The sequence below is a fragment of the Coregonus lavaretus genome, assembly GCF_964263955.1.
Source record: "Coregonus lavaretus genome assembly, chromosome: 11".
Lineage (NCBI taxonomy): Eukaryota > Metazoa > Chordata > Actinopteri > Salmoniformes > Salmonidae > Coregonus > Coregonus lavaretus.
The window spans coordinates 60,203,157-60,330,451 of NC_139998.1; the positions used below are offsets into that span (position 1 = coordinate 60,203,157).

The 127,295-nt window shown below is 47.3% G+C and overlaps 1 protein-coding gene across 1 annotated transcript; it reads left to right on the top strand.

Moving 5' to 3' along the window:
• The first annotated feature begins 26,730 nt into the window (after positions 1-26,730).
• plcxd1.1 (phosphatidylinositol-specific phospholipase C, X domain containing 1, tandem duplicate 1) lies at positions 26,731-115,073 on the top strand. The gene is made up of 7 exons (XM_084171540.1): positions 26,731-27,109; positions 32,250-32,379; positions 34,844-34,986; positions 35,991-36,119; positions 36,427-36,582; positions 110,934-111,114; positions 114,153-115,073. Exons 2-7 carry the CDS (start codon positions 32,259-32,261, stop codon positions 114,419-114,421), a joined length of 999 nt encoding a protein of 332 aa, XP_084027666.1. The 5' UTR covers positions 26,731-27,109; positions 32,250-32,258; the 3' UTR covers positions 114,422-115,073.
• The last annotated feature ends 12,222 nt before the right edge of the window (positions 115,074-127,295 follow it).

Here is a 127,295-nt window from a genome sequence, read left to right on the forward strand (position 1 = left end):
CTGACTGGTGGTGTATGGTCTGACTGGTGGTGGTGTATGGTCTGACTGGTGGTGGTGTATGGTCTGACTGGTGGTGGTGTATGGTCTGACTGGTGGTGTATGGTCTGACTGTTGGTGGTGTATGGTCTGACTGTTGGTGGTGTATGGTCTGACTGTTGGTGGTGTATGGTCTGACTGGTGGTGGTGTATGGTCCGACTGTTGGTGGTGTATGGTCTGACTGGTGGTGGTGTATGGTCTGGTGGTGGTGTATGGTCTGACTGGTGGTGGTGTATGGTCTGACTGGTGGTGGTGTATGGTCTGACTGGTGGTGGTGTATGGTCTGACTGGTGGTGGTGTATGGTCTGACTGGTGGTGGTGTATGGTCTGACTGGTGGTGGTGTATGGTCTGACTGGTGGTGTATGGTCTGACTGGTGGTGGTGTATGGTCTGACTGGTGGTGTATGGTCTGACTGGTGGTGTATGGTCTGACTGGTGGTGTATGGTCTGACTGGTGGTGGTGTATGGTCTGACTGGTGGTGGTGTATGGTCTGACTGGTGGTGTATGGTCTGACTGGTGGTGGTGTATGGTCTGACTGGTGGTGTATGGTCTGACTGGTGGTGGTGTATGGTCTGACTGGTGGTGGTGTATGGTCTGACTGGTGGTGTATGGTCTGACTGGTGGTGGTGTATGGTCTGACTGGTGGTGTATGGTCTGACTGGTGGTGGTGTATGGTCTGACTGGTGGTGGTGTATGGTCTGACTGGTGGTGGTGTATGGTCTGACTGGTGGTGTATGGTCTGACTGGTGGTGTATGGTCTGACTGGTGGTGGTGTATGGTCTGACTGGTGGTGGTGTATGGTCTGACTGGTGGTGGTGTATGGTCTGACTGGTGGTGTATGGTCTGACTGGTGGTGGTGTATGGTCTGACTGGTGGTGGTGTATGGTCTGACTGGTGGTGGTGTATGGTCTGACTGGTGGTGGTGTATGGTCTGACTGGTGGTGGTGTATGGTCTGACTGGTGGTGGTGTATGGTCTGACTGGTGGTGGTGTATGGTCTGACTGTTGGTGGTGTATGGTCTGACTGTTGGTGGTGTATGGTCCGACTGTTGGTGGTGTATGGTCTGACTGGTGGTGTATGGTCTGACTGGTGGTGGTGTATGGTCTGACTGGTGGTGTATGGTCTGACTGGTGGTGTATGGTCTGACTGGTGGTGTATGGTCTGACTGGTGGTGGTGTATGGTCTGACTGGTGGTGTATGGTCTGACTGGTGGTGTATGGTCTGACTGGTGGTGGTGTATGGTCTGACTGGTGGTGTATGGTCTGACTGGTGGTGGTGTATGGTCTGACTGGTGGTGGTGTATGGTCTGACTGGTGGTGTATGGTCTGACTGGTGGTGGTGTATGGTCTGACTGGTGGTGTATGGTCTGACTGGTGGTGGTGTATGGTCTGACTGGTGGTGTATGGTCTGACTGGTGGTGGTGTATGGTCTGACTGGTGGTGTATGGTCTGACTGGTGGTGTATGGTCTGACTGGTGGTGTATGGTCTGACTGGTGGTGGTGTATGGTCTGACTGGTGGTGTATGGTCTGACTGGTGGTGGTGTATGGTCTGACTGGTGGTGTATGGTCTGACTGGTGGTGGTGTATGGTCTGACTGGTGGTGTATGGTCTGACTGTTGGTGGTGTATGGTCTGACTGGTGGTGTATGGTCTGACTGGTGGTGGTGTATGGTCTGACTGGTGGTGGTGTATGGTCTGACTGGTGGTGGTGTATGGTCTGACTGGTGGTGGTGTATGGTCTGACTGGTGGTGGTGTATGGTCTGACTGGTGGTGGTGTATGGTCTGACTGGTGGTGGTGTATGGTCTGACTGGTGGTGGTGTATGGTCTGACTGGTGGTGGTGTATGGTCTGACTGGTGGTGGTGTATGGTCTGACTGGTGGTGGTGTATGGTCTGACTGGTGGTGGTGTATGGTCTGACTGGTGGTGGTGTATGGTCTGACTGGTGGTGTATGGTCTGACTGGTGGTGGTGTATGGTCTGACTGGTGGTGGTGTATGGTCTGACTGGTGGTGGTGTATGGTCTGACTGGTGGTGGTGTATGGTCTGACTGGTGGTGGTGTATGGTCTGACTGGTGGTGTATGGTCTGACTGGTGGTGGTGTATGGTCTGACTGGTGGTGGTGTATGGTCTGACTGGTGGTGGTGTATGGTCTGACTGGTGGTGTATGGTCTGACTGGTGGTGGTGTATGGTCTGACTGGTGGTGGTGTATGGTCTGACTGGTGGTGGTGTATGGTCTGACTGGTGGTGGTGTATGGTCTGACTGGTGGTGGTGTATGGTCTGACTGGTGGTGGTGTATGGTCTGACTGGTGGTGGTGTATGGTCTGACTGGTGGTGTATGGTCTGACTGTTGGTGGTGTATGGTCTGACTGTTGGTGGTGTATGGTCTGACTGTTGGTGGTGTATGGTCTGACTGGTGGTGGTGTATGGTCTGACTGGTGGTGGTGTATGGTCTGACTGGTGGTGGTGTATGGTCTGACTGGTGGTGTATGGTCTGACTGGTGGTGTATGGTCTGACTGGTGGTGTATGGTCTGACTGGTGGTGTATGGTCTGACTGGTGGTGGTGTATGGTCTGGTGGTGGTGTATGGTCTGACTGGTGGTGGTGTATGGTCTGACTGGTGGTGTATGGTCTGACTGGTGGCGGTGTATGGTCTGACTGGTGGTGGTGTATGGTCTGACTGGTGGTGGTGTATGGTCTGACTGGTGGTGTATGGTCTGACTGGTGGTGGTGTATGGTCTGACTGGTGGTGTATGGTCTGACTGGTGGTGGTGTATGGTCTGACTGGTGGTGTATGGTCTGACTGGTGGTGGTGTATGGTCTGACTGGTGGTGGTGTATGGTCTGACTGGTGGTGGTGTATGGTCTGACTGGTGGTGGTGTATGGTCTGACTGGTGGTGGTGTATGGTCTGACTGGTGGTGGTGTATGGTCTGACTGGTGGTGGTGTATGGTCTGACTGGTGGTGTATGGTCTGACTGGTGGTGGTGTATGGTCTGACTGGTGGTGGTGTGTGGTCTGACTGGTGGTGGTGTATGGTCTGACTGGTGGTGGTGTATGGTCTGACTGGTGGTGGTGTATGGTCTGACTGGTGGTGTATGGTCTGACTGGTGGTGGTGTATGGTCTGACTGGTGGTGTATGGTCTGACTGGTGGTGGTGTATGGTCTGACTGGTGGTGGTGTATGGTCTGACTGGTGGTGGTGTATGGTCTGACTGGTGGTGGTGTATGGTCTGACTGGTGGTGGTGTATGGTCTGACTGGTGGTGGTGTATGGTCTGACTGGTGGTGTATGGTCTGACTGGTGGTGGTGTATGGTCTGACTGGTGGTGGTGTATGGTCTGACTGGTGGTGGTGTATGGTCTGACTGGTGGTGGTGTATGGTCTGACTGGTGGTGGTGTATGGTCTGACTGGTGGTGTATGGTCTGACTGGTGGTGGTGTATGGTCTGACTGGTGGTGGTGTATGGTCTGACTGGTGGTGGTATATGGTCTGACTGGTGGTGTATGGTCTGACTGGTGGTGGTGTATGGTCTGACTGGTGGTGGTGTATGGTCTGACTGGTGGTGTATGGTCTGACTGGTGGTGGTGTATGGTCTGACTGGTGGTGGTGTATGGTCTGACTGGTGGTGTATGGTCTGACTGGTGGTGGTGTATGGTCTGACTGGTGGTGGTGTATGGTCTGACTGGTGGTGTATGGTCTGACTGGTGGTGGTGTATGGTCTGACTGGTGGTGGTGTATGGTCTGACTGGTGGTGGTGTATGGTCTGACTGGTGGTGGTGTATGGTCTGACTGGTGGTGTATGGTCTGACTGGTGGTGTATGGTCTGACTGGTGGTGGTGTATGGTCTGACTGGTGGTGGTGTATGGTCTGACTGGTGGTGGTGTATGGTCTGACTGGTGGTGGTGTATGGTCTGACTGGTGGTGGTGTATGGTCTGACTGGTGGTGTATGGTCTGACTGGTGGTGGTGTATGGTCTGACTGGTGGTGCTGTATGGTCTGACTGGTGGTGTATGGTCTGACTGGTGGTGTATGGTCTGACTGGTGGTGTATGGTCTGACTGGTGGTGGTGTATGGTCTGACTGGTGGTGGTGTATGGTCTGACTGGTGGTGGTGTATGGTCTGACTGGTGGTGGTGTATGGTCTGACTGGTGGTGGTGTATGGTCTGACTGGTGGTGTATGGTCTGACTGGTGGTGCTGTATGGTCTGACTGGTGGTGTATGGTCTGACTGGTGGTGTATGGTCTGACTGGTGGTGTATGGTCTGACTGGTGGTGTATGGTCTGACTGCGGTGGGTGTATGACTGGTGGTGCTGGTGCTGTATGGTGTGACTGGTCATGGTGTATCTGATAGTTAATAATGCTATCCTATTTCCTATTCTGATGAGTTTCAGATCACTGATGTCTATTTTTGAGCAGTAATACACTGCTCAAAAAAATAAAGGGAACACTAAAATAACACATCCTAGATCTGAATGAATGAAATAATCTTATTAAATACTTTTTTCTTTACATAGTTGAATGTGCTGACAACAAAATCACACACAAATTATCAATGGAAATCAAATGTATCAACCCATGGAGGTCTGGATTTGGAGTCACCCTCAAAATTAAAGTGGAAAACCACACTACAGGCTGATCCAACTTTGATGTAATGTCCTTAAAACAAGTCAAAATGAGGCTCAGTAGTGTGTGTGGCCTCCACGTGCCTGTATGACCTCCCTACAACGCCTGGGCATGCTCCTGATGAGGTGGCGGATGGTCTCCTGAGGGATCTCCTCCCAGACCTGGACTAAAGCATCCGCCAACTCCTGGACAGTCTGTGGTGCAACGTGGCGTTGGTGGATGGAGCGAGACATGATGTCCCAGATGTGCTCAATTGGATTCAGGTCTGGGGAACGGGCGGGCCAGTCCATAGCATCAATGCCTTCCTCTTGCAGGAACTGCTGACACACTCCAGCCACATGAGGTCTAGCATTGTCTTGCATTAGGAGGAACCCAGGGCCAACCACACCAGCATATGGTCTCACAAGGGGTCTGAGGATCTCATCTCGGTACCTAATGGCAGTCAGGCTACCTCTGGCGAGCACACGTGCGGCCCCCCAAAGAAATGCCACCCCACACCATGACTGACCCACCGCCAAACCGGTCATGCTGGAGGATGTTGCAGGCAGCAGAACGTTCTCCACGGCGTCTCCAGACTCTGTCACGTCTGTCACATGTGCTGAGTGTGAACCTGCTTTCATCTGTGAAGAGCACAGGGCGCCAGTGGCGAATTTGCCAATCTTGGTGTTCTCTGGCAAATGCCAAACGTCCTGCACGGTGTTGGGCTGTAAGCACAACCCCCAACTGTGGACGTTGGGCCTTCATACCACCCTCATGGAGTCTGTTTCTGACCGTTTGAGCAGACACATGCACATTTCTGGCCTGCTGGAGGTCATTTTGCAGGGCTCTGGCAGTGCTCCTCCTTGCACAAAGGCGGAGGTAGCAGTCCTGCTGCTAGGTTGTTGCCCTCCTACAGCCTCCTCCACGTCTCCTGATGTACTGGCCTGTCTCCTGGTAGCGCCTCCATGCTCTGGACACTACGCTGACAGACACAGCAAACCTTCTTGCCACAGCTCGCATTGATGTGCCATCCTGGATGAGCTGCACTACCTGAGCCACTTGTGTGGGTTGTAGACTCCGTTTCATGCTACCACTAGAGTGAAAGCCCTGCCAGCATTCAAAAGTGACCAAAACATCAGCCAGGAAGCATAGGAACTGAGAAGTGGTCTGTGGTCACCACCTGCAGAGCCAGTCCTTTATTGGGGGTGTCTTGCTAATTGCCTATAATTTCCACCTGTTGTCTATTCCATTTGCACAACAGCATGTTACATTTATTGTCAATCAGTGTTGCTTCCTAAGTGGACAGTTTGATTTCACAGAAGTGTGATTGACTTGGAGTTACATTGTGTTGTTTAAGTGTTCCCTTTTATTTTTTTGAGCAGTGTATTACAATACCCTGGATATGATCGACAGTGCTGCTGCACCCCGCTTCAAACAGATGAAAGGCGACCCAATTTAGCCCAACTAAATATACAGTACTTCACATGATTTTCAGTTTGTAAATGACTGGACAAGACTTAGCGCTACTGTATGTCTTTCAGGAGTCCTGACCTGGTTCTGACCTGGTGTTCATCTCATTTAGAGAGAAATCATCTCTCATGTCTGTCTGTCTACTGCTGTTCCTCTGCCCAGTCCTCCTTCCTACTGGCCTCCACTATAACCAGTCACTGCCCAGTCCTCCTTCCTACTGGCCTCCACTATAACCAGTCACTGCCCAGTCCTCCTTCCTACTGGCCTCCACTATAACCAGTCACTGCCCAGTCCTCCTTCCTACTGGCCTCCACTAGGGATTCAAATTTTTCTGAAAATCTACCAAGTACCGCAAAAATCTGACGTGCCCATTTAAAGCGTTGAAAACCATGATGTGGTCACTATGCCAGGGTTCTCCCAAAATAAGATTTTTGCTGCGCCACCATGTAAAGATTTCACAGCAAGTGAAGCTGATATTTAGTAATGATAGCGTAACTTTGATCGCCAATGCCATTGTTGTGAATTGCGAAACAGGCCGTTCATAAATTTCAAGCATTATCATGGTCCTCAATTAATTCAGCGCGTTTCAGCAGTAGGCCTGGCTGTCTCGACACAGAGCAGAGTGCACCCCGAGTAGGCTATAGCGTTGTCGAATCATACACACTTTGTAACGGCAGTCAAACAAAAGTCAAATGACTAAAGTTGCTAAACTTGCTAGATAACCTCCTACGAATAACAGAATATCTCCTATTTGGTCAAAACGAGTTGATGATTATACAGAGAGCAGATCAGCTCATGAATAACGGGGAGATGAAGAGAGTAAATAGTTTAAATATCAAGGTATCTTAACGGGGACCAACTCTGTTTAAAAACAACAAAATCCATATCTACTCTCATACCGTTTGTTGATCACACGTTCTCTACCGAAGCGCTCATATGGCCAGCAATAGGAGACAGCACAGAGAAGCATGGGAAATGTTATAGCGGTCTTTTGAGAATGCATAGGCAAGACGTGCTTTGATAATGCAGCCTATGGATTACAGAATAAAGTCAGGAATGTTCATGCGAGTCAGGATTTAGGGTTTCAGTGGGGTTGGGACGATATGAAAATAGCCTAGGATCTATAAAGGCTACTACGCGAGTCAATAAATAAATAATACACTTGCTTTAGGCTACATGATTGCATGCTTAATGTTTCTGAACAGTGATTGATGAGCAAACTAATTGATGAGTTACCACTTCCACTTGTCCAGCCAGAGACCAATTACCCAAATATACTGACAGAGATTCAGTGAAACTAAATCACGACTGATTATCAGACAAGTCACAGGCTTTTGGTCGGGAGTAGGACAGGTTGAAGAGCAACATCCACTTAAATAAACAGTATAAAGCAAACTAGAATAAATATAATTTGCACTCACCTCACCTCACCTCAACTTAGCTATCAATCAACCAAATTGATTTATAAAGCCCTTTTTACATCAGCAGATTTTCCAGCAGGTAACATTTCCCCAGCCTAATTGTTACCAAATATCCAAACGGAGATTCACTGAAAACAAAAATCTGACGTGGGATTGATTTATCTAGACGAATCCCTGACCCTTGTCTCAAAGCAGCGCTATGCTGCTGTCCCAATCAAAACGGACTACTATTGCTTTACATTAGTAGAACGGTAGGATATGACTTTGGGACTTCCAGTATAAGTAAGAATTTGATACATGCCTTCAATTGCAGTAGTCTACTTTATTACAATATTTCCATAATTCAGTTGAACATAACTAAGGTGAGTTTTCCTTTCTCTGTGCTTTTTCTGGGACCAATGGCTGCTTCCTCGTCTCCTCACTCAGCTGCCGCCCGCCTCCGCCAAGTTGTCCTCGACACCAGTTTAAATCAATATAGCCAGCTAGTATTTTCTAGAAATCTGGCTTTTTTTTTTCAGGTTCGGGCTCATTTAATGTCGGACCAGCCCTGGGCTCGGGCTTCAGCTCACCGGGCTTTTTTCTGACCGGGATCGAATTTTTGTTTCTGATGAGAACTCTAAACTGCATTTGGGTCTTGTGTGCAGTCCAGCAGTGTCAATGATGCGTGTGCTTTGAATTTATGGCGACTTTGTGTGAATTAAAAACGCTCGGCTAAAGGCTTCCATGACAACCTGTTTGGATAATGTGGCATTACATTTTTTGCCAATCTGCTGCTGCGCATGTTGTGTATTTTGTGGAACTGCTTTAGTGTGACATTGGGGGTAAATGTCATTTCCAGCGTCGTCTCATTAACATCTTTGGGGAAATGTGACGTGTTCCCGGGACAGTCCGGTGATCTATACCAAGTCAATATAAACTATACCAAGTCAATATAAACTATACCAAGTCAATATAAACTATACCAAGTCAATATAAACTATACCAAGTCAAATATACCAAGTCAATATAAACTATACCAAGTCAATATAAACTATACCATGTCAACTATACCAAGTCAATATAAACTATACCATGTCAACTATACCAAGTCAATATAAACTATACCAAGTCAATATAAACTATACCAAGTCAATATAAACTATACCAAGTCAATATAAACTATACCAAGTCAATATAAACTATACCAAGTCAAATATACCAAGTCAATATAAACTATACCAAGTCAATATAAACTATACCATGTCAACTATACCAAGTCAATATAAACTATACCATGTCAACTATACCAAGTCAATATAAACTATACCAACTCAATATAAACTATACCAAGTCAATATAAACTATACCAAGTCAATATAAACTATACCAACTCAATATAAACTATACCAAGTCAATATAAACTATACCAAGTCAATATAAACTATACCAAGTCAAATATACCAAGTCAATATAAACTATACCAAGTCAATATAAACTATACCATGTCAACTATACCAAGTCAATATAAACTATACCATGTCAACTATACCAAGTCAATATAAACTATACCAACTCAATATAAACTATACCAAGTCAATATAAACTATACCAAGTCAATATAAACTATACCAAGTCAACTATACCAAGTCAATATAAACTATACCAAGTCAACTATACCAAGTCAATATAAACTATACCAAGTCAATATAAACTATACCATGTCAACTATACCAAGTCAATATAAACTATACCAAGTCAACTATACCAAGTCAATATAAACTATACCAAGTCAATATAAACTATACCAAGTCAATATAAACTATACCATGTCAACTATACCAAGTCAATATAAACTATACCAAGTCAACTATACCAAGTCAATATAAACTATACCAAGTCAATATAAACTATACCATGTCAACTATACCAAGTCAATATAAACTATACCATGTCAACTATACCAAGTCAATATAAACTATACCAAGTCAACTATACCAATTCAATATAAACTATACCAAGTCAATATAAACTATACCATGTCAACTATACCAAGTCAATATAAACTATACCAAGTCAATATAAACTATACCATGTCAACTATACCAAGTCAATATAAACTATACCATGTCAACTATACCAAGTCAATATAAACTATACCAAGTCAACTATACCAATTCAATATAAACTATACCAAGTCAATATAAACTATACCAAGTCAACTATACCAAGTCAATATAAACTATACCAAGTCAATATAAACTATACCAAGTCAACTATACCAAGTCAATATAAACTATACCATGTCAACTATACCAAGTCAATATAAACTATACCAAGTCAACTATACCAAGTCAATATAAACTATACCAAGTCAACTATACCAAGTCAATATAAACTATACCAAGTCAATATAAACTATACCAAGTCAACTATACCATGTCAATATAAACTATACCAAGTCAACTATACCAATTCAATAAAAAACTGCAGCAAATCAATATAAACTATATGGGAGTCACCAATGTTTTTTCAATTTGTCAGAGCTAATGATGGGATGCTTCGGCGACTCAGACCCCGTAACGGGTGGAGGAGAGACCTGAGAAGGTTTGGGCTCCGACTTGTGCTTAGTGGGGAAAACCGGTTGAACGTTTCTATTGGCTGAATGAGTGACACCGGTTGAGCATGCGGAAAGCATTTATTTCCAGAAGCCATGAGAAAATCTTCCGGCTGCGGGGACTGTGCAAGGGCATTCTATTTGATTTATTAGGATCTCCATTAGCCGACGCCAATGGCGGCAACTAGTCTTACTGGGTTCCGACATGTAACGAAAAATACATTACAGACGAAAGAGTTTACATTTTACATACATTTAAAAACATTAACATGTAGCGTGTGTGTGCATCTACCAGTTCCACATACATGTCAGTACATACACACAACAAGAAGGTCACATGGGGGTGAGGCGTTGTGCCGTAAGTTGGTGCTTTATTTGTTTTTAACACTACTACCTGTATTTATATAATAATAATAATAATAATATGCCATTTAGCAGACGCTTTTATCCAAAGCGACTTACAGTCATGTGTGCATACATTTTTGTGTATGGGTGGTCCCAGGGATCGAACCCACTACCCTGGCGTTACAAGCGCCGTGCTCTACCAGCTGAGCTACAGAGGACCACAAATATTTACTGGTGGCACAGATGCTGTATCATCCTTTCCTACACTTAAATTGCCCTTGCCTACCGATTGCGTCTGAAGCTGGGCTTGCAACTCGGCTATCCGCACCATAAGGCGATAGTTCTCCTGTGTATTAAGAGTGACTGCAATGAGAAGGATAATCAGAAGACATTTTCCACACGCACAAAAAGCTTATTTCTCTAAAATGTTTCGCTGGTTCTAATCCCTGAGCCGACTAGGTGAAAAATCTGTCGATGTGCCCTTAAGCAAGGCACTTAACCCTAATTGCTCATGTAAGTCGCTCTGGATAAGAGCGTCTGCTAAATGACTAAAATATATATGTATATGTGTGTGTATATATATATGTGTATATATGCGAGAAGAAAAAAAACATGGGGGATTGGAAGTGATGCAGACAATTACATTGATGGAAGTTACAATCTATCTACAATATTAAAGCTGATCTACCCCCTAAATTTAAAAAAAATAATAATATTTGTTTACATCCCTGCTAGTGAGCATTTCTCCTTTGCCAAGATAATCCATTCACCTGACAGGTGTGGCATATCAAGAAGCTGATTAAACAGCATGATCATTACACAGGTGCACCTTGTGCTGGGGACAATAAAAGGCCACTCTAAAATGTGCAGCTTTGTCACACAACACAATGCCACAGATGTCTCAAGTTTTGAGGGAGCGTGCAATTGGCATGCTGAGTGCAGGAATGTCCACCAGAGCACGGCTCCATGTCACAAGGATCTGTACACAATTCCTGGAAGCTGAAAATGTCCCAGTTCTTCCATGGCCTGCTTGCTCACCAGACATGTCACCCATTGAGCATGTTTGGGATGCTCTGGATTGACATGTACGACAGCGTGTTCCAGGTCCCGCCAATTTCCAGCAACTTTGCACAGCCATTGAAGTGTAGTGGGAGAACATTCCACAGGCCACAATCAACAGCCTGATCAACTGTAAGGAGATGTCGCGCTGCATGAGGAAAATGGTGGTCACACCAGATACAGACTGGTTTTCTGATCCACGCCCCTACATTTAAAAAAAAAGGCATCTGATAACCAGGTGGCGAATCGCATCTCTGCATGTCTGGCAGACATATCAGTATGGATGACGGATCACCACCTCAAGCTGAACCTTAGCAAGACGGAGCTGCTCTTCCTCCCGGGGAAGGACTGCCCGTTCCATGATCTCGCCATCACGGTTGACAACTCCGTTGTGTCCTCCTCCCAGAGTGCAAAGAGCCTTGGCGTGACCCTGGACAACACCCTGTCGTTCTCCGCTAACATCAAGGTGGTGACCCGATCCTGTAGGTTCATGCTCTACAACATTCGGAGAGTATGACCCTGCCTTACACAGGAAGCGGCACAGGTCCTAATCCAGGCACTTGTCATCTCCCGTCTGGATTACTGCAACTCGCTGTTGGCTGGGCTCCCTGCCTGTGCCATTAAACCCCTACAACTCATCCAGAATGCCGCAGCCCGTCTGGTGTTCAACCTTCCCAAGTTCTCTCACGTCACCCCGCTCCTCCGCACACTCCACTGGCTTCCAGTTGAAGCTCGCATCTGTTACAAGACCATGGTGCTTGCCTATGGAGCTGTGAGGGGAACGGCACCTCCGTACCTTCAGGCTCTGATCAGTCCCTACACCCAAACGAGGGCATTGCGTTCATCCACCTCTGGCCTGCTGGCTCCCCTTCCTCTGCGAAAGCATAGTTCCCGCTCAGCCCAGTCAAAACTGTTCGCTGCTCTGGCACCCCAATGGTGGAACAAGCTCCCTCACGACGCCAGGACAGCGGAGTCACTCACCACCTTCCGGAGACATTTGAAACCCCACCTCTTTAAGGAATACCTGGGATAGGATAAAGTAATCCTTCTACCCCCCCCCCCCCCCCCCCCCCCCCCCCCCCCCCCCCCCCCAAAAAAAAAAAAAAAAAACTTTTGTAAAGTGGTTATCCCACTGGCTATAGGGTGAATGCACCAATTTGTAAGTCGCTCTGGATAAGAGCGTCTGCTAAATGACGTAAATGTAAATGTATCTGTATTCCCAGTCATGTGAAATCCATAGATTAAGGCCTAATATACTTATTTTAATTGACTGATTTCCTCATATGAACTGTAACTCAGTAAAATCATTGAAATTGTTGCATGTTGTGTTTATATTTTTGTTCAGTGTATCTTTTTGCTTTCTCATAAGTTGGTTGGGTCTAATTGTGTTGGTGTCCTGGGGCTCTGTGGGGTCTGTTTGTGTTTGTGAACAGAACCCCAGAACCAGCTATTTTATGTTTTAAGCACTGAATGTAATGAATAGATTCACGCGCAGAGCACTTCAGGTGTTTATTTTGCCTTCGCAGAAGGCAGGAATCGTGGTCACAGGCAGGCAATGGCCATACACAGGTAGACAAACAGGCAGGAGAATCAAAAACTAGGACTGAAGGCTATAACTGGTTCTCACAAACACGCTAGGACAAGGCTTAGTAGAGTCAAAACAAACAATACATTTACGTCATTTAGCAGACACTCTTATCCAGAGTGCATACATTATTTTTTATTTTTTCATATTGGCCCCCCGTGGGAAACGAACCCACAACCCTGGCGTTGCAAACGCCATGCTCTACCAACTGAGCTACACGGGAATACCTCACAAGGCACAAACAGAAAGAACTGAACTAAATAAGGAGCTGATGAGACCAGGTGAGTAACTAACACAGGTGAAATCAATGAACAAAAATGAAAGAGACAGGGCTACGTTCAAGAACACAAAGAAACAGGGCTACGTTCAAGAACACAAAGAAACAGGGCTACGTTCAAGAACACAAAGAAACAGGGCTACGTTCAAGAACACAAAGAAACAGGGCTACGTTCAAGAACACAAAGAAACAGGGCTACGTTCAAGAACACAAAGAAACAGGGCTACGTTCAAGAACACAAAGAAACAGGGCTACGTTCAAGAACACAAAGAAACAGGGCTACGTTCAAGAACACAAAGAAACAGGGCTACGTTCAAGAACACAAAGAAACAGGACTACGTTCAAGAACAAAAGGTGAACTAAGAAAACAAATATGGAACCTTACACTCAAAGCAGGGAACATTTTGTATTATTTTTATTCCACCTCACTAGTTCCCCTTTTCCCAGGCTAAACGTAGTGTCTTGACTTCCCTGCAGAGCCGGAGTCTGAAAATACTGTATAGGTGAAAGTAATCAGTGGGAAGCTGCAGTTTCCCTGTTGCAGGGCTAGGTGGCACCATCTTCTACCGAGGTCGTTCTGATCTGAGTTTAGGGCAAGTGTCTGAGATGGAATTGGGGCGCTCCTATTTCTCAACACTTGGGTGCTTGGCTGCGTCCCAAATAGCTCCCTATGCCATATATAGTGCACTACTTTTGACCAGGCCCTGGTGAAAGGTAGTGCACTATATAAATAAGGAATATGGTACCATTTGGGACACAGCCCCTGTCTGATTAGTGTTATTCCTGTGGTACTGTGCTGTTACTGCTGCCTCAGCCAGGGTGTACTGCTGCCTCAGCCAGGGTGTACTGCTGCCTCAGCCAGGGTGTACTGCTGCCTCAGCCAGGGTGTACTGCTGCCTCAGCCAGGGTGTACGCAGCCCCTGTCTGATTAGTGTTATTCCTGTGGTACTGTGCTGTTACTGCTGCCTCAGCCAGGGTGTACTGCTGCCTCAGCCAGGGTGTATGCAGCCCCTGTCTGATTAGTGTTATTCCAGTGGTACTGTGCTGTTACTGCTGCCTCAGCCAGGGTGTATGCAGCCCCTGTCTGATTAGTGTTATTCCTGTGGTACTGTGCTGTTACTGCTGCCTCAGCCAGGGTGTACTGCTGCCTCAGCCAGGGTGTACTGCTGCCTCAGCCAGGGTGTACTGCTGCCTCAGCCAGGGTGTACTGCTGCCTCAGCCAGGGTGTATGCAGCCCCTGTCTGATTAGTGTTATTCCTGTGGTACTGTGCTGTTACTGCTGCCTCAGCCAGGGTGTACGCAGCCCCTGTCTGATTAGTGTTATTCCAGTGGTACTGTGCTGTTACTGCTGCCTCAGCCAGGGTGTATGCAGCCCCTGTCTGATTAGTGTTATTCCAGTGGTACTGTGCTGTTACTGCTGCCTCAGCCAGGGTGTATGCAGCCCCTGTCTGATTAGTGTTATTCCTGTGGTACTGTGCTGTTACTGCTGCCTCAGCCAGGGTGTATGCAGCCCCTGTCTGATTAGTGTTATTCCAGTGGTACTGTGCTGTTACTGCTGCCTCAGCCAGGGTGTACGCAGCCCCTGTCTGATTAGTGTTATTCCAGTGGTACTGTGCTGTTACTGCTGCCTCAGCCAGGGTGTACGCAGCCCCTGTCTGATTAGTGTTATTCCAGTGGTACTGTGCTGTTACTGCTGCCTCAGCCAGGGTGTATGCAGCCCCTGTCTGATTAGTGTTATTCCAGTGGTACTGTGCTGTTACTGCTGCCTCAGCCAGGGTGTATGCAGCCCCTGTCTGATTAGTGTTATTCCTGTGGTACTGTGCTGTTACTGCTGCCTCAGCCAGGGTGTATGCAGCCCCTGTCTGATTAGTGTTATTCCAGTGGTACTGTGCTGTTACTGCTGCCTCAGCCAGGGTGTACGCAGCCCCTGTCTGATTAGTGTTATTCCAGTGGTACTGTGCTGTTACTGCTGCCTCAGCCAGGGTGTATGCAGCCCCTGTCTGATTAGTGTTATTCCTGTGGTACTGTGCTGTTACTGCTGCCTCAGCCAGGGTGTATGCAGCCCCTGTCTGATTAGTGTTATTCCAGTGGTACTGTGCTGTTACTGCTGCCTCAGCCAGGGTGTATGCAGCCCCTGTCTGATTAGTGTTATTCCTGTGGTACTGTGCTGTTACTGCTGCCTCAGCCAGGGTGTATGCAGCCCCTGTCTGATTAGTGTTATTCCAGTGGTACTGTGCTGTTACTGCTGCCTCAGCCAGGGTGTACTGCTGCCTCAGCCAGGGTGTATGCAGCCCCTGTCTGATTAGTGTTATTCCAGTGGTACTGTGCTGTTACTGCTGCCTCAGCCAGGGTGTATGCAGCCCCTGTCTGATTAGTGTTATTCCAGTGGTACTGTGCTGTTACTGCTGCCTCAGCCAGGGTGTACGCAGCCCCTGTCTGATTAGTGTTATTCCAGTGGTACTGTGCTGTTACTGCTGCCTCAGCCAGGGTGTATGCAGCCCCTGTCTGATTAGTGTTATTCCTGTGGTACTGTGCTGTTACTGCTGCCTCAGCCAGGGTGTATGCAGCCCCTGTCTGATTAGTGTTATTCCAGTGGTACTGTGCTGTTACTGCTGCCTCAGCCAGGGTGTACTGCTGCCTCAGCCAGGGTGTATGCAGCCCCTGTCTGATTAGTGTTATTCCTGTGGTACTGTGCTGTTACTGCTGCCTCAGCCAGGGTGTATGCAGCCCCTGTCTGATTAGTGTTATTCCTGTGGTACTGTGCTGTTACTGCTGCCTCAGCCAGGGTGTATGCAGCCCCTGTCTGATTAGTGTTATTCCTGTGGTACTGTGCTGTTACTGCTGCCTCAGCCAGGGTGTATGCAGCCCCTGTCTGATTAGTGTTATTCCTGTGGTACTGTGCTGTTACTGCTGCCTCAGCCAGGGTGTACTGCTGCCTCAGCCAGGGTGTATGCAGCCCCTGTCTGATTAGTGTTATTCCAGTGGTACTGTGCTGTTACTGCTGCCTCAGCCAGGGTGTACTGCTGCCTCAGCCAGGGTGTATGCAGCCCCTGTCTGATTAGTGTTATTCCAGTGGTACTGTGCTGTTACTGCTGCCTCAGCCAGGGTGTATGCAGCCCCTGTCTGATTAGTGTTATTCCTGTGGTACTGTGCTGTTACTGCTGCCTCAGCCAGGGTGTACTGCTGCCTCAGCCAGGGTGTACGCAGCCCTGTCTGATTAGTGTTATTCCAGTGGTACTGTGCTGTTACTGCTGCCTCAGCCAGGGTGTACTGCTGCCTCAGCCAGGGTGTACGCAGCCCCTGTCTGATTAGTGTTATTCCAGTGGTACTGTGCTGTTACTGCTGCCTCAGCCAGGGTGTATGCAGCCCCTGTCTGATTAGTGTTATTCCTGTGGTACTGTGCTGTTACTGCTGCCTCAGCCAGGGTGTATGCAGCCCCTGTCTGATTAGTGTTATTCCAGTGGTACTGTGCTGTTACTGCTGCCTCAGCCAGGGTGTACTGCTGCCTCAGCCAGGGTGTACGCAGCCCCTGTCTGATTAGTGTTATTCCAGTGGTACTGTGCTGTTACTGCTGCCTCAGCCAGGGTGTATGCAGCCCCTGTCTGATTAGTGTTATTCCAGTGGTACTGTGCTGTTACTGCTGCCTCAGCCAGGGTGTACTGCTGCCTCAGCCAGGGTGTATGCAGCCCCTGTCTGATTAGTGTTATTCCAGTGGTACTGTGCTGTTACTGCTGCCTCAGCCAGGGTGTATGCAGCCCCTGTCTGATTAGTGTTATTCCAGTGGTACTGTGCTGTTACTGCTGCCTCAGCCAGGGTGTATGCAGCCCCTGTCTGATTAGTGTTATTCCTGTGGTACTGTGCTGTTACTGCTGCCTCAGCCAGGGTGTATGCAGCCCCTGTCTGATTAGTGTTATTCCTGTGGTACTGTGCTGTTACTGCTGCCTCAGCCAGGGTGTATGCAGCCCCTGTCTGATTAGTGTTATTCCTGTGGTACTGTGCTGTTACTGCTGCCTCAGCCAGGGTGTATGCAGCCCCTGTCTGATTAGTGTTATTCCAGTGGTACTGTGCTGTTACTGCTGCCTCAGCCAGGGTGTACTGCTGCCTCAGCCAGGGTGTATGCAGCCCCTGTCTGATTAGTGTTATTCCAGTGGTACTGTGCTGTTACTGCTGCCTCAGCCAGGGTGTATGCAGCCCCTGTCTGATTAGTGTTATTCCAGTGGTACTGTGCTGTTACTGCTGCCTCAGCCAGGGTGTATGCAGCCCCTGTCTGATTAGTGTTATTCCTGTGGTACTGTGCTGTTACTGCTGCCTCAGCCAGGGTGTATGCAGCCCCTGTCTGATTAGTGTTATTCCTGTGGTACTGTGCTGTTACTGCTGCCTCAGCCAGGGTGTATGCAGCCCCTGTCTGATTAGTGTTATTCCTGTGGTACTGTGCTGTTACTGCTGCCTCAGCCAGGGTGTACTGCTGCCTCAGCCAGGGTGTATGCAGCCCCTGTCTGATTAGTGTTATTCCAGTGGTACTGTGCTGTTACTGCTGCCTCAGCCAGGGTGTACGCAGCCCCTGTCTGATTAGTGTTATTCCAGTGGTACTGTGCTGTTACTGCTGCCTCAGCCAGGGTGTATGCAGCCCCTGTCTGATTAGTGTTATTCCTGTGGTACTGTGCTGTTACTGCTGCCTCAGCCAGGGTGTATGCAGCCCCTGTCTGATTAGTGTTATTCCTGTGGTACTGTGCTGTTACTGCTGCCTCAGCCAGGGTGTACTGCTGCCTCAGCCAGGGTGTATGCAGCCCCTGTCTGATTAGTGTTATTCCAGTGGTACTGTGCTGTTACTGCTGCCTCAGCCAGGGTGTACTGCTGCCTCAGCCAGGGTGTACGCAGCCCCTGTCTGATTAGTGTTATTCCAGTGGTACTGTGCTGTTACTGCTGCCTCAGCCAGGGTGTACTGCTGCCTCAGCCAGGGTGTATGCAGCCCCTGTCTGATTAGTGTTATTCCAGTGGTACTGTGCTGTTACTGCTGCCTCAGCCAGGGTGTATGCAGCCCCTGTCTGATTAGTGTTATTCCTGTGGTACTGTGCTCTTACTGCTGCCTCAGCCAGGGTGTATGCAGCCCCTGTCTGATTAGTGTTATTCCAGTGGTACTGTGCTGTTACTGCTGCCTCAGCCAGGGTGTATGCAGCCCCTGTCTGATTAGTGTTATTCCTGTGGTACTGTGCTGTTACTGCTGCCTCAGCCAGGGTGTATGCAGCCCCTGTCTGATTAGTGTTATTCCAGTGGTACTGTGCTGTTACTGCTGCCTCAGCCAGGGTGTATGCAGCCCCTGTCTGATTAGTGTTATTCCAGTGGTACTGTGCTGTTACTGCTGCCTCAGCCAGGGTGTATGCAGCCCCTGTCTGATTAGTGTTATTCCAGTGGTACTGTGCTGTTACTGCTGCCTCAGCCAGGGTGTACGCAGCCCCTGTCTGATTAGTGTTATTCCTGTGGTACTGTGCTGTTACTGCTGCCTCAGCCAGGGTGTATGCAGCCCCTGTCTGATTAGTGTTATTCCTGTGGTACTGTGCTGTTACTGCTGCCTCAGCCAGGGTGTATGCAGCCCCTGTCTGATTAGTGTTATTCCTGTGGTACTGTGCTGTTACTGCTGCCTCAGCCAGGGTGTATGCAGCCCCTGTCTGATTAGTGTTATTCCAGTGGTACTGTGCTGTTACTGCTGCCTCAGCCAGGGTGTACTGCTGCCTCAGCCAGGGTGTATGCAGCCCCTGTCTGATTAGTGTTATTCCAGTGGTACTGTGCTGTTACTGCTGCCTCAGCCAGGGTGTATGCAGCCCCTGTCTGATTAGTGTTATTCCTGTGGTACTGTGCTGTTACTGCTGCCTCAGCCAGGGTGTACTGCTGCCTCAGCCAGGGTGTATGCAGCCCCTGTCTGATTAGTGTTATTCCAGTGGTACTGTGCTGTTACTGCTGCCTCAGCCAGGGTGTACTGCTGCCTCAGCCAGGGTGTACGCAGCCCCTGTCTGATTAGTGTTATTCCAGTGGTACTGTGCTGTTACTGCTGCCTCAGCCAGGGTGTATGCAGCCCCTGTCTGATTAGTGTTATTCCTGTGGTACTGTGCTGTTACTGCTGCCTCAGCCAGGGTGTATGCAGCCCCTGTCTGATTAGTGTTATTCCTGTGGTACTGTGCTGTTACTGCTGCCTCAGCCAGGGTGTACTGCTGCCTCAGCCAGGGTGTATGCAGCCCCTGTCTGATTAGTGTTATTCCAGTGGTACTGTGCTGTTACTGCTGCCTCAGCCAGGGTGTACTGCTGCCTCAGCCAGGGTGTACGCAGCCCCTGTCTGATTAGTGTTATTCCAGTGGTACTGTGCTGTTACTGCTGCCTCAGCCAGGGTGTACTGCTGCCTCAGCCAGGGTGTATGCAGCCCCTGTCTGATTAGTGTTATTCCAGTGGTACTGTGCTGTTACTGCTGCCTCAGCCAGGGTGTATGCAGCCCCTGTCTGATTAGTGTTATTCCTGTGGTACTGTGCTGTTACTGCTGCCTCAGCCAGGGTGTATGCAGCCCCTGTCTGATTAGTGTTATTCCTGTGGTACTGTGCTGTTACTGCTGCCTCAGCCAGGGTGTATGCAGCCCCTGTCTGATTAGTGTTATTCCAGTGGTACTGTGCTGTTACTGCTGCCTCAGCCAGGGTGTATGCAGCCCCTGTCTGATTAGTGTTATTCCTGTGGTACTGTGCTGTTACTGCTGCCTCAGCCAGGGTGTATGCAGCCCCTGTCTGATTAGTGTTATTCCAGTGGTACTGTGCTGTTACTGCTGCCTCAGCCAGGGTGTATGCAGCCCCTGTCTGATTAGTGTTATTCTAGTGGTACTGTGCTGTTACTGCTGCCTCAGCCAGGGTGTATGCAGCCCCTGTCTGATTAGTGTTATTCCAGTGGTACTGTGCTGTTACTGCTGCCTCAGCCAGGGTGTATGCAGCCCCTGTCTGATTAGTGTTATTCCTGTGGTACTGTGCTGTTACTGCTGCCTCAGCCAGGGTGTACTGCTGCCTCAGCCAGGGTGTATGCAGCCCCTGTCTGATTAGTGTTATTCCAGTGGTACTGTGCTGTTACTGCTGCCTCAGCCAGGGTGTACGCAGCCCCTGTCTGATTAGTGTTATTCCAGTGGTACTGTGCTGTTACTGCTGCCTCAGCCAGGGTGTATGCAGCCCCTGTCTGATTAGTGTTATTCCAGTGGTACTGTGCTGTTACTGCTGCCTCAGCCAGGGTGTACGCAGCCCCTGTCTGATTAGTGTTATTCCTGTGGTACTGTGCTGTTACTGCTGCCTCAGCCAGGGTGTATGCAGCCCCTGTCTGATTAGTGTTATTCCAGTGGTACTGTGCTGTTACTGCTGCCTCAGCCAGGGTGTACTGCTGCCTCAGCCAGGGTGTACGCAGCCCCTGTCTGATTAGTGTTATTCCAGTGGTACTGTGCTGTTACTGCTGCCTCAGCCAGGGTGTACTGCTGCCTCAGCCAGGGTGTATGCAGCCCCTGTCTGATTAGTGTTATTCCAGTGGTACTGTGCTGTTACTGCTGCCTCAGCCAGGGTGTATGCAGCCCCTGTCTGATTAGTGTTATTCCATTGGTACTGTGCTGTTACTGCTGCCTCAGCCAGGGTGTATGCAGCCCCTGTCTGATTAGTGTTATTCCTGTGGTACTGTGCTGTTACTGCTGCCTCAGCCAGGGTGTACTGCTGCCTCAGCCAGGGTGTATGCAGCCCCTGTCTGATTAGTGTTATTCCAGTGGTACTGTGCTGTTACTGCTGCCTCAGCCAGGGTGTACTGCTGCCTCAGCCAGGGTGTATGCAGCCCCTGTCTGATTAGTGTTATTCCAGTGGTACTGTGCTGTTACTGCTGCCTCAGCCAGGGTGTATGCAGCCCCTGTCTGATTAGTGTTATTCCTGTGGTACTGTGCTGTTACTGCTGCCTCAGCCAGGGTGTACTGCTGCCTCAGCCAGGGTGTATGCAGCCCCTGTCTGATTAGTGTTATTCCAGTGGTACTGTGCTGTTACTGCTGCCTCAGCCAGGGTGTATGCAGCCCCTGTCTGATTAGTGTTATTCCTGTGGTACTGTGCTGTTACTGCTGCCTCAGCCAGGGTGTATGCAGCCCCTGTCTGATTAGTGTTATTCCTGTGGTACTGTGCTGTTACTGCTGCCTCAGCCAGGGTGTATGCAGCCCCTGTCTGATTAGTGTTATTCCTGTGGTACTGTGCTGTTACTGCTGCCTCAGCCAGGGTGTATGCAGCCCCTGTCTGATTAGTGTTATTCCTGTGGTACTGTGCTGTTACTGCTGCCTCAGCCAGGGTGTACTGCTGCCTCAGCCAGGGTGTATGCAGCCCCTGTCTGATTAGTGTTATTCCAGTGGTACTGTGCTGTTACTGCTGCCTCAGCCAGGGTGTACGCAGCCCCTGTCTGATTAGTGTTATTCCAGTGGTACTGTGCTGTTACTGCTGCCTCAGCCAGGGTGTACTGCTGCCTCAGCCAGGGTGTACGTAGCCCCTGTCTGATTAGTGTTATTCCAGTGGTACTGTGCTGTTACTGCTGCCTCAGCCAGGGTGTATGCAGCCCCTGTCTGATTAGTGTTATTCCTGTGGTACTGTGCTGTTACTGCTGCCTCAGCCAGGGTGTACTGCTGCCTCAGCCAGGGTGTATGCAGCCCCTGTCTGATTAGTGTTATTCCAGTGGTATTGTGCTGTTACTGCTGCCTCAGCCAGGGTGTACTGCTGCCTCAGCCAGGGTGTATGCAGCCCCTGTCTGATTAGTGTTATTCCTGTGGTACTGTGCTGTTACTGCTGCCTCAGCCAGGGTGTATGCAGCCCCTGTCTGATTAGTGTTATTCCAGTGGTACTGTGCTGTTACTGCTGCCTCAGCCAGGGTGTACTGCTGCCTCAGCCAGGGTTTATGCAGCCCCTGTCTGATTAGTGTTATTCCAGTGGTACTGTGCTGTTACTGCTGCCTCAGCCAGGGTGTACTGCTGCCTCAGCCAGGGTGTACGCAGCCCCTGTCTGATTAGTGTTATTCCAGTGGTACTGTGCTGTTACTGCTGCCTCAGCCAGGGTGTATGCAGCCCCTGTCTGATTAGTGTTATTCCTGTGGTACTGTGCTGTTACTGCTGCCTCAGCCAGGGTGTACTGCTGCCTCAGCCAGGGTGTATGCAGCCCCTGTCTGATTAGTGTTATTCCAGTGGTACTGTGCTGTTACTGCTGCCTCAGCCAGGGTGTACTGCTGCCTCAGCCAGGGTGTACGCAGCCCCTGTCTGATTAGTGTTATTCCAGTGGTACTGTGCTGTTACTGCTGCCTCAGCCAGGGTGTACTGCTGCCTCAGCCAGGGTGTATGCAGCCCCTGTCTGATTAGTGTTATTCCAGTGGTACTGTGCTGTTACTGCTGCCTCAGCCAGGGTGTACTGCTGCCTCAGCCAGGGTGTGTGCAGCCCCTGTCTGATTAGTGTTATTTCTGTGGTACTGTGCTGTTACTGCTGCCTCAGCCAGGGTGTATGCAGCCCCTGTCTGATTAGTGTTATTCCTGTGGTACTGTGCTGTTACTGCTGCCTCAGCCAGGGTGTATGCAGCCCCTGTCTGATTAGTGTTATTCCAGTGGTACTGTGCTGTTACTGCTGCCTCAGCCAGGGTGTATGCAGCCCCTGTCTGATTAGTGTTATTCCTGTGGTACTGGGCTGTTACTGCTGCCTCAGCCAGGGTGTACTGCTGCCTCAGCCAGGGTGTATTGACCAACAGCATGAAAGAAGCTGATTCAATCCTAACTGATTTACGTTAGTCACCAGTTTTATCCCAAAACAGCAACCTTGCCCCCGGTTCCAGTAAGAAAAAACATTACACACGCAAATAGTCTTACTCAATCTGAGATTTACGATCCCTCCCTCATTTATCATGGAGACTGCATCCGAAATGGCACCCAATCCCCACAGGGATTTGGTCAAAGTAGTGCACTATATAGGGAATAGGGTGCCATTTGGGACGATGCAGGACTCCGTCATGTTGTTCATCACCCCACTTGCAAGGAAACAATTGTGCAACAAGATCCCAATAGAAATGTGAATGGGTAAAGGCTCTGTTTGAATGTTTTGGTTTGATGTAAAACGTAGACCGAGGAGTAACCTGCCATATCTGGGGACAGCAGCCTGTTCCCTATTCAGCGCACTACTTTTGACCAGGGCCCATGAGACTCTATCAACAGTAGTGCGCTGTGTAGGGAATGGGGTGCCATTTGGGACGTAGTCATTGATGGCCTACAGTGAAAACACAGAACTGCTTCTGGTGGCCAACCATACACCAAGGGTAGGCAACTAGGTTCACCCAGTGTGTATAGACAGTTTAGGCAGTATATAATGGTGTGTATAGGCAGTATATAATGGTGTGTATAGACAGTATATAATGGTGTGTATAGACAGTATATAATGGTGTGAATAGACAGTATATATTGGTGTGTATAGACAGTATATAATGGTGTGAATAGACAGTATATAATGGTGTGTATAGACAGTATATAATGGTGTGTATAGACAGTATGGACAGTATATAATGGTGTGTATAGACAGTATATAATGGTGTGAATAGGCAGTATAGACAGTATATAATGGTGTGTATGGACAGTATATAATGGTGTGTATAGGCAGTATAGACAGTATATAATGGTGTGTATAGACAGTATATAATGGTGTGTATAGGCAGTATATAATGGTGTGTATAGACAGTATATAATGGTGTGTATAGGCAGTATATAATGGTGTGAATAGACAGTATAGACAGTATATAATGGTGTGAATAGGCAGTATATAATGGTGTGTATAGACAGTATATAATGGTGTGTATAGACAGTATAGACAGTATATAATGGTGTGAATAGACAGTATATGATGGTGTGTATAGACAGTATAGGCAGTATATAATGGTGTGTATAGGCAGTATATAATGGTGTGTATAGACATTATATAATGGTGTGTATAGACAGTATAGACCGTATATAATGGTGTGAATAGACAGTATATAATGGTGTGTATAGACAGTATATAATGGTGTGTATAGACAGTATAGACCGTATATAATGGTGTGTATAGACAGTATATAATGGTGTGAATAGACAGTATAGACAGTATATAATGGTGTGTATAGGCAGTATATAATGGTGTGTATAGACAGTATATAATGGTGTGTATAGACAGTATATAATGGTGTATATAGACAGTATATAATGGTGTGTATAGACAGTATATAATGGTGTGTATAGACAGTATGGACAGTATATAATGGTGTGTATAGACAGTATATAATGGTGTGAATAGACAGTATAGACAGTATATAATGGTGTGTATAGGCAGTATATAATGGTGTGTATAGACAGTATATAATGGTGTGTATAGACAGTATATAATGGTGTATATAGACAGTGTATATAATGGTGTGTATAGACAGTATATAATGGTGTGTATAGGCAGTATATAATGGTGTGAATAGACAGTATATAATGGTGTGTATAGACAGTATGGACAGTATATAATGGTGTGTATAGACAGTATATAATGGTGTGTATAGACAGTATATAATGGTGTGAATAGACAGTATATAATGGTGTGAATAGACAGTATATAATGGTGTGTATAGACAGTATATACTGGTGTGTATAGACAGTATATAATGGTGTGTTCCTGTTTTAAGTTTCTGCCTATAGGTGGAGAGGAGCAGAATGGAGGCGCGATCTGATTTGCTGAAGGGAGTGCGGGGGAGGTCCTTGTAGCATCCCGGAAGAGAGAGTAGTAATGATCCAGGGTACGTAATGCGCGTGTAGCACAGGAGATGTGTTGATAGATATTCGGTAGCTTTTTCCTCAGATTTCATTTATTAAAGTCCCCAGCTACAAGATATGCCGTTTCCAGTTTGCACATAGTCCAGTGTAGTTCCTTGAGAGCTGTCGGCGTGGGAGGAATGTACACGGCTGTGACGATGGCTGAAGGAAATTATCTCTGGAGGTAATGCGGTCGACATTTGATGGTGAGGTATTTCAGATCAGGAGAACAAAATGACTTTAGTTCCTGGATGTTTCCACAATCACAGCATGAGTTAATCATGAAACAAACCCCTCCGCTTTTCTTTTTCCTGGAGAGTTCCTTCTTCCGGTCTGCACGATGGACGGAGAACCCCACTGGCGGAATGAACGTAGACAATATCCGGAGAGAGCCATGATTCCGTAAACAGTATGTTACAGTCCCTGATGTCTCTCTGGAAGGAGATCCTCGCCCTGAGCTCGTCTACTTTATTGTCCAGGGACTGAACGTTAGCGAGTAATATACTCAGAGGCGGTGGATGGTGTGCACGCCTCTTGAGTCTGACTAGGGACACACTTCTTCTTCCTCTTCTCTGGCATCTGCGTTTTGATGCAGTTCCCGGGATGAATAGAGCTGCCTCGGGAAGTTCAAACAAAAGATCCAGGTCAGGGAAGTCGAATTTCTGCTAGAATTTCTGGTGAGTGACCGCTGATCTAATGTCCCAAAGTTATTTTCAGCTGTAGGTAATAATACAATAAACGTTCTGAGCAAATGTAAGAAAGAACCCCCAAAATAACAAAATACTCCTAGTTGGCTAGGAGCTAGAAACAAGGTGACCGCGTCTTAAGCTGAGACGGGTAGAAAAGTTTTCTCTACAAGCCAAGATGTATCCCATGTACAGTCTATTACAGTGTATTGCATTGGGGGCCATGGAGAGGGTGGAGAAGGAAGTGCTGCTGGATATGTACAACACAGTTCCCTCCAAAACGAATCATATTTGGTTAGTAGAGACCCTACTCAGTATTTCCCACCCCACTTTAGCTGAGACGGGTAAAAAGGTTCTCTACAACCTAATATTCTCAACATACTAGTGTCAACATTGTATTTGTATTATTATTGGTCTTAATGGTTAAGAGCGTTGTGCCAGTAACCGAAAGGTCGCTGGTTCTAATCCCCGAGCCGACTAGGTGAAAAATCTGTCGATGTGCCCTTGAGCAAGGCACTTAACCCTAATTGCTCCTGTAAGTCGCTCTGGATAAGAGCGTCTGCTAAATGACTAAAATGTAAATGTCAAATGTAAAAAAGGTTTTTAAAACCATATTTTTTAATTTTGTTTTCAAAAATTACTTAATGCCTTTTCTTGTTGGCACAATAAAAAATGGCCATTGATGAAAAATGCAATGTCTTTTTGAATGAGTTATCCACATTGCAATGATTTGAAATGCGGGCTTTTATTTTTAAGGTTTCCTCATTACCATACGAACTTGACGTCATAATTTGTGTTGCTGGCAGAAAACTGGTCACGCCCTCACTAAACTAGCGTAGACTGGGGACCGGTAGGTCCGGAAGGAAATAACTATTCTGAAGAAGAAAAAAAAAGAATGTCTCCGCTAATATATCATGTATAGTTTAATATTGGCAAAAACGATAGACCCATAAAGACACCGGTGATGGAAAAAAGATCTGGACCGGCTTCCGTATGATCCCAGCGCATCTTCCAGGCAAGCATCGGACAAGTACTCACAAAGTGCACTTGATTTGAAACCTTCTCCTTTCCAACCTTCCGTGTTTTGTGGATTATCAGAATGGACGGCTTCTTGTGGTACACCCGTTTGGCTTTTTCTGTCACCAATACCACGGTTTCTCTTTAAACTGGATCGGCCAGCAGCTGGCAGCTACTGCTGTATAATTTTAAACGTAAGTATGTTGGTTGTTTCATTGTAACGAAAATATAACAAACCGGTTAAATTGTTAAGAAAAGGAAATACAGCTCTGGAAAAAATGAAGAGACCACTGCACATTTTTCTTAAATCAGCATCTCTACATGTATGACAGCCATTCCCATTCCAGTGTCTGTTGAATTCCAACACAGGCACACCTCATTCTACTGAATTAGGTACTGATTAGGTGATCACCTGAACCAAATCTTATATAACGAGGAAAAGTATAAAAACCACTGCTGTGGTCATCACTATCCTCTTGCAATAGGACCAGCTGGATGGCAAAAACAGTGCTAATAGTACCTCAAAAGTAAAATAAGAGTTGAAAAGGAAAGTTTTGAGTGAGGAAAATAAGGGTTCAATTCTGGCTTTACTGGCAGAGGGAAACAGTGAGTGTCAGGTTGCTTCCATCCTTAAAATGTCAATGACGGCGGTTCATAACATTTTAGTCATTTTAGCAGACGCTCTTATCCAGAGCGATTTACAGTTAAGTGAGTGCATACATTTTTAAATTTTTAAATTTTTCAAACCCACAACCCTGGCATTGCAAACACCATGCTCTACCAACTGAGCTACATCCCTGCCGGCCATTCCCTCCCCTACCCTGGATGACACTGGGCCAATTGTGCGCCGCCCCATGGGTCTCCCGGTCGCGGCCGGCTACGACAGAGCCTGGATTTGAACCAGGATCTCTAGTGGCACAGCTAGTACTGCGATACAGTGCCTTAGACCACTGCGCCACTCGTTCAAGCAGCAGACATTGGAGACAATAAAGCTAAAGACCGGCAGAGGGGGAAAACGACTTTCTACTGACCGGGATGACCGCCAACTCATTCGAATGTCACTCAACAACTGTAGGATGACATCAAGTGACCTACAAAAAGCATGGCAAACGGCAGCTGGGGTGAAATGCACGGCGAGGACGGTTCGAAACAGGCTCCTAGGGGCAGGGCTGAAGTCGTGAAAAGCTAGAAAAAAAGCCCTTCATCAATGAGAAGCAAAGAAGAGCCAGGCTGAGATTTGCCAAAGACCATTAGGATCAGACCGTGGAGGACTGGAGGAAGGTCATCTTCTCTGATGAGTCCAATTTTCAGCGTTGGCCAACACCTGGTCGGTTAATGGTTAGACAGAGACCTGGAGAGGCCTACCAGCCACAGTGTCTCGCACCCACTGTGAAATTTGGTGGAGGATCGGTGATGATCTGGGGGTGCTTCAGCAAGGCTGGAATCGGGCAGATTTGTCTTTGTGAAGGACGCATGAATCAAGCCACGTACAAGGTTGTCCTGGAAGAAAACTTGCTTCCTTTTGCTCTGACATTGTTCCCCAACTCTGAGGATTGGTTTTTCCAGCAGGACAATGCACCATGCCACACAGACAGGTCAATCAAGGTGTGGATGGAGGACCACCAGATCAAGACCCTGTCATGGCCAGCCCAATCTCCAGACCTGAACCCCATTGAAAACTTCTGGAATGTGATCAAGAGGAAGATGGATGGTCACAAGCCATCAAACAAAGCCGAGCTGCTTGAATTTTTGCGCCAGGAGTGGCATAAAGTCACCCAACATCAATGTGAAAGACTGGTGGAGAGCATGCCAAGACGCATGAAAGCTGTGATTTGAAAATCAGGGTTATTCCACCAAATATAGATTTCTGAACTCTTCCTAAGTTAAAACATTACTATTGTGTTGTTTAAAAATGAACATTAACTTATTTTCTTTGCATTATTCGAGGTCTGACAACACTGCATCTTTTTTGTTATTTTGACCAGTTGTCATTTTCTGCAAATAAATGCTCTAAATGACAATATTTTTATTTGGAATTTGGGAGAAATGTTGTCAGTAGTTTTATATAATAAAACAAAAATGTTATTTTTACCCAAACAAATACCTATAAATAGTAAAACCAGAGAAACTTATAATTTTGCAGTGGTCTCATAATTTCTTCCAGAGCTGTATGTATATACACACTACATGACAACAGGATGTGGACACCTGCTCGTCAAACATCTCATTCCAAAACCATGGCCATTAATATGGAGTTGGTCCCCCCTTTGCTGCTATAACAGCCTCCACTCTTCTGGGAAGGCTTTCCACTAGATGTTGGAACATTGCTGCCGGGACTTGCTTCCATTCAGCCACAAGAGCATTAGTGAGGTCGGGCACTGATGTTGGCCGATTAGGCCTGGCTTGCAGTCGTCGTTCCAATTCATCCCAAAGCTGTTTGAAGGGGTTGAGGTAAGGGCTCTGTGCAGGCCAGTCAAGTTCTTCCACACCACAAAGTTGGAAGCACAGAATCGTCTAGTATGTCATTGTATGCTGTAGCGTTAAGATTTCCCTTCACTGGAACTAAGGGGCCTAGCCTGAACCATGAAAAACAGCCCCAGACCATTATTCCTCCTCCACCAATCTTTATAGTTGGCACTATGCATTCGGGCAGGTACCATTCTCCTGGCATCCGCCAAACCCAGATTCGGACTGCCAGATGGTGAAGCGTGATTCATCACTCCAGAGAACGCATTTCCACTGCTCCAGTGTCCAATTGCGGCGAGCTTTACACCACTCCAGCCAACACAAAAAAAATGTATGCACGCATGACTGTAAGTCGCTTTGGATAAAAGCGTCTGCTAAATGGCATATTATATTAATGGAAACCCATTTCATGAAGCTCCCGACTAACAGTTATTGTGCTGATGTTGCTTCCAGTGGTAGTTTGGAACTCGGTAGCGAGTGTTGCAACCTAGGACAGATTATTTTTACGCGCTACACGCTTCAGCACTCAGCGGTCCTGTTCTGTGAGCTTGTGTGGCCTACCACTTCGTGGCTGAGCCGTTGTTGCTCCTAGATGTTTCCACTTCTCAATAACAGCACTTACAGTTGACCGGGGAAGCTCTATCAGGGCAGAAATTTGACAAACAGACGTGTTGGAAAGGTGGCATCTTATGACGGTGCCACGTTCAAAGTCACTGAGCTCTTCAGTAAGGCCATTCTACTGCCAATGTTTGTCTATGGAGATTGCATGGCTGTGTGCTCGATTTTATACACCGGTCAGCAATGGGTGTGGCTGAAATAGCCGAATCCACTAATTTGAAGGAGTGTCCACATACTGCTGTATATCTATCTAGTGTAACTAGTGGACAGGTATATATAGTGTAGGTGATGGTACATGTATGTTTGCCTGGATGTCTAATGTCCAATCTGTCATTGTGATTGCAGTACATGTCTTTCGGAACCTCAAAAATGACTTTGTAAACAAAAAGGTTGAATGACCATTGCTTAAATTAAGGTTTATTGAATGTCCTCATTTAACTAAATGCCACTGGTCCCTGTTCAATGAATGTCCTCATGTAAGACTTGAGAGCTCTTACTCTGAACCGCTGTGAAATACCTTTTCCATAACCAAAAATACTGTATGTATTGAAGCTGGTGTACAAAACCCAAAGTAAAAGATCAAAACCTAAGAACGGGAAGCATAGAAATAGCTCACATAGAACAGATCTTCAGTTTCTTAGACTGGCTTTCAATGAGAATGACAGATCTATAACACACATTTCTATGTGAATTTGGTCGGGTCACCCAAAAAGTTAGAGGGAGAATTACTAGAGCAAATCATGTATCTTTTCAAAACAAATAAAAATGATTCCAACCAAAAGTATTCAGACCCCCTTGACTTTTTCTACATTTTGTTACGTTACAGCCTTATTCTAAAATTGATTAAATAAATACAAATCCTCATCAATCTACACACAATACCCCAGAATGACAAAGCTATAACAGGTTTGTAGAAATGTTTGCAAATATAAAATACCATACTTTTATGTATGTGTGTTATTTATTTATTTATTTATTGTATTCATTTATATACAGTACCAGTCAAAAGTTTGGACACACCTACTCATTCAAGGGTTTTTCTTTATTTTTACTATTTTATACATCATAGAATAATAGCGAAGACATCAAAACTGTGAAATAACACATGGAATCATGTAGTAACCAAAAAAGTGTTAAACAAATCAAAATATATTTTATTTTTGAGATTCTTCAAATAGCCACAATTTGCCTTGATGAAAGCTTTGCACAGTCTTGGCATTCTCTCAAACAGCTTCACCTGGAATGCTTTTCCAACAGTCTTGAAGGAGTTCCCACATATGCTGAGCACTTGTTGGCTGTTTTTCCTTCACTCTGCCGTCCGACTCATCCCAAACCATCTCAATTGGGTTGAGGTTGGGGGATTGTGGAGGCCAGGTCATCTGATGCAGCACTCCATCACTCTCCTTCTTGGTAAAATAGCCCTTACACAGCCTGGAGGTGTGTTGGGTCATTGTCATGTTGAAAAACAAATTATAGTCCCACTAAGCCCAAACCATATGGGATGGAGTATTGCTGCAGAATGATGTGGTAGCCATGCTGGTTAAGTGTGCCTTGAATTCTAAATAAATCACAGACAGTGTCACCAGCAAAGCACCCCCACACCATCACACCTCCTCCTCCATGCTTTACGGTGGGAACCACACATGCAGAGATCTTCCGTTCACCCACACCGCGTCTCACAAATCACCCACACCGCGTCTCACAAAGACACAGCGGTTTGAACCAAAAATCTCCAATTTGGACTCCAGACCAAAGGACACATTTCCACCGGTCTAATGTCCATTGCTCGTGTTTCTTGGCCCAAGCAGGTCTCTTCTTCTTATTGGTGTCCTTTAGTAGTGGTTTCTTTGCAGCAATTCGACCACAAAGGCCTGATTCACACAGTCCCCTCTGAACAGTTGATGTTGATGTTGAGATGTGTCTGTTACTTGAACTCAAGGCAAAGGGTAGCTATTTGAAGAATCTCAAATATGAAATATATTTTGATTTGTTTAACACTTTTTTGGTTACTACATGATTCCATATCTGTTATTTCATAGTTTTGATGTCTTCACTATTATTCTACATTATAAAAAATTGTAAAAATAAAGAAAAGCCCTTGAATAAATATGTGAAATAACACATATGGAAACATGTAGTAACCAAAAAAGTGTTAAACAAATCTAAATATATTTTATATTTGAGATTCTTCAAAGTAGCCACCCTTTGCCTTGATGACAGCTTTGCACACATATGACTGTACATCTTTAGAACCCACAGATGTCCTCGGAGGTGGTGTCTGAAGTGCAGGTGTCTCTGAAGGAGCTTCCCATGGACAGCTGGATGGACCACCTGCCCTGTGCTCTTTGGGACGTTCCCCTGAGGAACCTAGCTATACCAGGTAAGACACCTGGATGGACCACCTGTCCTGTGCTCTATGATGGGACGTTCCCCTGAGGAACCTAGCTATACCAGGTAAGACACCTGGATGGACCACCTGTCCTGTGCTCTTTGGGACGTTCCCCTGCGGAACCTAGCTATACCAGGTAAGACACCTGGATGGACCACCTGTCCTGTGCTCTTTGGGACGTTCCCCTGAGGAACCTAGCTATACCAGGTAAGACACCACCAACACTTTAATCAGCTGGCATTATGTCACAACACCAACACTTTAATCAGCTGGCATTATGTCACAACACCAATACTTTAATCAGATGAAGCAGATGCTAAGCTACAGGACTGTTTTGCTGGCACAGACTGGAATGTGTTCCGGGATTCTTCCGATGGCATTGAGGAGTACACCACATCAGTGGCGCAGCGGTCTAAGGCACTGCATCTCAGTGCTTGAGGCGTCACTACAGACCCCCTGGTTCGATTCCAGGCTGTATCACAATCGGCCGTGATTGGGAGTCCCATAGGGCGGCGCACAATTGGCCCAGCGTCGTCCGGGTTTGGCCGGTGTAGGCCGTCATTGTAAATAAGAATTTGTTCATATCTGACTTGCCTAGTTAAATAAAGGTTAAATTAAAAAATTTAAAAGTCACTGGCTTCATCAATAAGGGCATCGATGACGTCATCCCCACTGTGACCGTACGTACATACCCCAACCAGAAGCCATGGATTACAGGAAACATCCGCACTGAGCTAAAGGGTAGAGCTGCCGCTTTCAAGGAGCGGGACTCTAACCCGGACGCTTATAAGAAATCCTGCTATGCCCTCCGCCGAACCATCAAACAGGCAAAGCGTCAATGCTTCAGTATTGCTTGCCTTAAAGCGAGCATAGAAGTGATTTAGCTCGTCTGGTAAACTCGTGTCATTGGGCAGCTCGCGGCTGTGCTTCCCTTTGTAGTCTGTAATAGTTTTCAAGCCCTGCCACATCCGACGAGCGTCAGAGCCGGTGTAGTACGATTCAATCTTAGTCCTGTATTGCATGAGAGCACCAGCTGTTCCGGATGACTGTGTGATCACGCTCTCCATAGCCGATGTGAGTAAGACCTTTAAACAGGTCAACATTCACAAGACCGCAGGGCCAGACGGATTACCAGGACGTGTACTCCGAGCATGCGCTGACCAACTGGCAAGTGTCTTCACTGACATTTTCAACCTCTCCCTAACTGAGTCTGTAATACCAACATGTTTCTAGCAGACCATCATAGTCCCTGTGCCCAAGAACACTAAGATAACCTGCCTAAATGACTACCGACCCATAGCACGTCTGTAGCCATGAAGTGCTTTGAAAGGCTGGTCATGGCCCACATCAACACCATTTTCCCAGAAACCCTAGACCCACTCCAATTCGTATACCGCCCCAACAGATCCACAGATGATGCAATCTCTATTGCACTCCACACTGCCCTTTCCCACCTGGACAAAAGGGCAAAGCCTATTCCCTCTCAGGAGACTGAAAAGATTTGGCATGGGTCCTCAGATCCTCAAAAAGTTCTACAGCTGCACCATCGAGAGCATCCTGACCGGTTACATCACTGCCTGGTTTGTCAACTGCTCGGCCTCCGACTGCAGGGTACTACAGAGGGTAGTGCGTACGGCCCAGTACATCACTGGGGCCAAGCTTCCTGCCATCCAGGACCTCTATACCAGGCGGTGTCAGAGGAAGGCCCTCAACATTGTCAAAGACTCCAGCCACCCTAGTCATAGACTGTTCTCTCTGCTACAGCACGACAAGCGGTACCGGAGCGCCAAGTCTAGGTCCAAGAGGCTTCTTAACAGCTCCTACCCCCAAGCCATAAGACTCCTGAACAGCTAATCAAATGGCTACCCGGACTATTTGCACTGCCCCCCCCCCCCCCCCCCCCCACACCCCCTCTTTTATGCTGCTGCTACTCTCTGTTTATTATTACATTTACATTAAACCTACATGTACATATTACCTCGCCTAACCGGTGCCCCCGCACATTGACTCTGTACCGGTACCCCCTGTATATAGCCTCCCTACTGTTATTTTTACTGTTATTTTGCTGCTTTTATTTTTTACTTATCTATTTTTTACTTAACACTTATTTTTCTTAAAACTGCATTGTTGGTTAAGGGCTTGTAAGTCAGCATTTCACTGTAAGGTCTACACCTGTTGTATTCGGCGCAGGTGACAAATACAATTTGATTTGATGTCACAACACCAACACTTTAATCAGATGGCATTATGTCATCGCCAACACTTTCCATTTCCCTTGTAGGCATCTAAGTGTCAAGTAAGGGATTTAATGAATGATGTAGTATAGAAACTTAAACTTTAAACTGGATCCTTAGGGGCATCATATGGGCACGAGGCTGACACATGACACTGACCATACACATGTAATACAGTTTCTCTGTTTCTATCTGTCTGTCTTCCTTGGTTCCCTGTTCAGGAAGCCATAATGCTATAACCTACTGTCTGGATAAGAGTGACCGCTCCCCTGTCGACCTGACCCAACCTGATCTGCTGCAGAAGCTAGACAAATACATGAAGCCCCTGATTCGACCATTTGTTTATAAATGGGCAGTTACACAGGTATGATTTTTAACAGCCGATCAGGGTTGTCAAACTACATTTCTGGAGTGTCTGCAGGTTTTCGCTCCTCTCCTGCACTTTATTGATCAATTAAGGTGAATGATTAGTTAGGTACTCCCCTCATCTGGATGGCTAGGTCTTAATTGGACTCAAATTGAAACAAAATAACAAAACCCAGCAGAGACACAGCCCTCCAGGAATTGAGTTTGACCACCCTGACCTAGATGGCATAACACTACAGGTGCAGACTTTACACCTGGTGGCAGTACGTCAGTGCTGGTTGGGTTAATAATGTTGTTGCTCTGATAACGTTGTTGATCTGATAATGTTGTTGATCTGATAATGTTGTTGATCTGATAATTTTGTTGATCTGATAATTTTGTTGATCTGATAATGTTGTTAATCTGATAATGTTGTTCATCTCGTAATGTTGTTTATCTGATAATGTTGTTGATCTGATAATGTTGTTGGTCTGATAATTTTGTTGATCTGATAATGTTGTTCATCTGATAATGTTGTTCATCTCGTAATGTTGTTGATCTGATAATGTTGTTGATCTGATAATTTTGTTGATCTGATAATTTTGTTGATCTGATAATGTTGTTGGTCTGATAATGTTGTTGGTCTGATAATGTTGTTGGTCTGATAATGTTGTTGGTCTGATAATGTTGTTGATCTGATAATGTTGTTGCTCTGATAATGTTGTTGATCTGATAATGTTGTTAATCTGATAATGTTGTTAATCTGATAATGTTGATGATGAAGGGGGGCAGGTAGCTTAGTGGTTAAGAGCGTTGTGCCAGTAACCGAAAGGTCGCTGGTTCTAATCCCCGAGCTGACTAGGTGAAAAATCTGTCGATGTGCCCTTGAGCAAGGCACTTAACCCTAATTGCTCCTGTAAATCGCTCTGGATAAGAGCATCTGCTTAAAAAAAAAAAAGATCTGATAATGTTGATCTGATAATGTTGTTCATCTGATAATGTTGATCTGATAATGTCCTATAGGAGGCGACAGTGAAGGAGCAGCTAGACTGTGGGGTCAGATATCTGGACCTGAGGATTGCACATCGACCCAACGACACCTCTACTAACCTGTACTTCTACCACGGAGTGTACACTACACTCACTGTAGAGGTATGATACTATGGAGTGTACACTATGCTCATTGTAGAGGTATGATACTATGGAGTGTACACTATGCTAATTGTAGAGGTATGATACTTCTGTACTACCACAGAGTGTACACTACGTTCAATGTTAAAGGTATAATCTGTACTTCTATACTAGCAGGGAGCTACAGAGAGGGGTTGTACCATTTACTAGACTCTAGTGTTCTTATCTGACAACCTTATGACAAATAGGATATATAATTGATTTCAGATGTTATGGTGTTGCTGTGATTATGTTACACCAGTTGGACCCATGTCTATGTTCTCCACAGACCGTTCTTCAGGAGATCAGAGCCTGGCTGGACGTCCATCCCAGAGAGGTGGTTCTTCTGTCCTTCAGTCACTTCCTGGGTCTGAACCAGGACCTCCACACTGAACTCATATCCACCATCAGAACCGTCTTCACCTCCAAGCTCTGTCCAACTACGGTAAGGACACCTCCAAGCTCTGTCCAACTACGGTAGGGACACCTCCAAGCTCTGTCCAACTACGGTAGGGACACCTCCAGGCTCTGTCCAACTACGGTAGGGACACCTCCAGGCTCTGTCCAACTACGGTAGGGACACCTCCAAGCTCTGTCCAACTACGGTAGGGACACCTCCAGGCTCTGTCCAACTACGGTAGGGACACCTCCAGGCTCTGTCCAACTACGGTAGGGACACCTCCAGGCTCTGTCCAACTACGGTAGGGACACCTCCAAGCTCTGTACAACTACGGTAGGGACACCTCCAGGCTCTGTCCAACTACGGTAGGGACACCTCCAGGCTCTGTCCAACTACGGTAGGGACACCTCCAGGCTCTGTCCAACTACGGTAGGGACACCTCCAGGCTCTGTCCAACTACAGTAGGGACACCTCCAGGCTCTGTCCAACTACGGTAGGGACACCTCCAAGCTCTGTCCAACTACGGTAGGGACACCTCCAAGCTCTGTCCAACTACGGTAGGGACACCTCCAAGCTCTGTCCAACTACGGTAGGGACACCTCCAAGCTCTGTCCAACTACGGTAGGGACACCTCCAAGCTCTGTCCAACTACGGTAGGGACACCTCCAATGTTCCCTCTAATCTTTTTTGGCACTGAGCAAATTTCAGGTCTGCTGAGCGCAATTTCTGTGCAACTTCCAGCGTGCGTTTACTGTGAACACTGAGGCTGTAACCGCTTTAAGTTACCGTTTTAACAGTGGCCAAGTAGGCTACTGTGGCTATTTGATCATAATGTAGGCCTACCAGAGTGGCCTACCGTCAAAAACAATGGAGAAAATTCATCTCATAACATTTTAACATGGAAATAGCAATTGAAATAGCTGTTCTATGATACAGCCTACAGGATTTTATTTGGATCCCCATTAGCTGTTGCAAAAGCAGCAGCTACTCTTCCTGGAGTCCACACAGAACATGAAACATTAAAAGACAAGAACAGCTCAAGGACAGAACTACAGATATTTAAAACAGTGGCAGCTAGACTAGCTGCTACTCCAAGCAGCTGATCAGACACTTGGTCGGCAGGATCAACCTGTTTATCCACTCAGACCAGGAGGTGAAAATGTTTTTGTATTGTGTTGTTTGATACAAGAAACCACTTTACAAAATAAAATGTTCCCATACCATTATTATAACAAAGAATCAGAAATGTATGCTACCCTCTGGCTATTGGCTCCTTAGCTTTTTCAAGCCTGTCTCAATACAACACTGTCCCAAACACTGACATAGGAAAGCTTTTTACATGACTCGATTTTCAAAGAGGCTAGAAATGGAGGAAGCAATCACTTCCCCATTTCTGACCAGAAAGGATCTACAGGGACAGTAGGGAGGCTATATACAGGGACAGTAGGGAGGCTATATACAGGGAGGCTATATACAGGGAGGCTATATACAGGGAGGCTATATACAGGGAGGGGATCTACAGGGAGGCTATATACAGGGAGGCTATATACAGGGAGGCTATATACAGGGAGGGGATCTACAGGGAGGCTATATACAGGGACAGTAGGGAGGCTATATACAGGGAGGGGATCTACAGGGACAGTAGGGAGGCTATATACAGGGAGGCTATATACAGGGAGGCTATATACAGGGAGGGGATCTACAGAGACAGTAGGGAGGCTATATACAGGGAGGGGATCTACAGGGAGGCTATATACAGGGAGGCTATATACAGGGACAGTAGGGAGGCTATATACAGGGAGGGGATCTACAGGGAGGCTATATACAGGGAGGCTATATACAGGGAGGCTATATACAGGGAGGGGATCTACAGGGAGGCTATATACAGGGACAGTAGGGAGGCTATATACAGGGAGGCTATATACAGGGAGGGGATCTACAGGGACAGTAGGGAGGCTATATACAGGGAGGCTATATACAGGGAGGCTATATACAGGGAGGGGATCTACAGAGACAGTAGGGAGGCTATATACAGGGAGGGGATCTACAGAGACAGTAGGGAGGCTATATACAGGGACAGTAGGGAGGCTATATACAGGGACAGTAGGGAGGCTATATACAGGGACAGTAGGGAGGCTATATACAGGGAGGCTATATACAGGGAGGGGATCTACAGGGACAGTAGGGAGGCTATATACAGGGAGGCTATATACAGGGAGGCTATATACAGGGAGGGGATCTACAGGGAGGCTATATACAGGGAGGGGATCTACAGGGAGGCTATATACAGGGAGGCTATATACAGGGAGGCTATATACAGGGAGGCTATATACAGGGAGGCTATATACAGGGAGGCTATATACAGGGAGGCTATATACAGGGAGGCTATATACAGGGAGGGGATCTACAGGGAGGCTATATACAGGGACAGTAGGGAGGCTATATACAGGGAGGCTATATACAGGGAGGCTATATACAGGGACAGTAGGGAGGCTATATACAGGGAGGCTATATACAGGGAGGCTATATACAGGGAGGCTATATACAGGGAGGCTATATACAGGGAGGCTATATACAGGGAGGGGATCTACAGGGAGGCTATATACAGGGACAGTAGGGAGGCTATATACAGGGAGGCTATATACAGGGAGGCTATATACAGGGACAGTAGGGAGGCTATATACAGGGAGGCTATATACAGGGAGGCTATATACAGGGAGGCTATATACAGGGACAGTAGGGAGGCTATATACAGGGAGGCTATATACAGGGAGGCTATATACAGGGAGGCTATATACAGGGAGGCTATATACAGGGAGGCTATATACAGGGACAGTAGGGAGGCTATATACAGGGAGGCTATATACAGGGAGGCTATATACAGGGAGGCTATATACAGGGAGGCTATATACAGGGAGGCTATATACAGGGACAGTAGGGAGGCTATATACAGGGAGGCTATATACAGGGAGGCTATATACAGGGACAGTAGGGAGGCTATATACAGGGAGGGGATCTACAGGGACAGTAGGGAGGCTATATACAGGGAGGCTATATACAGGGAGGCTATATACAGGGAGGGGATCTACAGAGACAGTAGGGAGGCTATATACAGGGAGGGGATCTACAGAGACAGTAGGGAGGCTATATACAGGGACAGTAGGGAGGCTATATACAGGGAGGCTATATACAGGGAGGGGATCTACAGGGACAGTAGGGAGGCTATATACAGGGAGGCTATATACAGGGAGGCTATATACAGGGAGGCTATATACAGGGAGGCTATATACAGGGAGGCTATATACAGGGAGGCTATATACAGGGACAGTAGGGAGGCTATATACAGGGAGGCTATATACAGGGAGGCTATATACAGGGAGGGGATCTACAGGGAGGCTATATACAGGGAGGCTATATACAGGGAGGCTATATACAGGGAGGCTATATACAGGGAGGCTATATACAGGGAGGCTATATACAGGGACAGTAGGGAGGCTATATACAGGGAGGCTATATACAGGGAGGCTATATACAGGGAGGCTATATACAGGGAGGCTATATACAGGGAGGCTATATACAGGGAGGCTATATACAGGGAGGCTATATACAGGGAGGCTATATACAGGGAGGCTATATACAGGGACAGTAGGGAGGCTATATACAGGGAGGCTATATACAGGGAGGCTATATACAGGGACAGTAGGGAGGCTATATACAGGGAGGCTATATACAGGGAGGCTATATACAGGGAGGGGATCTACAGGGAGGCTATATACAGGGAGGCTATATACAGGGAGGCTATATACAGGGAGGGGATCTACAGGGAGGCTATATACAGGGACAGTAGGGAGGCTATATACAGGGAGGGGATCTACAGGGACAGTAGGGAGGCTATATACAGGGAGGCTATATACAGGGAGGCTATATACAGGGAGGGGATCTACAGAGACAGTAGGGAGGCTATATACAGGGAGGGGATCTACAGAGACAGTAGGGAGGCTATATACAGGGACAGTAGGGAGGCTATATACAGGGACAGTAGGGAGGCTATATACAGGGAGGCTATATACAGGGAGGGGATCTACAGGGAGGGGATCTACAGAGACAGTAGGGAGGCTATATACAGGGAGGGGATCTACAGAGACAGTAGGGAGGCTATATACAGGGACAGTAGGGAGGCTATATACAGGGACAGTAGGGAGGCTATATACAGGGAGGCTATATACAGGGAGGGGATCTACAGAGACAGTAGGGAGGCTATATACAGGGAGGGGATCTACAGAGACAGTAGGGAGGCTATATACAGGGACAGTAGGGAGGCTATATACAGGGACAGTAGGGAGGCTATATACAGGGACAGTAGGGAGGCTATATACAGGGACTCTATATACAGGGAGGGGATCTACAGGGACAGTAGGGAGGCTATATACAGGGAGGCTATATACAGGGAGGCTATATACAGGGAGGCTATATACAGGGAGGCTATATACAGGGAGGGGATCTACAGGGACAGTAGGGAGGCTATATACAGGGAGGCTATATACAGGGAGGCTATATACAGGGAGGCTATATACAGGGAGGCTATATACAGGGAGGGGATCTACAGGGACAGTAGGGAGGCTATATACAGGGAGGCTATATACAGGGAGGCTATATACAGGGAGGCTATATACAGGGAGGCTATATACAGGGAGGGGATCTACAGGGAGGCTATATACAGGGAGGCTATATACAGGGAGGCTATATACAGGGACAGTAGGGAGGCTATATACAGGGAGGCTATATACAGGGAGGCTATATACAGGGAGGCTATATACAGGGACAGTAGGGAGGCTATATACAGGGAGGCTATATACAGGGAGGCTATATACAGGGAGGCTATATACAGGGAGGCTATATACAGGGAGGCTATATACAGGGACAGTAGGGAGGCTATATACAGGGAGGCTATATACAGGGAGGCTATATACAGGGAGGGGATCTACAGGGAGGCTATATACAGGGAGGCTATATACAGGGAGGCTATATACAGGGAGGCTATATACAGGGAGGCTATATACAGGGAGGCTATATACAGGGAGGCTATATACAGGGAGGCTATATACAGGGACAGTAGGGAGGCTATATACAGGGAGGCTATATACAGGGAGGCTATATACAGGGACAGTAGGGAGGCTATATACAGGGAGGCTATATACAGGGAGGCTATATACAGGGAGGGGATCTACAGGGAGGCTATATACAGGGAGGCTATATACAGGGACAGTAGGGAGGCTATATACAGGGAGGCTATATACAGGGAGGCTATATACAGGGACAGTAGGGAGGCTATATACAGGGAGGCTATATACAGGGAGGCTATATACAGGGAGGCTATATACAGGGAGGCTATATACAGGGAGGGGATCTACAGGGAGGCTATATACAGGGACAGTAGGGAGGCTATATACAGGGAGGGGATCTACAGGGACAGTAGGGAGGCTATATACAGGGAGGCTATATACAGGGAGGCTATATACAGGGAGGGGATCTACAGAGACAGTAGGGAGGCTATATACAGGGAGGGGATCTACAGAGACAGTAGGGAGGCTATATACAGGGACAGTAGGGAGGCTATATACAGGGACAGTAGGGAGGCTATATACAGGGAGGCTATATACAGGGAGGGGATCTACAGGGACAGTAGGGAGGCTATATACAGGGAGGCTATATACAGGGAGGCTATATACAGGGAGGCTATATACAGGGAGGCTATATACAGGGAGGCTATATACAGGGAGGCTATATACAGGGACAGTAGGGAGGCTATATACAGGGAGGCTATATACAGGGAGGCTATATACAGGGAGGCTATATACAGGGACAGTAGGGAGGCTATATACAGGGAGGGGATCTACAGGGAGGGGATCTACAGGGAGGCTATATACAGGGAGGCTATATACAGGGAGGCTATATACAGGGACAGTAGGGAGGCTATATACAGGGAGGCTATATACAGGGAGGCTATATACAGGGAGGGGATCTACAGGGAGGCTATATACAGGGAGGCTATATACAGGGAGGCTATATACAGGGAGGCTATATACAGGGACAGTAGGGAGGCTATATACAGGGAGGCTATATACAGGGAGGCTATATACAGGGAGGCTATATACAGGGACAGTAGGGAGGCTATATACAGGGAGGCTATATACAGGGAGGCTATATACAGGGAGGCTATATACAGGGAGGCTATATACAGGGAGGCTATATACAGGGAGGCTATATACAGGGAGGCTATATACAGGGAGGCTATATACAGGGAGGCTATATACAGGGAGGCTATATACAGGGAGGCTATATACAGGGAGGCTATATACAGGGAGGCTATATACAGGGAGGCTATATACAGGGAGGCTATATACAGGGACAGTAGGGAGGCTATATACAGGGAGGCTATATACAGGGAGGCTATATACAGGGACAGTAGGGAGGCTATATACAGGGAGGCTATATACAGGGAGGCTATATACAGGGAGGGGATCTACAGGGAGGCTATATACAGGGAGGCTATATACAGGGAGGCTATATACAGGGACAGTAGGGAGGCTATATACAGGGAGGCTATATACAGGGAGGCTATATACAGGGAGGCTATATACAGGGAGGGGATCTACAGGGAGGCTATATACAGGGAGGCTATATACAGGGACAATAGGGAGGCTATATTCAGGGAGGCTATATACAGGGAGGCTATATACAGGGAGGCTATATACAGGGAGGCTATATACAGGGAGGGGATCTACAGGGAGGCTATATACAGGGAGGCTATATACAGGGACAGTAGGGAGGCTATATACAGGGAGGCTATATACAGGGAGGCTATATACAGGGAGGCTATATACAGGGAGGCTATATACAGGGAGGCTATATACAGGGAGGCTATATACAGGGAGGGGATCTACAGGGAGGCTATATACAGGGAGGCTATATACAGGGACAGTAGGGAGGCTATATACAGGGAGGCTATATACAGGGAGGCTATATACAGGGACAGTAGGGAGGCTATATACAGGGAGGCTATATACAGGGAGGCTATATACAGGGAGGGGATCTACAGGGAGGCTATATACAGGGAGGGGATCTACAGGGAGGCTATATACAGGGAGGCTATATACAGGGACAGTAGGGAGGCTATATACAGGGAGGCTATATACAGGGAGGCTATATACAGGGAGGCTATATACAGGGAGGCTATATACAGGGACAGTAGGGAGGCTATATACAGGGAGGCTATATACAGGGAGGCTATATACAGGGAGGCTATATACAGGGAGGGGATCTACAGAGACAGTAGGGAGGCTATATACAGGGAGGCTATATACAGGGAGGCTATATACAGGGAGGCTATATACAGGGAGGCTATATACAGGGAGGCTATATACAGGGAGGCTATATACAGGGAGGGGATCTACAGGGAGGCTATATACAGGGAGGCTATATACAGGGAGGCTATATACAGGGAGGCTATATACAGGGAGGCTATATACAGGGAGGGGATCTACAGGGAGGCTATATACAGGGAGGCTATATACAGGGAGGGGATCTACAGGGAGGCTATATACAGGGAGGCTATATACAGGGAGGCTATATACAGGGAGGCTATATACAGGGAGGGGATCTACAGGGAGGCTATATACAGGGAGGCTATATACAGGGAGGCTATATACAGGGAGGCTATATACAGGGAGGCTATATACAGGGAGGCTATATACAGGGACAGTAGGGAGGCTATATACAGGGAGGCTATATACAGGGAGGCTATATACAGGGAGGGGATCTACAGGGACAGTAGGGAGGCTATATACAGGGAGGCTATATACAGGGAGGCTATATACAGGGAGGCTATATACAGGGAGGCTATATACAGGGAGGCTATATACAGGGAGGCTATATACAGGGAGGCTATATACAGGGAGGGGATCTACAGGGAGGCTATATACAGGGAGGCTATATACAGGGAGGGGATCTACAGGGAGGCTATATACAGGGAGGCTATATACAGGGAGGCTATATACAGGGAGGGGATCTACAGGGAGGCTATATACAGGGAGGCTATATACAGGGAGGGGATCTACAGGGAGGCTATATACAGGGAGGCTATATACAGGGAGGCTATATACAGGGAGGCTATATACAGGGAGGCTATATACAGGGAGGGGATCTACAGGGAGGCTATATACAGGGAGGCTATATACAGGGAGGCTATATACAGGGAGGCTATATACAGGGAGGCTATATACAGGGACAGTAGGGAGGCTATATACAGGGAGGCTATATACAGGGAGGCTATATACAGGGAGGCTATATACAGGGAGGCTATATACAGGGAGGCTATATACAGGGAGGCTATATACAGGGAGGCTATATACAGGGAGGCTATATACAGGGAGGCTATATACAGGGAGGCTATATACAGGGAGGGGATCTACAGGGAGGCTATATACAGGGACAGTAGGGAGGCTATATACAGGGAGGCTATATACAGGGAGGCTATATACAGGGACAGTAGGGAGGCTATATACAGGGAGGCTATATACAGGGAGGCTATATACAGGGAGGCTATATACAGGGACAGTAGGGAGGCTATATACAGGGAGGCTATATACAGGGAGGCTATATACAGGGAGGCTATATACAGGGAGGCTATATACAGGGAGGCTATATACAGGGAGGCTATATACAGGGAGGGGATCTACAGGGAGGCTATATACAGGGACAGTAGGGAGGCTATATACAGGGAGGCTATATACAGGGAGGCTATATACAGGGACAGTAGGGAGGCTATATACAGGGAGGCTATATACAGGGAGGCTATATACAGGGAGGCTATATACAGGGAGGCTATATACAGGGAGGGGATCTACAGGGAGGCTATATACAGGGACAGTAGGGAGGCTATATACAGGGAGGCTATATACAGGGAGGCTATATACAGGGACAGTAGGGAGGCTATATACAGGGAGGCTATATACAGGGAGGCTATATACAGGGAGGCTATATACAGGGACAGTAGGGAGGCTATATACAGGGAGGCTATATAAAGGGAGGCTATATACAGGGACAGTAGGGAGGCTATATACAGGGAGGCTATATACAGGGAGGCTATATACAGGGAGGCTATATACAGGGAGGCTATATACAGGGAGGCTATATACAGGGAGGCTATATACAGGGACAGTAGGGAGGCTATATACAGGGAGGCTATATACAGGGACAGTAGGGAGGCTATATACAGGGAGGCTATATACAGGGAGGCTATATACAGGGAGGCTATATACAGGGAGGGGATCTACAGGGAGGCTATATACAGGGAGGCTATATACAGGGAGGGGATCTACAGGGAGGCTATATACAGGGAGGCTATATACAGGGAGGCTATATACAGGGAGGCTATATACAGGGAGGCTATATACAGGGAGGCTATATACAGGGAGGGGATCTACAGGGAGGCTATATACAGGGAGGCTATATACAGGGACAGTAGGGAGGCTATATACAGGGAGGCTATATACAGGGAGGCTATATACAGGGACAGTAGGGAGGCTATATACAGGGAGGCTATATACAGGGAGGCTATATACAGGGAGGGGATCTACAGGGAGGCTATATACAGGGAGGCTATATACAGGGAGGCTATATACAGGGACAGTAGGGAGGCTATATACAGGGAGGCTATATACAGGGAGGCTATATACAGGGAGGCTATATACAGGGAGGGGATCTACAGGGAGGCTATATACAGGGAGGCTATATACAGGGACAGTAGGGAGGCTATATACAGGGAGGCTATATACAGGGAGGCTATATACAGGGAGGCTATATACAGGGAGGCTATATACAGGGACAGTAGGGAGGCTATATACAGGGAGGCTATATACAGGGAGGCTATATACAGGGAGGCTATATACAGGGAGGGGATCTACAGGGAGGCTATATACAGGGAGGCTATATACAGGGACAGTAGGGAGGCTATATACAGGGAGGCTATATACAGGGAGGCTATATACAGGGACAGTAGGGAGGCTATATACAGGGAGGCTATATACAGGGAGGCTATATACAGGGAGGGGATCTACAGGGAGGCTATATACAGGGAGGGGATCTACAGGGAGGCTATATACAGGGAGGCTATATACAGGGACAGTAGGGAGGCTATATACAGGGAGGCTATATACAGGGAGGCTATATACAGGGAGGGGATCTACAGGGAGGCTATATACAGGGAGGCTATATACAGGGACAGTAGGGAGGCTATATACAGGGAGGCTATATACAGGGAGGCTATATACAGGGAGGCTATATACAGGGAGGCTATATACAGGGACAGTAGGGAGGCTATATACAGGGAGGCTATATACAGGGAGGCTATATACAGGGAGGCTATATACAGGGAGGGGATCTACAGAGACAGTAGGGAGGCTATATACAGGGAGGCTATATACAGGGAGGCTATATACAGGGAGGCTATATACAGGGAGGCTATATACAGGGAGGCTATATACAGGGAGGGGATCTACAGGGAGGCTATATACAGGGAGGCTATATACAGGGAGGCTATATACAGGGAGGCTATATACAGGGAGGCTATATACAGGGAGGCTATATACAGGGAGGGGATCTACAGGGAGGCTATATACAGGGAGGCTATATACAGGGAGGGGATCTACAGGGAGGCTATATACAGGGAGGCTATATACAGGGAGGCTATATACAGGGAGGCTATATACAGGGAGGCTATATACAGGGAGGGGATCTACAGGGACAGTAGGGAGGCTATATACAGGGAGGCTATATACAGGGAGGCTATATACAGGGAGGCTATATACAGGGAGGCTATATACAGGGAGGCTATATACAGGGAGGCTATATACAGGGAGGGGATCTACAGGGAGGCTATATACAGGGAGGCTATATACAGGGAGGGGATCTACAGGGAGGCTATATACAGGGAGGCTATATACAGGGAGGCTATATACAGGGAGGGGATCTACAGGGAGGCTATATACAGGGAGGCTATATACAGGGAGGGGATCTACAGGGAGGCTATATACAGGGAGGCTATATACAGGGAGGCTATATACAGGGAGGCTATATACAGGGAGGCTATATACAGGGAGGGGATCTACAGGGAGGCTATATACAGGGAGGCTATATACAGGGAGGCTATATACAGGGAGGCTATATACAGGGAGGCTATATACAGGGACAGTAGGGAGGCTATATACAGGGAGGCTATATACAGGGAGGCTATATACAGGGAGGCTATATACAGGGAGGCTATATACAGGGAGGCTATATACAGGGAGGCTATATACAGGGAGGCTATATACAGGGAGGCTATATACAGGGAGGCTATATACAGGGAGGCTATATACAGGGAGGGGATCTACAGGGAGGCTATATACAGGGACAGTAGGGAGGCTATATACAGGGAGGCTATATACAGGGAGGCTATATACAGGGACAGTAGGGAGGCTATATACAGGGAGGCTATATACAGGGAGGCTATATACAGGGAGGCTATATACAGGGACAGTAGGGAGGCTATATACAGGGAGGCTATATACAGGGAGGCTATATACAGGGAGGCTATATACAGGGAGGCTATATACAGGGAGGCTATATACAGGGAGGCTATATACAGGGAGGCTATATACAGGGAGGGGATCTACAGGGAGGCTATATACAGGGACAGTAGGGAGGCTATATACAGGGAGGCTATATACAGGGAGGCTATATACAGGGACAGTAGGGAGGCTATATACAGGGAGGCTATATACAGGGAGGCTATATACAGGGAGGCTATATACAGGGAGGCTATATACAGGGAGGGGATCTACAGGGAGGCTATATACAGGGACAGTAGGGAGGCTATATACAGGGAGGCTATATACAGGGAGGCTATATACAGGGACAGTAGGGAGGCTATATACAGGGAGGCTATATACAGGGAGGCTATATACAGGGAGGCTATATACAGGGACAGTAGGGAGGCTATATACAGGGAGGCTATATAAAGGGAGGCTATATACAGGGACAGTAGGGAGGCTATATACAGGGAGGCTATATACAGGGAGGCTATATACAGGGAGGCTATATACAGGGAGGCTATATACAGGGACAGTAGGGAGGCTATATACAGGGAGGCTATATACAGGGAGGGGATCTACAGGGAGGCTATATACAGGGACAGTAGGGAGGCTATATACAGGGAGGCTATATACAGGGACAGTAGGGAGGCTATATACAGGGAGGCTATATACAGGGAGGCTATATACAGGGAGGCTATATACAGGGACAGTAGGGAGGCTATATACAGGGAGGCTATATACAGGGAGGCTATATACAGGGAGGCTATATACAGGGAGGCTATATACAGGGAGGCTATATACAGGGAGGCTATATACAGGGAGGCTATATACAGGGAGGGGATCTACAGGGAGGCTATATACAGGGACAGTAGGGAGGCTATATACAGGGAGGCTATATACAGGGAGGCTATATACAGGGACAGTAGGGAGGCTATATACAGGGAGGCTATATACAGGGAGGCTATATACAGGGAGGCTATATACAGGGAGGCTATATACAGGGAGGGGATCTACAGGGAGGCTATATACAGGGACAGTAGGGAGGCTATATACAGGGAGGCTATATACAGGGAGGCTATATACAGGGACAGTAGGGAGGCTATATACAGGGAGGCTATATACAGGGAGGCTATATACAGGGAGGCTATATACAGGGACAGTAGGGAGGCTATATACAGGGAGGCTATATACAGGGAGGCTATATACAGGGACAGTAGGGAGGCTATATACAGGGAGGCTATATACAGGGAGGCTATATACAGGGAGGCTATATACAGGGAGGCTATATACAGGGAGGCTATATACAGGGAGGCTATATACAGGGACAGTAGGGAGGCTATATACAGGGAGGCTATATACAGGGACAGTAGGGAGGCTATATACAGGGAGGCTATATACAGGGAGGCTATATACAGGGAGGCTATATACAGGGAGGGGATCTACAGGGAGGCTATATACAGGGAGGCTATATACAGGGAGGGGATCTACAGGGAGGCTATATACAGGGAGGCTATATACAGGGAGGCTATATACAGGGAGGCTATATACAGGGAGGCTATATACAGGGAGGCTATATACAGGGAGGGGATCTACAGGGAGGCTATATACAGGGAGGCTATATACAGGGACAGTAGGGAGGCTATATACAGGGAGGCTATATACAGGGAGGCTATATACAGGGACAGTAGGGAGGCTATATACAGGGAGGCTATATACAGGGAGGCTATATACAGGGAGGGATCTACAGGGAGGCTATATACAGGGAGGCTATATACAGGGAGGCTATATACAGGGACAGTAGGGAGGCTATATACAGGGAGGCTATATACAGGGAGGCTATATACAGGGAGGCTATATACAGGGAGGGGATCTACAGGGAGGCTATATACAGGGAGGCTATATACAGGGACAGTAGGGAGGCTATATACAGGGAGGCTATATACAGGGAGGCTATATACAGGGACAGTAGGGAGGCTATATACAGGGAGGCTATATACAGGGAGGCTATATACAGGGAGGCTATATACAGGGAGGGGATCTACAGGGAGGCTATATACAGGGAGGCTATACAGGGACAGTAGGGAGGCTATATACAGGGAGGCTATATACAGGGAGGCTATATACAGGGAGGCTATATACAGGGAGGCTATATACAGGGACAGTAGGGAGGCTATATACAGGGAGGCTATATACAGGGAGGCTATATACAGGGAGGCTATATACAGGGAGGGGATCTACAGGGAGGCTATATACAGGGAGGCTATATACAGGGACAGTAGGGAGGCTATATACAGGGAGGCTATATACAGGGAGGCTATATACAGGGACAGTAGGGAGGCTATATACAGGGAGGCTATATACAGGGAGGCTATATACAGGGAGGGGATCTACAGGGAGGCTATATACAGGGAGGGGATCTACAGGGAGGCTATATACAGGGAGGCTATATACAGGGACAGTAGGGAGGCTATATACAGGGAGGCTATATACAGGGAGGCTATATACAGGGAGGGGATCTACAGGGAGGCTATATACAGGGAGGCTATATACAGGGACAGTAGGGAGGCTATATACAGGGAGGCTATATACAGGGAGGCTATATACAGGGAGGCTATATACAGGGAGGCTATATACAGGGACAGTAGGGAGGCTATATACAGGGAGGCTATATACAGGGAGGCTATATACAGGGAGGCTATATACAGGGAGGGGATCTACAGAGACAGTAGGGAGGCTATATACAGGGAGGCTATATACAGGGAGGCTATATACAGGGAGGCTATATACAGGGAGGCTATATACAGGGAGGCTATATACAGGGAGGGGATCTACAGGGAGGCTATATACAGGGAGGCTATATACAGGGAGGCTATATACAGGGAGGCTATATACAGGGAGGCTATATACAGGGAGGCTATATACAGGGAGGCTATATACAGGGAGGGGATCTACAGGGAGGCTATATACAGGGAGGCTATATACAGGGGCAGTAGGGAGGCTATATACAGGGAGGCTATATACAGGGAGGCTATATACAGGGAGGGGATCTACAGGGACAGTAGGGAGGCTATATACAGGGAGGGGATCTACAGGGAGGCTATATACAGGGAGGCTATATACAGGGAGGGGATCTACAGGGAGGCTATATACAGGGAGGCTATATACAGGGAGGCTATATACAGGGAGGCTATATACAGGGAGGCTATATACAGGGAGGGGATCTACAGGGAGGCTATATACAGGGAGGCTATATACAGGGAGGCTATATACAGGGAGGCTATATACAGGGAGGCTATATACAGGGACAGTAGGGAGGCTATATACAGGGAGGCTATATACAGGGAGGCTATATACAGGGAGGGGATCTACAGGGACAGTAGGGAGGCTATATACAGGGAGGCTATATACAGGGAGGCTATATACAGGGAGGCTATATACAGGGAGGCTATATACAGGGAGGCTATATACAGGGAGGCTATATACAGGGAGGGGATCTACAGGGAGGCTATATACAGGGAGGCTATATACAGGGAGGGATCTACAGGGAGGCTATATACAGGGAGGCTATATACAGGGAGGCTATATACAGGGAGGGGATCTACAGGGAGGCTATATACAGGGAGGCTATATACAGGGAGGGGATCTACAGGGAGGCTATATACAGGGAGGCTATATACAGGGAGGCTATATACAGGGAGGCTATATACAGGGAGGCTATATACAGGGAGGGGATCTACAGGGAGGCTATATACAGGGAGGCTATATACAGGGAGGCTATATACAGGGAGGCTATATACAGGGAGGGGATCTACAGGGAGGCTATATACAGGGACAGTAGGGAGGCTATATACAGGGAGGCTATATACAGGGAGGCTATATACAGGGACAGTAGGGAGGCTATATACAGGGAGGCTATATACAGGGAGGCTATATACAGGGAGGCTATATACAGGGAGGCTATATACAGGGAGGGGATCTACAGGGAGGCTATATACAGGGACAGTAGGGAGGCTATATACAGGGAGGCTATATACAGGGAGGCTATATACAGGGACAGTAGGGAGGCTATATACAGGGAGGCTATATACAGGGAGGCTATATACAGGGAGGCTATATACAGGGACAGTAGGGAGGCTATATACAGGGAGGCTATATACAGGGAGGCTATATACAGGGAGGCTATATACAGGGAGGCTATATACAGGGAGGCTATATACAGGGAGGCTATATACAGGGAGGCTATATACAGGGAGGCTATATACAGGGAGGCTATATACAGGGAGGCTATATACAGGGAGGGGATCTACAGGGAGGCTATATACAGGGACAGTAGGGAGGCTATATACAGGGAGGCTATATACAGGGAGGCTATATACAGGGACAGTAGGGAGGCTATATACAGGGAGGCTATATACAGGGAGGCTATATACAGGGAGGCTATATACAGGGAGGCTATATACAGGGAGGGGATCTACAGGGAGGCTATATACAGGGACAGTAGGGAGGCTATATACAGGGAGGCTATATACAGGGAGGCTATATACAGGGACAGTAGGGAGGCTATATACAGGGAGGCTATATACAGGGAGGCTATATACAGGGAGGCTATATACAGGGACAGTAGGGAGGCTATATACAGGGAGGCTATATACAGGGAGGCTATATACAGGGACAGTAGGGAGGCTATATACAGGGAGGCTATATACAGGGAGGCTATATACAGGGAGGCTATATACAGGGAGGCTATATACAGGGAGGCTATATACAGGGAGGCTATATACAGGGACAGTAGGGAGGCTATATACAGGGAGGCTATATACAGGGACAGTAGGGAGGCTATATACAGGGAGGCTATATACAGGGAGGGGATCTACAGAGACAGTAGGGAGGCTATATACAGGGAGGCTATATACAGGGAGGGGATCTACAGGGAGGCTATATACAGGGAGGCTATATACAGGGAGGCTATATACAGGGAGGCTATATACAGGGAGGCTATATACAGGGAGGCTATATACAGGGAGGGGATCTACAGGGACAGTAGGGAGGCTATATACAGGGAGGCTATATACAGGGAGGCTATATACAGGGAGGCTATATACAGGGAGGCTATATACAGGGAGGGGATCTACAGGGACAGTAGGGAGGCTATATACAGGGAGGCTATATACAGGGAGGCTATATACAGGGAGGCTATATACAGGGAGGCTATATACAGGGAGGCTATATACAGGGAGGCTATATACAGGGACAGTAGGGAGGCTATATACAGGGAGGCTATATACAGGTACAGTAGGGAGGCTATATACAGGGAGGCTATATACAGGGAGGCTATATACAGGGAGGCTATATACAGGGAGGCTATATACAGGGAGGCTATATACAGGGACAGTAGGGAGGCTATATACAGGGAGGCTATATACAGGGAGGCTATATACAGGGAGGCTATATACAGGGACAGTAGGGAGGCTATATACAGGGAGGCTATATACAGGGAGGCTATATACAGGGAGGGGATCTACAGGGACAGTAGGGAGGCTATATACAGGGAGGCTATATACAGGGAGGCTATATACAGGGAGGGGATCTACAGGGACAGTAGGGAGGCTATATACAGGGAGGCTATATACAGGGAGGCTATATACAGGGAGGCTATATACAGGGAGGCTATATACAGGGAGGCTATATACAGGGAGGGGATCTACAGGGACAGTAGGGAGGCTATATACAGGGAGGCTATATACAGGGAGGCTATATACAGGGAGGCTATATACAGGGAGGGGATCTACAGGGACAGTAGGGAGGCTATATACAGGGAGGCTATATACAGGGAGGCTATATACAGGGAGGCTATATACAGGGAGGGGATCTACAGGGACAGTAGGGAGGCTATATACAGGGAGGCTATATACAGGGAGGCTATATACAGGGAGGCTATATACAGGGAGGGGATCTACAGGGACAGTAGGGAGGCTATATACAGGGAGGCTATATACAGGGAGGCTATATACAGGGAGGCTATATACAGGGAGGGGATCTACAGGGACAGTAGGGAGGCTATATACAGGGAGGCTATATACAGGGAGGGGATCTACAGGGACAGTAGGGAGGCTATATACAGGGAGGCTATATACAGGGAGGCTATATACAGGGAGGGGATCTACAGGGACAGTAGGGAGGCTATATACAGGGACAGTAGGGAGGCTATATACAGGGACAGGATCTACAGGGACAGTAGGGAGGCTATATACAGGAAGGCTATATACAGGGAGGGGATCTACAGGGACAGTAGGGAGGCTATATACAGGGAGGCTATATACAGGGAGGCTATATACAGGGAGGGGATCTACAGGGACAGTAGGGAGGCTATATACAGGGACAGTAGGGAGGCTATATACAGGGAGGCTATATACAGGGAAGGGGATCTACAGGGACAGTAGGGAGGCTATATACAGGGAGGCTATATACAGGGACAGTAGGGAGGCTATATACAGGGAGGCTATATACAGGGACAGTAGGGAGGCTATATACAGGGAGGCTAGATACAGGGAGGGGATCTACAGGGACAGTAGGGAGGCTATATACAGGGAGGCTATATACAGGGAGGCTATATACAGGGAGGCTATATACAGGGACAGTAGGGAGGCTATATACAGGGAGGCTATATACAGGGAGGCTATATACAGGGAGGCTATATACAGGGAGGCTATATACAGGGACAGTAGGGAGGCTATATACAGGGAGGCTATATACAGGGAGGCTATATACAGGGAGGCTATATACAGGGACAGTAGGGAGGCTATATACAGGGAGGCTATATACAGGGACAGTAGGGAGGCTATATACAGGGAGGCTATATACAGGGAGGCTATATACAGGGAGGCTATATACAGGGAGGCTATATACAGGGAGGCTATATACAGGGACAGTAGGGAGGCTATATACAGGGAGGCTATATACAGGGAGGCTATATACAGGGAGGCTATATACAGGGAGGCTATATACAGGGACAGTAGGGAGGCTATATACAGGGAGGCTATATACAGGGAGGCTATATACAGGGAGGGGATCTACAGGGACAGTAGGGAGGCTATATACAGGGAGGCTATATACAGGGAGGCTATATACAGGGAGGCTATATACAGGGAGGCTATATACAGGGAGGGGATCTACAGGGACAGTAGGGAGGCTATATACAGGGAGGCTATATACAGGGAGGCTATATACAGGGAGGCTATATACAGGGAGGCTATATACAGGGAGGGGATCTACAGGGACAGTAGGGAGGCTATATACAGGGAGGCTATATACAGGGAGGCTATATACAGGGAGGCTATATAAAGGGAGGGGATCTACAGGGACAGTAGGGAGGCTATATACAGGGAGGCTATATACAGGGAGGCTATATACAGGGAGGGGATCTACAGGGACAGTAGGGAGGCTATATACAGGGAGGCTATATACAGGGAGGCTATATACAGGGAGGGGATCTACAGGGACAGTAGGGAGGCTATATACAGGGAGGCTATATACAGGGAGGCTATATACAGGGAGGCTATATACAGGGAGGGGATCTACAGGGACAGTAGGGAGGCTATATACAGGGAGGCTATATACAGGGAGGCTATATACAGGGAGGGGATCTACAGGGACAGTAGGAAGGCTATATACAGGGAGGCTATATACAGGGAGGCTATATACAGGGAGGGGATCTACAGGGACAGTAGGTAGGCTATATACAGGGACAGTAGGGAGGCTATATACAGGGACAGTAGGGAGGCTATATACAGGGAGGCTATATACAGGGAGGGGATCTACAGGGACAGTAGGGAGGCTATATACAGGGAGGCTATATACAGGGAGGGGATCTACAGGGACAGTAGGGAGGCTATATACAGGGAGGCTATATACAGGGAGGCTATATACAGGGAGGGGATCTACAGGGACAGTAGGGAGGCTATATACAGGGACAGTAGGGAGGCTATATACAGGGAGGCTATATACAGGGAGGGGATCTACAGGGACAGTAGGGAGGCTATATACAGGGAGGCTATATACAGGGACAGTAGGGAGGCTATATACAGGGAGTCTATATACAGGGAGGCTATATACAGGGAGGCTATATACAGGGACAGTAGGGAGGCTATATACAGGGAGGCTATATACAGGGAGGCTATATACAGGGAGGCTATATACAGGGAGGGGATCTACAGGGACAGTAGGGAGGCTATATACAGGGAGGCTATATACAGGGAGGCTATATACAGGGAGGCTATATACAGGGAGGCTATATACAGGGACAGTAGGGAGGCTATATACAGGGAGGCTATATACAGGGAGGCTATATACAGGGAGGCTATATACAGGGAGGCTATATACAGGGAGGCTATATACAGGGACAGTAGGGAGGCTATATACAGGGAGGCTATATACAGGGATGCTATATACAGGGAGGCTATATACAGGGAGGCTATATACAGGGAGGCTATATACAGGGACAGTAGGGAGGCTATATACAGGGAGGCTATATACAGGGAGGCTATATACAGGGACAGTAGGGAGGCTATATACAGGGAGGCTATATACAGGGAGGCTATATACAGGGAGGCTATATACAGGGAGGCTATATACAGGGACAGTAGGGAGGCTATATACAGGGAGGCTATATACAGGGAGGCTATATACAGGGAGGCTATATACAGGGACAGTAGGGAGGCTATATACAGGGAGGCTATATACAGGGAGGCTATATACAGGGAGGGGATCTACAGGGACAGTAGGGAGGCTATATACAGGGAGGCTATATACAGGGAGGCTATATACAGGGAGGCTATATACAGGGAGGGGATCTACAGGGACAGTAGGGAGGCTATATACAGGGAGGCTATATACAGGGAGGCTATATACAGGGAGGCTATATACAGGGAGGCTATATACAGGGAGGGGATCTACAGGGACAGTAGGGAGGCTATATACAGGGAGGCTATATACAGGGAGGCTATATACAGGGAGGGGATCTACAGGGACAGTAGGGAGGCTATATACAGGGAGGCTATATACAGGGAGGCTATATACAGGGAGGCTATATACAGGGACAGTAGGGAGGCTATATACAGGGAGGCTATATACAGGGAGGCTATATACAGTGAGGCTATATACAGGGAGGCTATATACAGGGAGGCTATATACAGGGAGGCTATATACAGGGAGGGGATCTACAGGGACAGTAGGGAGGCTATATACAGGGAGGCTATATACAGGGAGGCTATTTACAGGGAGGCTATATACAGGGAGGCTATATACAGGGAGGGGATCTACAGGGACAGTAGGGAGGCTATATACAGGGACAGTAGGGAGGCTATATACAGGGAGGCTATATACAGGGAGGCTATATACAGGGAGGCTATATACAGGGACAGTAGGGAGGCTATATACAGGGAGGCTATATACAGGGAGGCTATATACAGGGAGGCTATATACAGGGAGGCTATATACAGGGAGGCTATATACAGGGAGGCTATATACAGGGAGGCTATATACAGGGAGGCTATATACAGGGAGGGGATCTACAGGGAGGCTATATACAGGGACAGTAGGGAGGCTATATACAGGGAGGCTATATACAGGGAGGCTATATACAGGGACAGTAGGGAGGCTATATACAGGGAGGCTATATACAGGGAGGCTATATACAGGGAGGCTATATACAGGGAGGGGATCTACAGGGAGGCTATATACAGGGACAGTAGGGAGGCTATATACAGGGAGGCTATATACAGGGAGGCTATATACAGGGACAGTAGGGAGGCTATATACAGGGAGGCTATATACAGGGAGGCTATATACAGGGAGGCTATATACAGGGACAGTAGGGAGGCTATATACAGGGAGGCTATATACAGGGAGGCTATATACAGGGACAGTAGGGAGGCTATATACAGGGAGGCTATATACAGGGAGGCTATATACAGGGAGGCTATATACAGGGAGGCTATATACAGGGAGGCTATATACAGGGACAGTAGGGAGGCTATATACAGGGAGGCTATATACAGGGACAGTAGGGAGGCTATATACAGGGAGGCTATATACAGGGAGGCTATATACAGGGAGGCTATATACAGGGAGGGGATCTACAGGGAGGCTATATACAGGGAGGCTATATACAGGGAGGGGATCTACAGGGACAGGGAGGCTATATACAGGGAGGCTATATACAGGGAGGCTATATACAGGGAGGCTATATACAGGGAGGCTATATACAGGGAGGGGATCTACAGGGAGGCTATATACAGGGAGGCTATATACAGGGACAGTAGGGAGGCTATATACAGGGAGGCTATATACAGGGAGGCTATATACAGGGACAGTAGGGAGGCTATATACAGGGAGGCTATATACAGGGAGGCTATATACAGGGAGGGGATCTACAGGGAGGCTATATACAGGGAGGCTATATACAGGGAGGCTATATACAGGGACAGTAGGGAGGCTATATACAGGGAGGCTATATACAGGGAGGCTATATACAGGGAGGCTATATACAGGGAGGGGATCTACAGGGAGGCTATATACAGGGAGGCTATATACAGGGACAGTAGGGAGGCTATATACAGGGAGGCTATATACAGGGAGGCTATATACAGGGACAGTAGGGAGGCTATATACAGGGAGGCTATATACAGGGAGGCTATATACAGGGAGGCTATATACAGGGAGGGAATCTACAGGGAGGCTATATACAGGGAGGCTATATACAGGGACAGTAGGGAGGCTATATACAGGGAGGCTATATACAGGGAGGCTATATACAGGGAGGCTATATACAGGGAGGCTATATACAGGGACAGTAGGGAGGCTATATACAGGGAGGCTATATACAGGGAGGCTATATACAGGGAGGCTATATACAGGGAGGGGATCTACAGGGAGGCTATATACAGGGAGGCTATATACAGGGACAGTAGGGAGGCTATATACAGGGAGGCTATATACAGGGAGGCTATATACAGGGACAGTAGGGAGGCTATATACAGGGAGGCTATATACAGGGAGGCTATATACAGGGAGGGGATCTACAGGGAGGCTATATACAGGGAGGGGATCTACAGGGAGGCTATATACAGGGAGGCTATATACAGGGACAGTAGGGAGGCTATATACAGGGAGGCTATATACAGGGAGGCTATATACAGGGAGGGGATCTACAGGGAGGCTATATACAGGGAGGCTATATACAGGGACAGTAGGGAGGCTATATACAGGGAGGCTATATACAGGGAGGCTATATACAGGGAGGCTATATACAGGGAGGCTATATACAGGGACAGTAGGGAGGCTATATACAGGGAGGCTATATACAGGGAGGCTATATACAGGGAGGCTATATACAGGGAGGGGATCTACAGAGACAGTAGGGAGGCTATATACAGGGAGGCTATATACAGGGAGGCTATATACAGGGAGGCTATATACAGGGAGGCTATATACAGGGAGGCTATATACAGGGAGGGGATCTACAGGGAGGCTATATACAGGGAGGCTATATACAGGGAGGCTATATACAGGGAGGCTATATACAGGGAGGCTATATACAGGGAGGGGATCTACAGGGAGGCTATATACAGGGAGGCTATATACAGGGAGGCTATATACAGGGAGGCTATATACAGGGAGGCTATATACAGGGACAGTAGGGAGGCTATATACAGGGAGGCTATATACAGGGAGGCTATATACAGGGAGGGGATCTACAGGGACAGTAGGGAGGCTATATACAGGGAGGCTATATACAGGGAGGCTATATACAGGGAGGCTATATACAGGGAGGCTATATACAGGGAGGCTATATACAGGGAGGGGATCTACAGGGAGGCTATATACAGGGAGGCTATATACAGGGAGGGGATCTACAGGGAGGCTATATACAGGGAGGCTATATACAGGGAGGCTATATACAGGGAGGGGATCTACAGGGAGGCTATATACAGGGAGGCTATATACAGGGAGGGGATCTACAGGGAGGCTATATACAGGGAGGCTATATACAGGGAGGCTATATACAGGGAGGCTATATACAGGGAGGCTATATACAGGGAGGGGATCTACAGGGAGGCTATATACAGGGAGGCTATATACAGGGAGGCTATATACAGGGAGGCTATATACAGGGAGGCTATATACAGGGACAGTAGGGAGGCTATATACAGGGAGGCTATATACAGGGAGGCTATATACAGGGAGGCTATATACAGGGAGGCTATATACAGGGAGGCTATATACAGGGAGGCTATATACAGGGAGGGGATCTACAGGGAGGCTATATACAGGGACAGTAGGGAGGCTATATACAGGGAGGCTATATACAGGGAGGCTATATACAGGGAGGCTATATACAGGGAGGCTATATACAGGGAGGGGATCTACAGGGAGGCTATATACAGGGACAGTAGGGAGGCTATATACAGGGAGGCTATATACAGGGAGGCTATATACAGGGACAGTAGGGAGGCTATATACAGGGAGGCTATATACAGGGAGGCTATATACAGGGAGGCTATATACAGGGAGGCTATATACAGGGAGGGGATCTACAGGGAGGCTATATACAGGGACAGTAGGGAGGCTATATACAGGGAGGCTATATACAGGGAGGCTATATACAGGGACAGTAGGGAGGCTATATACAGGGAGGCTATATACAGGGAGGCTATATACAGGGAGGCTATATACAGGGACAGTAGGGAGGCTATATACAGGGAGGCTATATACAGGGAGGCTATATACAGGGAGGCTATATACAGGGAGGCTATATACAGGGAGGCTATATACAGGGAGGCTATATACAGGGAGGCTATATACAGGGAGGCTATATACAGGGAGGGGATCTACAGGGAGGCTATATACAGGGACAGTAGGGAGGCTATATACAGGGAGGCTATATACAGGGAGGCTATATACAGGGACAGTAGGGAGGCTATATACAGGGAGGCTATATACAGGGAGGCTATATACAGGGAGGCTATATACAGGGACAGTAGGGAGGCTATATACAGGGAGGCTATATACAGGGAGGCTATATACAGGGACAGTAGGGAGGCTATATACAGGGAGGCTATATACAGGGAGGCTATATACAGGGAGGCTATATACAGGGAGGCTATATACAGGGAGGCTATATACAGGGAGGCTATATACAGGGACAGTAGGGAGGCTATATACAGGGAGGCTATATACAGGGACAGTAGGGAGGCTATATACAGGGAGGCTATATACAGGGAGGGGATCTACAGAGACAGTAGGGAGGCTATATACAGGGAGGCTATATACAGGGAGGGGATCTACAGGGAGGCTATATACAGGGAGGCTATATACAGGGAGGCTATATACAGGGAGGCTATATACAGGGAGGCTATATACAGGGAGGCTATATACAGGGAGGGGATCTACAGGGACAGTAGGGAGGCTATATACAGGGAGGCTATATACAGGGAGGCTATATACAGGGAGGCTATATACAGGGAGGCTATATACAGGGAGGGGATCTACAGGGACAGTAGGGAGGCTATATACAGGGAGGCTATATACAGGGAGGCTATATACAGGGAGGCTATATACAGGGAGGCTATATACAGGGAGGCTATATACAGGGAGGCTATATACAGGGACAGTAGGGAGGCTATATACAGGGAGGCTATATACAGGTACAGTAGGGAGGCTATATACAGGGAGGCTATATACAGGGAGGCTATATACAGGGAGGCTATATACAGGGAGGCTATATACAGGGAGGCTATATACAGGGACAGTAGGGAGGCTATATACAGGGAGGCTATATACAGGGAGGCTATATACAGGGAGGCTATATACAGGGACAGTAGGGAGGCTATATACAGGGAGGCTATATACAGGGAGGCTATATACAGGGAGGGGATCTACAGGGACAGTAGGGAGGCTATATACAGGGAGGCTATATACAGGGAGGCTATATACAGGGAGGGGATCTACAGGGACAGTAGGGAGGCTATATACAGGGAGGCTATATACAGGGAGGCTATATACAGGGAGGCTATATACAGGGAGGCTATATACAGGGAGGCTATATACAGGGAGGGGATCTACAGGGACAGTAGGGAGGCTATATACAGGGAGGCTATATACAGGGAGGCTATATACAGGGAGGCTATATACAGGGAGGGGATCTACAGGGACAGTAGGGAGGCTATATACAGGGAGGCTATATACAGGGAGGCTATATACAGGGAGGCTATATACAGGGAGGGGATCTACAGGGACAGTAGGGAGGCTATATACAGGGAGGCTATATACAGGGAGGCTATATACAGGGAGGCTATATACAGGGAGGGGATCTACAGGGACAGTAGGGAGGCTATATACAGGGAGGCTATATACAGGGAGGCTATATACAGGGAGGCTATATACAGGGAGGGGATCTACAGGGACAGTAGGGAGGCTATATACAGGGAGGCTATATACAGGGAGGGGATCTACAGGGACAGTAGGGAGGCTATATACAGGGAGGCTATATACAGGGAGGCTATATACAGGGAGGGGATCTACAGGGACAGTAGGGAGGCTATATACAGGGACAGTAGGGAGGCTATATACAGGGACAGTAGGGAGGCTATATACAGGGAGGCTATATACAGGGAGGGGATCTACAGGGACAGTAGGGAGGCTATATACAGGAAGGCTATATACAGGGAGGGGATCTACAGGGACAGTAGGGAGGCTATATACAGGGAGGCTATATACAGGGAGGCTATATACAGGGAGGGGATCTACAGGGACAGTAGGGAGGCTATATACAGGGACAGTAGGGAGGCTATATACAGGGAGGCTATATACAGGAAGGGGATCTACAGGGACAGTAGGGAGGCTATATACAGGGAGGCTATATACAGGGACAGTAGGGAGGCTATATACAGGGAGGCTATATACAGGGACAGTAGGGAGGCTATATACAGGGAGGCTATATACAGGGAGGCTAGATACAGGGAGGGGATCTACAGGGACAGTAGGGAGGCTATATACAGGGAGGCTATATACAGGGAGGCTATATACAGGGAGGCTATATACAGGGACAGTAGGGAGGCTATATACAGGGAGGCTATATACAGGGAGGCTATATACAGGGAGGCTATATACAGGGAGGCTATATACAGGGACAGTAGGGAGGCTATATACAGGGAGGCTATATACAGGGAGGCTATATACAGGGAGGCTATATACAGGGAGGCTATATACAGGGAGGCTATATACAGGGACAGTAGGGAGGCTATATACAGGGAGGCTATATACAGGGACAGTAGGGAGGCTATATACAGGGAGGCTATATACAGGGAGGCTATATACAGGGAGGCTATATACAGGGAGGCTATATACAGGGAGGCTATATACAGGGACAGTAGGGAGGCTATATACAGGGAGGCTATATACAGGGAGGCTATATACAGGGAGGCTATATACAGGGAGGCTATATACAGGGACAGTAGGGAGGCTATATACAGGGAGGCTATATACAGGGAGGCTATATACAGGGAGGGGATCTACAGGGACAGTAGGGAGGCTATATACAGGGAGGCTATATACAGGGAGGCTATATACAGGGAGGCTATATAAAGGGAGGGGATCTACAGGGACAGTAGGGAGGCTATATACAGGGAGGCTATATACAGGGAGGCTATATACAGGGAGGGGATCTACAGGGACAGTAGGGAGGCTATATACAGGGAGGCTATATACAGGGAGGCTATATACAGGGAGGGGATCTACAGGGACAGTAGGGAGGCTATATACAGGGAGGCTATATACAGGGAGGCTATATACAGGGAGGCTATATACAGGGAGGGGATCTACAGGGACAGTAGGGAGGCTATATACAGGGAGGCTATATACAGGGAGGCTATATACAGGGAGGGGATCTACAGGGACAGTAGGAAGGCTATATACAGGGAGGCTATATACAGGGAGGCTATATACAGGGAGGGGATCTACAGGGACAGTAGGTAGGCTATATACAGGGACAGTAGGGAGGCTATATACAGGGACAGTAGGGAGGCTATATACAGGGAGGCTATATACAGGGAGGGGATCTACAGGGACAGTAGGGAGGCTATATACAGGGAGGCTATATACAGGGAGGGGATCTACAGGGACAGTAGGGAGGCTATATACAGGGAGGCTATATACAGGGAGGCTATATACAGGGAGGGGATCTACAGGGACAGTAGGGAGGCTATATACAGGGACAGTAGGGAGGCTATATACAGGGAGGCTATATACAGGGAGGGGATCTACAGGGACAGTAGGGAGGCTATATACAGGGAGGCTATATACAGGGACAGTAGGGAGGCTATATACAGGGAGTCTATATACAGGGAGGCTATATACAGGGAGGCTATATACAGGGACAGTAGGGAGGCTATATACAGGGAGGCTATATACAGGGAGGCTATATACAGGGAGGCTATATACAGGGAGGGGATCTACAGGGACAGTAGGGAGGCTATATACAGGGAGGCTATATACAGGGAGGCTATATACAGGGAGGCTATATACAGGGAGGCTATATACAGGGACAGTAGGGAGGCTATATACAGGGAGGCTATATACAGGGAGGCTATATACAGGGAGGCTATATACAGGGAGGCTATATACAGGGAGGCTATATACAGGGACAGTAGGGAGGCTATATACAGGGAGGCTATATACAGGGATGCTATATACAGGGAGGCTATATACAGGGAGGCTATATACAGGGAGGCTATATACAGGGACAGTAGGGAGGCTATATACAGGGAGGCTATATACAGGGAGGCTATATACAGGGACAGTAGGGAGGCTATATACAGGGAGGCTATATACAGGGAGGCTATATACAGGGAGGCTATATACAGGGAGGCTATATACAGGGACAGTAGGGAGGCTATATACAGGGAGGCTATATACAGGGAGGCTATATACAGGGAGGCTATATACAGGGACAGTAGGGAGGCTATATACAGGGAGGCTATATACAGGGAGGCTATATACAGGGAGGGGATCTACAGGGACAGTAGGGAGGCTATATACAGGGAGGCTATATACAGGGAGGCTATATACAGGGAGGCTATATACAGGGAGGGGATCTACAGGGACAGTAGGGAGGCTATATACAGGGAGGCTATATACAGGGAGGCTATATACAGGGAGGCTATATACAGGGAGGCTATATACAGGGAGGGGATCTACAGGGACAGTAGGGAGGCTATATACAGGGAGGCTATATACAGGGAGGCTATATACAGGGAGGGGATCTACAGGGACAGTAGGGAGGCTATATACAGGGAGGCTATATACAGGGAGGCTATATACAGGGAGGCTATATACAGGGACAGTAGGGAGGCTATATACAGGGAGGCTATATACAGGGAGGCTATATACAGTGAGGCTATATACAGGGAGGCTATATACAGGGAGGCTATATACAGGGAGGCTATATACAGGGAGGGGATCTACAGGGACAGTAGGGAGGCTATATACAGGGAGGCTATATACAGGGAGGCTATTTACAGGGAGGCTATATACAGGGAGGCTATATACAGGGAGGGGATCTACAGGGACAGTAGGGAGGCTATATACAGGGACAGTAGGGAGGCTATATACAGGGAGGCTATATACAGGGAGGCTATATACAGGGAGGCTATATACAGGGACAGTAGGGAGGCTATATACAGGGAGGCTATATACAGGGAGGCTATATACAGGGAGGCTATATACAGGGAGGCTATATACAGGGAGGCTATATACAGGGAGGCTATATACAGGGAGGCTATATACAGGGAGGCTATATACAGGGAGGGGATCTACAGGGAGGCTATATACAGGGACAGTAGGGAGGCTATATACAGGGAGGCTATATACAGGGAGGCTATATACAGGGACAGTAGGGAGGCTATATACAGGGAGGCTATATACAGGGAGGCTATATACAGGGAGGCTATATACAGGGAGGGGATCTACAGGGAGGCTATATACAGGGACAGTAGGGAGGCTATATACAGGGAGGCTATATACAGGGAGGCTATATACAGGGACAGTAGGGAGGCTATATACAGGGAGGCTATATACAGGGAGGCTATATACAGGGAGGCTATATACAGGGACAGTAGGGAGGCTATATACAGGGAGGCTATATACAGGGAGGCTATATACAGGGACAGTAGGGAGGCTATATACAGGGAGGCTATATACAGGGAGGCTATATACAGGGAGGCTATATACAGGGAGGCTATATACAGGGAGGCTATATACAGGGACAGTAGGGAGGCTATATACAGGGAGGCTATATACAGGGACAGTAGGGAGGCTATATACAGGGAGGCTATATACAGGGAGGCTATATACAGGGAGGCTATATACAGGGAGGGGATCTACAGGGAGGCTATATACAGGGAGGCTATATACAGGGAGGGGATCTACAGGGACAGGGAGGCTATATACAGGGAGGCTATATACAGGGAGGCTATATACAGGGAGGCTATATACAGGGAGGCTATATACAGGGAGGGGATCTACAGGGAGGCTATATACAGGGAGGCTATATACAGGGACAGTAGGGAGGCTATATACAGGGAGGCTATATACAGGGAGGCTATATACAGGGACAGTAGGGAGGCTATATACAGGGAGGCTATATACAGGGAGGCTATATACAGGGAGGGGATCTACAGGGAGGCTATATACAGGGAGGCTATATACAGGGAGGCTATATACAGGGACAGTAGGGAGGCTATATACAGGGAGGCTATATACAGGGAGGCTATATACAGGGAGGCTATATACAGGGAGGGGATCTACAGGGAGGCTATATACAGGGAGGCTATATACAGGGACAGTAGGGAGGCTATATACAGGGAGGCTATATACAGGGAGGCTATATACAGGGACAGTAGGGAGGCTATATACAGGGAGGCTATATACAGGGAGGCTATATACAGGGAGGCTATATACAGGGAGGGAATCTACAGGGAGGCTATATACAGGGAGGCTATATACAGGGACAGTAGGGAGGCTATATACAGGGAGGCTATATACAGGGAGGCTATATACAGGGAGGCTATATACAGGGAGGCTATATACAGGGACAGTAGGGAGGCTATATACAGGGAGGCTATATACAGGGAGGCTATATACAGGGAGGCTATATACAGGGAGGGGATCTACAGGGAGGCTATATACAGGGAGGCTATATACAGGGACAGTAGGGAGGCTATATACAGGGAGGCTATATACAGGGAGGCTATATACAGGGACAGTAGGGAGGCTATATACAGGGAGGCTATATACAGGGAGGCTATATACAGGGAGGGGATCTACAGGGAGGCTATATACAGGGAGGGGATCTACAGGGAGGCTATATACAGGGAGGCTATATACAGGGACAGTAGGGAGGCTATATACAGGGAGGCTATATACAGGGAGGCTATATACAGGGAGGGGATCTACAGGGAGGCTATATACAGGGAGGCTATATACAGGGACAGTAGGGAGGCTATATACAGGGAGGCTATATACAGGGAGGCTATATACAGGGAGGCTATATACAGGGAGGCTATATACAGGGACAGTAGGGAGGCTATATACAGGGAGGCTATATACAGGGAGGCTATATACAGGGAGGCTATATACAGGGAGGGGATCTACAGAGACAGTAGGGAGGCTATATACAGGGAGGCTATATACAGGGAGGCTATATACAGGGAGGCTATATACAGGGAGGCTATATACAGGGAGGCTATATACAGGGAGGGGATCTACAGGGAGGCTATATACAGGGAGGCTATATACAGGGAGGCTATATACAGGGAGGCTATATACAGGGAGGCTATATACAGGGAGGGGATCTACAGGGAGGCTATATACAGGGAGGCTATATACAGGGAGGCTATATACAGGGAGGCTATATACAGGGAGGCTATATACAGGGACAGTAGGGAGGCTATATACAGGGAGGCTATATACAGGGAGGCTATATACAGGGAGGGGATCTACAGGGACAGTAGGGAGGCTATATACAGGGAGGCTATATACAGGGAGGCTATATACAGGGAGGCTATATACAGGGAGGCTATATACAGGGAGGCTATATACAGGGAGGGGATCTACAGGGAGGCTATATACAGGGAGGCTATATACAGGGAGGGGATCTACAGGGAGGCTATATACAGGGAGGCTATATACAGGGAGGCTATATACAGGGAGGGGATCTACAGGGAGGCTATATACAGGGAGGCTATATACAGGGAGGGGATCTACAGGGAGGCTATATACAGGGAGGCTATATACAGGGAGGCTATATACAGGGAGGCTATATACAGGGAGGCTATATACAGGGAGGGGATCTACAGGGAGGCTATATACAGGGAGGCTATATACAGGGAGGCTATATACAGGGAGGCTATATACAGGGAGGCTATATACAGGGACAGTAGGGAGGCTATATACAGGGAGGCTATATACAGGGAGGCTATATACAGGGAGGCTATATACAGGGAGGCTATATACAGGGAGGCTATATACAGGGAGGCTATATACAGGGAGGGGATCTACAGGGAGGCTATATACAGGGACAGTAGGGAGGCTATATACAGGGAGGCTATATACAGGGAGGCTATATACAGGGAGGCTATATACAGGGAGGCTATATACAGGGAGGGGATCTACAGGGAGGCTATATACAGGGACAGTAGGGAGGCTATATACAGGGAGGCTATATACAGGGAGGCTATATACAGGGACAGTAGGGAGGCTATATACAGGGAGGCTATATACAGGGAGGCTATATACAGGGAGGCTATATACAGGGAGGCTATATACAGGGAGGGGATCTACAGGGAGGCTATATACAGGGACAGTAGGGAGGCTATATACAGGGAGGCTATATACAGGGAGGCTATATACAGGGACAGTAGGGAGGCTATATACAGGGAGGCTATATACAGGGAGGCTATATACAGGGAGGCTATATACAGGGACAGTAGGGAGGCTATATACAGGGAGGCTATATACAGGGAGGCTATATACAGGGAGGCTATATACAGGGAGGCTATATACAGGGAGGCTATATACAGGGAGGCTATATACAGGGAGGCTATATACAGGGAGGCTATATACAGGGAGGGGATCTACAGGGAGGCTATATACAGGGACAGTAGGGAGGCTATATACAGGGAGGCTATATACAGGGAGGCTATATACAGGGACAGTAGGGAGGCTATATACAGGGAGGCTATATACAGGGAGGCTATATACAGGGAGGCTATATACAGGGACAGTAGGGAGGCTATATACAGGGAGGCTATATACAGGGAGGCTATATACAGGGACAGTAGGGAGGCTATATACAGGGAGGCTATATACAGGGAGGCTATATACAGGGAGGCTATATACAGGGAGGCTATATACAGGGAGGCTATATACAGGGAGGCTATATACAGGGACAGTAGGGAGGCTATATACAGGGAGGCTATATACAGGGACAGTAGGGAGGCTATATACAGGGAGGCTATATACAGGGAGGGGATCTACAGAGACAGTAGGGAGGCTATATACAGGGAGGCTATATACAGGGAGGGGATCTACAGGGAGGCTATATACAGGGAGGCTATATACAGGGAGGCTATATACAGGGAGGCTATATACAGGGAGGCTATATACAGGGAGGCTATATACAGGGAGGGGATCTACAGGGACAGTAGGGAGGCTATATACAGGGAGGCTATATACAGGGAGGCTATATACAGGGAGGCTATATACAGGGAGGCTATATACAGGGAGGGGATCTACAGGGACAGTAGGGAGGCTATATACAGGGAGGCTATATACAGGGAGGCTATATACAGGGAGGCTATATACAGGGAGGCTATATACAGGGAGGCTATATACAGGGAGGCTATATACAGGGACAGTAGGGAGGCTATATACAGGGAGGCTATATACAGGTACAGTAGGGAGGCTATATACAGGGAGGCTATATACAGGGAGGCTATATACAGGGAGGCTATATACAGGGAGGCTATATACAGGGAGGCTATATACAGGGACAGTAGGGAGGCTATATACAGGGAGGCTATATACAGGGAGGCTATATACAGGGAGGCTATATACAGGGACAGTAGGGAGGCTATATACAGGGAGGCTATATACAGGGAGGCTATATACAGGGAGGGGATCTACAGGGACAGTAGGGAGGCTATATACAGGGAGGCTATATACAGGGAGGCTATATACAGGGAGGGGATCTACAGGGACAGTAGGGAGGCTATATACAGGGAGGCTATATACAGGGAGGCTATATACAGGGAGGCTATATACAGGGAGGCTATATACAGGGAGGCTATATACAGGGAGGGGATCTACAGGGACAGTAGGGAGGCTATATACAGGGAGGCTATATACAGGGAGGCTATATACAGGGAGGCTATATACAGGGAGGGGATCTACAGGGACAGTAGGGAGGCTATATACAGGGAGGCTATATACAGGGAGGCTATATACAGGGAGGCTATATACAGGGAGGGGATCTACAGGGACAGTAGGGAGGCTATATACAGGGAGGCTATATACAGGGAGGCTATATACAGGGAGGCTATATACAGGGAGGGGATCTACAGGGACAGTAGGGAGGCTATATACAGGGAGGCTATATACAGGGAGGCTATATACAGGGAGGCTATATACAGGGAGGGGATCTACAGGGACAGTAGGGAGGCTATATACAGGGAGGCTATATACAGGGAGGGGATCTACAGGGACAGTAGGGAGGCTATATACAGGGAGGCTATATACAGGGAGGCTATATACAGGGAGGGGATCTACAGGGACAGTAGGGAGGCTATATACAGGGACAGTAGGGAGGCTATATACAGGGACAGTAGGGAGGCTATATACAGGGAGGCTATATACAGGGAGGGGATCTACAGGGACAGTAGGGAGGCTATATACAGGAAGGCTATATACAGGGAGGGGATCTACAGGGACAGTAGGGAGGCTATATACAGGGAGGCTATATACAGGGAGGCTATATACAGGGAGGGGATCTACAGGGACAGTAGGGAGGCTATATACAGGGACAGTAGGGAGGCTATATACAGGGAGGCTATATACAGGAAGGGGATCTACAGGGACAGTAGGGAGGCTATATACAGGGAGGCTATATACAGGGACAGTAGGGAGGCTATATACAGGGAGGCTATATACAGGGACAGTAGGGAGGCTATATACAGGGAGGCTATATACAGGGAGGCTAGATACAGGGAGGGGATCTACAGGGACAGTAGGGAGGCTATATACAGGGAGGCTATATACAGGGAGGCTATATACAGGGAGGCTATATACAGGGACAGTAGGGAGGCTATATACAGGGAGGCTATATACAGGGAGGCTATATACAGGGAGGCTATATACAGGGAGGCTATATACAGGGACAGTAGGGAGGCTATATACAGGGAGGCTATATACAGGGAGGCTATATACAGGGAGGCTATATACAGGGAGGCTATATACAGGGAGGCTATATACAGGGACAGTAGGGAGGCTATATACAGGGAGGCTATATACAGGGACAGTAGGGAGGCTATATACAGGGAGGCTATATACAGGGAGGCTATATACAGGGAGGCTATATACAGGGAGGCTATATACAGGGAGGCTATATACAGGGACAGTAGGGAGGCTATATACAGGGAGGCTATATACAGGGAGGCTATATACAGGGAGGCTATATACAGGGAGGCTATATACAGGGACAGTAGGGAGGCTATATACAGGGAGGCTATATACAGGGAGGCTATATACAGGGAGGGGATCTACAGGGACAGTAGGGAGGCTATATACAGGGAGGCTATATACAGGGAGGCTATATACAGGGAGGCTATATACAGGGAGGCTATATACAGGGAGGGGATCTACAGGGACAGTAGGGAGGCTATATACAGGGAGGCTATATACAGGGAGGCTATATACAGGGAGGCTATATACAGGGAGGGGATCTACAGGGACAGTAGGGAGGCTATATACAGGGAGGCTATATACAGGGAGGCTATATACAGGGAGGCTATATAAAGGGAGGGGATCTACAGGGACAGTAGGGAGGCTATATACAGGGAGGCTATATACAGGGAGGCTATATACAGGGAGGGGATCTACAGGGACAGTAGGGAGGCTATATACAGGGAGGCTATATACAGGGAGGCTATATACAGGGAGGGGATCTACAGGGACAGTAGGGAGGCTATATACAGGGAGGCTATATACAGGGAGGCTATATACAGGGAGGCTATATACAGGGAGGGGATCTACAGGGACAGTAGGGAGGCTATATACAGGGAGGCTATATACAGGGAGGCTATATACAGGGAGGGGATCTACAGGGACAGTAGGAAGGCTATATACAGGGAGGCTATATACAGGGAGGCTATATACAGGGAGGGGATCTACAGGGACAGTAGGTAGGCTATATACAGGGACAGTAGGGAGGCTATATACAGGGACAGTAGGGAGGCTATATACAGGGAGGCTATATACAGGGAGGGGATCTACAGGGACAGTAGGGAGGCTATATACAGGGAGGCTATATACAGGGAGGCTATATACAGGGAGGGGATCTACAGGGACAGTAGGGAGGCTATATACAGGGACAGTAGGGAGGCTATATACAGGGAGGCTATATACAGGGAGGGGATCTACAGGGACAGTAGGGAGGCTATATACAGGGAGGCTATATACAGGGACAGTAGGGAGGCTATATACAGGGAGTCTATATACAGGGAGGCTATATACAGGGAGGCTATATACAGGGACAGTAGGGAGGCTATATACAGGGAGGCTATATACAGGGAGGCTATATACAGGGAGGCTATATACAGGGAGGGGATCTACAGGGACAGTAGGGAGGCTATATACAGGGAGGCTATATACAGGGAGGCTATATACAGGGAGGCTATATACAGGGAGGCTATATACAGGGACAGTAGGGAGGCTATATACAGGGAGGCTATATACAGGGAGGCTATATACAGGGAGGCTATATACAGGGAGGCTATATACAGGGAGGCTATATACAGGGACAGTAGGGAGGCTATATACAGGGAGGCTATATACAGGGAGGCTATATACAGGGAGGCTATATACAGGGACAGTAGGGAGGCTATATACAGGGAGGCTATATACAGGGAGGCTATATACAGGGACAGTAGGGAGGCTATATACAGGGAGGCTATATACAGGGAGGCTATATACAGGGAGGCTATATACAGGGAGGCTATATACAGGGACAGTAGGGAGGCTATATACAGGGAGGCTATATACAGGGAGGCTATATACAGGGAGGCTATATACAGGGACAGTAGGGAGGCTATATACAGGGAGGCTATATACAGGGAGGCTATATACAGGGAGGGGATCTACAGGGACAGTAGGGAGGCTATATACAGGGAGGCTATATACAGGGAGGCTATATACAGGGAGGCTATATACAGGGAGGGGATCTACAGGGACAGTAGGGAGGCTATATACAGGGAGGCTATATACAGGGAGGCTATATACAGGGAGGCTATATACAGGGAGGCTATATACAGGGAGGGGATCTACAGGGACAGTAGGGAGGCTATATACAGGGAGGCTATATACAGGGAGGCTATATACAGGGAGGGGATCTACAGGGACAGTAGGGAGGCTATATACAGGGAGGCTATATACAGGGAGGCTATATACAGGGAGGCTATATACAGGGACAGTAGGGAGGCTATATACAGGGAGGCTATATACAGGGAGGCTATATACAGTGAGGCTATATACAGGGAGGCTATATACAGGGAGGCTATATACAGGGAGGCTATATACAGGGAGGGGATCTACAGGGACAGTAGGGAGGCTATATACAGGGAGGCTATATACAGGGAGGCTATTTACAGGGAGGCTATATACAGGGAGGCTATATACAGGGAGGGGATCTACAGGGACAGTAGGGAGGCTATATACAGGGAGGCTATATACAGGGAGGCTATATACAGGGAGGGGATCTACAGGGACAGTAGGGAGGCTATATACAGGGAGGCTATATACAGGGAGGCTATATACAGGGAGGGGATCTACAGGGACAGTAGGGGGGCTATATACAGGGACAGTAGGGAGGCTATATACAGGGACAGTAGGGAGGCTATATACAGGGACTCTATATACAGGGAGGGGATCTACAGGGACAGTAGGGAGGCTATATACAGGGAGGCTATATACAGGGAGACTATATACAGGGAGGGGATCTACAGGGACAGTAGGGAGGCTATATACAGGGAGGCTATATACAGGGAGGCTATATACAGGGAGGGGATCTACAGGGACAGTAGGGAGGCTATATACAGGGACAGTAGGGAGGCTATATACAGGGAGGCTATATACAGGGAGGGGATCTACAGGGACAGTAGGGAGGCTATATACAGGGAGGCTTTATACAGGGAGGGGATCTACAGGGACAGTAGGGAGGCTATATACAGGGAGGCTATATACAGGGAGGCTATATACAGGGAGGGGATCTACAGGGACAGTAGGGAGGCTTTATACAGGGACAGTAGGGAGGCTATATACAGGGAGGCTATATACAGGGAGGCTATATACAGGGAGGCTATATACAGGGAGGCTATATACAGGGAGGGGATCTACAGGGACAGTAGGGAGGCTATATACAGGGAGGCTATATACAGGGAGGCTATATACAGGGAGGGGATCTACAGGGACAGTAGGGAGGCTATATACAGGGAGGCTATATACAGGGAGGCTATACACAGGGAGGCTATATACAGGGAGGGGATCTACAGGGACAGTAGGGAGGCTATATACAGGGAGGCTATATACAGGGAGGCTATATACAGGGAGGCTATATACAGGGAGGGGATCTACAGGGACAGTAGGGAGGCTATATACAGGGAGGCTATATACAGGGAGGCTATATACAGGGAGGGGATCTACAGGGACAGTAGGAAGGCTATATACAGGGAGGCTATATACAGGGAGGCTATATACAGGGAGGGGATCTACAGGGACAGTAGGGAGGCTATATACAGGGACAGTAGGGAGGCTATATACAGGGACAGTAGGGAGGCTATAGACAGGGAGGCTATATACAGGGAGGGGATCTACAGGGACAGTAGGGAGGCTATATACAGGGAGGCTATATACAGGGAGGGGATCTACAGGGACAGTAGGGAGGCTATATACAGGGAGGCTATATACAGGGAGGGGATCTACAGGGACAGTAGGGAGGCTATATACAGGGACAGTAGGGAGGCTATATACAGGGAGGCTATATACAGCGAGGGGATCTACAGGGACAGTAGGGAGGCTATATACAGGGAGGCTATATACAGGGACAGTAGGGAGGCTATATACAGGGAGTCTATATACAGGGAGGCTATATACAGGGAGGCTATATACAGGGACAGTAGGGAGGCTATATACAGGGAGGCTATATACAGGGAGGCTATATACAGGGAGGCTATATACAGGGAGGGGATCTACAGGGACAGTAGGGAGGCTATATACAGGGAGGCTATATACAGGGAGGCTATATACAGGGAGGCTATATACAGGGAGGCTATATACAGGGACAGTAGGGAGGCTATATACAGGGAGGCTATATACGGGGAGGCTATATACAGGGAGGCTATATACAGGGACAGTAGGGAGGCTATATACAGGGAGGCTATATACAGGGAGGCTATATACAGGGAGGCTATATACAGGGAGGCTATATACAGGGAGGCTATATACAGGGACAGTAGGGAGGCTATATACAGGGAGGCTATATACAGGGAGGCTATATACAGGGAGGCTATATACAGGGAGGCTATATACAGGGACAGTAGGGAGGCTATATACAGGGAGGCTATATACAGGGAGGCTATATACAGGGAGGCTATATACAGGGACAGTAGGGAGGCTATATACAGGGAGCCTATATACAGGGAGGCTATATACAGGGAGGCTATATACAGGGAGGCTATATACAGGGACAGTAGGGAGGCTATATACAGGGAGGCTATATACAGGGAGGCTATATACAGGGAGGCTATATACAGGGACAGTAGGGAGGCTATATACAGGGAGGCTATATACAGGGAGGCTATATACAGGGAGGGGATCTACAGGGACAGTAGGGAGGCTATATACAGGGAGGCTATATACAGGGAGGCTATATACAGGGAGGCTATATACAGGGAGGGGATCTACAGGGACAGTAGGGAGGCTATATACAGGGAGGCTATATACAGGGAGGCTATATACAGGGAGGCTATATACAGGGAGGGGATCTACAGGGACAGTAGGGAGGCTATATACAGGGAGGCTATATACAGGGAGGCTATATACAGGGAGGGGATCTACAGGGACAGTAGGGAGGCTATATACAGGGAGGCTATATACAGGGAGGCTATATACAGGGAGGCTATATACAGGGACAGTAGGGAGGCTATATACAGGGAGGCTATATACAGGGAGGCTATATACAGTGAGGCTATATACAGGGAGGCTATATACAGGGAGGCTATATACAGGGAGGCTATATACAGGGAGGGGATCTACAGGGACAGTAGGGAGGCTATATACAGGGAGGCTATATACAGGGAGGCTATTTACAGGGAGGCTATATACAGGGAGGCTATATACAGGGAGGGGATCTACAGGGACAGTAGGGAGGCTATAGACAGGGAGGCTATATACAGGGAGGCTATATACAGGGAGGGGATCTACAGGGACAGTAGGGAGGCTATATACAGGGAGGCTATATACAGGGAGGCTATATACAGGGAGGGGATCTACAGGGACAGTAGGGGGGCTATATACAGGGACAGTAGGGAGGCTATATACAGGGACAGTAGGGAGGCTATATACAGGGACTCTATATACAGGGAGGGGATCTACAGGGACAGTAGGGAGGCTATATACAGGGAGGCTATATACAGGGAGACTATATACAGGGAGGGGATCTACAGGGACAGTAGGGAGGCTATATACAGGGAGGCTATATACAGGGAGGCTATATACAGGGAGGGGATCTACAGGGACAGTAGGGAGGCTATATACAGGGACAGTAGGGAGGCTATATACAGGGAGGCTATATACAGGGAGGGGATCTACAGGGACAGTAGGGAGGCTATATACAGGGAGGCTATATACAGGGAGGGGATCTACAGGGACAGTAGGGAGGCTATATACAGGGAGGCTATATACAGGGAGGCTATATACAGGGAGGGGATCTACAGGGACAGTAGGGAGGCTTTATACAGGGACAGTAGGGAGGCTATATACAGGGAGGCTATATACAGGGAGGCTATATACAGGGAGGCTATATACAGGGAGGCTATATACAGGGAGGGGATCTACAGGGACAGTAGGGAGGCTATATACAGGGAGGCTATATACAGTGAGGCTATATACAGGGAGGGGATCTACAGGGACAGTAGGGAGGCTATATACAGGGAGGCTATATACAGGGAGGCTATATACAGGGAGGGGATCTACAGGGACAGTAGGGGGGCTATATACAGGGACAGTAGGGAGGCTATATACAGGGACAGTAGGGAGGCTATATACAGGGACTCTATATACAGGGAGGGGATCTACAGGGACAGTAGGGAGGCTATATACAGGGAGGCTATATACAGGGAGACTATATACAGGGAGGGGATCTACAGGGACAGTAGGGAGGCTATATACAGGGAGGCTATATACAGGGAGGCTATATACAGGGAGGGGATCTACAGGGACAGTAGGGAGGCTATATACAGGGACAGTAGGGAGGCTATATACAGGGAGGCTATATACAGGGAGGGGATCTACAGGGACAGTAGGGAGGCTATATACAGGGAGGCTATATACAGGGAGGGGATCTACAGGGACAGTAGGGAGGCTATATACAGGGAGGCTATATACAGGGAGGCTATATACAGGGAGGGGATCTACAGGGACAGTAGGGAGGCTTTATACAGGGACAGTAGGGAGGCTATATACAGGGACAGTAGGGAGTCTATATACAGGGAGGCTATATACAGGGAGGGGATCTACAGAGACAGTAGGGAGGCTATATACAGGGGGGGGGATCTACAGGGACAGTAGGGAGGCTATATACAGGGAGGCTATATACAGGGAGGCTATATACAGGGAGGGGATCTACAGGGACAGTAGGGAGAATATATACAGGGAGGCTATATACAGGGAGGCTATATACAGGGAGGGGATCTACAGGGACAGTAGGGAGGCTATATACAGGGACAGTAGGGAGGCTATATACAGGGAGGCTATATACAGGGAGGGGATCTACAGGGACAGTAGGGAGACTATATACAGGGAGGCTATATACAGGGAGGGGATCTACAGGGACAGTAGGGAGGCTATATACAGGGAGGCTATATACAGGGAGGCTATATACAGGGAGGGGATCTACAGGGACAGTAGGGAGGCTATATACAGGGACAGTAGGGAGGCTATATACAGGGAGGCTATATACAGGGAGGGGATCTACAGGGACAGTAGGGAGGCTATATACAGGGAGGCTATATACAGGGAGGGGATCTACAGGGACAGTAGGGAGGCTATATACAGGGAGGCTATATACAGGGAGGCTATATACAGGGAGGGGATCTACAGGGACAGTAGGGAGGCTATATACAGGGAGGCTATATACAGGGACTGTAGGGAGGCTATATACAGGGACAGTAGGGAGGCTATATACAGGGACAGTAGGGAGGCTATATACAGGGAGGCTATATACAGGGAGGGGATCTACAGAGACAGTCGGGAGGCTATATACAGGGAGGCTATATACAGGGACAGTAGGGAGGCTATATACAGGGACAGTAGGGAGGCTATATACAGGGAGGCTATATACAGGGAGGCTATATACAGGGAGGTTATATACAGGGAGGCTATATAAAGGGAGGGGATCTACAGGGACAGTAGGGAGGCTATATACAGGGAGGCTATATACAGGGAGGCTATATACAGGGAGGGGATCTACAGGGACAGTAGGGAGGCTATATACAGGGAGGCTATATACAGGGAGGCTATATACAGGGAGGGGATCTACAGGGACAGTAGGGAGGCTATATACAGGGACAGTAGGGAGGCTATATACAGGGACAGTAGGGAGGCTATATACAGGGAGGCTATATACAGGGAGGGGATCTACAGGGACAGTAGGGAGGCTATATACAGGGAGGCTATATACAGGGAGGCTATATACAGGGAGGGGATCTACAGGGACAGTAGGGAGGCTATATACAGGGAGGCTATATACAGGGAGGCTATATACAGGGAGGGGATCTACAGGGACAGTAGGGAGGCTATATATACAGGGACAGTAGGGAGGCTATATACAGGGAGGCTATATACAGGGAGGGGATCTACAGGGACAGTAGGGAGGCTATATACAGGGAGGCTATATACAGGGAGGGGATCTACAGGGACAGTAGGGAGGCTATATACAGGGAGGCTATATACAGGGAGGCTATATACAGGGAGGGGATCTACAGGGACAGTAGGGAGGCTATATACAGGGACAGTAGGGAGGCTATATACAGGGAGGCTATATACAGGGAGGGGATCTACAGGGACAGTAGGGAGGCTATATACAGGGAGGCTATATACAGGGAGGGCATCTACAGGGACAGTAGGGAGGCTATATACAGGGAGGCTATATACAGGGAGGCTATATACAGGGAGGGGATCTACAGGGACAGTAGGGAGGCTATATACAGGGAGGCTATATACAGGGACAGTAGGGAGGCTATATACAGGGACAGTAGGGAGGCTATATACAGGGACAGTAGGGAGGCTATATACAGGGAGGCTATATACAGGGAGGGGATCTACAGAGACAGTAGGGAGGCTATATACAGGGAGGCTATATACAGGGAGGGGATCTACAGGGACAGTAGGGAGGCTATATACAGGGACAGTAGGGAGGCTATATACAGGGAGGCTATATACAGGGAGGGGATCTACAGGGACAGTAGGGAGGCTATATACAGGGAGGCTATATACAGGGAGGGGATCTACAGGGACAGTAGGGAGGCTATATACAGGGAGGCTATATACAGGGAGGCTATATACAGGGAGGGGATCTACAGGGACAGTAGGGAGGCTATATACAGGGAGGCTATATACAGGGAGGGGATCTACAGGGACAGTAGGGAGGCTATATACAGGGAGGCTATATACAGGGAGGCTATATACAGGGAGGGGATCTACAGGGACAGTAGGGAGGCTATATACAGGGACAGTAGGGAGGCTATATACAGGGAGGCTATATACAGGGAGGGGATCTACAGGGGCAGTAGGGAGGCTATTTACAGGGAGGCTATATACAGGGAGGGGATCTACAGGGACAGTAGGGAGGCTATATACAGGGAGGCTATATACAGGGAGGCTATATACAGGTAGGGGATCTACAGGGACAGTAGGGAGGCTATATACAGGGACAGTAGGGAGGCTATATACAGGGAGGCTATATACAGGGAGGGGATCTACAGGGACAGTAGGGAGGCTATATACAGGGAGGCTATATACAGGGAGGGGATCTACAGGGACAGTAGGGAGGCTATATACAGGGAGGCTATATACAGGGAGGCTATATACAGGGAGGGGATCTACAGGGACAGTAGGGAGGCTTTATACAGGGACAGTAGGGAGGCTATATACAGGGACAGTAGGGAGGCTATATACAGGGAGGCTATATACAGGGAGGGGATCTACAGAGACAGTAGGGAGGCTATATACAGGGGGGGGGATCTACAGGGACAGTAGGGAGGCTATATACAGGGAGGCTATATACAGGGAGGCTATATACAGGGAGGGGATCTACAGGGACAGTAGGGAGGCTATATACAGGGAGGCTATATACAGGGAGGCTATATACAGGGAGGGGATCTACAGGGACAGTAGGGAGGCTATATACAGGGACAGTAGGGAGGCTATATACAGGGAGGCTATATACAGGGAGGGGATCTACAGGGACAGTATGGAGGCTATATACAGGGAGGGGATCTACAGGGACAGTAGGGAGGCTATATACAGGGAGGCTATATACAGGGAGGCTATATACAGGGAGGGGATCTACAGGGACAGTAGGGAGGCTATATACAGGGACAGTAGGGAGGCTATATACAGGGAGGGGATCTACAGGGACAGTAGGGAGGCTATATACAGGGAGGCTATATACAGGGAGGGGATCTACAGGGACAGTAGGGAGGCTATATACAGGGAGGCTATACACAGGGAGGCTATATACAGGAAAGGGATCTACAGGGACAGTAGGGAGGCTATATACAGGGAGGCTATATACAGGGACTGTAGGGAGGCTATATACAGGGACATTACGGAGGCTATATACAGGGACAGTAGGGAGGCTATATACAGGGAGGCTATATACAGGGAGGGGATCTACAGAGACTGTAGGGAGGCTATATACAGGGAGGCTATATACAGGGACAGTAGGGAGGCTATATACAGGGACAGTAGGGAGGCTATATACAGGGAGGCTATATACAGGGAGGCTATATACAGGGAGGCTATATACAGGGAGGCTATATAAAGGGAGGGGATCTACAGGGACAGTAGGGAGGCTATATACAGGGAGGCTATATACAGGGAGGCTATATACAGGGAGGGGATCTACAGGGACAGTAGGGAGGCTATATACAGGGAGGCTATATACAGGGAGGCTATATACAGGGAGGGGATCTACAGGGACAGTAGGGAGGCTATATACAGGGACAGTAGGGAGGCTATATACAGGGAGGCTATATACAGGGAGGGGATCTACAGGGACAGTAGGGAGGCTATATACAGGGAGGCTATATACAGGGAGGGGATCTACAGGGACAGTAGGGAGGCTATATACAGGGAGGCTATACACAGGGAGGCTATATACAGGGAGGGGATCTACAGGGACAGTAGGTAGGCTATATACAGGGACAGTAGGGAGGCTATATACAGGGAGGCTATATACAGGGAGGGGATCTACAGGGACAGTAGGGAGGCTATATACAGGGAGGCTATATACAGGGAGGGCATCTACAGGGACAGTAGGGAGGCTATATACAGGGAGGCTATATACAGGGAGGCTATATACAGGGAGGGGATCTACAGGGACAGTAGGGAGGCTATATACAGGGAGGCTATATACAGGGACAGTAGGGAGGCTATATACAGGGACAGTAGGGAGGCTATATACAGGGACAGTAGGGAGGCTATATACAGGGAGGCTATATACAGGGAGGGGATCTACAGAGACAGTAGGGAGGCTATATACAGGGGGGGGATCTACAGGGACAGTAGGGAGGCTATATACAGGGAGGCTATATACAGGGTGGCTATATACAGGGAGGGGATCTACAGGGACAGTAGGGAGGCTATATACAGGGAGGCTATATACAGGGAGGCTATATACAGGGAGGGGATCTACAGGGACAGTAGGGAGGCTATATACAGGGACAGTAGGGAGGCTATATACAGGGAGGCTATATACAGGGAGGGGATCTACAGGGACAGTAGGGAGGCTATATACAGGGAGGCTATATACAGGGAGGGGATCTACAGGGACAGTAGGGAGGCTATATACAGGGAGGCTATATACAGGGAGGCTATATACAGGGAGGGGATCTACAGGGACAGTAGGGAGGCTATACACAGGGAGGCTATATACAGGGAGGGGATCTACAGGGACAGTAGGGAGGCTATATACAGGGAGGCTATATACAGGGAGGCTATATACAGGGAGGGGATCTACAGGGACAGTAGGGAGGCTATATACAGGGAGGCTATATACAGGGAGGGGATCTACAGGGGCAGTAGGGAGGCTATATACAGGGAGGCTATATACAGGGAGGGGATCTACAGGGACAGTAGGGAGGCTATATACAGGGAGGCTATATACAGGGAGGCTATATACAGGTAGGGGATCTACAGGGACAGTAGGGAGGCTATATACAGGGACAGTAGGGAGGCTATATACAGGGAGGCTATATACAGGGAGGGGATCTACAGGGACAGTAGGGAGGCTATATACAGGGAGGCTATATACAGGGAGGGGATCTACAGGGACAGTAGGGAGGCTATATACAGGGAGGCTATATACAGGGAGGCTATATACAGGGAGGGGATCTACAGGGACAGTAGGGAGGCTTTATACAGGGACAGTAGGGAGGCTATATACAGGGACAGTAGGGAGGCTATATACAGGGAGGCTATATACAGGGAGGGGATCTACAGAGACAGTAGGGAGGCTATATACAGGGGGGGGGGATCTACAGGGACAGTAGGGAGGCTATATACAGGGAGGCTATATACAGGGAGGCTATATACAGGGAGGGGATCTACAGGGACAGTAGGGAGGCTATATACAGGGAGGCTATATACAGGGAGGCTATATACAGGGAGGGGATCTACAGGGACAGTAGGGAGGCTATATACAGGGACAGTAGGGAGGCTATATACAGGGAGGCTATATACAGGGAGGGGATCTACAGGGACAGTATGGAGGCTATATACAGGGAGGCTATATACAGGGAGGGGATCTACAGGGACAGTAGGGAGGCTATATACAGGGAGGCTATATACAGGGAGGCTATATACAGGGAGGGGATCTACAGGGACAGTAGGGAGGCTATATACAGGGACAGTAGGGAGGCTATATACAGGGAGGGGATCTACAGGGACAGTAGGGAGGCTATATACAGGGAGGCTATATACAGGGAGGCTATATACAGGGAGGGGATCTACAGGGACAGTAGGGAGGCTATATACAGGGAGGCTATATACAGGGACTGTAGGGAGGCTATATACAGGGACAGTAGGGAGGCTATATACAGGGACAGTAGGGAGGCTATATACAGGGAGGCTATATACAGGGAGGGGATCTACAGAGACAGTAGGGAGGCTATATACAGGGACAGTAGGGAGGCTATATACAGGGACAGTAGGGAGGCTATATACAGGGACAGTAGGGAGGCTATATACAGGGAGGCTATATACAGGGAGGCTATATACAGGGAGGGGATCTACAGGGACAGTAGGGAGGCTATATACAGGAAGGCTATATACAGGGAGGCTATATACAGGGAAGGGATCTACAGGGACAGTAGGGAGGCTATATACATGGACAGTAGGGAGGCTATATACAGGGACAGTAGGGAGGCTATATACAGGGAGGCTATATACAGGGAGGGGATCTACAGGGACAGTAGGGAGGCTATATACAGGGAGGCTATATACAGGGAGGCTATATACAGGGAGGGGATCTACAGGGACAGTAGGGAGGCTATATACAGGGAGGCTATATACAGGGAGGGGATCTACAGGGACAGTAGGGAGGCTATATACAGGGACAGTAGGGAGGCTATATACAGGGAGGCTATATACAGGGAGGGGATCTACAGGGACAGTAGGGAGGCTATATACAGGGAGGCTATATACAGGGAGGGGATCTACAGGGACAGTAGGGAGGCTATATACAGGGAGGCTATATACAGGGAGGCTATATACAGGGAGGGGATCTACAGGGACAGTAGGGAGGCTATATACAGGGAGGCTATATACAGGGAGGGGATCTACAGGGACAGTAGGGAGGCTATATACAGGGAGGCTATATACAGGGAGGGGATCTACAGGGACAGTAGGGAGGCTATATACAGGGAGGCTATATACAGGGAGGGGATCTACAGGGACAGTAGGGAGGCTATATACAGGGAGGCTATATACAGGGACAGTAGGGAGGCTATATACAGGGACAGTAGGGAGGCTATATACAGGGAGGCTATATACAGGGAGGGGATCTACAGAGACAGTAGGGAGGCTATATACAGGGGGGGATCTACAGGGACAGTAGGGAGGCTATATACAGGGAGGCTATATACAGGGAGGCTATATACAGGGAGGGGATCTACAGGGACAGTAGGGAGGCTGTATACAGGGAGGCTATATACAGGGAGGCTATATACAGGGAGGGGATCTACAGGGACAGTAGGGAGGCTATATACAGGGACAGTAGGGAGGCTATATACAGGGAGGCTATATACAGGGAGGGGATCTACAGGGACAGTAGGGAGGCTATATACAGGGAGGCTATATACAGGGAGGGGATCTACAGGGACAGTAGGGAGGCTATATACAGGGAGGCTATATACAGGGAGGGGATCTACAGGGACAGTAGGGAGGCTATATACAGGGAGGCTATATACAGGGACAGTAGGGAGGCTATATACAGGGACAGTAGGGAGGCTATATACAGGGAGGCTATATACAGGGAGGGGATCTACAGAGACAGTAGGGAGGCTATATACAGGGACAGTAGGGAGGCTATATACAGGGACAGTAGGGAGGCTATATACAGGGACAGTAGGGAGGCTATATACAGGGAGGCTATATACAGGGAGGGGATCTACAGAGACAGTAGGGAGGCTATATACAGGGAGGCTATATACAGGGAGGCTATATACAGGGAGGGGATCTACAGAGACAGTATGGAGGCTATATACAGGGAGGGGATCTACAGAGACAGTAGGGAGGCTATATACAGGGAGGCTATATACAGGGACAGTAGGGAGGCTATATACAGGGACAGTAGGGAGGCTATATACAGGGACAGTAGGGAGGCTATATACAGGGAGGCTATATACAGGGAGGGGATCTACAGAGACAGTAGGGAGGCTATATACAGGGAGGCTATATACAGGGACAGTAGGGAGCCTATATACAGGGAGGGGATCTACAGGGACAGTAGGGAGGCTATATACAGGGAGGCTATATACAGGGAGGCTATATACAGGGAGGGGATCTACAGGGACAGTAGGGAGGCTATATACAGGGACAGTAGGGAGGCTATATACAGGGAGGCTATATACAGGGAGGGGATCTACAGGGACAGTAGGGAGGCTATATACAGGGAGGCTATATACAGGGAGGGGATCTATAGGGACAGTAGGGAGGCTATATACAGGGAGGCTATATACAGGGAGGGGATCTACAGGGACAGTAGGGAGGCTATATACAGGGAGGCTATATACAGGGACAGTAGGGAGGCTATATACAGGGACAGTAGGGAGGCTATATACAGGGACAGTAGGGAGGCTATATACAGGGAGGCTATATACAGGGAGGGGATCTACAGAGACAGTAGGGAGGCTATATACAGGGAGGCTATATACAGGGACAGTAGGGAGGCTATATACAGGGACAGTAGGGAGGCTATATACAGGGAGGCTATATACAGGGAGGGGATCTACAGAGACAGTAGGGAGGCTATATACAGGGAGGCTATATACAGGGAGGGGATCTACAGAGACAGTAGGGAGGCTATATACAGGGAGGGGATCTACAGAGACAGTAGGGAGGCTATATACAGGGAGGCTATATACAGGGACAGTAGGGAGGCTATATACAGGGAGGCTATATACAGGGAGGGGATCTACAGGGACAGTAGGGAGGCTATATACAGGGAGGCTATATACAGGGAGGGGATCTACAGGGACAGTAGGGAGGCTATATACAGGGGGGGGATCTACAGGGACAGTAGGGAGGCTATATACAGGGAGGCTATATACAGGGAGGCTATATACAGGGAGGGGATCTACAGGGACAGTAGGGAGGCTATATACAGGGAGGCTATATACAGGGAGGCTATATACAGGGAGGGGATCTACAGGGACAGTAGGGAGGCTATATACAGGGACAGTAGGGAGGCTATATACAGGGAGGCTATATACAGGGAGGGGATCTACAGGGACAGTAGGGAGGCTATATACAGGGAGGCTATATACAGGGAGGGGATCTACAGGGACAGTAGGGAGGCTATATACAGGGAGGCTATATACAGGGAGGCTATATACAGGGAGGGGATCTACAGGGACAGTAGGGAGGCTATATACAGGGACAGTAGGGAGGCTATATACAGGGAGGCTATATACAGGGAGGGGATCTACAGGGACAGTAGGGAGGCTATATACAGGGAGGCTATATACAGGGAGGGGATCTACAGGGACAGTAGGGAGGCTATATACAGGGAGGCTATATACAGGGAGGGGATCTACAGGGACAGTAGGGAGGCTATATACAGGGAGGCTATATACAGGGACAGTAGGGAGGCTATATACAGGGACAGTAGGGAGGCTATATACTGGGAGGCTATATACAGGGAGGGGATCTACAGAGACAGTAGGGAGGCTATATACAGGGGGGGGGATCTACAGGGACAGTAGGGAGGCTATATACAGGGAGGCTATATACAGGGAGGCTATATACAGGGAGGGGATCTACAGGGACAGTAGGGAGGCTATATACAGGGAGGCTATATACAGGGAGGCTATATACAGGGAGGGGATCTACAGGGACAGTAGGGAGGCTATATACAGGGACAGTAGGGAGGCTATATACAGGGAGGCTATATACAGGGAGGGGATCTACAGGGACAGTAGGGAGGCTATATACAGGGAGGCTATATACAGGGAGGGGATCTACAGGGACAGTAGGGAGGCTATATACAGGGAGGCTATATACAGGGAGGCTATATACAGGGAGGGGATCTACAGGGACAGTAGGGAGGCTATATACAGGGAGGCTATATACAGGGACAGTAGGGAGGCTATATACAGGGACAGTAGGGAGGCTATATACAGGGAGGCTATATACAGGGAGGGGATCTACAGAGACAGTAGGGAGGCTATATACAGGGAGGCTATATACAGGGACAGTAGGGAGGCTATATACAGGGACAGTAGGGAGGCTATATACAGGGACAGTAGGGAGGCTATATACAGGGAGGCTATATACAGGGAGGGGATCTACAGGGACAGTAGGGAGGCTATATACAGGGAGGGGATCTACAGGGACAGTAGGGAGGCTATATACAGGGAGGGGATCTACAGGGACAGTAGGGAGGCTATATACAGGGAGGCTATATACAGGGAGGCTATATACAGGGAGGGGATCTATAGGGACAGTAGGGAGGCTATATACAGGGACAGTAGGGAGGCTATATACAGGGAGGCTATATACAGGGAGGGGATCTACAGGGACAGTAGGGAGGCTATATACAGGGAGGCTATATACAGGGAGGGGATCTACAGGGACAGTAGGGAGGCTATATACAGGGAGGCTATATACAGGGAGGGGATCTACAGGGACAGTAGGGAGGCTATATACAGGGAGGCTATATACAGGGACAGTAGGGAGGCTATATACAGGGACAGTAGAGAGGCTATATACAGGGACAGTAGGGAGGCTATATACAGGGAGGCTATATACAGGGAGGGGATCTACAGAGACAGTAGGGAGGCTATATACAGGGAGGCTATATACAGGGACAGTAGGGAGGCTATATACAGGGAGGCTATATACAGGGAGGGGATCTACAGAGACAGTAGGGAGGCTATATACAGGGAGGCTATATACAGGGAGGGGATCTACAGAGACAGTAGGGAGGCTATATACAGGGAGGGGATCTACAGAGACAGTAGGGAGGCTATATACAGGGACAGTAGGGAGGCTATATACAGGGAGGCTATATACAGGGAGGGGATCTACAGGGACAGTAGGGAGGCTATATACAGGGAGGCTATATACAGGGAGGGGATCTACAGGGACAGTAGGGAGGCTATATACAGGGAGGCTATATACAGGGAGGCTATATACAGGGAGGGGATCTACAGGGACAGTAGGGAGGCTATATACAGGGAGGCTATATACAGGGACAGTAGGGAGGCTATATACAGGGACAGTAGGGAGGCTATATACAGGGAGGCTATATACAGGGAGGGGATCTACAGAGACAGTAGGGAGGCTATATACAGGGAGGCTATATACAGGGACAGTAGGGAGGCTATATACAGGGACAGTAGGGAGGCTATATACAGGGACAGTAGGGAGGCTATATACAGGGAGGCTATATACAGGGAGGGGATCTACAGGGACAGTAGGGAGGCTATATACAGGGAGGGGATCTACAGGGACAGTAGGGAGGCTATATACAGGGAGGGGATCTACAGGGACAGTAGGGAGGCTATATACAGGGAGGCTATATACAGGGAGGCTATATACAGGGAGGGGATCTATAGGGACAGTAGGGAGGCTATATACAGGGACAGTAGGGAGGCTATATACAGGGAGGCTATATACAGGGAGGGGATCTACAGGGACAGTAGGGAGGCTATATACAGGGAGGCTATATACAGGGAGGGGATCTACAGGGACAGTAGGGAGGCTATATACAGGGAGGCTATATACAGGGAGGGGATCTACAGGGACAGTAGGGAGGCTATATACAGGGAGGCTATATACAGGGACAGTAGGGAGGCTATATACAGGGACAGTAGGGAGGCTATATACAGGGACAGTAGGGAGGCTATATACAGGGAGGCTATATACAGGGAGGGGATCTACAGAGACAGTAGGGAGGCTATATACAGGGAGGCTATATACAGGGACAGTAGGGAGGCTATATACAGGGACAGTAGGGAGGCTATATACAGGGAGGCTATATACAGGGAGGGGATCTACAGAGACAGTAGGGAGGCTATATACAGGGAGGCTATATACAGGGAGGGGATCTACAGAGACAGTAGGGAGGCTATATACAGGGAGGGGATCTACAGAGACAGTAGGGAGGCTATATACAGGGAGGCTATATACAGGGACAGTAGGGAGGCTCTATACAGGGACAGTAGGGAGGCTATATACAGGGACAGTAGGGAGGCTATATACAGGGAGGCTATATACAGGGAGGGGATCTACAGAGACAGTAGGGAGGCTATATACAGGGAGGCTATATACAGGGACAGTAGGGAGGCTATATACAGGGACAGTAGGGAGGCTATATACAGGGACAGTAGGGAGGCTATATACAGGGAGGCTATATACAGGGAGGCTATATACAGGGAGGGGATCTACAGGGACAGTAGGGAGGCTATATACAGGGAGGCTATATACAGGAAGGCTATATACAGGGAGGGGATCTACAGGGACAGTAGGGAGGCTATATACAGGGACAGTAGGGAGGCTATATACAGGGAGGCTATATACAGGGAGGGGATCTACAGGGACAGTAGGGAGGCTATATACAGGGAGGCTATATACAGGGAGGGGATCTACAGGGACAGTAGGGAGGCTATATACAGGGAGGCTATATACAGGGAGGCTATATACAGGGAGGGGATCTACAGGGACAGTAGGGAGGCTATATACAGGGAGGCTATATACAGGGACAGTAGGGAGGCTATATACAGGGAGGCTATATACAGGGAGGGGATCTACAGAGAGAGTAGGGAGGCTATATACAGGGAGGCTATATACAGGGACAGTAGGGAGGCTATATACAGGGACAGTAGGGAGGCTATATACAGGGACAGTAGGGAGGCTATATACAGGGAGGCTATATACAGGGAGGGGATCTACAGGGACAGTAGGGAGGCTATATACAGGGAGGGGATCTACAGGGACAGTAGGGAGGCTATATACAGGGAGGGGATCTACAGGGACAGTAGGGAGGCTATATACAGGGAGGCTATATACAGGGAGGCTATATACAGGGAGGGGATCTATAGGGACAGTAGGGAGGCTATATACAGGGACAGTAGGGAGGCTATATACAGGGACAGTAGGGAGGCTATATACAGGGAGGCTATATACAGGGAGGGGATCTACAGAGACAGTAGGGAGGCTATATACAGGGAGGCTATATACAGGGAGGCTATATACAGGGAGGGGATCTACAGAGACGGTAGGGAGGCTATATACAGGGGGGGGATCTACAGGGACAGTAGGGAGGCTATATACAGGGAGGCTATATACAGGGAGGCTATATACAGGGAGGGGATCTACAGGGACAGTAGGGAGGCTATATACAGGGAGGCTATATACAGGAAGGCTATATACAGGGAGGGGATCTACAGGGACAGTAGGGAGGCTATATACAGGGACAGTAGGGAGGCTATATACAGGGAGGCTATATACAGGGAGGGGATCTACAGGGACAGTAGGGAGGCTATATACAGGGAGGCTATATACAGGGAGGGGATCTACAGGGACAGTAGGGAGGCTATATACAGGGAGGCTATATACAGGGAGGCTATATACAGGGAGGGGATCTACAGGGACAGTAGGGAGGCTATATACAGGGAGGCTATATACAGGGACAGTAGGGAGGCTATATACAGGGAGGCTATATACAGGGAGGGGATCTACAGAGACAGTAGGGAGGCTATATACAGGGAGGCTATATACAGGGACAGTAGGGAGGCTATATACAGGGACAGTAGGGAGGCTATATACAGGGACAGTAGGGAGGCTATATACAGGGAGGCTATATACAGGGAGGGGATCTACAGGGACAGTAGGGAGGCTATATACAGGGAGGGGATCTACAGGGACAGTAGGGAGGCTATATACAGGGAGGGGATCTACAGGGACAGTAGGGAGGCTATATACAGGGAGGCTATATACAGGGAGGCTATATACAGGGAGGGGATCTATAGGGACAGTACGGAGGCTATATACAGGGACAGTAGGGAGGCTATATACAGGGAGGCTATATACAGGGAGGGGATCTACAGGGACAGTAGGGAGGCTATATACAGGGAGGCTATATACAGGGAGGGGATCTACAGGGACAGTAGGGAGGCTATATACAGGGAGGCTATATACAGGGAGGCTATATACAGGGAGGGGATCTACAGGGACAGTAGGGAGGCTATATACAGGGAGGCTATATACAGGGACAGTAGGGAGGCTATATACAGGGAGAATATATAGGGAGGGGATCTACAGAGACAGTAGGGAGGCTATATACAGGGAGGCTATATACAGGGACAGTAGGGAGGCTATATACAGGGACAGTAGGGAGGCTATATACAGGGACAGTAGGGAGGCTATATACAGGGAGGCTATATACAGGGAGGGGATCTACAGGGACAGTAGGGAGGCTATATACAGGGAGGGGATCTACAGGGACAGTAGGGAGGCTATATACAGGGAGGGGATCTACAGGGACAGTAGGGAGGCTATATACAGGGAGGCTATATACAGGGAGGCTATATACAGGGAGGGGATCTATAGGGACAGTAGGGAGGCTATATACAGGGACAGTAGGGAGGCTATATACAGGGAGGCTATATACAGGGAGGGGATCTACAGGGACAGTAGGGAGGCTATATACAGGGAGGCTATATACAGGGAGGGGATCTACAGGGACAGTAGGGAGGCTATATACAGGGAGGCTATATACAGGGAGGGGATCTACAGGGACAGTAGGGAGGCTATATACAGGGAGGCTATATACAGGGACAGTAGGGAGGCTATATACAGGGACAGTAGGGAGGCTATATACAGGGACAGTAGGGAGGCTATATACAGGGAGGCTATATACAGGGAGGGGATCTACAGAGACAGTAGGGAGGCTATATACAGGGAGGCTATATACAGGGACAGTAGGGAGGCTATATACAGGGACAGTAGGGAGGCTATATACAGGGAGGCTATATACAGGGAGGGGATCTACAGAGACAGTAGGGAGGCTATATACAGGGAGGCTATATACAGGGAGGGGATCTACAGAGACAGTAGGGAGGCTATATACAGGGAGGGGATCTACAGAGACAGTAGGGAGGCTATATACAGGGAGGCTATATACAGGGACAGTAGGGAGGCTATATACAGGGACAGTAGGGAGGCTATATACAGGGAGGCTATATACAGGGAGGGGATCTACAGAGACAGTAGGGAGGCTATATACAGGGAGGCTATATACAGGGACAGTAGGGAGGCTATATACAGGGACAGTAGGGAGGCTATATACAGGGACAGTAGGGAGGCTATATACAGGGAGGCTATATACAGGGAGGGGATCTACAGAGACAGTAGGGAGGCTATATACAGGGAGGCTATATACAGGGAGGCTATATACAGGGAGGGGATCTACAGAGACAGTAGGGAGGCTATATACAGGGAGGGGATCTACAGAGACAGTAGGGAGGCTATATACAGGGAGGCTATATACAGGGACAGTAGGGAGGCTATATACAGGGAGGCTATATACAGGGAGGCTATATACAGGGAGGCTATATACAGGGAGGGGATCTACAGGGACAGTAGGGAGGCTATATACAGGGAGGGGATCTACAGGGACAGTAGGGAGGCTATATACAGGGAGGGGATCTACAGGGACAGTAGGGAGGCTATATACAGGGAGGGGATCTACAGGGACAGTAGGGAGGCTATATACAGGGAGGGGATCTACAGGGACAGTAGGGAGGCTATATACAGGGACAGTAGGGAGGCTATCTACAGGGAGGGGATCTACAGGGAGGCTATATACAGGGAGGGGATCTACAGGGAGGGGATCTACAGGGACAGTAGGGAGGCTATATACAGGGAGGGGATCTACAGGGAGGGGATCTACAGGGACAGTAGGGAGGCTATATACAGGGAGGGGATCTACAGGGAGGGGATCTACAGGGAGGCTATATACAGGGAGGCTATATACAGGGAGGCTATATACAGGGATGCTATATACAGGGAGGCTATATACAGGGACAGTAGGGAGGCTATATACAGGGAGGGGATCTACAGGGAGGGGATCTACAGGGACAGTAGGGAGGCTATATACAGGGAGGGGATCTACAGGGAGGGGATCTACAGGGACAGTAGGGAGGCTATATACAGGGAGGGGATCTACAGGGAGGGGATCTACAGGGAGGCTATATACAGGGAGGCTATATACAGGGAGGCTATATACAGGGAGGCTATATACAGGGAGGCTATATACAGGGACAGTAGGGAGGCTATATACAGGGAGGCTATATACAGGGAGGCTATATACAGGGAGGGGATCTACAGGGAGGCTATATACAGGGAGGCTATATACAGGGACAGTAGGGAGGCTATATACAGGGACAGTAGGGAGGCTATATACAGGGAGGCTATATACAGGGAGGCTATATACAGGGAGGGGATCTACAGGGAGGCTATATACAGGGAGGCTATATACAGGGACAGTAGGGAGGCTATATACAGGGAGGCTATATACAGATATACAGGGAGGCTATATACAGGGAGGCTATATACAGGGAGGCTATATACAGGGAGGCTATATACAGGGAGGGGATCTACAGGGAGGCTATATACAGGGAGGCTATATACAGGGACAGTAGGGAGGCTATATACAGGGAGGCTATATACAGATATACAGGGAGGCTATATACAGGGAGGCTATGTACAGGGAGTCTATATACAGGGAGGCTATATACAGGGAGGCTATATACAGGGAGGCTATATACAGGGAGGCTATATACAGGGAGGCTATATACAGGGAGGCTATATACAGGGAGGCTATATACAGGGAGGGGATCTACAGGGAGGCTATATACAGGGAGGCTATATACAGGGACAGTAGGGAGGCTATATACAGGGAGGCTATATACAGGGAGGCTATATACAGGGAGGCTATATACAGGGAGGCTATATACAGGGAGGCTATATACAGGGAGGCTATATACAGGGAGGCTATATACAGGGAGGCTATATACAGGGAGGCTATATACAGGGAGGCTATATACAGGGAGGCTATATACAGGGAGGCTATATACAGGGAGGCTATATACAGGGAGGCTATATACAGGGAGGCTATATACAGGGACAGTAGGGAGGCTATATACAGGGAGGCTATATACAGGGAGGCTATATACAGGGACAGTAGGGAGGCTATATACAGGGAGGCTATATACAGGGAGGCTATATACAGGGAGGCTATATACAGGGACAGTAGGGAGGCTATATACAGGGAGGCTATATACAGGGAGGCTATATACAGGGAGGCTATATACAGGAAGGCTATATACAGGGACAGTAGGGAGGCTATATACAGGGAGGCTATATACAGGGAGGCTATATACAGGGACAGTAGGGAGGCTATATACAGGGAGGCTATATACAGATATACAGGGAGGCTATATACAGGGAGGCTATATACAGGGAGGGGATCTATAGGGACAGTAGGGAGGCTATATACAGGGACAGTAGGGAGGCTATATACAGGGAGGCTATATACAGGGAGGGGATCTACAGGGACAGTAGGGAGGCTATATACAGGGAGGCTATATACAGGGAGGGGATCTACAGGGACAGTAGGGAGGCTATATACAGGGAGGCTATATACAGGGAGGGGATCTACAGGGACAGTAGGGAGGCTATATACAGGGAGGCTATATACAGGGACAGTAGGGAGGCTATATACAGGGACAGTAGGGAGGCTATATACAGGGACAGTAGGGAGGCTATATACAGGGAGGCTATATACAGGGAGGGGATCTACAGAGACAGTAGGGAGGCTATATACAGGGAGGCTATATACAGGGACAGTAGGGAGGCTATATACAGGGAGAGTAGGGAGGCTATATACAGGGAGGCTATATACAGGGAGGGGATCTACAGAGACAGTAGGGAGGCTATATACAGGGAGGCTATATACAGGGAGGGGATCTACAGAGACAGTAGGGAGGCTATATACAGGGAGGGGATCTACAGAGACAGTAGGGAGGCTATATACAGGGAGGCTATATACAGGGACAGTAGGGAGGCTATATACAGGGACAGTAGGGAGGCTATATACAGGGACAGTAGGGAGGCTATATACAGGGAGGCTATATACAGGGAGGGGATCTACAGAGACAGTAGGGAGGCTATATACAGGGAGGCTATATACAGGGACAGTAGGGAGGCTATATACAGGGACAGTAGGGAGGCTATATACAGGGACAGTAGGGAGGCTATATACAGGGAGGCTATATACAGGGAGGGGATCTACAGAGACAGTAGGGAGGCTATATACAGGGAGGCTATATACAGGGAGGCTATATACAGGGAGGGGATCTACAGAGACAGTAGGGAGGCTATATACAGGGAGGGGATCTACAGAGACAGTAGGGAGGCTATATACAGGGAGGCTATATACAGGGACAGTAGGGAGGCTATATACAGGGAGGCTATATACAGGGAGGCTATATACAGGGAGGCTATATACAGGGAGGGGATCTACAGGGACAGTAGGGAGGCTATATACAGGGAGGGGATCTACAGGGACAGTAGGGAGGCTATATACAGGGAGGGGATCTACAGGGACAGTAGGGAGGCTATATACAGGGAGGGGATCTACAGGGACAGTAGGGAGGCTATATACAGGGAGGGGATCTACAGGGACAGTAGGGAGGCTATATACAGGGACAGTAGGGAGGCTATCTACAGGGAGGGGATCTACAGGGAGGCTATATACAGGGAGGGGATCTACAGGGAGGGGATCTACAGGGACAGTAGGGAGGCTATATACAGGGAGGGGATCTACAGGGAGGGGATCTACAGGGACAGTAGGGAGGCTATATACAGGGAGGGGATCTACAGGGAGGGGATCTACAGGGAGGCTATATACAGGGAGGCTATATACAGGGAGGCTATATACAGGGATGCTATATACAGGGAGGCTATATACAGGGACAGTAGGGAGGCTATATACAGGGAGGGGATCTACAGGGAGGGGATCTACAGGGACAGTAGGGAGGCTATATACAGGGAGGGGATCTACAGGGAGGGGATCTACAGGGACAGTAGGGAGGCTATATACAGGGAGGGGATCTACAGGGAGGGGATCTACAGGGAGGCTATATACAGGGAGGCTATATACAGGGAGGCTATATACAGGGAGGCTATATACAGGGAGGCTATATACAGGGACAGTAGGGAGGCTATATACAGGGACAGTAGGGAGGCTATATACAGGGAGGCTATATACAGGGAGGCTATATACAGGGAGGGGATCTACAGGGAGGCTATATACAGGGAGGCTATATACAGGGACAGTAGGGAGGCTATATACAGGGAGGCTATATACAGATATACAGGGAGGCTATATACAGGGAGGCTATATACAGGGAGGCTATATACAGGGAGGCTATATACAGGGAGGGGATCTACAGGGAGGCTATATACAGGGAGGCTATATACAGGGACAGTAGGGAGGCTATATACAGGGAGGCTATATACAGATATACAGGGAGGCTATATACAGGGAGGCTATGTACAGGGAGTCTATATACAGGGAGGCTATATACAGGGAGGCTATATACAGGGAGGCTATATACAGGGAGGCTATATACAGGGAGGCTATATACAGGGACAGTAGGGAGGCTATATACAGGGAGGCTATATACAGGGAGGCTATATACAGGGAGGCTATATACAGGGAGGGGATCTACAGGGAGGCTATATACAGGGAGGCTATATACAGGGAGGCTATATACAGGGAGGCTATATACAGGGAGGCTATATACAGGGACAGTAGGGAGGCTATATACAGGGAGGCTATATACAGGGAGGCTATATACAGGGAGGCTATATACAGGGAGGCTATATACAGGGACAGTAGGGAGGCTATATACAGGGAGGCTATATACAGGGAGGCTATATACAGGGACAGTAGGGAGGCTATATACAGGGAGGCTATATACAGATATACAGGGAGGCTATATACAGGGAGGCTATATACAGGGAGGCTATATACAGGGAGGCTATATACAGGGAGGCTATATACAGGGACAGTAGGGAGGCTATATACAGGGAGGCTATATACAGGGAGGCTATATACAGGGAGGCTATATACAGGGAGGCTATATACAGGGACAGTAGGGAGGCTATATACAGGGAGGCTATATACAGATATACAGGGAGGCTATATACAGGGAGGCTATATACAGGGAGGCTATGTACAGGGAGGCTATATACAGGGAGGCTATGTACAGGGAGGCTATATACAGGGAGGCTATATACAGGGAGGCTATATACAGGGAGGCTATATACAGGGAGGCTATATACAGGGACAGTAGGGAGGCTATATACAGGGAGGCTATATACAGGGAGGCTATATACAGGGAGGGGATCTACAGGGACAGTAGGGAGGCTATATACAGGGAGGCTATATACAGGGAGGCTATATACAGGGAGGCTATATACAGGGAGGCTATATACAGGGAGGGGATCTACAGGGAGGCTATATACAGGGAGGCTATATACAGGGAGGCTATATACAGGGAGGCTATATACAGGGACAGTAGGGAGGCTATATACAGGGAGGCTATATACAGGGAGGCTATATACAGGGAGGCTATATACAGGGAGGCTATATACAGGGAGGCTATATACAGGGACAGTAGGGAGGCTATATACAGGGAGGCTATATACAGGGAGGCTATATACAGGGAGGCTATATACAGGGACAGTAGGGAGGCTATATACAGGGAGGCTATATACAGATATACAGGGAGGCTATATACAGGGAGGCTATATACAGGGAGGCTATATACAGGGAGGCTATATACAGGGAGGCTATATACAGGGACAGTAGGGAGGCTATATACAGGGAGGCTATATACAGGGAGGCTATATACAGGGAGGCTATATACAGGGACAGTAGGGAGGCTATATACAGGGAGGCTATATACAGGGAGGCTATATACAGGGAGGCTATATACAGGGAGGCTATATACAGGGACAGTAGGGAGGCTATATACAGGGAGGCTATATACAGGTAGGCTATATACAGGGAGGCTATATACAGGGAGGCTATATACAGGGAGGGGATCTACAGGGACAGTAGGGAGGCTATATACAGGGAGGCTATATACAGGGAGGCTATATACAGGGAGGCTATATACAGGGAGGGGATCTACAGGGACAGTAGGGAGGCTATATACAGGGAGGCTATATACAGGGAGGCTATATACAGGGAGGCTATATACAGGGACAGTAGGGAGGCTATATACAGGGACAGTAGGGAGGCTATATACAGGGAGGCTATATACAGGGAGGCTATATACAGGGAGGCTATATACAGGGACAGTAGGGAGGCTATATACAGGGAGGCTATATACAGATATACAGGGAGGCTATATACAGGGAGGCTATATACAGGGAGGCTATATACAGGGAGGCTATATACAGGGACAGTAGGGAGGCTATATACAGGGAGGCTATATACAGGGAGGCTATATACAGGGAGGCTATATACAGGGAGGCTATATACAGGGACAGTAGGGAGGCTATATACAGGGAGGCTATATACAGATATACAGGGAGGCTATATACAGGGAGGCTATATACAGGGAGGCTATATACAGGGAGGCTATATACAGGGAGGCTATATACAGGCACAGTAGGGAGGCTATATACAGGGAGGCTATATACAGGGAGGCTATATACAGTGAGGCTATATACAGGGACAGTAGGGAGGCTATATACAGGGAGGCTATATACAGGGAGGCTATATACAGGGAGGCTATATACAGGGAGGCTATATACAGGGACAGTAGGGAGGCTATATACAGGGAGGCTATATACAGGTAGGCTATATACAGGGAGGCTATATACAGGGAGGCTATATACAGGGAGGGGATCTACAGGGACAGTAGGGAGGCTATATACAGGGAGGCTATATACAGGGAGGCTATATACAGGGAGGCTATATACAGGGAGGCTATATACAGGGAGGGGATCTACAGGGAGGCTATATACAGGGAGGCTATATACAGGGAGGCTATATACAGGGAGGCTATATACAGGGAGGGGATCTACAGGGACAGTAGGGAGGCTATATACAGGGAGGCTATATACAGGGAGGCTATATACAGGGAGGCTATATACAGGGAGGCTATATACAGGGAGGGGATCTACAGGGAGGGGATCTACAGGGACAGTAGGGAGGCTATATACAGGGAGGCTATATACAGGGAGGGGATCTACAGGGAGGGGATCTACAGGGACAGTAGGGAGGCTATATACAGGGAGGCTATATACAGGGACAGTAGGGAGGCTATATACAGGGAGGCTATATACAGGGAGGGGATCTACAGGGAGGGGATCTACAGGGACAGTAGGGAGGCTATATACAGGGAGGCTATATACAGGGAGGCTATATACAGGGACAGTAGGGAGGCTATATACAGGGACAGTAGGGAGGCTATATACAGGGAGGCTATATACAGGGAGGCTATATACAGGGAGGGGATCTACAGGGACAGTAGGGAGGCTATATACAGGGAGGCTATATACAGGGAGGCTATATACAGGGACAGTAGGGAGGCTATATACAGGGAGGCTATATACAGGGAGGCTATATACAGGGAGGGGATCTACAGGGACAGTAGGGAGGCTATATACAGGGAGGCTATATACAGGGAGGCTATATACAGGGAGGCTATATACAGGGAGGCTATATACAGGGAGGCTATATACAGGGAGGGGATCTACAGGGACAGTAGGGAGGCTATATACAGGGAGGGGATCTACAGGGAGGCTATATACAGGGAGGGGATCTACAGGGACAGTAGGGAGGCTATATACAGGGAGGGGATCTACAGGGACAGTAGGGAGGCTATATACAGGGAGGGGATCTACAGGGACAGTAGGGAGGCTATATACAGGGAGGGGATCTACAGGGACAGTAGGGAGGCTATATACAGGGAGGGGATCTACAGGGACAGTAGGGAGGCTATATACAGGGAGGGGATCTACAGAGACAGTAGGGAGGCTATATACAGGGAGGGGATCTACAGAGACAGTAGGGAGGCTATATACAGGGGGGGAAACAAGTATTGGATCCCCTGCTGATTTTGTATGTTTGCCCACTGACAAAGAAATGATCAGTCTATAATTTTAATGGTAGGTTTATTTGAACAGTGAGAGACAGAATAACAACAACAAAATCCAGAAAAACGCATGTCAAAAATGTTATAAATTGATTTGCATTTTAATGAGGACTGTAGATCATTTCACTGTCTACTCTACACCTGTTGTATTCGGCGCATGTGGCAAATAAAATTTGATTTGATTAAAACTCGTTTTTCAACCACTCCACAAATTTCTTGTTAACAAACTATAGTTTTGGCAAGTCGGTTAGGACATCTACTTTGTGCATGACACAAGTAATTTTTCCAATAATTGTTTACAGACAGATTATTTCACTTATAATTCACTGTATCACATTTCCAGTGGGTCAGAAGTTTACATACACTAAGTTGACTGTGCCTTTAAACAGCTTGGAAAATTCTAGGAAATGATGTCATGGCTTTAGAAGCTTCTGATAGGCTAATTGACATCATTTGAGTCAATTGGAGGTGTACCTGTGGATGTATTTCAAGGCCTACCTTCAAACTCAGTGCCTCTTTCCTTGACATCATGGGAAAATCAAAAGAAATCAGCCAAGACCTCAGGATAAAAAATTGTAGACCTCCAAAAGTCTGGTTCATCCTTGGGAGCAATTTCCAACGACTCAAGGTACCACGTTCATCTGTACAAACAATAGTATGCAAGTATAAACACCATGGGACCACGCAGCCGTCATACCGCTCAGGAAGGAGATGCGTTCTGTCTCCTAGAGATAAACGTACTTTGGTGCGAAAAGTGCAAATCAATCCCAGAACAACAGCAAAGGACCTTGTGAAGATTCTGGAGGAAACATGTACAGAATTATCTATATCCACAGTAAAACTAGTCCTACATCGACATAACCTGAAAGGCCGCTCAGCAAGGAAGAAGCCACTGCTCCAAAACCGCCATAAAAAAAGCCAGTCTACGGTTTGCAACTGCACATGGGGACAAAGATCGTACTTTTTGGAGAAATGTCCTCTGGTCTGATGAAACAAAAATAGAACTGTTTGGCCATAATGACCATCGCTATGTTTGGAGGAAAAAGGGGAAGACTTGCAAGCTGAAGAACACCATCCCAACCGTGAAGCACGGGGGTGGCAGCATCATGCTGTGGGGGTGCGTTGCTGCAGCAGGGACTGGTGCACTTCACAAAATAGATGGCATCATGAGGAAGGAAAATTATGTGGATATATTGAAGCAACATCTCAAGACATCAGTCAGGAAGTTAAAGCTTGGTCGCAAATGGGTCTTCTAAATGGACAATGACCCCAAGCATACTTCCAAAGTTGTGGCAAAATGGTTTAAGGACAACAAAGTCAAGGTATTGGAGTGGCCATAACAAAGCCCTGACTTCAATCCTATAGAAAATGTGTGGGCAGAACTGAAAAAGCGTGTGCGATCAAGGAGGCCTACAAACCTGACTCAGTTACACCAGCTCTGTCAGGAGGAATGGGCCAAAATTCACCCAACTTATTGTGGGAAGCTTGTGGAAGGCTACCCGAAATGTTTGACCCAAGTTAAGGTTAAGTTAAGGCAATGCTACCAAATACTAATTGAGTGTATGTACACTTCTGACCCTCTGGGAATGTGATGAAAGAAATAAAAGCTGAAATAAATCATTCTCTCTACTATTATTCTGACATTTCACATTCTTAAAATAAAGTGGTGATCCTAACTGACCTAAGACAGGGAATTTGTACTAGGATTAAATGTCAGGAATAGTGAAAAACTGAGTTGAAATGTATTTGGCTAAGGTGTATGTAAACTTCCGACTTCAACTGTATTTAGTATAGTTTTATCTAAAAAGGATAACTTTTTTTATGTTTTACTGTTTTTATTATTATGAAATCCACTGAGGAGGATGGTCCTCTCCTTCCTCCTCTGAGGAGCCTCCACTGGTTTTGACACAGCCAGATCAACAGTCGGGGCAGTAGCATACAGTGGGGAAAAAAAGTATTTAGTCAGCCACCAATTGTGCAAGTTCTCCCACTTAAAAAGATGAGAGAGGCCTGTAATTTCCATCATAGGTACACGTCAACTATGTCAGACAAATTGAGAAAAAAATGTCCAGAAAATCACATTGTAGGATTTTTTATGAATTTATTTGCAAATTATGGTGGAAAATAAGTATTTGGTCACCTACAAACAAGCAAGATTTCTGGCTCTCACAGACCTGTAACTTCTTATTTAAGAGGCTCCTCTGTCCTCCACTCGTTACCAGTATTAATGGCACCTGTTTGAACTTGTTATCAGTATAAAAGACACCTGTCCACAACCTCAAACAGTCACACTCCAAACTCCACTATGGCCAAGACCAAAGAGCTGCCAAAGGACACCAGAAACAAAATTGTAGACCTGCACCAGTCTGGGAAGACTGAATCTGCAATAGGTAAGCAGCTTGGTTTGAAGAAATCAACTGTGGGAGCAATTATTAGGAAATGGAAGACATACAAGACCACTGATAATCTCCCTCGATCTGGGGCTCCACGCAAGATCTCACCCCGTGGGGTCAAAATGATCACAAGAACGGTGAGCAAAAATCCCAGAACCACACGGGGGGACCTAGTGAATGACCTGCAGAGAGCTGGGACCAAAGTAACAAAGCCTACCATCAGTAACACACTACGCCGCCAGGGACTCAAATCCTGCAGTGCCAGACGTGTCCCCCTGCTTAAGCCAGTACATGTCCAGGCCCGTCTGAAGTTTGCTAGAGTGCATTTGGATGATCCAGAAGAGGATTGGGAGAATGTCATATGGTCAGATGAAACCAAAATAGAACTTTTTGGTAAAAACTCAACTCGTCGTGTTTGGAGGACAAAGAATGCTGAGATGCATCCAAAGAACACCATACCTACTGTGAAGCATGGGGGTGGAAACATCATGCTTTGGGGCTTTTATTCTGCAAAGGGACCAGGACGACTGATCCGTGTAAAGGAAAGAATGAATGGGGCCATGTATCGTGAGAGTTTGAGTGAAAACCTCCTTCCATCAGCAAGGGCATTGAAGATGAAACGTGGCTGGGTCTTTCAGCATGACAATGATCCCAAACACACCGCCCGGGCAACGAAGGAGTGGCTTCGTAAGAAGCATTTCAAGGTCCTGGAGTGGCCTAGCCAGTCTCCAGATCTCAACCCCATAGAAAATCTTTGGAGGGAGTTGAAAGTCCGTGTTGCCCAGCGACAGCCCCAAAACATCACTGCTCTAGAGGAGATCTGCATGGAGGAATGGGCCAAAATACCAGCAACAGTGTTTGTGAACCTTGTGAAGACTTACAAAAAAAGTTTGACCTGTGTCATTGCCAACAAAGGGTATATAACAAAGTATTGAGAAACTTTTGTTATTGACCAAATACTTATTTTCCACCATAATTTGCAAATAAATTCATTAAAAATCCTACAATGTGATTTTCTGGGGTTTTTTTCCTCAATTTGTCTGTCATAGTTGACGTGTACCTATGATGAAAATTACAGGCCTCTCATCTTTTTAAGTGGGAGAACTTGCACAATTGGTGGCTGACTAAATACTTTTTTTCCCCACTGTATATCTGACCAAATTATGAAAGACAAGCATTGTACTTTTGAATTCCGTAAAGTGAGTGTGGAAGAGGTGAAAAAAGTATTGTTGTCTATCAACAATTACAAGCCACCGGGGTCTGACAACTTGGATGGAAAATTACTGAGGATAATAGCGGACGATATTGCCACTCCTATTTGCCATATCTTCAATTTAAGCCTACTAGAAAGTGTGTGCCCCCAGGCTTGGAGGGAAGCAAAAGTCATTCCACTACCTAAGAATAGTAAAGCCCCCTTTACTGGCTCAAATAGCCGACCAATCAGCCTGTTACCAACCCTTAGTAAGCTTTTGAAAAAAATGGTGTTTGACCAGATACAATGCTATTTAACAGTAAACAAATTGACAACAGACTTTCAGCACGCTTATAGGGAAGGACATTCAACAAGCACTGCACTTGCACAAATGACTGATGATTGGCTGAGAGAAATTGATGACAAAAAGATTGTGGGGGCTGTTTTGTTAGACTTCAGTGCGTTTTTTGACATTATCGATAATAGTCTGTTGCTGGAAGAACGTATGTGTTATGGCTTTACACCTCCTGCTATATTGTGGATAAAGAGTTACCTGTCTAACAGAACACAGAGGGTGTTCTTTAATGGAAGCGTCTCCAACATAATCCAGGTAGACTCAGGAATTCCCCAGGGCAGCTGTCTAGGCCCCTTACTTTTTTCAATATTTCAGTTTCCCTGCATTAAAATAACCGCCCACTGGGAGTGCTGCCTCTGGATGAGCATTTTCTTGTTGCTTATGACCCTATACAGCTCGTTGAGTGCGGTCTTAGTGCCAGCATTGGTTTGTGGTAGTAAATAGACCGCTATGAAAAATATAAATAAACTCTCTTGGTAAATAGTGTTGTCTACAGCTTAACATTAGGGATTTTAACTCAGGCGAGGAGAACCTCGAGACTTCCTTAATATTAGAGATTGTTTACCAGCTGTTGTTAACAAATACACACACCTCCCCTCTTGAGCTTTCCCGACGTTGCTGTTCTGTCCTGCCGATGAATAGAAAAAACATTTACATGTATATTATCCATGTCCTTGTTCAGCCACGACAGAGGATAGAATATTGCAGAAACATAGGATATTACAGTTCTTCAGGTCCCGTTGATCGGATGGTCTCGAACGGAGCTCATCCAGTTAGTTCTCCAGTGTACGTTCGACAATAGAACAGAGGGTAGAGGCAGTTTATGTACTCTCCAATAGAACAGAGGGTAGAGGCAGTTTATGTACTCTCCAATAGAACAGAGGGTAGAGGCAGTTTATGTACTCTCCAATAGAACAGAGGGTAGAGGCAGTTTATGTACTCTCCAATAGAACAGAGGGTAGAGGCAGTTTATGTACTCTCCAATAGAACAGAGGGTAGAGGCAGTTTATGTACTCTCCAATAGAACAGAGGGTAGAGGCAGTTTATGTACTCTCCAATAGAACAGAGGGTAGAGGCAGTTTATGTACTCTCCAACAGAACAGAGGGTAGAGGCAGTTTATGTACTCTCCAATAGAACAGAGGGTAGAGGCAGTTTATGTACTCTCCAATAGAACAGAGGGTAGAGGCAGTTTATGTACTCTCCAACAGAACAGAGGGTAGAGGCAGTTTATGTACTCTCCAACAGAACAGAGGGTAGAGGCAGTTTATGTACTCTCCAATAGAACAGAGGGTAGAGGCAGTTTATGTACTCTCCAATAGAACAGAGGGTAGAGGCAGTTTATGTACTCTCCAATAGAACAGAGGGTAGAGGCAGTTTATGTACTCTCCAACAGAACAGAGGGTAGAGGCAGTTTATGTACTCTCCAATAGAACAGAGGGTAGAGGCAGTTTATGTACTCTCCAATAGAACAGAGGGTAGAGGCAGTTTATGTACTCTCCAACAGAACAGAGGGTAGAGGCAGTTTATGTACTCTCCAACAGAACAGAGGGTAGAGGCAGTTTATGTACTCTCCAATAGAACAGAGGGTAGAGGCAGTTTATGTACTCTCCAATAGAACAGAGGGTAGAGGCAGTTTATGTACTCTCCAACAGAACAGAGGGTAGAGGCAGTTTATGTACTCTCCAACAGAACAGGGGGTAGAGGCAGTTTATGTACTCTCCAATAGAACAGAGGGTAGAGGCAGTTTATGTACTCTCCAATAGAACAGAGGGTAGAGGCAGTTTATGTACTCTCCAATAGAACAGAGGGTAGAGGCAGTTTATGTACTCTCCAATAGAACAGAGGGTAGAGGCAGTTTATGTACTCTCCAATAGAACAGAGGGTAGAGGCAGTTTATGTACTCTCCAATAGAACAGAGGGTAGAGGCAGTTTATGTACTCTCCAATAGAACAGAGGGTAGAGGCAGTTTATGTACTCTCCAATAGAACAGAGGGTAGAGGCAGTTTATGTACTCTCCAATAGAACAGAGGGTAGAGGCAGTTTATGTACTCTCCAATAGAACAGAGGGTAGAGGCAGTTTATGTACTCTCCAATAGAACAGAGGGTAGAGGCAGTTTATGTACTCTCCAATAGAACAGAGGGTAGAGGCAGTTTATGTACTCTCCAACAGAACAGAGGGTAGAGGCAGTTTATGTACTCTCCAATAGAACAGAGGGTAGAGGCAGTTTATGTACTCTCCAATAGAACAGAGGGTAGAGGCAGTTTATGTACTCTCCAATAGAACAGAGGGTAGAGGCAGTTTATGTACTCTCCAATAGAACAGAGGGTAGAGGCAGTTTATGTACTCTCCAATAGAACAGAGGGTAGAGGCAGTTTATGTACTCTCCAATAGAACAGAGGGTAGAGGCAGTTTATGTACTCTCCAATAGAACAGAGGGTAGAGGCAGTTTATGTACTCTCCAATAGAACAGAGGGTAGAGGCAGTTTATGTACTCTCCAATAGAACAGAGGGTAGAGGCAGTTTATGTACTCTCCAATAGAACAGAGGGTAGAGGCAGTTTATGTACTCTCCAATAGAACAGAGGGTAGAGGCAGTTTATGTACTCTCCAATAGAACAGAGGGTAGAGGCAGTTTATGTACTCTCCAACAGAACAGAGGGTAGAGGCAGTTTATGTACTCTCCAATAGAACAGAGGGTAGAGGCAGTTTATGTACTCTCCAATAGAACAGAGGGTAGAGGCAGTTTATGTACTCTCCAATAGAACAGAGGGTAGAGGCAGTTTATGTACTCTCCAATAGAACAGAGGGTAGAGGCAGTTTATGTACTCTCCAACGTAGTTTCGTCAGGGCGCCCTCACGTCAGCCTCACTTACGCTGCCTTTTTCTTTTCAGAGTCGAGGAGATTAGTGGTCCGGGGTGAGCAGTATGTCCTGCGCCTCCGACTTGTTGAAGTCTTTATCTTTCATAATTATAACTGGTTTGGTGAATATTCGCTTTGTGAGGGCTGCGAGATGTTTACCAGGTTTATCTTCCATTAAGTAGTATGCTTTAATTGAGTTTAGCCTGTAGTTTTTGTCTCTCTTCAAAAGTAAAATATCATATTCCTGCTTAAATTCAGATTTATTTTTTCTTCTTTACCTCTTAAAGATTTTTTTATATGAAATATATTTTGATTTGTTTAACACTTTTTTGGTTACTACATGATTCCATATGTGTTATTTCATAGTTTTGATGTCTTAACTATTATTCTACAATGTAGAAAATAGTAAAAATAAAGAAAAACCCTTGAATGAGTAGGTGTGTCCAAACTTTTGACTGGTAGTGTATATAAATCAGAATTTAACAACAGTTGGACGGATCCTACAGCCTTCTTAGAATCAACAACCCCTGAAGCAATTATCAGCACACAAAAAATAATCACTAAAAACAGAGATCACCCAAGAAGAAATACTAGACATGGTTAAAATGAATGGCACCAGGAATGGAAGCTTTCCCATATAATTCTATTAACATTCTGGGACAAAGTAGCACCCCTATTTACACATATGACATCACACGTCACTCAATTCAGTGCTTCCTAGTTCCATGTATCAAACAGTTATTTCAGTTATATTAAAAACAATAAAACCTGGAGTGTCCCCTGCTGATTACAGACCCATACGTTTAATAAATTGTGACAGTAAAATAATAACAAAGCTCATAAGCAACAGAATGGCAAAAGTCTTACCAGACTTGATACATATCAAACAGGGTTTATATGAAATAAACACTTTCATACAAATAAAATAACATGTTTCAGTTTAACACAATACGCTAAAAAACAAGATATAGATTGATCAATAATGGCTGTTGATGCCGAAAAGGCTTTCGACTGTTTTGAGTGGCCTTTTCTATTCAAAACTTTGGAAGCTTTCAACTTTCCAGCTGAAATAATACATTTAATAATAATATTATATAAATAACCTAAAGCAAAAATATACACAAATAATACATTATCTGAAGAAATTACTTTACAAAGGGGCACAAGATAGGGATGTCCTCTATCCCCCTCCTGTTTGCACTGGCAATTTGAACCGCTTCTAGGAAGAATTAGACGGTACCCAAACGTGACAGGTATCAGTATTGGTAAACATGAATATAAAACTGAACTTATTTGCATATGATCTCCTGATATACCTGACCAATATTGAAAAGTCAATGCCCCCCTTGATAAAAAAAATGTTTCAGAATACTCAAAAATCTCAGGACATAAAAAACAAAATAATGGCAATTGGAAAATGAAAAATAATAACTCATATGATCTACAGCAATGCTTTAGGTGGACCACAAAATATAAAATACTTAGGTGCTTAATAAGTGACAACAATATATATAAAGATAACTTTATCCCATTACTCAACAATATGAAAGCAGATCTAATTAAATGGAACAATTTACATTTACATTTTAGTCATTTAGCAGACGCTCTTATCCAAAGCGACTTACAGGAGCAATTAGGGTTAAGTGCCTTGCTTAAGGGCACATCGACACATTTTTCACCTAGTAGGGTCGGGGATTAGAACCAGCGACCTTTCGGTGACTGGCACAACGCTCTTACCCACTAAGCTACCTGCCGCCCAACAATCTTCCCATAAATCTTACAGGTAGAGTAAACGTCTTCAGAATGGCATGGCTCCCAAAGGTTTTATATGTATTCTTGGTAATACCAATTACCCCACCAAAGACATTCTTAAAAAAATAAGTATACTTAGTCATAAGACTTTATATGGACAAATAAAACTCATAGAATAAAAAGGAAAGCTTTACATCTTCCTAAGTCTGAGGGTGCGACATATAGTTAAATGCACTAAAAAGGAACAATGGGTACATATTGAAGATGCGTATGCTAACCCCCAGAATCTTTTCACGTGTCTATTTTCAAAGGATAAAGCTAAGAACATTAACAACTTAATTGTTAAGAACACTATAACAATCCGGAAGAAAATGAAAAGTATTCTACAAGAACCAATATCACTCCCTGAAAACACAACCCTATGGAACAATCCTTGGATAACTTTTCAGAATTCACAGATAAATTGGCCCAGATGGAAAACTAAAGGCATAAATACCGTAAATGACTTGGTAATAGGAAATAAATGTATTTCCATGACAGAATTAAAAAGCAATTTTGGACTGACCAATGTAGATGTTTTCCAATACATGCAATTTAAAAGTTTCATATAACAACATTTTGATCTGAAATCTTTTGGACATCAGAGCAATCTTGAGGGAATCCTATTTGAGTTAGAAAATGATGTTCATATGATAGGTAAGATATACCAAACCTTGCAGAAAACCTGTACAATTTACAATCTCTTCGAAAAAAGTATAACTACTGGAACCAAGACTTAAAAAGAACTGATATTGGCAGAAGATGGAGGTTGGGACAGAACTAACGAAATGACAGTTAAGACAAATGTAAGCTTAATCCAGTGGGCAGAGTTAGAAACTTGGCTGTCAGAAGTATTACAATGTAAATGTACTTTTAATCTGTCTGTCAGCATATTTCAAGATATAGCATATGAGGGTGCAGTGAGATACCCGATGGGTTGGACGTTAACTTTTCTCGTCAGTTATCTTGAAAAAATGTATACTTAAAAACTGGGAATCAACCAATCCTTCAACGTTAACACAATGGAAAGGTCAAATGCTTTATTATCTAAATGTTGAAAGTGCGTGGGCGACAGAGAAACAAAATGGTGTGGTTTGAAGCCATGTGGCAGAGAGTGAAGCTGGCGCTGGAGATGGGGGTGTGGTCAGGTGGGTGTGGCCAGGTGGGATGTTGTTGATCTGGAGATGGGGGTGTGGTCAGGTGGGATGTCGTGGATGTTTGTGTGCGTCTGTATGTTGTGGTTTGTATGTGTATGTTGTGGATTATAAAAATAAATAAATAAATGATATAGTGTTACCACAATGTTTCCTAGCATGGCATGAGCCATAATTTCCCGTGATTCCATTCCCTGATCCCAACATTCCCATGATCCTCTGTGTTCCAGGAAGTGGTGACACTGAGGAACCTGTGGTCGCTGGGTTACCAGGTGATTGTCTCCTATGAGCACTGCGTGGTCCGCCTCTACAGCGACCTTTGGCCTCACATCCCCTACTGGTGGGCCAACAAGTGTAAAGCTGAGGCTCTGATCGAGGAGTTCGAACACAGGAAACAACATGGCCGCCCAGGTAACCTGCAGATGGCCACATTTTGCTATGAAATATTGTGCAGAGTAAGGATTATCTAACACTGCCTATGCAAATAATTTTGAAATAGAAGTGCTGCTGTGCACTTTTAGGGGCCGATTCAGACTTCGGAAATGTACGCCTTTTCTATGCACCCCTCCTACCCACTTCTCAGTATTTGGTATTCAGACGTATCTTATGGCTACCTTAAGTTACCTTATGCGCTCAGAATAAATGTAATTCAACCACTGTAACCCCTCCCACTTGCTGGCCAACAGAGTTTCTCGTGGAGTTTTCATTCAATAAGGTTTTCAGTACATCTATCTTAAGCCATCCCTTTAAATACTGTGTACCTTTTCATATTTTGAATTTTGGGCTGTAGTGACGCCGCCTTAGACCGCTGTACCTTTTAGTTAGAATTTTGTTGACAGACTCACTAGAAAACTAGAACACATCTATACACTCCTCTGTAAACTGGTCATCGCTGGATAACCGTCGCAAGACCCACTGGTTGATGCTTATTTACAAAACTCTCTTTGGCCTCACTCCTCCCTATCTGAGATACCTACTGCAGCCCTCATTCACCACATACAACACCCATTCTGCCAGTCACATTCTCTTTATGTAGTGTTGTGGCGTCTCTCTTTATGTAGTGTTGTGGCGTCTCTCTTGTTGTGATGTGTGTTTGTCCTATATTTATATATATATATATTTTTTTATCCCAGCCCCCGTCCCCGTCCCCGCAGGAGGCCTTTTGCCTTTTGGTAGGCCGTCATTGTAAATAAGAATTTGTTCTTAACTGACTTGCCTAGTTAAATAAAGTTTTTTTTTTTAATTCAAAAAATCAATATATATATCGAGAGAGCAGGTTCAGAATATTAGGGATCAATGAAAGAAAGCTATCTAAATACAGTGGGGGAAAAAGTATTTAGTAAGCCACCAATTGTGCAAGTTCTCCCACTTAAAAAGATGAGAGAGGCCTGTAATTTTCATCATATGTACACGTCAACTATGACAGACAAATTGAGCATTTTTTTTCTCCAGAAAATCACATTGTAGGATTTTTTATGAATTTATTTGCAAATTATGGTGGAAAATAAGTATTTGGTCACCTACAAACAAGCAAGATTTCTGGCTCTCACAGACCTGTAGCTTATTCTTTAAGAGGCTCCTCTGTCCTCCACTCGTTACCTGTATTAATGGCACCTGTTTGAACTTGTTATCAGTATAAAAGACACCTGTCCACAACCTCAAACAGTCACACTCCAAACTCCACTATGGCCAAGACCAAAGAGCTGTCAAAGGACACCAGAAACAAAATTGTAGACCTGCACCAGGCTGGGAAGACTGAATCTGCAATAGGTAAGCAGCTTGGTTTGAAGAAATCAACTGTGGGAGCAATTATTAGGAAATGGAAGACATACAAGACCACTGATAATCTCCCTCGATCTGGGGCTCCACGCAAGATCTCACCCCGTGGGGTCAAAATGATCACAAGAACGGTGAGCAAAAATCCCAGAACCACACGGGGAGACCTAGTGAATGACCTGCAGAGAGCTGGGACTAAAGTAACAAAGCCTACCATCAGTAACACACTACGCTGCCAGAGACTCAAATCCTGCAGTGCCAGACGTGTCCCCCTGCTTAAGCCAGTACATGTCCAGGCCCGTCTGAAGTTTGCTAGAGTGCATTTGGATGATCCAGAAGAGGATTGGGAGAATGTCATATGGTCAGATGAAACCAAAATAGAACGTTTTGGTAAAAACTCAACTCGTCGTGTTTGGAGGACAAAGAATGCTGAGTTGCATCCAAAGAACACCATACCTACTGTGAAGCATGGGGGTGGAAACATCATGCTTTGGGGCTGTTTTTCTGCAAAGGGACCAGGACGACTGATCCGTGTAAAGGAAAGAATGAATGGGGCCATGTATCGTGAGATTTTGAGTGAAAACCTCCTTCCATCAGCAAGGGCATTGAAGATGAAACGTGGCTGGGTCTTTCAGCATGACAATGATCCCAAACACACCGCCCGGGCAACGAAGGAGTGGCTTCGTAAGAAGCATTTCAAGGTCCTGGAGTGGCCTAGCCAGTCTCCAGATCTCAACCCCATAGAAAATCTTTGGAGGGAGTTGAAAGTCCATGTTGCCCAGCGACAGCCCCAAAACATCACTGCTCTAGAGGAGATCTGCATGGAGGAATGGGCCAAAATACCAGCAACAGTGTGTGAAAACCTTGTGAAGACTTACAGAAAACGTTTGACCTGTGTCATTGCCAACAAAGGGTATATAACAAAGTATTGAGAAACTTTTGTTATTGACCAAATACTTATTTTCCACCATAATTTGCAAATAAATTCATTAAAAATCCTACAATGTGATTTTCTGGATTTTTTTTCCACATTTTGTCTGTCATAGTTGATGTGTACCTATGATGAAAATTACAGGCCTCTCTCATCTTTTTAAGTGGGAGAACTTGCACAATTGGTGGCTGACTAAATACTTTTCCCCCCCACTGTAGATGCATATTAGTCTGTTTCAGCATCAATTGGTAGATAAAAAAAAAACTCTGATCTTGTAGCTTTTTCCACTTGGAACCGGTTGGTTTGCTAAACCTTATTCATGTTTTCCTCTCGCGTAAAGGTGGTGGAATTATGAGGGAATTAAATTGAGGTCAGAATACTGCGTATCTATACACACCTTCATTTACACCATCTCCACCCCAGACAAATAGCTGGTGAATAGCATGCTATTCTCATGCTTAAGTTTAATATCAGAATAGGGAATTACGTTCCATTTACGCTCGCTTATCTCGGGTCGGAATTCCCCCGTACTGAATAGTAAAACAGTTATACACTCTTATAACGTGATTAGAATGTATCTGTAATATTGTGCAGAGTTATCTAACACCGTCTACGGCATCATTTCTCACCAATATTTTCAATGAATAACATTTGTTTGTGGGAGGGGATGTGTTGTAATGAGTGTTTTTTGTAACAGAATCAAACAGAACATTGAATGATATGATCTCGTGGTTTTTGTCAGGAGGGTTCTTTGTGACGGGCATCAACCTGACAGAGGATCTGAAGTACATCTGTTCTCACCCCACTGAGTCTCTGAAGGACCTGGTGATGTCTACCTACCCCGCCCTGCTCGCCTGGGTCAGGGGTCAGAGCCCCGGCTCCGATACCCACTCCCTCAACATAATAGCTGGTGACTTTGTCTCAGAGAGCCACTTCGTACCCACCGTCATCGCACTGAATCAACATTTAATCCACTGCGCTGGTCCTCGGGATGTTAGCAGAGAAAACTGACTCATCTGCTGTGTCCCAAAGTAGTGCACTGTGTAGGGAATAGAGTGGCATTTGGGATGCATTATCTGACACATCTTCTTGCACAGAATATCATGTTTTAACTACGCTGAAGAAGAGGATGGAACTGCAGCGTGATGTAATAGAACTTTGCTTGTAAAAAAAAAAACTAACTTGAACAATAGATTCTGATAGGATATATTTGCACAATTGCCGACAGTGAAATGTTTCTGTTGAGCTGCTCTCTTCTCTTCCTGAGTTGAGCTGCTCTCTTCTCTTCCTGTGTTGAGCTGCTCTCTTCTCTTCCTGTGTTGAGCTGCTCTCTTCTCTTCCTGACCTGCACTGATTTATTTATCTGTTTACTTTGGGCTTTTGTTATCTTTACTCCTCTCTTGATGCAATGTAGCTAACCCTAACCCCCTAACCCTAACCCTAACCCTAACCCTAACCCCCTAACCCTAACCCTAACCATAACCCTAACCCTAACCCTAACCCTAACCCCCTAACCCTCTAACCCTAACCCTCTAACCATAACCAGTTTTAGAACACCTCCTCATTCCAGGGTTTTTCTTTATTTTTACTATTGTCTACATTGTAGAATAGTAGTGAAGACATCACAACTATGAAATAACACATATGGAATCATGTAGTAACCAAAAAGGTGTTAAAAATATTAAAAATATATGTTATATTTTAGCTTCTTCAAAGTAGCCACCCTTTGCCTTGATGACAGCTTTGCACACTCTTGGCATTCTCTTAACCAGCTTCACCTGGAATGCTTTTCCAACAGTCTTGAAGGAGTTCCCACATATGCTGAGCACTTGTTGGCTGCTTTTCCTTCACTCTGCGGTCCAACTCATCCCAAACCATCTCAATTGGGTTGAGGTCAGGTAATTGTGGAGGCCAGGTCATCTGATGCAGCACTCCATCACTCTCCTTCTTGGTCAAATAGCCCTTACACAGCCTGAAGGTGCGTTTTGGGTCATTGTCCTGTTGAAAAACAATTGATAGTCCCACTAAGCCCAAACCAGATGGGATGGCCTGCAGAATGCTGTGGTAGCCATGCTGGTTAAGTGTACCTTGAATTCTAAATAAATCACAGACAGTGTCACCAGCAAAGCACCATCACACCTCCTCCTCCATGCTTCACGGTGGGAACCACACATGCGGAGATCATCCGTTCAGCTACTCTGCGTCTCACAAAGACACGGCGGTTGGAACCAAAAATCTCAAATTTGGACTCATCAGAACCAAAGGACAGATTTCCACCGGTCTAAAGTCCATTGCTCGTGTTTCTTGGCCCAAGCAGGTCTCTTCTTATTATTGGTGTCCTTTAGTAGTGGTTTCTTTGCACCAATTCGACCATGAAGGCCTGATACACACAGTCTCCTCTGAACAGTTGATGTTGAGATGTGTCTGTTACTTGAACTCTGTGAAGCATTTATTTGGGCTGCAATTTCTGAGGGTGGTAACTCTAATGAACGTATCCTCTGCAGCAGAGGTAACTCTGGGTCTTCCTGTGGCGGTCCTCATGAGAGCCAGTTTCATCATAGTGCTTGATGGTTTTTGCGACTGCACTTGAAGAAACGTACCAAGTTCTTGAAATGTTCCGTATTGACTGACCTTCATGTCTTAAAGTAATGATGGACTGTCGTTTCTCTTTGCGTATTTGAGCTGTTCTTGCCATAATATGGACTTGGTCTTTTACCAAATAGGGCCATCTTCTGTATATCCCCCCCTACCTTGTCACAACACAACTGATTGGCTCAAACGCATTAAGAAGGAAAGAAATTCCACAAATTAACTTTTAACAAGGCACACCTGTTAATTGAAATGCATTCCAGGTGACTACCTCTTGAAGCTGGTTGAGAGGGTGGCTACTTTTAAGAATCTCAAATACAAAATATATTTTGATTTGTGTAACACTTTTTTGGTTACTACATGATTCCATATGTGTTATTTCATAGTTTTGATGTCTTCACTATTATTCTACAATGTAGAAAATAGTAAAAATAAAGAAAAACCCTTGAATGAGTAGGTGTGTCCAAACCTTTGACTGGTACTGTATGTATTTTCATATCTCAGGCAATGTGGCCACATGTTTTAAAATGTTCCTTTGACCTAAGCAATAATGATATGACTAATGTTCTGTCTAAAACCTCTGTAGCCGTCTTAGACTAACAAGTATACAGTAGAGCCCCTTCCATAGAGCACCAATCTATGGTTGTGTCCCAAAGGGCAGCAGATCCTAAATAGTGCACTACTTTTGACCAGACCCCTATGAGCCTGGTCAAAAGGAGGGAATAGGGTGCCATATGGAACAAACCACATTTTACAAATGGTTAGCACACTTGAGGTTAGAAAAAGCACCTACAATGAATTTCCATTAGATATCCAGTATCTGTGGTTAGGAATATCGCCCTAGTTATAACGTTAATGCTGTACCAACTGAAGAACAGGGCTGCGGCCCAAATGGCACCCTATTCCCTATGTAGTGCACTACTTTAGACCAGAGAATGACACCCTATTCCCTATATAGTGCACTACTTTAGACCAGAGAATGGCACCCTATTCCCTATATAGTGCACTACTTTAGACCAGAGAATGGCACCCTATTCCCTATATAGTGCACTACTTTAGACCAGAGAATGACACCCTATTCCCTATATAGTGCACTACTTTAGACCAGAGAATGGCACCCTATTCCCTATATAGTGCACTACTTTAGACCAGAGAATGACACCCTATTCCCTATATAGTGCACTACTTTAGACCAGAGAATGGCACCCTATTCCCTATATAGTGCACTACTTTAGACCAGAGAATGGCACCCTATTCCCTATATAGTGCACTACTTTAGACCAGAGAATGGCACCCTATTCCCTATATAGTGCACTACTTTAGACCAGAGAATGGCACCCTATTCCCTACATAGTGCACTACTTTAGACCAGAGAATGACACCCTATTCCCTATATAGTGCACTACTTTAGACCAGAGAATGGCACCCTATTCCCTACATAGTGCACTACTTTAGACCAGAGAATGGCACCCTATTCCCTATATAGTGCACTACTTTAGACCAGAGAATGGTACCCTATTCCCTATGTAGTGCACTACTTTAGACCAGAGAATGACACCCTATTCCCTATATAGTGCACTACTTTAGACCAGAGAATGGCACCCTATTCCCTATATAGTGCACTACTTTAGACCAGAGAATGGCACCCTATTCCCTATATAGTGCACTACTTTAGACCAGAGAATGGCACCCTATTCCCTATATAGTGCACTACTTTAGACCAGAGAATGACACCCTATTCCCTATGTAGTGCACTACTTTAGACCAGAGAATGGCACCCTATTCCCTATATAGTGCACTACTTTAGACCAGAGAATGGCACCCTATTCCCTATATAGTACACTACTTTAGACCAGATAATGGCACCCTATTCCCTATATAGTGCACTACTTTAGACCAGAGAATGGCACCCTATTCCCTATATAGTACACTACTTTAGACCAGATAATGGCACCCTATTCCCTATATAGTGCACTACTTTAGACCAGAGAATGGCACCCTATTCCCTATGTAATGCACTACTTTAGACCAGGGCCCATTGGGATGCAGATCAAACCTATATGAACCACTGCATGATATCAGACGCACAACTCTGAGCATGACTTATGACCTCCTATGACTGTTCTACAGCTGAGTTATGACCTTTGACCCTTAACCCTTTTAGAAGCATGTCTTCATTACTACTGAAAAGACCTGCACCTCTGTGGACAAGATGAGCCTTTCCAGAAGACAGGATGAGCATATTGAATAGAGAATCAATCTACAGAATCTTTCACCTTACAGGTTTCAAATGAAATTAACCAATGTAAAAAATAAATAAAACATGTTTGGTCTGAAAAAATTATTTTAATTCATGCTTCCAATTCAGAGATCACGGAGTTCTAAAAATAGCAAGTCAGCGGTCTGTCAAAGGGAATAGATTACAATAGATCACAACAGATTACAATAGATTACAACAGATTACAATAGATTGCAACAGATTACAATAGATTACAACAGATTACAACAGATTACAATAGATTACAATAGATTACAATATGTGTCAAACTCATTCCACGGAGGGCCGAGTGTCTGCGGGTTTTCGCTCCTCACTTGTACTTGATTGATGAATTAAGGTCACTGATTAGTAAGTAACTCCCCTCACCTGGTTGTCTTTATCGAAAGGAAAAAACAAAAACCAGCAGACACTAAGGCCCTCCATGGAATGAGTTCCCCTTGGAATAGAACAATAAAACCACAGAAGGCCTCAGACAGGTCAGGACTACTACTAACACTCAGACAGACAGGTCAGGTCATGCAGACCTTTAAACAACACACTACTAACACTCAGACAGGTCAGGTCATGCAGACCTTTAAACAACGCACTACTAACACTCAGACAGGACAGGTCATGCAGACCTTTAAACAACACACTACTAACACTCAGACAGACAGGACAGGTCATGCAGACCTTTAAACAACGCACTACTAACACTCAGACAGACAGGACAGGTCATGCAGACCTTTAAACAACACACTACTAACACTCAGACAGGTCAGGTCATGCAGACCTTTAAACAACGCACTACTAACACTCAGACAGGACAGGTCATGCAGACCTTTAAACAACACACTACTAACACTCAGACAGACAGGTCAGGTCATGCAGACCTTTAAACAACGCACTACTAACGCTCAGACAGACAGGTCAGGTCATGCAGACCTTTAAACAACACACTACTAACACTCAGACAGACAGGTCAGGTCATGCAGACCTTTAAACAACGCACTACTAACACTCAGACAGGTCAGGTCATGTAGACCTTTAAACAACGCACTACTAACACTCAGACAGGTCAGGTCATGCAGACCTTTAAACAACACACTACTAACACTCAGACAGACAGGTCAGGTCATGCAGACCTTTAAACAACACACTACTAACACTCAGACAGACAGGTCAGGTCATGCAGACCTTTAAACTACGCACTACTAACACTCAGACAGACAGGTCAGGTCATGCAGACCTTTAAACAACACACTACTAACACTCAGACAGGTCAGGTCATGCAGACCTTTAAACAACGCACTACTAACACTCAGACAGGTCAGGTCATGTAGACCTTTAAACAACGCACTACTAACGCTCAGACAGGACAGGTCATGCAGACCTTTAAACAACGCACTACTAACGCTCAGACAGGACAGGTCATGCAGACCTTTAAACAACACACTACTAACACTCAGACAGGACAGGTCATGCAGACCTTTAAACAACACACTACTAACACTCAGACAGGTCAGGTCATGCAGACCTTTAAACAACGCACTACTAACACTCAGACAGGACAGGTCATGCAGACCTTTAAACAACGCACTACTAACGCTCAGACAGACAGGTCATGCAGACCTTTAAACAACACACTACTAACACTCAGACAGACAGGTCAGGTCACGCAGACCTTTAAACAACACACTACTAACACTCAGACAGGTCAGGTCATGCAGACCTTTAAACAACGCACTACTAACACTCAGACAGGACAGGTCATGCAGACCTTTAAACAACGCACTACTAATGCTCAGCCAGACAGGTCAGGTCATGTAGACCTTTAAACAACGCACTACTAACACTCAGACAGACAGGTCAGGTCACGCAGACCTTTCAACAACACACTACTAACACTCAGACAGGTCAGGTCATGCAGACCTTTAAACAACGCACTACTAACGCTCAGACAGACAGGTCATGCAGACCTTTAAACAACGCACTACTAACACTCAGACAGGTCAGGTCATGCAGACCTTTAAACAACGCACTACTAACACTCAGACAGGACAGGTCATGCAGACCTTTAAACAACGCACTACTAACACTCAGACAGGTCAGGTCAGGTCATGCAGACCTTTAAACAACGCACTACTAACACTCAGACAGACAGGTCAGGTCATGCAGACCTTTAAACAACACACTACTAACACTCAGACAGACAGGTCAGGTCACGCAGACCTTTAAACAACACACTACTAACGCTCAGACAGGACAGGTCATGCAGACCTTTAAACAACGCACTACTAACGCTCAGACAGACAGGTCATGCAGACCTTTAAACAACACACTACTAACACTCAGACAGACAGGTCAGGTCATGCAGACCTTTAAACAACACACTACTAACACTCAGACAGACAGGTCAGGTCACGCAGACCTTTAAACAACGCACTACTAACACTCAGACAGGACAGGTCAGGTCATGCAGACCTTTAAACAATGCACTACTAACGCTCAGACAGGACAGGTCATGCAGACCTTTAAACAACGCACTACTAACGCTCAGACAGGACAGGTCATGCAGACCTTTAAACAACACACTACTAACACTCAGACAGGACAGGTCAGGTCATGCAGACCTTTAAACAACGCACTACTAACGCTCAGACAGGACAGGTCATGCAGACCTTTAAACAACGCACTACTAACGCTCAGACAGGACAGGTCATGCAGACCTTTAAACAACGCACTACTAACACTCAGACAGGTCAGGTCATGCAGACCTTTAAACAACACACTACTAACACTCAGACAGACAGGTCAGGTCATGCAGACCTTTAAACAACGCACTACTAACGCTCAGACAGGACAGGTCATGCAGACCTTTAAACAACGCACTACTAACACTCAGACAGGTCAGGTCATGCAGACCTTTAAACAACGCACTGCTAACACTCAGACAGACAGGTCAGGTCATGCAGACCTTTAAACAACGCACTACTAACACTCAGACAGGTCAGGTCATGCAGACCTTTAAACAACGCACTACTAACACTCAGACAGACAGGTCAGGTCATGCAGACCTTTAAACAACGCACTACTAACACTCAGACAGGTCAGGTCATGTAGACCTTTAAACAACGCACTACTAACACTCAGACAGGTCAGGTCATGTAGACCTTTAAACAACGCACTACTAACGCTCAGACAGGACAGGTCAGGTCATGCAGACCTTTAAACAACACGCTACTAACACTCAGACAGACAGGTCAGGTCATGCAGACCTTTAAACAACGCACTACTAACACTCAGACAGACAGGTCAGGTCATGCAGACCTTTAAACAACACACTACTAACACTCAGACAGGTCAGGTCATGCAGACCTTTAAACAACACACTACTAACACTCAGACAGGTCAGGTCATGCAGACCTTTAAACAACGCACTACTAACACTCAGACAGGTCAGGTCATGCAGACCTTTAAACAACGCACTACTAACACTCAGACAGACAGGTCAGGTCATGCAGACCTTTAAACAACGCACTACTAACGCTCAGACAGACAGGTCAGGTCACGCAGACCTTTAAACAACGCACTACTAACACTCAGACAGGTCAGGTCATGCAGACCTTTAAACAACGCACTGCTAACACTCAGACAGACAGGTCAGGTCATGCAGACCTTTAAACAACGCACTACTAACACTCAGACAGGTCAGGTCATGCAGACCTTTAAACAACGCACTGCTAACACTCAGACAGACAGGTCAGGTCATGCAGACCTTTAAACAACACACTACTAACACTCAGACAGGTCAGGTCATGTAGACCTTTAAACAACGCACTACTAACCCTCAGACAGACAGGTCAGGTCATGCAGACCTTTAAACAACGCACTACTAACACTCAGACAGACAGGTCAGGTCATGCAGACCTTTAAACAACACACTACTAACACTCAGACAGGTCAGGTCATGCAGACCTTTAAACAACACACTACTAACACTCAGACAGGACAGGTCATGTAGACCTTTAAACAACGCACTACTAACGCTCAGACAGGACAGGTCAGGTCATGTAGACCTTTAAACAACGCACTACTAACACTCAGACAGGTCAGGTCATGCAGACCTTTAAACAACACACTACTAACACTCAGACAGGACAGGTCATGCAGACCTTTAAACAACACACTACTAACACTCAGACAGGTCAGGTCATGCAGACCTTTAAACAACGCACTACTAACACTCAGACAGACAGGTCAGGTCATGCAGACCTTTAAACAACGCACTACTAACACTCAGACAGACAGGTCAGGTCATGCAGACCTTTAAACAACGCACTACTAACACTCAGACAGGTCAGGTCTTGTAGACCTTTAAACAACGCACTACTAACACTCAGACAGACAGGTCAGGTCATGTAGACCTTTAAACAACACACTACTAACACTCAGACAGACAGGTCAGGTCATGCAGACCTTTAAACAACACACTACTAACACTCAGACAGACAGGACAGGTCATGCAGACCTTTAAACAACACACTACTAACACTCAGACAGGACAGGTCAGGTCATGCAGACCTTTAAACAACGCACTACTAACACTCAGACAGGACAGGTCAGGTCATGCAGACCTTTAAACAACGCACTACTAACACTCAGACAGACAGGTCAGGTCATGCAGACCTTTAAACAACACACTACTAACACTCAGACAGACAGGTCAGGTCATGCAGACCTTTAAACAACACACTACTAACACTCAGACAGACACGACATCACAAGACATCACAGTACAGTTGAAATATATTTAGCAAGTTGAAATCCTATATGGATGGTGTTAAAAGATAGATGGGAGGTGTTGAATGGAATTGAAGGATGGGACTAATAACAACTAACAACAAACAATAACAAGATAACTAATAATGTAGGCTCGCTGTGTCCATAATAAGTGTATGGGTTGTAGGTTGGGAGCTTTTGTGAAGGAGCACAGTTAGAAAGATATGGCATATAGAAGCAAACCGGATGGACATCATGAAAATTATCGGAGATGTTGAGAGTAGAAGAAGTTCAGGAGAAAGAACAAACAAAATGTAATTACTGTAAAATTGACTGTGTCCATAAAATGTAGATAGTGGGTATGGGCTGGAAGTAGAGGCCTAAGCGTTGTTGTTCACTAGTTTACTCCAAGTGGGGAAAGGGTGGCGGGGTTGGAAAGTAATAAAGGGGAATATATATATTTTCTTAAAGGATATGTATGTGCTGTTTTGCTAGCACAGACTGGAACATGTTCCGGGATTCTTCAGATAGCATTAAGGAGTACACCACATCAGTCACTGGCTTCATCAATAAGTGCATCGATGATGTCGTCCCCACAGTGATCGTACGTACATACCCCAACCAGAAGCCATGGATTACAGGAAACATCCGCACTGAGCTAAAGGGTAGAGCTGCCGCTTTCAAGGAGCGGGACTCTAACCCGGACGCTTATAAGAAATCCCGCTATGCCCTCCGATGAACCATCAAACAGGCAAAGAGTCAATACAGGACTAAGATTGAATCGTACTACACCGGCTCTGACGCTCGTCGGATGTGGCAGGGCTTGAAAACTATTACAGACTACAAAGGGAAGCACAGCCGTGAGCTGCCCAGTGACACAAGACTTCCAGACGAGCTAAACCACTTCTATGCTCGCTTCGAGGCAAGCAACACTGAAGCATGCATGAGAGCACCAGCTGTTCCGGATGACTATGTGATCACGCTCTCCGTAGCTGATGTGAGTAAGACTTTTAAGCAGGTCAACATTCACAAGGCCGCAGGGCCAGACGGATTACCAGGACGTGTACTCAGAGCATGTGCTGACCAACTGGCAAGTGTCTTCACTGACATTTTCAACATGTCCCTGACTGAGTCTGTAATACCAACATGTTTCAAGCAGACCACCATAGTCCCCGTGCCCAAGGACTCTAAGATAACCTGCCTAAATGACTACCGACCCGTAACACTGACGTCTGTAGCCATGAAGTGCTTTGAAAGGCTGGTCATGGCTCACATCAACACGGCACAGGTCCTAATCCAGGCACTTGTCATCTCCCGTCTGGATTACTGCAACTCGCTATTGGCTGGGCTCCCTGCCTGTGCCATTAAACCCCTACAACTCATCCAGAATGCCGCAGCCCGTCTGGTGTTCAACCTTCCCAAGTTCTCTCACGTCACCCCGCTCCTCCGCACACTCCACTGGCTTCCAGTTGAAGCTCGCATCTGTTACAAGACCATGGTGCTTGCCTATGGAGCCGTGAGGGGAACGGCACCTCCGTACCTTCAGGCTCTGATCAGTCCCTACACCCAAACGAGGGCACTGCGTTCATCCACCTCTGGCCTGCTGGCTCCCCTTCCTCTGCGGAAGCATAGTTCCCGCTCAGCCCAGTCAAAACTGTTCGCTGCTCTGGCACCCCAATGGTGGAACAAGCTCCCTCACGACGCCAGGACAGCGGAGTCACTCACCACCTTCCGGAGACATTTGAAACCCCACCTCTTTAAGGAATACCTGGGATAGGATAAAGTAATCCTTCTACCCCCCCCCCCCCTAAAAAAAAAAAAAAAAACTGTTGTAAAGTGGTACGTGTTGTCCCACTGGCTATCATAAGGTGAATGCACCTATTTGTAAGTGGCTCTGGATAAGAGCGTCTGCTAAATGATGTAAATGTAAATGTAAACACCATTATCCCAGAAACCCTAGACCCACTCCAATTTGCATACCGCCCCAACAGATCCACAGATGATGCAATCTCTATTGCACTCCACACCTTTCCCACCTGGACAAGAGGAACATCTATGTGAGAATGCTATTCATTGACTACAGCTCAGCGTTCAACACCATAGTGCCCTCAAAGCTCATCACTAAGCTAAGGATCCTGGGACTAAACACCTCCTTCTGCAACTGGATCCTGGACTTCCTGACGGGCCGCTCCCAGGTGGTAAGGGTAGGTAACAACACATCTGCCACACTGATCCTCAACATGGGGGCCCCTCAGGGGTGCGTGCTCAGTCCCCTCCTGTACTCCCTGTTCACCCATGACTGCATGGCCAGGCACGACTCCAACACCATCATTAAGTTTGCCGACGACACAACAGTGGTAGGCCTGATCACAGACAACGATGAGACAGCCTATAGGGAGGAGGTCAGAGACCTGGCCGTGTGGTGCCAGGATAACAACCTCTCCCTCAACGTGACCAAGACAAAGGAGATGATTGTGGACTACAGGAAAAAAAACAGGACTGAGCACGCCCCCATTCTCATCGACGGGGCTGTAGTGGAACAGGTTGAGAGCTTCAAGTTCCTTGGTGTCCACATCACCAACAAACTATCATGGTCCAAACACACCAAGATAGTCGTGAAGAGGGTACGACAAAACCTATTCCCTCTAAGGAGACTGAAAAGATTTGGCATGGGTCCTCAGATCCTCAAAACATTCTACAGCTGCACCATCGAGAGCATCCTGACTGGTTACATCACCGCCTGGTATGGCAACTGCTTGGCCTCCGACCGCAAGGCACTACAGAGGGTAGTGCGTACGGCCCAGTACATCACTAGGGCCAAGCTTCCTGCCATCCAGGACCTCTATACCAGGCGGTGTCAGAGGAAGGCCCTCAAAATTGTCAAAGACTCCAGCCACCCTAGTCATACACTGTTCTCTCTGCTACCGCACGGCAAGCGGTACCGGAGTGCCAAGTCTAGGTCCAAAAGACTTCTCAACAGCTTCTACCCCCAAGCCATAAGACTCTTGAACAGCTAATCATGGCTACCCGGACTATTTGCACTGCCCCCCCACCCCATCTTTTTACGCTGCTGCTACTCTGTTAATTATTTATGCATAGTCACTTTAACTCTACCCACATGTACATATTACTTCAACTACCTCAACTAGCCGGTGCCCCCGCACATTGACTCTGCACCGGTACCCCCCTGTATATATAGCCTCCCTACTGTTATTTTATTTTACTTCTGCTTTTTTCTCAACAATTTTTTGTTGTTTTATTCTACTTTTTTATAAAAAATAAATGCACTGTTGGTTAAGGGCTGTAAGTAAGCATTTCACTGTAATGTCTGCACCTCTTGTATTCGGCGCATGTGGCCAATAAAATTTTATTTGATTTTATTTGATTTATGTGTTTGTATGTATGTATGTATATATGTGTGTATGTGTATGTGTATACAGTGAGGGGAAAAAAGTATTTGATCCCCTGCTGATTTTGTACATTTGCTCACTGACAAAGAAATGATCAGTCTATCATTTTAATGGTAGGTTTATTTGAACAGTGAGAGACAGAATAACAACAAAAAAATCCAGAAAAACGCATGTCAAAAATGTTATAAATTGATTTGCATTTTAATGAGGGAAATAAGTATTTGACCCCCTCTCAATCAGAAAGATTTCTGCCTCCCAGGTGTCTTTTATACAGGTAATGAGCTGAGATTAGGAGCACACTCTTAAAGGGAGTGCTCCTAATCTCAGCTTGTTACCTGTATAAAAGACACCTGTCCACAGAAGCAATCAATCAATCAGATTCCAAACTCTCCACCATGGCCAAGACCAAAGAGCTCTCCAAGGATGTCAGGGACAAGATTGTAGACCTACACAAGGCTGGAATGGGCTACAAGACCATCGCCAAGCAGCTTGGTGAAAAGGTGACAACAGTTAACAGTTGGTGCGATTATTTGCAAATGGAAGAAACACAAAATAACTGTCAATCTCCCTCGGCCTGGGGCTCCATGCGAGATCTCACCTCGTGGAGTTGCAATGATCATGAGAACGGTGAGGAATCAGCCCATAACTACACGGGAGGATCTTGTCAATGATCTCAAGGCAGCTGGGACCATAGTCACCAAGAAAACAATTGGTAACACACTATGCCGTGAAAAAAAATCGAGCTCTTTGGCATCAACTCAACTCAACTCAACTCGCCGTGTTTGGAGGAGGAGGAATGCTGCCTATGACCCCAAGAACACCATCCCCACCGTGGAGAGTTTGGAAT

Coding starts and splice junctions, on each gene's coding strand:
- plcxd1.1 (XM_084171540.1), top strand. CDS start 32,259: ATGTCCTCGGAGGTGGTGTCTGAAGTGCAGGTGTCTCTGAAGGAGCTT. Junction 34,987..35,990: donor ATAAATGGGCAGTTACACAG/GTATGATTTTTA, acceptor AATGTCCTATAG/GAGGCGACAGTGAAGGAGCA. Junction 36,583..110,933: donor CCAAGCTCTGTCCAACTACG/GTAAGGACACCT, acceptor TCTGTGTTCCAG/GAAGTGGTGACACTGAGGAA.